At 38.9% G+C, this 140,365-nt stretch overlaps 13 protein-coding genes and 3 pseudogenes across 19 annotated transcripts; 6 read left to right on the forward strand and 10 right to left on the reverse strand.

The window, feature by feature from the left end:
- Nucleotides 1-1,067: 1,067 nt before the first annotated feature.
- LOC144650681 (acyl-coenzyme A thioesterase MBLAC2 pseudogene) lies at nt 1,068-2,636 on the reverse strand (annotated as a pseudogene).
- A 2,856-nt stretch (nt 2,637-5,492) lies between these two features.
- Nucleotides 5,493-8,419, forward strand: LOC144631309 (uncharacterized; annotated as a pseudogene). The gene is made up of 2 exons (XR_013566711.1): nt 5,493-6,035; nt 8,094-8,419. The product of XR_013566711.1 is annotated as an uncharacterized LOC144631309 (transcript).
- Nucleotides 8,420-9,084: 665 nt separating this feature from the next.
- On the reverse strand, nt 9,085-21,244 carry LOC144631268 (uncharacterized). Its single transcript, XM_078489663.1, has 7 exons — nt 21,151-21,244; nt 18,693-19,034; nt 17,533-17,655; nt 15,013-15,144; nt 13,779-13,899; nt 9,749-10,365; nt 9,085-9,681 (listed from the first exon to the last, which is right to left on the reverse strand). The coding sequence occupies exons 1-6, from the start codon at nt 21,179-21,181 to the stop codon at nt 10,245-10,247; spliced, it is 870 nt and encodes a 289-aa protein (XP_078345789.1). The 5' UTR covers nt 21,182-21,244; the 3' UTR covers nt 9,085-9,681; nt 9,749-10,244.
- A 1,071-nt stretch (nt 21,245-22,315) lies between these two features.
- LOC144631207 (quinone oxidoreductase 1-like) lies at nt 22,316-39,251 on the reverse strand. The gene is made up of 6 exons (XM_078489627.1): nt 39,165-39,251; nt 32,086-32,180; nt 27,772-27,958; nt 26,207-26,422; nt 25,394-25,573; nt 22,316-22,939 (listed from the first exon to the last, which is right to left on the reverse strand). Exons 2-6 carry the CDS (start codon nt 32,170-32,172, stop codon nt 22,638-22,640), a joined length of 972 nt encoding a protein of 323 aa, XP_078345753.1. The 5' UTR covers nt 32,173-32,180; nt 39,165-39,251; the 3' UTR covers nt 22,316-22,637.
- LOC144650687 (2-haloacrylate reductase-like) lies at nt 33,183-37,622 on the reverse strand. The gene is made up of 4 exons (XM_078510420.1): nt 37,328-37,622; nt 36,754-36,969; nt 34,380-34,559; nt 33,183-33,698 (listed from the first exon to the last, which is right to left on the reverse strand). The coding sequence occupies exons 2-4, from the start codon at nt 36,881-36,883 to the stop codon at nt 33,397-33,399; spliced, it is 612 nt and encodes a 203-aa protein (XP_078366546.1). The 5' UTR covers nt 36,884-36,969; nt 37,328-37,622; the 3' UTR covers nt 33,183-33,396.
- Nucleotides 39,252-40,098: 847 nt separating the features above from the next.
- LOC144631339 (protein SLC31A2-like) lies at nt 40,099-47,095 on the forward strand. 3 transcript variants are annotated; one of them, XM_078489762.1, is made up of 4 exons: nt 40,383-40,523; nt 43,086-43,168; nt 45,341-45,470; nt 45,683-46,856. In XM_078489762.1, exons 2-4 carry the CDS (start codon nt 43,102-43,104, stop codon nt 45,921-45,923), a joined length of 438 nt encoding a protein of 145 aa, XP_078345888.1. In that variant the 5' UTR covers nt 40,383-40,523; nt 43,086-43,101; the 3' UTR covers nt 45,924-46,856. The 3 variants fall into 3 exon arrangements, with proteins under 3 accessions (XP_078345878.1, XP_078345888.1, XP_078345896.1); XM_078489770.1 differs by having other exon boundaries at nt 40,404-40,523; nt 43,093-43,168; nt 45,683-46,858; XM_078489752.1 differs by lacking the exon at nt 43,086-43,168 and having other exon boundaries at nt 40,099-40,523; nt 45,683-47,095.
- Nucleotides 47,096-47,717: 622 nt separating this feature from the next.
- Nucleotides 47,718-62,437, reverse strand: LOC144631069 (synaptotagmin-6-like). Of its 2 annotated transcripts, none has more exons than XM_078489457.1 (8): nt 62,298-62,437; nt 54,072-54,308; nt 51,933-52,234; nt 51,077-51,252; nt 50,222-50,500; nt 49,518-49,679; nt 49,194-49,311; nt 47,718-48,133 (listed from the first exon to the last, which is right to left on the reverse strand). In XM_078489457.1, the coding sequence occupies exons 3-8, from the start codon at nt 52,183-52,185 to the stop codon at nt 47,832-47,834; spliced, it is 1,290 nt and encodes a 429-aa protein (XP_078345583.1). In that variant the 5' UTR covers nt 52,186-52,234; nt 54,072-54,308; nt 62,298-62,437; the 3' UTR covers nt 47,718-47,831. The 2 variants fall into 2 exon arrangements, with proteins under 2 accessions (XP_078345583.1, XP_078345577.1); XM_078489451.1 differs by having other exon boundaries at nt 51,933-52,232; nt 54,064-54,308.
- Nucleotides 55,443-61,719, reverse strand: LOC144631279 (protein STPG3-like). The gene is given in 8 exon segments (XM_078489673.1): nt 55,443-56,047; nt 56,878-57,006; nt 58,068-58,191; nt 59,177-59,262; nt 59,772-59,918; nt 60,298-60,362; nt 60,554-60,670; nt 60,672-61,719. Coding segments are annotated over 8 exon segments (864 nt in total). The 5' UTR covers nt 60,740-61,719; the 3' UTR covers nt 55,443-55,919.
- Nucleotides 62,438-65,171: 2,734 nt separating the features above from the next.
- Nucleotides 65,172-67,687, forward strand: LOC144631320 (uncharacterized). Its single transcript, XM_078489731.1, has 2 exons — nt 65,172-65,604; nt 66,934-67,687. The coding sequence occupies exons 1-2, from the start codon at nt 65,297-65,299 to the stop codon at nt 67,319-67,321; spliced, it is 696 nt and encodes a 231-aa protein (XP_078345857.1). The 5' UTR covers nt 65,172-65,296; the 3' UTR covers nt 67,322-67,687.
- LOC144630778 (uncharacterized protein C05D11.1-like) lies at nt 67,677-84,701 on the reverse strand. 2 transcript variants are annotated; one of them, XM_078489147.1, is made up of 22 exons: nt 84,553-84,701; nt 84,344-84,426; nt 83,068-83,226; nt 81,938-82,093; nt 81,435-81,488; nt 80,497-80,619; nt 78,973-79,605; nt 78,517-78,660; nt 77,394-77,588; nt 76,835-76,937; nt 76,179-76,309; nt 75,651-75,769; nt 75,471-75,532; nt 74,900-74,985; nt 72,003-72,157; nt 71,050-71,230; nt 70,707-70,756; nt 70,341-70,434; nt 69,591-69,707; nt 69,334-69,377; nt 69,044-69,196; nt 67,677-68,550 (listed from the first exon to the last, which is right to left on the reverse strand). In XM_078489147.1, exons 1-22 carry the CDS (start codon nt 84,692-84,694, stop codon nt 68,490-68,492), a joined length of 3,045 nt encoding a protein of 1,014 aa, XP_078345273.1. In that variant the 5' UTR covers nt 84,695-84,701; the 3' UTR covers nt 67,677-68,489. The 2 variants fall into 2 exon arrangements, with proteins under 2 accessions (XP_078345273.1, XP_078345277.1); XM_078489151.1 differs by having other exon boundaries at nt 84,339-84,426; nt 84,553-84,570.
- Nucleotides 73,438-74,191, forward strand: LOC144644130 (uncharacterized; annotated as a pseudogene).
- LOC144631214 (proteasome subunit beta type-7-like) lies at nt 84,682-91,041 on the forward strand. The gene is made up of 11 exons (XM_078489630.1): nt 84,682-84,864; nt 84,938-85,019; nt 85,597-85,635; nt 86,363-86,421; nt 86,561-86,654; nt 86,989-87,035; nt 87,556-87,671; nt 88,544-88,602; nt 88,721-88,780; nt 89,139-89,265; nt 90,776-91,041. Exons 1-11 carry the CDS (start codon nt 84,683-84,685, stop codon nt 90,853-90,855), a joined length of 945 nt encoding a protein of 314 aa, XP_078345756.1. The 5' UTR covers nt 84,682; the 3' UTR covers nt 90,856-91,041.
- A 775-nt stretch (nt 91,042-91,816) lies between these two features.
- On the reverse strand, nt 91,817-96,099 carry LOC144631233 (ryncolin-1-like). Of its 2 annotated transcripts, XM_078489655.1 has the most exons (4): nt 95,915-96,099; nt 94,383-94,607; nt 93,627-94,007; nt 91,817-92,859 (listed from the first exon to the last, which is right to left on the reverse strand). In XM_078489655.1, exons 2-4 carry the CDS (start codon nt 94,471-94,473, stop codon nt 92,600-92,602), a joined length of 732 nt encoding a protein of 243 aa, XP_078345781.1. In that variant the 5' UTR covers nt 94,474-94,607; nt 95,915-96,099; the 3' UTR covers nt 91,817-92,599. The 2 variants fall into 2 exon arrangements, with proteins under 2 accessions (XP_078345781.1, XP_078345775.1); XM_078489649.1 differs by lacking the exon at nt 95,915-96,099 and having other exon boundaries at nt 94,383-94,772.
- A 9-nt stretch (nt 96,100-96,108) lies between these two features.
- LOC144644218 (proteasome subunit beta type-7-like) lies at nt 96,109-102,207 on the forward strand. Its single transcript, XM_078503692.1, has 5 exons — nt 96,109-96,153; nt 97,116-97,253; nt 99,037-99,096; nt 100,755-100,881; nt 101,947-102,207. Exons 1-5 carry the CDS (start codon nt 96,109-96,111, stop codon nt 102,024-102,026), a joined length of 450 nt encoding a protein of 149 aa, XP_078359818.1. The 3' UTR covers nt 102,027-102,207.
- An 801-nt stretch (nt 102,208-103,008) lies between these two features.
- LOC144631221 (microfibril-associated glycoprotein 4-like) lies at nt 103,009-105,782 on the reverse strand. The gene is made up of 3 exons (XM_078489639.1): nt 105,214-105,782; nt 104,688-105,068; nt 103,009-104,040 (listed from the first exon to the last, which is right to left on the reverse strand). Exons 1-3 carry the CDS (start codon nt 105,518-105,520, stop codon nt 103,784-103,786), a joined length of 945 nt encoding a protein of 314 aa, XP_078345765.1. The 5' UTR covers nt 105,521-105,782; the 3' UTR covers nt 103,009-103,783.
- Nucleotides 105,783-108,370: 2,588 nt separating this feature from the next.
- Nucleotides 108,371-121,286, reverse strand: LOC144631254 (serine/threonine-protein kinase Nek7-like). The gene is made up of 11 exons (XM_078489656.1): nt 121,127-121,286; nt 120,172-120,462; nt 117,744-117,806; nt 117,222-117,278; nt 113,561-113,614; nt 113,210-113,253; nt 112,459-112,523; nt 111,840-111,947; nt 111,503-111,597; nt 110,836-110,949; nt 108,371-109,909 (listed from the first exon to the last, which is right to left on the reverse strand). The coding sequence occupies exons 2-11, from the start codon at nt 120,340-120,342 to the stop codon at nt 109,802-109,804; spliced, it is 879 nt and encodes a 292-aa protein (XP_078345782.1). The 5' UTR covers nt 120,343-120,462; nt 121,127-121,286; the 3' UTR covers nt 108,371-109,801.
- Nucleotides 121,287-140,365: the final 19,079 nt, after the last annotated feature.

Here is a 140,365-nt window from a genome sequence, read left to right on the forward strand (position 1 = left end):
GAACTGGGGAGGAGTTCTTAACATGTAAAGAGAATTCATCTTGAGTGATCATGTTTTTATTCTCATGATCTCTCTCTCATGATTAAGCATTGATAATACCAGGAGAAATTTGATGTTGAACACAACTGGGGCTGAATGGTTGCAGCAAGTGTGTCTGGCTTTTGACAAGAATGTCTGGTTTATTAGTCTGGTCTCTATCATTTTGATTCCTCAAAATATTTAACTTTAAAATGATATAACAGATGTATTTAAAAGACTCCAAATGCGAAACATCTTTAAGCTTACTGTTGTTCAATATAATTATTTGTTTACAACAAATTAGTTAATGTTATCACTGAATTCAAGTTGTTCTTGTTTGCAACAATTTTACAGCTGAGTGATGGAAGGATTGAGTGAGCAAGTGAGTGAAGTCACAGTCAACTTTGATAACCTGTTCATAACACTTTGCACATTCGCAGTTTAAGAAGTCCAAATTTGTATCCACTAAAACAACAGCAGACCTCTCAACCTCAAAGCACTGGAAATCTGGAGATGAGGTCAAGGAGATTCAGTAAACCGGGAGATTGATCACTGACGGACAAAAATACTAAAAGAGTCCTAAACCAGGCGCTAATCAAATGACTTGTTACTCTGTTTACCGTGAGATCTCTGTTTCTCACGTGAGAGAAGTGAAAACCGTGAGTCTCACGACAAAATCGTGAGACTTGAGAGGTCTGCAACAGTATGCACTCAAACACCAGGACTGGATTGTTCCGGGGTTGGGGGGAGGGGGAACTCCCCCAAAGTACCTATACAGGTATGTGCCAGCCAACAGGTTCATGATTTTGGGCTCCCGAACTAGAACAGGGTATCAACTTTAGAGACGATTCTTAGAACGGGGAATGATATTTCAAACGCACAACAGTTTCAAGCTATCAGCAGCCAAAACAGAGAGATTCCACCTTTGTGAGGAAAATGGGTTTTGTGTGGGTTTTTTTTTTTTTTTTTTTTTTTTTTTTTTTTTTTTTTTTTTTTTTTTTTTTTTTTTTTTTTTAAGGGGGGGGGGGGGGAAAGGAAAAAAAAGGAGGAAAAACAGGGTGTTAAAAAAATTGACCTGGCCTAGAACATGGTATCATTTTGAGTGGAGATGGCATCGGGTGGCACATACCCACCCAAAACATACCTGAGTAACCCCCTGTGGGGTTGTTTAAGGTAGGAAGGAGGGACTTTTATAACGATAGGTTATTTCTACTTCTTTGTTCTTATAAGATAACGTAATGTTCCTACTACAATAACTTTAATTTTAGTCTGGTCTGCTGCAGCCTTTATATAAAGCTCACAGGAATAGTATCAATTTTGTATCCAGTTAGATACCAAACAAAACCAGATCTTTTCCAAAGCTATAATTTCCTTATGCTACCTGTATATAAAGCAACGTTTTTTAGAACGTTGAATACTTAAAACAGTGAATACTTTTTAAGCATTCACAAAAAAGTATTCGCCGTGTAGGCCTATGATATGGACATGATTTTACTACTCATGTTACATGTACATTACCCCAGGAGGGGGTGGGGGGGGGGGTGTGGTACATTACACCCAGTTTTTAGATGCACCACTGCAAAACTTTCAAAACTAGCTATGCAAAGCAACAACAGCAGCAACATGTATGGTAACAACACTTGGCGGGAATGTTACCAGAGTGTTTTGCTTTCAGTAATATATAACAAAGACCCTTCATAACAGTGGTAAATACTTTATGGCACACCCCTGCCTTGGAGATGTACTCGGATGTCAAGGAATGGAGCCTTCTCCCGTCGAAAAAGTCAGCATGCCCCGGGAAGACAGAATCCACATGGCTGGAGAGGGCCTGTAGTCTTCTGCAGGACTGAACGTATGCATTCGGGTCACTCTGGGGTAGGAAATCAATCAGCGGATAGGTGTCGTACACCATGTCGCCAGTGAAAAGAATCCTCGCGCGCTCATCGATCAAACCAATGCTCCCTGGTGTATGGCCGGGTAGGTGAAGAACACGCAAGCTTCGATCACCGAGATCAAAGATGTGTCCTTCCTCCAAAACGGTACTTGGCTCGGCCGCTTTGACTCTGTAGTCGGTAATTTTCCATCCTTCGTGTGGGGGAACAGCAATTACATCTCCTTTCAAGAAAACGGTCGCCGTGTCATAGTTGTTACTTTTGCGTATTGCCTCCGCCTCGAGGCTGTGAATGGAGAAGTTTTCAAACTGGTGCAAGCCTCCAGAGTGGTCGTAATGCATATGAGTAACGACTGCTTGTACTGGTTTCTCGCCGATCAGGCCTTGTTGTTGCAGAAAGCCTGGCAAATCCCATAAACCCAATCCAGTATCGATAACCAAATCTGCAGACGATCCTTGAACAAGCCAGATGTTAGCTCGGTTTAGAGACTCGTAGAACACTTCCCGTAACATGTACACTCCTTCGTGCACTTTTTCAACGCTAAATGGTTGTTCAGCCATTCTATTTTGTTTGTTTTGTTTTTCTTCTGGGCGGGATGCATGTAGATAGCGATCGTCAAGTGGCGATCATGGAATGTTTGTGTTGTCATTTATCCTCAGTCACGAAGTCACGCAAGACAAACCTCCCAGGGACCTTCAGTGAGGAATGCGAGGTTACTTGGCGGGGCGGGGGAAGGTGTAGTTAAAGAAAATACTGGGTGCTTACCATTGTAAGAAAAATCCGGTTGGTGCGACCGTTGCATAATGGTAAGCGATTTTCCGAATATGCCGACCAACCGGATGAGATTTCGCTTACCATTATTCTACCAGGCGTTCCTTCCCGCTCACTCGATCAAGCGCCAAATTCAGTGTTGTTTTCTGTCGATATAGCTGAATATTTTGAGGTAGAAAACAAACTTTTCGACGAATAAGATGGGCTGATGCTGTTTACTGCCGTCAGCTGTTCCATGAGACGCGATTTAAACAGAATACAAGGTTATTTTGAGGTAACTGTTGAAAATTGGCACGGCCGAGCTAGATCCTGTCCCGAGAAAAAATATGAACACATGAACAATTCCAACGTGGAATACCAGAGGCAGGCAGCTTTTATCTCCTGTTAAAAAAAGTGCTGACATTTCTATGGTCGAGGTGAACATACACGTTCTAAATTGGTCACAGTAAAGACGCCATATTGTATAAAACACGACTAAAACCGCGCGAAAGTGCTAAAAAGGGCCTGGAAACGGAAGATTCGTTCAAATGGTAAGGAAATTTCCGATGTTTCGTTCTGAACGGAAAAAGTGGAGTACCTCTAGAGGTAGTCCACAATTTCCGAATGGAATTCCCGGAAAATTACCTTACCATTTGACTTTAAACCGAAATTTCCGGATTTTTTGGCTAAATGGTAAGCACCCAGTTTTGTACACAGAAAAAAAGACAGAAAACTCGTGTACAATGAACCAATGAAAACATTTTTAACAAGTAGCTATTTCAAAAAGAAATATAGTATTTCGTTTCCTGATTGAGGAACAATCAGCATAATAAAAATATAATTGATAAGTGTGGTGGGAATGGATGAGGAGAGAGGGGTTTGTAAAATTTTTGAGAAGATCTAGGTCGTGAGTTAGTATTACGGAAGAATTACGGAACAGTTAAGTATTTTTGCATGCATGCAAATTCCTTTACCCTTCCGAGCCAGCAAACACGAGACATGCATCCGAAGACATCCAGTCTTGTTTGCTTTTTAAAACGTTCTTATTGGTGAAAAATTTCAACAATAACATAGAAAAAAAAAGAATATAGCTAGAATATTCACATAACAATTAAACACGGAAAGGGCTCTCGCTATATATTTCACCAATACTTCACAGTCGTCAGGTATTTCTATATGTTATCAATCTGCATAACTTTTCGTCTTCGCCTGACGAATATATTTTCGATATTTGAAGAATATGATTTTTAACAAGTTGTTTGCTTCTACCGAAACGCGTGTACATTGTGGTTATGAGCGTTCTTCTGATTGGATAATAGCCCCTGCTGTGTAAATAGTACACATCGAATCCAAAACAATATCATTTAGTTTCGTCTGAGGAAACGAATTAATAAAAATTAAGGCAAGGAACGAGTACGAATCCGTACCCCAGCAAAGAACACGGGAGATAAATTGCCAAATTGCCAGGGTCAGGTAGATTAGTTCATTAGCCTGGAAATCGCGCCTTTCTCGCTTCCCAAACGCGCGCTCAAAAACTACACAAGTGTCTGCGCAGACTAGAATTAGGCTCCTGGCTACATATAGTATGAAATATAAATGGACATAAATCAGAATACTTAGACAATGGGGGGCGGGGGAAGATACGGGTATACCGTATTTTCTCGATTTAACGCCGGGCCCCGAATAAACGCCGGGTCTCCGAGGTGGAGTGGTAAGTAAGCCTTCCAGGCATTTATTCGAGGTGTAATAAGCTTTACGCATGATGGCAAATTACATTTGTGTCACAAATAATGATTTTAAACCCTTGTTTAATAAACATTTTGCCCCAATAAACTGCACCATTCAAATAAACGCCGGATCCACGGAGCCAAGTTTGAAATAAACGCCGGGGGCGTTTAATTAAGAAAATACGGTAATATACAAATGTGTGACATACGGGGCTTGAGCTTGCCGGGTGAAGACGGTGTTTCGCCGTCACGAAAGCGAACAAAAAAAGCTTGGTCGAAGAAGTGGATTGAGTTCCAAGATTCTAACTTTTAAACATAAAGAATTTCCGAAATTTTTATGTGGCGATCTTGTTTCTTTAGCAGGTGATGCTGTCGTAAATCTTCCATAGTAAGAACACGAACTCGGTTTCTCAAACAAGGAACATCCACAACTGTCGGGAATTCATACATGCACAGAAGTTCAGGGTATTTTGTAAGCTTATTGCTCGAGTCATTCACTGCCAGCTTTGACATGATTTCCGCACCCACCAACACATGGCGAAGAAAGAATCTTTAATCGTCGCAGATAAAGAAACATACACTTCAATAAAAAAAAAATCTCCTTGCGTCGCCATGGCATCTTTAATTCCACGTACCGCTGAAAAAACTGGGACCAAGTGTCAAACCACAGGACAAAATTGAGACGTTGACCAAAATTGACAAAAATAACAGTTCCATTCGATTTTTAACCAGAATTTTCGGAAATTTTGGTCGAATGGATCTCGCCCCGGGCGTTTCGTTTTCAGCATGTTGAGTTAGAAAGCAGTGCAGATTTTTTCGTTTCGTTTTCTTTTTCTTGCGGTTCTCGGATTCGTTGCACACTTCTTTCGCCCTCGCTTCACTAAAATTAAAGACAAAAAAAAGACGTTGCAGTAGTTTTCGACTGATATTGGCAGATTCAAATCAAGTGAAAATAACTTCTGTGTTGTTCTGTTAATTTAAAAAGAAAACAAAACGCAACATCTCCGGCTGCCTCCTAAATATCCCCCACTCCTCCCCCTTCTTACTCTACTCCCACCCGGACTCAATTGTTGCCTGGCGTTCAGCACAAAAACGGAATAAGTAAAGCGTTTTTTCACTTTCCCATTCTGATAACGCAGCTCTAGTAGAAATCGTCCATTCTTCTGTTTAACCGAACTGAGTTCATTTACTACTCTGTGAGTTAAGGTACAAAATGACTATGAAAGATTCTGACAATGCGAGGGAAATGGAAAGCTTGACAGACACGAAGATAATTTCTTTGATGGAAGAAATGCGAGATCTCTCTCTGCGAACTAAAGATGAAAGTGCCCGTCGCTTAAGATCCTCTGCGAGATCGGAGCTCTCAAATGTGGACGAGATGGAAATCGTTCTGGATTTCTACGGAGACATCATTGAACAGCTCTGGAAAATCGCCGAGAACATCATCAAGACTTCGGCTGTTGAAGAACAACATGCTGACACAGTGTTTATGGGAAGCTCGGGCGACGGAACCTATCTACCCGAGCTATCAGCTGAATTTGACGTTTATGTGATGGAAGAGGATTCCATGTATGAGCTACAGGAAGATCTAGAGGCCATACATCCAGAATTTGCAATGGAAAATCCCAATCACACTCATTTTCTTGAGGTATGTAAGTCTTGTAGCTTCCTTGCTGAGCGCTAGCGGTGAATGGCGAATTGTAAATTATTTAAGACCCATTCGAAGGTTAAATTAGCATTTTTCTCTGGGAGCCAAGTTTCGGCAAAATTAGTGCAAGACCAAAGGTGCTTTCCATTTTCAAAGTACGATCGGTCGGACCAACATGATATGACCGTTGTAAAATGGAACGTCATTTTCCGCTTAATCCGGGCCAACCGAGTGGAGCAGACCTTTCCATTTTGCATTTCTTTCCCCAGTTCCCGCATCTGTGAGAAGGTACTAAACTAAAGTAAGACAACTGAGCGGTTTGTCAAAATGGAACGGTAAATTTCGGTCCGACCAGTCCGGTCAAAGTGGACCACCTCCATAGGTGGTCCCGAATATTTCGGTAAACGGACCTTTCCATATTTGATTTCCGTCCGAAATTTCCGAAATATTTGGCTTAATGGAAAGCACCCCAAGACTAGAAGACGGCTTCAGTAATTCACGACAAAAGTCGAGCCCTCTACGTAAGGCGTACCGTAATGTTCCGAAAGTAACGACCCTCCGCGGAAAGTGGCATGTAGAAAACGAAACGACCAAAACAGGCGAAACCATTACCATTTTTGAGAGCTAACCGTAAACAGACTAACGGTAACCTGAGCATTATTTAGGCTAACCGGAGTGCTATTCAGGCTAACCGAAGTGCTTTTGTTGATCGTGCGCGGATTCGTTTCGTTTCGTTTCACGGTGGCTTGGCCCGTTTTCGTTTCGGGTTTTTATTTAGTACAAGCCGCAGAAAGTCGGTGGCGATAAAATTGGACGGTTGTTTATATATGTAGTAATATTTGTCGCGATTTTGCAAAGGCACCAATTCATATATGGTACACTTTTTGCCGCCTGAAAGTAACCGACCATCTAAAAATAGCGATCACCGAAAGTAGCGATAGTTAAAGGGTTGCTAAATCCAAAAGAAACAAGGGTCGTTGCTTTCGGAAGTTAACGATAACGCTTGAATTGAAAAACAAGGCTGCGAGAATGTTAAAAAACAGCCCAGTTCGATCATACATTAATTTCTTCTTGTCTGGTTTACGGTTTGCTTAGTTTAGCATTTCCTCACACCCCATTGATAAACTACTTTATAGCAGCGCATTCGAGACATGTCGCTTCTCACTCAGGAATTAAACTACACAGTGAAAATTCTATAAATTCAATCCATTCATTAGACTACGAGAAGTCCTTCCTCTCAGTTTCGGGAATAGCCGTCGCGTGACCTCGCGCGCGCGAGTACAGCGCTCGCTCGCTGGGATGCCCGCTCGACCATTCCTGAGATAATAAAATTAAGGACTACTCATATTCACTATTAATTATTACTAATTAATTATTATTATTTCTTAATTTTTATTATTTATTTTAAATTATAAAACTATTAATTTATTATTCATTAATTATTAACGCACATTGGTTACCATCTGGGGGGGAAGGGGAAGAAAGTCGACACTTTTCTTTGGAGACATGCATGGCAGTGCCTGGAAACGGTGCGAGCCGTTGCTAAGAAAGACGTCAAACCAAAGTTTTTTTCTCTCAGAAAGATTTAAATATCAATGACTGCGTGCGTATGAAATGCGAATAGTGGCTGTGTTTGCGTTTGATGTTTTACGCCCCTGAGATGTTTTTGGCCTTTTCAGCCAGATTTCTCACCTAATGTCTCACGTCACTGAGAATGTTTTGGCGGCAAGCGAAAAAATTTGTCACTTTTGAAATTAAATAACCAAAAAATGGGAAATAATTTCAGAACCATTGGAGACATTTTTAATTAGTATAATTCACAAGCTTTACTTTTGCCAGACTGATGTCCGGCAGAAGGAGCAATCAAAATGCAAATAGCTATTGTGTTTTGTGCACGGCCAAGACCAAATTATGCGAACTAAACAATGAACTTTGTCAAGCTATTCACTACGCCCTTAGCAACCATTCGTAGCTACTGCGCAGTCTCGGTTTCCCGGCACCGCTATGACCACTTTTTAAAGGAAGTTTCTTTCCCCCCCCTCCCCCCGGTTACCATAGGTTCTGCCAACAAAAAAGCCCGGATACTTTATTCTTACATGGTCGCATCACGGTCTGGAACTAAAGCGGTGCTACGAAGAGAAGCTGGCATCAAAACAAACCCGTGTGGCGCTAGCGAGGCTGCTAAAGGACCTGTCCCAGTATTCAAGAAGTTGATCGATTTTACAGAAGAGGTCGAGCTCGAGGGCAGAAAGATCCCAGTGATTTCTCCGTACAAGATTCGTCTGCAATCACTGAAAAATCGTCCGTCTAGCATCCAGGGTAGGCATACCGGTATAACGTAATGATAGTCTTATTTTCTTGGTTTTTACGGAACATCATAAAAATTCAAAAATTAAAACTATACATCCTACAAAGTTGTTTCTATTAAACATGGTAGAGCGGGGTTGGTAGAGCGGTTTTCACTTGAGTATCGAAAGTAATTTGCGTTTGCATTGGTTTTGCATTGCTACGCTTAGTGATTGGTTTAAAAATCTCGCGCCATTTTCTCAACCAATCAGAAGTAAAACCAAAACCGCGCTTCACGCCGGTTACATGTATTTGCTTTGAGATTTGATTGGTTCACTGGATTGTTTGCGCCCCTTGTGATAAGCCAGAGTGATTGCTTTGGTTTTGGTTTTACGACACTCAATTGAAAACTGCTCTATGTGGAAAACCAGTGTTGCAATAGCACATTTGCACGATGTCGTCATTTGACTACAAATACCAGAATTCATTTCGCCTTTCCTTTGTTATTCAAATTTTGAATTCCCAGTGGGGTTTGAAAAACAATTGCTCTAATTAGAATGACAAAAAGACAAAGCAAAGGATTCTGGTAGTTGTAGTGAAGTGACGCCATCATGCAAATCGCCTATTCTTCTTTTTTTTAAGGCTTTAAATGTGTCACGCAAGACGTCGTTACTCTATTTCGTGAAAATAAACAAAATTGAACCAGTTGAAAGTTACTTTTTGCGCGTTAAAGGTGCTTTTAAGAATTTTATAAACAAGTAAGTCACCTTTTCAGCTCTAACTTTTTAATCAAATCACAGTGTTAAAAAAATTACGTAAACCAATCAACTTGCATTTGTTTCAACCGCAGTTACGCTGGGATTATCACTGTAAGTTTTTTCTTATTATCTGCGGTAAAGCACGTTGAAGAAATTAATCGGAGGCTATAAAATAAATAAATCCCTTGCTGGTTCATTGAAGGTTGATGCCCTCGGTTGAAAGATTGTCCTCACAATTTCACAGTTGCCCTCGAAGCTTACCTTCTCGACCAACGGTCCATTTATCGGACAATATTTCAGCCTCGGGCATTATCCGTCAATACACCAGCCGCCTGAAGGGTTATTCACTAAATACTCTTATAGATAGTCTTCGTGTATGCGAAGTAACCCAACATACCGGACAGAACTTAGCTCTAGTTTTCGACCAGAATTATTCATTTAATTCCCTCTTTGTTTTTAGGAAAGGCTGTTAGCAAAGAGTGCTGTACCTAATTAATAAAATACAACTTGTTTACAAGAGCAATAATAGCGTTTTTGTGTTGTTATTATTTATAATCGGACTCATAGTAATGGTTCATTTTATTATTTATATGATTGTACCACTAAAGTGTAACATAAATTCGGGCATACTTCTTTAACATAGCTTCGTATCCCAAAACACATATATACCTCTGATTATTTTCGGAAAGAATCGGTCACCTAATTCAAACAAATCAAAGGCTCCTGTGGGCCAACCCGTGAATAAGAATTGCCAACGCGTAACGCAATGCTGCGGTAAGCTTGTGTTTTCACACCGACACGTAAACGTCATGATGTTTAATCCGAAAAAAAAGAAAGAAAAGAGAAATCCCGTCTTCCGTTCCATGAAAAATGTGGTGGATTAGTCGCTAGTATTTCTCCCAAGAATTGATGACTATGCCCGCGGTCGGAATTTGTTTCCTAAGCTAAGTATATTTAATTTTCAGTTTTGTTAACACCTCCTCTCACTGCCCTGGAGACTCCTTATTGATTTACTTATTGATTATCTTAAGTTCTGAGGATTTGATGCTACGAAAAAAAAAACAGATTAAGTTTTCTATTCATTATCAACAGGCTGTTTAACAAGTGCTATTTATATGGCTAGGAAAAATAAGATTTGTATCACTTTACGACAATCTGCTGCAATCTAATCTTCAATTGCAACTGGATTAGTGGCCGCCATAGCGCTCGTGGTTTTTACAGTCATCTCATGGCCGCTTAATCCAGTGATGTTTTCCTTTCTCTCGCTCCTCGTCACCCTTTTAGAACTACAAAAAAATTAAATAGTTGTACTGATCTGATACACAAACAATACCTTTTCAAAAATCATCTTCCAAACCCCAGTCTAAAACTTGTTTTTAATCTTTGAGAGCAGGGTACAAACTGTAAATTAATCGATATTAAGTTTCGCGGCCTCACTTTGAACAGCAGTGATTATACCATAGGCTTACCATCCTATGTTTGCGAGGTCACAGAATGCCCATATGAATTTTTAAATTTCTTCATAAATTGCTATTGTAAATATTGAAGCTTTCTAAAATCGGCTTTTACGACTTGTATTTGTAATTAAATGAAGTAGAAATATTTCCGCATTGTTGAAGTTTGTTTTAAGACCGTTTTCTTGGCGTTTTGTGCGCGCGAGAGCACGCAAGGCGTGCAACTTCGACATCGAAGAACCCGGTACCGCCTCTGGAATGTAGCCGAAAAACCAAATTTCCTCGACTCGCTTTCATCGGAGATTCCGGGTTCTCGAAAGAACACTCTTCGAACTTTAGACTGGCCTAATTTGAGTGCGATCGGTTCGCCCCGTTGGTCTTTAAAACTAGTTGGAATATCAAATTAGGTCGAAAATTTGCCGATTTACAGTGAAACGAACTCAACCGGCCACCCAACGTTTTTTAGCCAATCACAAGACGAGTTCAAAACAAAGAATTGGAGTTCCCTGGTCAGGGGACCAATCACAGTGAAGGGCAATTTTAACTCTTCGCTTGACTGAATACGATGCGAAGGCACCCTAAAGTGTTGTTTTTACGGCAAAAATATAATTTTGTTCATTTCGTGGTTAAGGCGAAAGTCTGCCAGTAATTTGGAACACTGGACGGAATCAACGTAAATACGTTTACCGAATTACGGCCGCGAATATTTTTGAAGACTGAAAGGATTCAGCGTATCACCGAATTACGGCGAGTTAAGACTTCGAAAGACTGAAAAATAAATATAAATAATAAATAAATAATAAAGATTTATATAGCGCCATATCCATGGCTCATGGCGCTTTACAATAAAAATGTTATTAAAAAGTGAAATTTACTTAAAAAATTTACATCAGTGATAAAAGGAAAAACTAACAAATAAAATAGCTAAGCTGTAAAAATGGAAATAAAAACTAAGAATCATTAAAACCTTTAAATGAAAAACTTACTCATTAACTAACTAACTTAACTAATTAACTAAGTGACTAACTAACTGTGTGACTAAACTATCTAATTTACTGGTTAACTGACTAATTAAAAGTCTAATTATAAAATTTGTTAAAAAGGTATGTCTTTATACAAGTCTTAAAATCTGATAGCGAGCCGCTCTCTCTTATATAGTTCGGGAGAGAGAGCTTGAACGAAGTGATGAACGTAGCGAAATAAATTTACCGGCCGATTCACGGCCAGCTCAATATTTTCCGAAAGACGGCTTGGAATGTCGAAGACGAAAGCTTGGATAATTTATCGAATATTACGGCCGGGAGTTTTGAAGACTGAACGGACGCAACGTAAATATAAAATTTACCGAAGCATGATCGGCTATAAAACTTACATTTTCCAAAACACGGCCGGGAATGTCGAAGACGAAAGCTTATGTCAGTTTTCCTCGAATTTGCGGCAGACATTTTTGAACACGAAACGGGCTCAACGTAAAAATAAATTTACCAAATTACAGCCGCTAACAAGTATGCGTGAACCTGTCACGTTTCTGCACGTTTTGTTGAGTTTTATCCGGCGATGAATATTTTTGGTTTGAAATGTTCGCCGTTGTAATTTTTTCATTAGAAACAATGTTCTTTTTATCACTGTATCACTGTATATATATCACTGATGTAATACACTGAGTTTATCTCTTTGTGGACCGGTGTTGATTCGGTTCGGCAAATATATATACTGGTTTGAGGAAAAGCCGTTTCGTCTTCACAGTTTCAGCCGGTGTCAATTCGGTAAATAAATTTGTGTCGAGTCCGTTTTGTCTTCATTCCAGGCGCAGGCCGTGCTATTTTCGTTGAGTCCGCCGGTTCAGTCTTCAAAATTCCCGGCCGTCATTCGGTAAACTTATTTACGTTGATTCCGTCCAGTGTTCTAAATTACCGGCAGACTTTCGCCTTAACCGTAAACGAAATGAACAAAATTATACCCGGGAATTATATTTTTGCCGTAAAAACAACACTTTAGCGTGCCTTCGCATCGTATTCAGTCAAGCGAAGAGTTAAAATTGTCCTTCACTGTGATTGGTCCCCTGACCAAGGAACTCCAATTCTTTTGTTTTGAACTCGTCTTGTGATTGGCTAAAAAACGTTAGGTGGCCCCGGTTGAGTCCGTTTCACTGTAAGATGATCTGTACCACCTACTTGGACAATTTATGCAATATTTGCTGAAATTGGTCAAAATTACTGCCTATGCCCTCTCCTCGAAAACAATCTTGTCTCACTACAAACGTATTCTGGGGTACCCCCAAAGAAATACTGTTCGGAAATCACGATGGCGAAGCCGAAGACAACTTGAACTGAAAAATTTATCTGCACCTCGGCTTCAAATGTTTTTAATGATATTAACATTTCTTCGCACTTATAAACGTTAGTTCACTCGACAAATCTACGTAATTACATTAATTTTCCAGTTCAAGTTGTCTTCGGCTTTGCTGTCGTGAATAAATATTCATATGGGCATGCTGTGACCTCGCAAACATAGGATGGTAAGCCTGTGGAGTAACTATTTAAAACACAACAGTCAGTAAGTCCGTCGTTTTGTTTGTCCGTGACGGCCGTCCGGCCGTCCGTCCGTCCGCCAGTCCGTCCGTCCGCCAGTCAGTCAGTCAGTCAATCAGTCAGTCAGTCAATCAATCAGTCATGCAGTCAGTCAGTCAGTCAATCAGTCAGTCAGTCAGTTAGTCAGTCAGTCAGTCAGTCAGTCAGTCAGTCAGTCAGTCAGTCAGTCAGTCAATCAATCAGTCAGTCAGTCAGTCAGTCAGTCAGTCAGTCAGTCAGTCAGTCGGTCAGTCAATCAGTCAGTCAGTCAGTCAGTCAGTTAGTCAGTCAATCAGTCAGTCAGTCAGTCAGTCAGTCAGTCAGTCAGTCAGTCAATCAGTCAGTCAGTCAATCAATCAGTCATGCAGTCAGTCAGTCAATCAATCAGTCATGCAGTCAGTCAGTCAGTCAATCAGTCAGTCAGTCAGTTAGTCAGTCAATCAGTCAGTCAGTCAGTCAGTCAGTCAGTCAGTCAGTCAGTCAATCAGTCAGTCAGTCAGTCAGTCAGTCAGTCAGTCGGTCAATCAGTCAGTCAGTCAGTCAGTCAGTCAGTCAGTCAGCAAGTTAGTCAGCTAATCTGTCCGTCCGTCAGTCAGTAAGTCGAAAGACTTTTAAGTACAAATAGTAAGCGCCGGTGCCATTTAAACTGATACAAGTACAAAAACATCTACTCACATCACTCCTGCGACCAGAATAAGAATCGCCAATATTACAACTCCTATGACAATTCCCAAAATCATCCAATCCCACTCCTGACCGTCTGATGTGGCTTTGCTAGTCGGCGAAGTCTTGGCATCTAGTCAGAAAGAAAAACACAAACATCTTAAATAGAGAAGTCCTTAAACGGGTGTTTGATAGTGTTTGATATGATAGTTTAAGTACAGCTAAGAAAAACCTGCCAAAAATTTAGCACTCAAGCTGACCCCGCGAGAGAAAAATGGATTTGAAATTGTCAATATTTCAGTTAAAAAGGACGTTTCACGCCAGTTCAAAACAAAATGGCGCACGTTTTAAACATTTTTACGAGGTTTGACTTTAATTTTCTCGAGAATGCTTTAGAATTTAATTACGGGGTCACTAAGACAAATGAATTTCGATAAGATCTTTTAAATAGTATACAAAATGTTGCCTTACTATGAGTAGATTTTTGGTACTTAATTTTCGCACTCATTGCTCGAACAAGAGCTCATTATAAAGTCCCCGTATATACATCGGGCTGACCACTATTTCGTATAAGCGACACGGGATATAACACTTTAATTTTGGGTTATCACGGTATTTGATTGGCTGAAAAAACTCACACCACGATCTCGATCAATCAAAATGTAAACCAAAACCAGTGACGTCATCATCAGGCGCGTCATCATCGAGCGTAGCGCCAGTGACGCGTATTTCCGTCGAGTTCGCATTAACCTGTGATCAGGCGTTTTTTCCCTTGCAAAGATGATCTCAGGTTAAGTTCGCATTGGCTCACTTTACTGTTAACGTTTGTTGTCCTTGGCCATTGTAATTTGTTTAGTATTGGTTTATGACACGACACTCAATTGAAAACCTCCTTTTTATCTTCCCAGCTATTATACTTAAAGAGCTCAGTCTGAAGTTTGGCGGGAATATTTTAATAGTCGAAAATCCTTGTTTTGCATTTTGACAAACAAAAGCCACTACGAAGAAACGATGAGTTTAGAGTATTTAAATTTCCTGCCAAACTTCAGACTGAGCTCTTTGACGTCACGCATACATTACCAGCTCCAAGATAGCGGCGTTCAGTTGACGAGTTTTGGGAAAGATTTCGTAGGGTTATAGCTCACTTTGGAGGCTGAAACTTTGGCGAATAACATTTCGTTGTATAAACTTTTTTATTGGAGTGAGCTTCTCCTTTAACAAATAGCGCTCAGTTATTGTAGGTTACCTTTTTCGCATGCCAGACCGTCATTTTTCAGTTCGTATCCTGTTCGGCAGGCACAGGCATAACTACCCTCGGTGTTGACGCAAATATGCGCACATTTATTGTCGTCAGATGTACTGTTACACTCATTGATGTCTGTGGAAAAGCAAAACAAAAACAACTACAACACCATCATCATCACCATCATCATCATCATCATCATCATCATCATCATCATCATCATCATCATCATCAACAACTGAACAACAACATCAACAATAAACAATTTCACTGGACCTATGAAGTCGCCACTGAGCACCTTGGCCTAAACGTGTGATGTCACCGTTGAATGAAATAAATGAAACTTTAATTATTCAATGAGTTATGTCTTATGTGTCAAAGGAATAGACTGCTTAGCAAAGCGTTCACCATTCTCGTCCCCAAAGCCTTTATCGCTTCTCTTAGCTGGCTAAGCCCTCGCACGTAAAACGAAAGGCTCTGGAGACACAGGATTTCCAGACCTGGATTATAGGACTTCCGTTTTCCATGTATGCATGATAATTCAAAAGAATGTATGAGAGAGAGTCATTGCTTTCAGACTTCCATTCAAGAATTTGTGTTTCAAACAGCCTATCAAAAAAATCGAATTGATTCAAATCCTTTGTCCCCAGAGCCCATCGTTTCTCGTGCCAAGGCTTCTCAGGCTTCTCAGGGAAGCGATAAGGGATATGGGGACGAGAATTAGCGTTCCTCATTGTGGGCAATCTCGAGCCCAGAGTGTCTCCCGGCTCCGCGGTCCGTCAGCTGTTGGTCAGCAGTAGGGTCGCCGGTGGACACTCTGGGAAACTGAAATGTATTTCTCTTTCTCTATTGGCCCTCGCAGAACAAAAGAAATCAACACGGAAGTCTGAAAATCTTCCCCGGAAGTAAACCAAACCGGAAACCCTGGAAAAACATTTTTTTCGTTTTCCATGGTCAAATGTTCAGAAGTATCAACTTAATTTTGTAAAAACACCTAAGAAATCGTGATATGGTGCTACATAAATGAAGTATTTTCTAATTCTACCCTTCTCTTTGAACGTAAAAGATACCATGAATAAAAAACGGACTTCCTTTAAGCGTCGATACTGAACGGAGGTTTAAAACAACAAACGACGGCGTCACCAAGGACAAGGTCGATTGAAAACTCAATTTATAGTTGAATTACAAATCTCGCTAGAACTACTGTTTTCATTCAAATCTCCGTTCCAGTTGAAAAACTGAATGAATATGACAGACAGTGCACGATTCAAAATAATAACTAATGACGCAGAATTTGAAGCAAAGCAATACGCATTACGCGTTGTTGTTTTGCTAAAGAAAAAGGATTGATCAAAAATTATAACACACGTGTGCACGTGCTGAGTCGCAAAAATGCTAATTACGCCTTTTCAATAGCGTTGACGTGTGTGCGTTATTAATATCACCGCCATTCGACGAGGAAAAAATTGTTTGCTCGAAAACATGCAACCTATCCTGAAAAGATACGCTTTCAGCGAGAAGCCTTTCCAATATACAAAAGTCACCAAACAAAAATATGCGAAAGTCGCCAAACAATTTCTTTTATGAACAGAACAATAGCTTGTCCGTGCGTTGTGGAATATGTAAATTTCTTAGCCGTCCTCTGCAAAACAACAACGGACACACGCACACAGTCTTATTAACAGGCGGAATCCTGGAAGGCTAACAACACCTTTGATATGAAACAAATATAGCAGAATGCTCAAGAAAGAGACTAAAGGAAATCAAAACACCACACGCTATTTTGTTAACTCTCTCTTTAGTTAACTGCAGAACGTTATTGTTACTTTTGTTGCTTCAATAAACACGAGTTCCGCCGATACTGTGTTAGAAATACAGTTGTTCAACTTTCTCGATTTACTTCCGTTCTGGGAAATTTACTTCCGCTAAGAACTACGAGCATGCGCAATAAAAACCGGAAGAACAAGGTTCTTCCTGAAATCGACCTGAAATTGACCTGATCCATTCCAGTTTCCCAGAGTTCATCCCATACCGCTGACCGACTGGATGAACTTGGGCTCGAGATTGCATTGTGGGAATTTGCCCACGCCCCAATTTTCGCGTGGCCAAAAATGTGGAAAACTCTTCGTTTGTTATGTTTGTACGGGAATGCTTGCTACATAGGCTACGTGACAAAGGCATTACAGGCCAAATTTTACGTGAAGAAACAAATAATGACGGAGCAGTAAATACGATATTAGTGTTTCAATCGGAATCGTGCGTGGAATTCCCGGTAATTTTTTCTAAACTTTTATGAACGAGACAAACGAGAAAGTTACATCATTTCGTCTGTTCGCTTTGTTTACCAATCAGAGCAGTAACGTTAGATAATTAATTCCCTTCTCCATGCGATTTTATCCACAGTTTCTCCACGCAATACACAGACATTGCTACAGACTTATAATTGTGAATTGCGCCATTTGTTCATCACTGAAATCTTTGAACGCAGGTTAGTTACATGCACAGGCCTTTCATTGTCTTTACCTGTGCAGTTGTGACCATCGCTTTTCAGCTCAAAGCCAGTATTGCACGTGCAATTGTATCCTGATCCATGTCTTACACATTTGTGCGCACAGCCACCGTTGTTCTTTCCACACGGATTGGCAACTGCGTTTAAATGACAAAAGCAAGCAAGGTTCTTCAGTTAGAAGCCATTAAAACAAAAACAACAACAAAAACAAAAACAACAAACAGACAACCTATTATATGGACCTTTTGATGCGGCGTGTTTGTAAACACAGCTTTTCCTTTCGGGGGAGGTGCTTATCAAAACTCATTCGAAACAACATTTAAAAAAAAAGCAAAGCTTCTCGTTTTCTCTTTAAACAACAACCGCAATAGCAACAAAACTCAGTTTAAAATGTCAATGCCACTGCCTTCTCACCATTGGAATCAAATTATACTGCCTCTTGCAGTGGGTGTAAACCTTTTGGAACAAGCACCACCCTAGAAGGGTGCAGCGCTTTTTGGAAGGCAGCGGTCACAAGTATTTTTACTCTTATACGCTGCGCTTATTCGGAGGCTACACTTAATCGAGACAGCCACCTTTTCGAGGAAATACGGATCTTCACTTTACCGATTGATAAAGAACGGTATGCCTTTCGTCATTCGAGCTAAAATGAAGAATGCGACCGCTCCAAGTGCGGGAAAAAAGGCATCTTGAGTCGGTCGATTGAACGTCGAAAGTAACTTTGTGATTTTCATTAGCTTGGCGCTATGATTAGCTCGACATGTATCCCGTTCTGTCCATTAACAACAAACGTGGTCCTTTTTAAACCAATTAGGTCCTAAACTAATACCGCGCTTGGCATCGGCTTTAAATAAGATTTTACTGAGAGTTCTGATTGGTTCTTAAACGTGGGATTAATTGGTTCAGGTTTTGGGATTTACGACTGCAATAGAAAACCGCTCTAAAATTTCCGCAGCTTCGTTTCCTTGGAGTATCGATTCAATGCGTTTAATATAAATTTATGAAATTGCTTCCCCGAAGAACGTTTTATCTGTTTGTCGCGTGATATTTAGCCCAGCATTTCTGTTTTTGCAGGTTACTTTGTGAACCACAAGCGTTTAGTTACAATCACGTGATCAAGAAGGCTTGCGTGACCAGCCGATAGCGTTACAATTTATAATAAAGCAGGACTTACCGGGACCCACTAACGTTGAAGAGCTTACACCAAGTGAAGCGGAAGTAGGAGAAATGGTATCTGCTGACAATGATGAACTAGCTGGAGCAGCGGCAGTGGAAGTGGCAGTGGCGCTGAGAGAAGATGAGGAGGGGTGTTTACTACTCTGAGAAACCGTAAGAGAAACAGATGGTGGGGTCTGGGTACTTTTCGAAGATACTGAAGCAGATGTTACTCGGGTATTACTCGAAGATACCGAAGTAGAGGCTGGAAGTGGTACAGCTTTAGTTGCAGAAATCCCGGATGTCAATGAAGTCGCTGGCGAAACAGTCGTGGAGGCGGAAGATGGCATCAACAAGGAAGCTGGGGGAAAAACAAAACGGAAAATTTTATTCTCAGTCTAGTCTTTTAGGAGACAACTTTAACGCAGAATCAACCATTAAAAATAAAGAAATAAACCAACGCAAACAACTAATCTTAATTATTCAATTAATTAATATTGATAAAGACTCGAGCAGTCGGTTTTTGTTTTCTCAGTAAAATCATACGTGCGATCGGAACTACTCAATCTCGATTCGCATTTCGTGTTTTTGCGTTGCATGCAGTTGCTAGAAAAAGAAAGAGACTGTTGGCAGTCTATTATTGATTTTGACACTTGCCTAAAAGTTGGCATTTCGAAATCTGAAATTTTGAGATAAATGACGGCAAAGAACATTGGTCACGCTTCCGTGTTTGCAAACTTATGGAATCAGCCGAAGGTGCTGTCCGGGAAACTTCCTTGGAAGTCTTCAGGAAACATCGTTTATCTTCGGAGAAGTTAGGAAAACGACCGGAAACGTTCGTATGGCCTTCGAACAACAATCGGAGAATCTTCGGAAATTTTTGGTCTAGAAACTGATCTGAAAACAAAAAGTTGCTAGAAGGGGGAAAAAGTTGCTTCAAATATGAAAACCTACCGAGTATTTTTCGGACAGTCTTAGCCGCCCCCCTCCCCCCACCACCACCACCACCACGTTTCAAAACGCTCTGCCGCCTCTGAAGATAGAAAACAGTTCCCTAGTGCAACGTTTCGTAGAAGGAATCGAAGGACGAAATTAATTTGTAAGCGGTTCGGACCGCTTAGGGAACCAATCGGAATGTATTTTTCTTCATGGACCACATAATAAAGTATAGATGCAATTTTCAGTCCATACATCCTACAGAACAACGCCATGTGGCATCAATAAGGTCCAAAAATCATAGAATACAACACCGTGTATAAATATTTCATCACAGAGCCCTATCTCAGCCCCGATCCCCCTTCTCTATTCAACGCGTGACAGGCTTGCGTGACATTCCGTTTGTCACAACCAACATGATTATCTTGCGCCTATAACTTTCTGTCAAATATTTACTGTTTAAACAAAGGAAGAGAAAAATCTGGAAAATGTCCAACGTGTACGAAGCTTTGAAGCTTTGAAGAATACCCAAAGAAACGCTAGGTATCCATTTGATTCCTCACGCAGGACCAGACAGGCGGAAATAGAAGGATCTCCAAGGAAACGAACAGAGATGGTTGACTCGCGGCGATGAAAATGTCACGGCTTACATCTACGCGCTAAAAATTAACTCGATTAATAAAGGCAAATTAACCAAGTTACTAAATTATATATAAATTAAAACGAGCTGTTTTTTCAAGTTATATCGGATATACCCCAATTCGGACAGTTCACTGTGTTGAATATTCATGTAGGGAATGTCAAACTGTCTAGATTAAATTCGACAAAACTGACAGGAAAAATGTTTACCATTATAATGTCGTCTGCGGCATGTTTGCTCACCACAAGCCATTCTAAATTTTATAAAATCGGTAATAAAAACTGCGAATATTTTACCAAGTATAGTAGACGCACATGGTTTTAGGTCCTTCAGAGCTTTCTCAAGGAAAGTGTCGCCGAAAAACGATAACCTTTCTCACTACGAAATACATCGATTGATCCGTGCGACATTGCCGTGCGTGTGTTGTTTAACTTATGTCTGGAACAGCGTGTAAAACCATGTACGGAAATTAAAGATGAAATCGGTTATCGTCACTTGAAATAAGTGAGAGAGCACACTGAACTCAATGAACTAGACCCGTCCCGGGACTAAACATTTATAACACAACATCTAGCAGAGGAGCTGGTTTCATCGACTTTCGTTTCAGTTTCATTCATATGGCTACAAAACCTCCCTTTGATCCCGCGGAGCTCTTATCAGGTCTTGCCGCGACGACCATCGTTAGTATAAATTAAGTATAATCTCTAGTTTCTTAATTTTTGCTTGCTGCGAAACTAAACACCAACAATAACCAGCTACGGAAACCGCACACAACATAGCGCGAACAGGCCGCAATTTCGTCCCAAACAATATTACAACCTTGGATCTTCGCATTTCAAAGCCATACTCCGCAAAATCACTCAAACTACGGCGCAGTTTATGATCAGGAGAACGTACTTACCTGCAAAGACGAGCAACGGAATAAAACCCATCTTTCGACTGGAAATCAAAGCGCGACACTGAATGTTGAAATCAGCATGCGTCACTGATTTGCCGTCACTATTCGGGCCACGTTATCTATTAACTTTAAAGCGTCACGCAATACAAAGTTGATGAATTCGCTTCATCATCAAGTTGAAAGACCTTGAAACAACCTCACCAAAATGCATAAACAATTTTCAAGGTTCTATAACTTCTATAGGAACTGTAAGTCTGGAACGGGTTGTATTGCATTGCCAAGCAAGAAATGGTTACTGAAGGTTGCTTATTGGAATAGGGCAGAATAGGAGGGGGTGGGGGGGGGGGGGGGGGGAGATAGGGGAGCTTATAGAAATATGGAGACTCTCAGGTATTCGGCTTTTGCAGTTTTGGTAATTTTTGAGATCGTTTTATTTTACTTTGAACTTTAAATGACCGGGTTTTTTTGGTCTTCATTGCGGATTTGCATATCTTCATTTCCCTCGTACAAGCCATGAGTCCATGCAAGAGTGTCTTGCAATTTTAGTTTGTTTTTTAAAGCATTCTGACTTCGGCTTTTAGGAATAAGAAGGCGATTTTCCGTTACATTATTTTTGTTTTATAAGAACCTTGTTATAATAAAGTTGATGTTGAAAAAGGCCAAAATTTTAGAATATTCTACGAACGAACCCAGGGCACAAACTTGAGCAATCGGAACGCACTCTGTCCTATTTGTTGTGAATAAATATGTACTGAATGAATCAAACTTTATTCCAAACCAACCTAGAAGAAAATTGTCATCACCCAATCAGTGGTTTCCGGGGGGTGCTGGGTGGTGTTGACTTTCAAGCTAAGGGACTGGGGTGCTCGTCGGAAAATTGAAATTTAACTAGTCCTCAAGGAGACCACCCTGGGTGTGGCTTAATTTTTTTTGACCCCGAAAAATTCAAATTCAAATGCCATTTTAAAACACAGACAGTGACGGCATTTTTTATTTCATCACGTGCAAACCATAAAATAGTCCTTGATAGCCATAAGATATATTAGCTTTTTACCCTGAACACCCAAAGTGAAACCAAAATCGGTAAATTACACCCCTAAACAAAACGTCGAGCATCCAGTCCTTTTCTTAAGGGAGTCCCCTCCGAAAGTGGCGTGAACACGCATAAATCGTTTAGAAGTAAATTTACTGCAATATTACATTAGAACAGTTTAAGAACATTTTCAAGTTCAAATTGTCGAAAAATACACACAAAGAAGTTTTTTTATTGGAAAGTTGTGATGAATACCAGAGAAGCTTACATATGTACTGGATTATATTAATAACAATAACTTAGGAGCGCAGAGTGTTGCGCAGAGACCATAGGCGTTTTTATAACAAAGTCGTTTGTAGCGATATACATATGCATGTACTAAGCAGTTTCAAGGAAAACTGAAATCTGTTCCCTTCAGTGTCGCCGGCTTCTTTCAGGAATATTTGAGGAAAACAGATCAAGGTTTGAGCAAGAGTTTTCCAGTTGTTTTCTTGCCTTCCAGCAGGTCATGAGCTTTCTTCGCTTCTGAGAGAGGAAGGACGGTAAAACTATCCATCTTAATCTTTCCTTGCGTGATCCAATTAAAAACAGCGTTAGCTCTTTCATTCAGCTCCTCAGGCGTTGCTATATAATCCCACAGGGCAGTGTGAAAAACACCTCGTGATCCGGAGTAAAGAAGTTTAAGATCGAGAGAGTCTGGGTAACCAGAAGCTCCACCGAAAATGATCAAGGTACCACGTGGAGCCAGGCAATTAAATCCTGCAGAAAGTCAAAACTTCAATTAAATACTGGCTGGGGTCACATCTTCAACGTAACTGAAGTTTAACTTTAGTAAGTCTCAAGTAACGTCATGCCTAGTCGTAGTAAGTGCTTTCAGGTGTCTATGCGGTCACGCCAATGCAGTTACAGTTAGTTGTGTTTAGCCTTTGGATAGTTAGGAATTAAAATTAGTTTGTGCCAGCCCTTGTTGTTGATCTGTAAAATGCAAAAATTAAACAACAACAACGAAGAAGAATTCTAGTTTATTTTTTGCTTGCATTGGTTGAATGTAATTTCTTGGCATGTTGTTTTTCTTACATGTATTTCCCCTCACTTCACGCTTTATTTTCCATATTTATGTTTATCTTGCTCGTGCAAAAAGAATTCTCACATTGGAATTACTTGTTTGTCTGTAAACTTAACACTAACTCATGAACCCTGGCCTGCTTGGGTAAAACTTAAGTTTGTCTAGTTAAGACAGGGAAAACTATAGTTAGTAGCTTGGATGTGACCGCATTAACTTTAAAACATCTAATAAAACTAAGTTAATTAAATTGACATTGTTTTACGAGGGTTGCACTTAACCCTCTTGCGATTGAATTGCAATTTAGCAGTGTTGGTTTTTGTGGTGTGAGGATAACAGGAGAACCCGGATAAAAACCCTCCGAAAAAGAACGAAAACTAACAACAAACTCGATCCACAAAGGACCCCGCGCGGCAATCGAACTGGGTGGCTTGGGGTGAGACTGGGTGTTAGTCCTTTTGGGATGGTTTATTTCATGGGTTGAGCTATTTGTGCATGGTGCATCACTGACTACATAGCCCCTTACTACGACTAAGAGGCATTTTCTGGAAAAATAATACTTGAAGACAAAACAATTTTTACGTGCACTTTGTTATGTCAAAACTTTTTCGTTTAATATTAAACTTTTATTATTTAAAAAACAAGAACTAATTTATTTGTCAAAATTTCACGAAATGTTAGCTGTTAGCGCTTATCTTGTTGCTAGTTTTTTTTACAACCGTAACATGATACTTCGTGTTTTTGTCAAACACTGTAAAACGATATCTTGTTTTTTTAATGCATGTAACACTTTTGTTACTCTCACTTTTGGACCTTACGTGACATGATACTTTTGTTTTTCTTGAAAACGCCATGTCTCCATTGAGTAATCGAAAAGTAATAAACGAAGTAATAAACAAATCAAATCAAAAACAATCTTTTGGGAAAGCTTTTTTAAAAAGCGTAGTACACCTGGAGTATTCGTTTCCTGTCGTAAACGTAAATTTTCATTCAACAAACAGGAACAAGAAACTGTCACCGAATGACATGCTCTTATTCTAGCCTGTTGCCGCTATCGATCGTAGTTAATTTTAAAAGCAAACCATTTTTAAGTCAATACCGATACCGGTTAATTAAATGTCTAAGCGTGGTGTGTTTAAGGTATAAACATAAACGCTACTTGCCCGAGAGTCAGTGAATCGAGCAAGACGATAAAGAGACTTATTAAATTAATTGCGGTTTTCAGTTGGCGCCACGGAGTCTCAAGCAATATTAAATTAAGGAAGTTTCCTTGTCACAAACTCTTACGTGTAAAACAAGAGGCCACAACACACCCTGAAGAAGATTCCTTACCAATTTTACGACTCTTTGAAAAATATACTCACAGTATTAAAGATGAATTCCAGTCCGTACTGCGCAATCTCGGCTGCAATGTTTATGTGAGCCCACACGAAGGGAATGTTTACAAGCAAAACTAAAAATTCCGCGACAAACTTACCTTTTTCTTCATTATTAACGCCAGATATCCTTGCAGAACAAATAATAACGAGTAGAAGAACCTTGACGCTATTTCAAACCGACGTTTTAGCTCATCGGAACTTCTTGAACGAAACGAACTGTAATGGCGGACTAAAAAACGTCATGTATGCTGTCACCGAAGTGTAACGTTTCAACGAATTTAAAACAAAAACGTAAACAAACCCCGAGTCTGCGCAGTACGGACTGGAAATCATCTTTAACATCACAATGAGAACATTATTCTTCAAATCTGCTTTGTGCAAATGCTTTATGCAATTTCTACTACGGTCAGCAAGACTAGCCCGTCCTAAACGAACGCTCGAATAACAATTTAGTGTTGGGTCTTTTGTAAAATCTTCGAATAAAATCGCTCACAACAACTGTGCCAGATTACTTCCCCTATACAAACTACAATTTCATTGGTTCTGATAGTACCTCAAACCTGGTTGGTGTGACAAACAAACATACTTCACTGACTGACTACAATAACTCAAAAATACAAACGCTTTCCTTGAAAGCGAATAAAGTCAATTTCCGAAGATAAGCCCTGGGCCTATGTTTGCACAACGTGGTAGGCTTATCCGTTGGATCAAATCACGTCACCAACACAACCTAGAAAGCAGTTTTACAAAACGTCTCCAAACACAACTTGCCTTTGTAAAAAGTTGCTTTTCCAACTCCGTCATAAATGACATTGACCCCTGCACCTTCAGTTATCCTGTTAACTTCTGTGACAAAGTCCTTGTCGGAGTACAGAATAACTTCATCTGCGCCACAGGCCTTGGCTTTGTCAGCTTTCTCCTTTGTACTTGTTGTGCCAATAACATAAGCTCCTAAAATCAAACAAAGAAAATCTTCGTTGAAGTCGAGCGTGAGTAGACCAAGCATGTGCACTTAACATGTGCACTTGCCTAGTTTCTGTACAGCTTTGCCCAGGCCCACACGGTCATTTCATGTCGTGACGTAACCGAAACATCACTTCTTTGTTCGCATCACGTGACTGATCCGAAATGAATTGACCGCGTGGCGTAATTTTTCAGGCGCTGGAGAAGGAACTAGAAGATATAAAATAGCACTGCAGGCACGCAGATTTCGCCATAAACTGGTTTAGTCGCTTGTCCAAGCAACTAAATTTGTTAATATGCAAAACTATTTTATTAAAATACTTTTCCTTTTCAGTACGTCAGCGTTCGTACACTTTTTCTGGCCAAATATTCAAGGACATTTCTAGGACTTTTACCTCAAACCAACGATTTCCAGTCTGTTGTGCCGTTGATGTGCTTGCTAAAGAACTAAAAAAAAACCCGCTTATTTTGGCGGTCTTCTCATTGCCATGAAGCCTTTTGACGTTCAATAAAAAAATCAAGGACTTTCAAGGAACCTGAAAAACCACTTTCAAGGCCTTGAAATCGAACTCCTGAAATTCAAGGGTTTTCAAGACGGTTTTCAAATTGTTATTCTGTTACCTGCATTCTTAGCCACTTGACAGATGAGGGACCCAGTCCCCCCAGCAGCCGCATGTACCAACACCTTGGTCCCAGGCCCCACAGGGCATACTGAATGAACCAAGTAGTGAGCAGTCATTCCCTGGATCATGGACGTCGTAGCTTGCTCAAAAGTGATATTTGATGGAACCTTGACAAGCTTTTCCACTGGAACAACACTGTATTCAGCATAGCTACCTGCGATTTGATAGAAATAAACGGTCCAGCCAATGGAAGTGAATGTGTGGTTCCAGATAATTATTTAATATCCAACACACCTATCTTATGAAAGGTCAGGGAAATTCTGAGGGGGCACAGGGCTTTTTAAAGGAATAAGTATGAGGCTTAACTAGGGGTGTCGATGGGGGTAATCAAACCAAAGAAAATTTCCATGGGAGTGGTGTGGACATTTTCTGTAACAAACACAATCAATCAGGGTTTTCAATGTGATTCAGACAGTTTTAAAAATTTAAAAAGAAGGAGACATGGCTGATGGAGTTTAATTCCTATCGTTACCAAGTTGATTAAAGTACAAACCAGTAGGAATTGATTGAACTTTAGAGAAAAAGCTCAAAATAGCCAGCTGAGATTTTGCTGGGCAGTCTGGCTTGCAAATAAATGAAATGAGACACTGTTAATCCTGGCCACTGAAAAAATTCAGTGACTCAGGTGGGACTCGAATCCCACGACCTTCGGGTTGCATGACCACTGCTCTACTACTGGGTTCGAGTCCCACCTGACCCAGTGAATTTTTTCAGTGGCCAGGATTCACAGTGTCTCATTTTATTTATTTGTTATGACTGAGGATGATTCTAAACTAGTCCGGCTTGTATGTACTCAGAATAACTTGAATGCACAAATTTTGATCACCATGCATAAACAGTTAGAGAGAAAAAGAAATCAAGTTATTTGTAACAGGAAAATTCACAAGAAAAGTTCTGCTCAAATTAAGATCAATGCAGAAATTTTACAGGGTCCCAATGGGATTTAGGGCTCCAGGGCTCTGTGGTCTACAATTAGGAATGTTTTCAGGCTTCCATGATCTATGGCAAAAGAGTCAATACAAGGGGGGCCCATTTAATATAGCAGCAAAAACTATCCAGGGCTCTGAACGCTCCACAGCTCTGCCTCGCGGATATCAGCCAGCTAGCCTCCTCCTCCTTTTGGGACTCTGATGTTAATTAGTGCAGTTTGACATTGTGGAAAAATACTTAATGACCCCTAAACATTCGTGTGGCTAGGTAACAGGGGACGTTAACAGAGGACGTTAAAGAACCCACACACTATTCGCAGAGTAGGGCACGAAGCTCTCGGTGTTGTGGTCTGGCCTTTACAATTGTGTAGTAAAATTACAGTACGTGTAAAGCGCATTTGAACATATACATATGAAAAATGCGCTATATAAATACATTATCATTATTATTATTATTAGGTTGACATGGTGATGTTCACTTGGAGTCTACTTGGTGTGAATGACATAAACAAATATTGTAGTTAAAAAAATATAAAAGTAATTTCTAAATATTCCTAAAAACAAGTTAATTCACCTGAACCAACATGAAAGTAGGCCACATGATCTCCTATTGCCACACCCTCAGCACCAGGCCCCAGTTTTTCCACAATCCCTGCACCTTCAAATCCAAGGGTTGCTGGCAGCCTGGGAGGAGGAAAAACTCCTCGACGAAAATTCAGGTCAATATAGTTAATTCCACTGAAATGATTCTTCACTAAAGCCTACGTAAATGAAAACAAAAAAGTAAAGAAACTTTATTGATGCTCACACTTACAGAATAGAGGGTCCACAATAGGTTCTTGGGGTTTTGCAGGAAAAGGAAAGCAAGATTTGGGATTGCAATAATGAATGGGACACAGACAAAAAAAACATCCATGGTTTTATATGAATGGTCAGTAGTTTTAATAAAGCCATTAATTGAAAAGCTAAACTCTAAACCATTATTTTTTTTTGGATAAAAGCCAGAATGGGAAAAGAATAAATTAACCATTTAATTTTTAAAAAACACTTATCGGATTTTAGGAATTTTTTCCTGTGGGGATTTGAATTGGTGCATGATTTTGCGAGGTAGGAATCGAGAATTGACACTTCAAAGAACCTGAATACCAGGGAAAGAAAATTAACCATCCGCTTGAACTTGAAAGGCAGGGTTCAGTACAGCAAAAACCACGACGCAGTTACTTAAGTAACACTCAGTCCGACTGGGTTTGCGTAAGTCACACGGTTTGCATGAGCTGTATTAGTGTTACTGTATATAACATAATATCTAGAATGGTGTTACGACTGCATTATTACTTAATGACATAATGGTCTCAATTTATAAGGGTATTTCGAACAATACAAGTAAACGATTGAACTAGACGACTACAAAATATAAATTTTTAACACTTATATTACCAATACTTTAAGGCGGGTTTCATCTGAAGGCCGTACGCTTTTCGGTATTTTCCAGCCATTAAACTTTGATAAGACAGTACTACAACTCTTTATTGGGTAACTTACTATTGTCAAGAAAATGAACACAACTTGTTGACCATTGATTGGACATTTGTTTCATACCATTACTATAATACCAATTAGTACTGACCCAAAGTATAAGGACTGGAAAATATAAACCCGTTATCAGCCACCTTAAGGTGGGGTCCTACCTGGATTTAAATGAAATTTTAAGAGGTTTCAAGGGATTGAAGAAAAAAATGAAAACATCATCAGACAGTCGACCCCCATGCAAGAGCACTCCAGGTTGTCTACCAACTTTAAATTCTAATTTTAAAATCACATTAAATTTTCACAGGAGCCTTTTCAATATTTTTTATTTGTCAAAATTTTACTAATCCTATGAGAAAAAGTATCGCCTCTCAAACATCCCCAAAAATGACCCAAAAATTTACAAAATACTTCAATAAATAGAGCTATGGAATGAGTGAAGTATACGTTTACTTGGATTCCTTGAAACGCGAACGAGGTCTGGTGGGCGGGGAGAGAGAGACCCTGGGGACGAGGTTGATTTTCGCTCCCTTTCCCTCTCCTTAGCACTTCACCCTACCTGTATATAATAAAGAAGCGTTAAAGCTTTCACAATTCAAATCGGGCTGTCAATAAGTTTTCAAGTAGACGTCCTGACTTGGAAAGTAGGCGGCAGGGTACTTTTCAAGCGCCAAAGGCGAAAGACCCCTAGGGAGCCTTGCCCCCACCAGAAAAATTGGAAATATTCTTGGTTTTCACATGACGACTTCAAAATTTTAAAATCCAGTATCTCGAGATCCCTGACGTCCTTAATATATATGTTATTGAAGGTTTTCATTTTAAATTCTTTTTTTTTTTTTTCATCTTGAATTTCGGAGTTTTGCGCCACACGACATCAAGATGGCCGCCTGAAGGCTGTCGCGTATGCTTTAAGAAAATGCGTCATCCTGTTATTTTTAATTTAACAAACTAAACACAGTGGAACCCCGATGTAGCGATCCTCTATATAACGATATTCCCGGTATAACGATGAATATGGCAAAAGTTACAGTAAAATGTATGGGACAGAACCCCGATATAACGATCTTCAATGTAATGATATTCCCGACATAACGATGAGAATTTAGTGGACCGAACGTCAAATCTTCCCCGATATCACGATATTATCAGAACACAGTCCTAATTTAAGCAAAACATTGAATTTACAATGTAATTTTTTGGACTCAATAGCTTTAGATTTATTTTTAAGTAGCGCGTGACAGTAGCGTTACTGGCGTGACAGTATATAAACCAGCAATAGATACTTGGAAATGCTATATTTTTCGGCATTTTTCATTCAATGATACTGAATCAATGAAGTCAGATGAACATCCTATTCACCACTGCTACCGAGACCAGCACGAAGAGTAGATTGTAAGGCAGAAGCGCCAAGTTTTACGTATTATGCCAACTAGACTACTGTAGGAGAGAGCGAAGGTTTTCACTTTCGATACTTTTGTATTGTCCTGATAGATTTTTTGTATAGTAGACTTTTCTTTCTGTGTCACGATTTCGTTTCGCAAGGGTAAATAACTATTATTATTATTATTATTATTATTATTATTATTATTATTATTTAATGTTTGTAAACATTTGCTGCCGGTTTTAGCATCCTTTTTTCTTGTTTTTTTTTTCGTTAGTAGACGTACTAATCTGTACATCTTATAAGAGAATCTAGAATAAGGGAAATTTGCCTAAGAGACAGATAGAAAATAAATTTCGTGCAGAATGTAATTTGATTAAGCCAATATTTTCACGTCCATAAATACTTCAAGCAGTTGAATAAAAACCCGTTTTCTTCTTATCAATGAGAACCACTTTGAAATAATTAATACGTGAAAAATAACAATCAGATCAGAAGGAAGGAAGGAACGTTTTGAATTATTTGAAGACTTTCAAAGCCGTGGAATTGTGCATCCAAGCCGCGATAAAATTTAATCAAAACAACATGGACAGCACATCCAATTTAATACATTTAACTATTCAAAAATTCCATTTTTAAGTCCATTCTTTTTAATTGATAGCTTTACCCATCTTGTGAAGAATTCCATTCAAGCTCCAACCGATACTGTACATTGCCAATGTTTTGCTGAAGTCTTCAAAAGTGTCTTATTAACCAAATCTAAAATATTTCCAGAACAGGCTGTGCAAACATTCTACTCGTTGCGACAGGCGACTTTGTCGACTTTGACGGCCAACTGTGCGGAAATCGACACACTTCTTGCTAAATAAAAAACAAATAGTTTTAAAGTGGAGTCCGCCTCAAAAAATGTACCGCCAGATCACAACGCTATTTGTAGGAACCAGCAAAGCGTCTAGTTTGCCACAGAAACATTCGTGACTGATGACGTTACCTCTTTTTTTACAAATAGCTTCACTGTCAGCAACACAGTATGTGGTCTGGTCGCGAAAAAAGTGATACTTGAATCACGATCAACTATCGGATCCCTGAAGAAGCTGATCGAGTTCCGAGTGGACTCCTGAGTATCTGTCGAAAAAGGTGATCGTGTCGTGGCCCTGGTCCGCGGTGTGGTCGCGAGTGAGTGAACGCGCAGTCGGCAAGATCTCTTGACATAGCTAGTTGGAGGTGAGGTGCGAGAAACACCAGTAATCTCAGACCAGACCGAAGTCTCCAACGAAACCCGCGTCATTCCTCATAACTCTCCAATGAAATTGAAGGAGGAATGCGAGCACGCGTGCACCCAGAATGAATGAGTGAGAACACAACGTCAAAAGTCACGGACCAAGGACCCAATGCGAAATGGGCACCGAAGAACCGCAGCAACGAGACGAATCATGAATACCTGCTCCGTCGGCGTTCAGAAGCAGCGGAGCGGACGCGAAAAGGAAGGCAAACCTGTGTGACAGCGTGAACGCACGAACTGACAGTAAAAAAGGAAACAACCAAAGAAGAAAGTCAAAGAATCATGGAAACATTTAGAACGAGAAAATATTAAATCATATAGGACCTCACGGACCAAGGACCACATACTGTACAGTTTCACAATGGGGAATATTAGTACTTTGCCATTAACCTTTTTTCTCTGTCCTCCCGCCGAAGCAAAGAAGCGAACCTGATGCCAGATTAGCGCAAAAGTCGACCCAGTGTGCCTACAACGATTTACTGTCAAAACTGAAATGAAAACGGATTGCGATATTCCTCACCCGTGGCGGTTTTGTACCAAGCCCAGGCTATTCCCGTCGTTTTTGGCCGACAGGAGACTATCGACCATGACGCCCAAAGGGTAAAACACGAATCGTTCTTGTGGCCGATTAATTACAATATTTCCTAAAGAATAAAAATATTAAAATTAAGATCGTGTGTACGCATGAAGGTAATTACCTCGTTTCGTCCCGGCTCTGGGATCGGTACTTCTTCGCATTTCATCTGAAACGAACTTCCAGTTTCGTTGATTACAATGGCTTTCATGACGTTAGGTAAATCGGCGCGCTTTACCAAAACCCTGACCAAAACGATATTACGAAGTACTCCGAGTAAGAAAGGTTGTCGGAAAAGAGCACAATTAACACTCAATAGTGCACGCGACAAGACCGAAAGGTAGAATGGGTAGAAGTCGTGAGCTGCTGCACGTGCTGAATACTTATAATAAGATGACAAACGTGAATTTGCACACGTTTTCTTTTTCTTTTATAGACATGTGGAAACAAAGTTCTTTTAGCCACACTAGAGTTGTTCCGCACAAGAACCTTAGAGATGCAAATTTCCACTTCGTCACAAATCAAGGCTTTCTCAATTAAGTCTTTAAATTTTGTGTACGTTTTCGTCACATCAACTGCGCCATTCACTCGGCCAGCTCATAGACAATAGGAAAATGGGAACGCCTGTCTTATTTGCATGCCTATTAAAGGTTACGAAATGGAAATTTGCATCTCTAAGGTTTTCGGTGCGGAGCAACTCTACTGAGTTTTAAAAATTACTCAATGATATGCGACAGTTAAAGTAAAGCTACAGAAAAAGGCCTCCTGGGAAACTGAACAAAATCGTCACGTGCAAAAGTACAAACTTTTATAGGCCAAGATGCAGAATTCAAGTAAGTTATTTAAACCCAGACCACCTTTTGGTCTTGTCGCGTGCGCTTCTGGGGGAGAGGGAGGGGTAGGGTTGTAAGCAAACCCCAAGAAACGGCTAAGAATACCATTTTAAAACACAGACAGTGACGGCATTTTTTATTTCATCACGTGCAAACCATAAAATAGTCCTTGATGGCCATAAGAAATATTAGCTTTGTGTCCTGAACACCTATCGTGAAACCAAAATCCGTAAATTACACCCCTAAACAAAACAACCAGCATCCAGTCCCTTTGTTAAGGGGGTCTCCTCCAGTAGTGACGTGAACACGAATTTATCGTTTAGAATAAATTCACTGCAATATCACATAAGAACATTTTAGAACATTTTAAGTATAAGTTGTCGAAAAATACACAGAAAGAAGTTTTTTATTGGAGAGTTGTGATGAATACCAGAGAAGCTTACATATGTACTGGATTATATTAATAATAATAACTTAGGAGCGCAGAGTGTTACGCAGAGACCATAGGCGTTTTTATAACAAAGTCGTTTCAAGGAAAACTGAAATCTGTTCCCTTCAGTGTCGCCGGCTTTTTTTTTTTAGGAATATTTGAGGAAAACAGATCAAGGTTTGAGCAAGAGTTTTCCAGTTGTTTTCTTGCCTTCCAGCAGGTCATGAGCTTTCTTCGCTTCTGAGAGAGGAAGGACGGTGAAACTATCCATTTTAATATTTCCTTGCGTGATCCAATCAAAAACAGCGTTAGCTCTTTCATTCAGCTCCTCAGGCGTTGCTATGTAGTCGAACAGAGCAGTGTGAAAAACCCCGCGTGACCCGGATAAAAGAAGTTTAAGATCGAGAGAGTCTGGGTAACCAGAAGCTCCACCGAAAATGACCAAGGTACCACGTGGAGCCAGGCAATTAAATCCTGCAGAAAAATACAACTTAAATCAGATACTATAAAGCATCTTAACAAAACTATAAAGTAAAAGTGAAGAAAAGATCCTCGTAGTGAATTGCAATTAAAGAAATTTCAAAAAAAAAAAAAAGAAACCAGAAAATTTAATTGCAATTCACTGCGAGAATCATTTCTTCACTTTACATCTCATCCGCAGTTCACATTATATGATTTATTTCATATACTTAACGTCATTCTATGTGGCCCTTCGGATTCTCGATCGAATTGGAATTTAGCAGTGTTGGTTTTTGTGGAGGGATGAAAACTGGAGAACCCGGATAAAAACTCTCGGAGAAAGGACGATAGCCTGCGAATACAGCCGCCTCTCATTCGAGAACCAACAATAAATTCAACCCACATATGACGCCGCGCGGGAAATCGAACCCGGGCCAGTCCACATTGGTGGGAGGCGAGAGCTCTCACCACTGCGCTATCCCTGCTCCCCCAAACAACTCCGTATAAACAAAATACAAACGTTTTCTTTGAAAGTGAATACCGTAAAATTCCAAGGATAGGCCCTGGGCCTGTGTTTGCTCAACGTCCCTTTAAGGCTGCCTTATTTGGGGTTATTCTTAATTCTCTTCGGATCAAATCAAGTCACCAACACAACCTAGAAAGCAGTTTTACAAAACGTCTCCAAACACAACTTGCCTTTGTAAAAAGTTGCTTTTCCAACTCCGTCAAAAATGACATCGACCCCTGCACCTTCAGTTATCCTGTTAACTTCAGTGACAAAGTCCTTGTTGGAGTACAGAATAACTTCATCTGCGCCACAGGCCTTGGCTTTGTCAGCTTTCTCCTTCGTGCTTGTTGTACCAATAACGTAAGCTCCTAAAATCAAACAAAGCAAATCTTCGTTGAAGTCGAGCGTGAGTACACCGAGCATGTAATACCACACTTTCCCCACGCCCACACGGTCAGTTCATTTCGGTGACATAATTAGTAAATAAACCCCTTCAGGCGGCTGGTATATTGGAGGATAAGGCCCGAGGCTGAACGTTTGTCGAAAAATGAACAGTTGGCCGAGAAGCGAAGCTTCGAGGGCAACTTTGAAATTTTGAGGACAATCTTTCAGCCGAGTGCATTATCCTCCAATATACCAGCAAGCCAGAAAGGGGTTTATTTATTTTATAACCCTCCGATTAACTTCTACGACGTGCTTTATCGCCAGGAAAAACCTACGTAATAAACCCGGCGTAATTGTGGTTGAAACAAATGTAAGTTAATTGGATAACGTGATTTTTTAACTCTGTGATTAAAAATTGAATAAGGTGACTTCATTCGTTTGTTTTTTGCTTGCCAACAAAATCGGGCGACGGATGTCAAATCGGACGGGGTATATTCGCTGATACCCGTTGCCCGATTTTGTACCACTTGATGCGTTTTGTCCAATGAGCGCGCGCAAAAATTAATAGGTGGGTTATAACACGAGACATCACTTCTTTGCTCACATCACGTGACCGCCCGAAATGAATTGACCGCACGGCGTAATTTTTTAGGCCTAGGAACTAGGCAATAATACCACGTTGCTTTGCGATTTCTTGGCAACTTCGGTCAGGTAAACTACAGGCTCAGTCACTGCAGGCACGCAGATTTCACCATAAACTGGTATTTGTCCAAGCGACTTAACTTGCCAATATGCATGTCTTTTTTATTAAAAAATATTTTTCTCTTCAGCACATATCTTAACTCGGGAAAGAAATGTTGTACATTCGCATGCACAAGCCAACACTTAACGTGCAAACTGATTCCATCCACACTAAGGTGTTTGTTTAAGCCGTTCATTGTTTTATGCTTATTTTGTAGCATTCCTTATTTGCATACTGTACAAGTTTCTTGATAATGGAGTCACAATGACTCTAAAACATCGAGCAGTATTAAATCTTTCATGGTTCTTATTATGCATTTGCTTTAGCAAATCCCTGCTGATCAAACATAATAATTTGAAACTTAAATTTGAAATGTCTCTTTGAAGACAACTCACCCCCAAAAATTACTGGACAAGGAGAAAACTAGTATGTTACTATTGTTAAACCATTCTGGGACCAGGGTACTAAAATATATGAGATGGGCCAAAATTTAGAGAATCCCTGATTTACTGCACCTTTCAACCCAGCTAACAATGTTATGCGGTTTTCTGTTGTCTTTGATCATAATTATAGTGACAGCAAGTGAGCCTTTGAAAACAGAAACAAAATGGGTTGAAATCTACCAATAACAGCTGACAGATGAGACCTTTTGAACCAGTTTAAGTGAACTACTGTTTCCTGAGGGAAGTGCGGTGGCCTTATGACTAGTGCACCAGACTCTGGAATGATCGGTCTAGATTTAAACCGTGCCAGGGCTCTACCTTGTGTTCTTGGACAAGACATTGAGTTCTGCTCCCAGGGGGGGGGGGGGGGGTATTCCAATAAATTTCAGATAGGAGTGTGCCACAAAGATTCTTAAACCCTGACCCAATTTAAGGATAAAGCAAGCGAACGCTTGTATTTTTTAACTTATAATTTATTTTTTTAATATTTTTTTTTTTAATCTTATTTTTATTTTCTGGTTTTTTTTTTTTTTTTTAATGCTATTTGAATATTTATGTATGGAATTGCGCACAACAATTTTTTATTTTTTTTTTTTATTTTTTATTAAAGCGAAAATTGACGCTCTTTTTTAGGCCCAAAACCGAAAAATGACACCCTATTCAAGGGGAGGAGAAGCTTTCCATGATGACTCAAACAACAGCCAGCCATGCACAAATCTTTATCGTTTAGCTTGGAACTTATTTAAGCTGAAAGAATTTAGGTACCCTATCTAAGGTTCACACCAGGAACACAATGCCAAAAGGAGCAAAAGTGATACCCTGTTTAAGGAGCGAGGCTTTACCCTTTTACCCCTGTTTCCTGAGAGGACTACTTAGATGATCGACAGCAGCAAAAAATATAAACTGGGCAGAGCTCATGTGTTATTGAAAGCTACAGTAATCCAGGAGAGTTGACATGTGAAATACTTTCTTAATAAACTCAAATTTTGTTACCTGCATTCTTAGCCACTTGACAGATGAGGGACCCAGTCCCCCCAGCAGCCGCATGTACCAACACCTTGGTCCCAGGCCCCACAGGGCATACTGAATGAACCAAGTAGTGAGCAGTCATTCCCTGGATCATGGACGTCGTGGCTTGCTCAAAAGTGATATTTGATGGAACCTTGACAAGTTTTTCCACAGGAACAACACTGTATTCAGCATAGCTACCTGTGATTTGATAGAAAAAAACAGTCCAATGAAAGTGAATGTGTGGTTCCAAATAATACCCATACCCACCCCATGAAAGGTCATTAATTTTTTAAGGGATCAAGTATGAAGCTTTACTGGAATTTCTGGAGGGGGAAATTCAAACCTAAATACCTTCCCACTTTTGGGACTGTGATGTTAATTGGTGCAGTTTGGCATTGTGGGAAAATACTTAATCACCCCTGACCATTTGTGTGATTAGGTAGACATGTTCACTTGGAGTCTACTTGATGTGAATGACAAAACAAACAAATAATTGTAGTGAAAAATTATAAATTTAAAGAATTTTTAAATATTCCTAAGAAACAAATTAATTCACCTGAACCAACATGAAAGTATGCCACATGATCTCCTACTGCCACACCCTCAGTACCAGGCCCCAGTTTTTCCACGACCCCTGCACCTTCCACTCCAAGGGTTGCTGGCAGACTGGGGAGAGGAAAAGCTCCTCCACGAAAATATACATCAATATAGTTAATGCCACTGAAATGATTCTTCACTAAAGCCTAAATGAAATAAAAACAAAGAGATAAAAAAACATTGATGCTCACATGTACAGAAATTATTATATGATAATATATTATCTAAAGCTCTTTTCGTACAAATCACCCTTTGCTGTATCAATAACATATTCCACAATTTCAAATTCCACCATGCTTTCAGGCGTCGGGGCAGGCATTCCGGTGGAGGAAGTTACTCCATCCTCCTCCCTTATTGCCACTCAATGGAGCTACCCTTGTTACCTGTTGCAATTACTTTAGAAGGGGGACACGGGGGCACCCTGAACACCGCAAAAATAATACGCAAACACCGCATTACTGCAAGAAAATTTGACGAAACACTGTCACCGCAATATAATCAAGTTACTTTTGAATGAAAATGGCTTGCTATTGGCAGCTAAAGCGTATTAATGATCAACTAGACAATATTTGACTGTATCTATATGTTGTATGCTGCTAGCATTATACAGGACAAATTAACAAAGATAGCAGAGCTAAATTTAGTTCTGCAAGTGTCAGACAAGAAACCGTAACACTGCCAGTAATTTCGTTTCACCGAACACCGTATGTTTAAAAACACAAACATCGCACACAGCAGGGTTTGAGATCACCGCAACACTACAAGATGGGATTTTATTCACCGCAACACCGCATAAAAAAAATTAGGAACACCGCAAACCCCCATGTCCCCCTCCCTTAGCTTCCACAGGAAGTCATGGACTCCTCCCATAATGGTCTACACTGTGAAATGGTTATTGGTGTGCAGTGATGATAATTAACTATCATGCCACAAAATCAGACTGTCATGTTGGCATTATGCCCAATGCTCCAACTATATACATTTAGAGTTTCAGTTCTGATTGGTTTGAATTGATCACGTGATGCATGCGCAATAGTGTTGATACGTGATATGGCTATAGGTATGCAGTGACGATACATACTATTATGTCACAAAATCAGACTGTCATGTTGACATTTTGCCCAATGCTCCAACTATATAATTTATTGTTTAAATTTCGATTGGTTTAAATTGATCATGTTGATCCGTGATATGGCTATAGGTATGCAGTGACGATAAACACTATTATGCCACAAAATCAGACTGTCATGTTGGCATCATACATCACTTTTATGCCCCAGCAGCTCACAGACAATAAAAACCCACTAAATCCACTGCATTTGGTGTTTTTGGCTGTTTCTTTTTTTTTTTTTTCATTTGTTTAATTTTGGCTTTAAAATCTTCATCTAAAAGGAAAAAGATAATATATTCAAGACACTGACACTCCTTTTTGAATGGGCGCATGGGAAAAAATTTAGTGGTGAACAATAAAAACGCTAGTGTTTTTGTCTCAGAACTATTAGTCTGTTAGTTGCCCCTTGGAAATTTGATGTTCTTAAAACTAGCATACAGCCCCCTCGAAGCTTCGGTTCTCGTGCTAATATTTGTTTTAAGAACATGAAATTTCCGTGGGGCAACTATCAACCGATAGTTCCTCAACAAAAACACTCTATTCAGTTTAAGTAGTTTGGGGGAACTCCATTTTTTATCCTCTGCATTCCCCCCCCCCCCTTATAGGGGGTTTTTTTTTTTTTTTTTTTTTTTGTTTTTTTTTTTTTTTGGGTGGGGGGGGGGTTTTTTTTTTTTCTTTCATGTAGGTATATAAGCTTGCTAATAAAAGCAAGAAACAAGCTTGAAAATCGGCGCCCTTGAACGATACCGGTTACCACGATAGGCGAAGTGTCAGGAGTCAGGGGGTGGGGTGGTAAGGAATTTGTTCCTAGTCCTCGGCGGTCAAACCCCAAGTATCGGGTCGGGTCGGGTCGGGTCGGGTGGCGGGAGGGGGTGAGGCAAAAGAAGGTTACGCGAAAAGAGTTTCCGATTGTTTGTTGAGACAATTGCACTAATGTCTTCAAAGAACGTTGTCACGCCAACTTGATAGGTTACTTTGCCAATTGTGTGCCGAAGAAAACGATGGCTTAGCCATTCTTCTTGTCCCAGGATTCTGGGGCTGAACTCGGTTCGTTTCCCCATAAAATGGTACAGATGCTAAACTATATACTGGTTTGCAATATTTAGTCATTTCGTCTAAGAAATCATGTATTTTTGTTGTTGTTGTTGTTGTTGCTGCTGCTGCAATTAATGGTAAACTTCACCAGGAGGGGCTCCTGACTTCACCTAACCATGTCTCAGTCAAGCACCAGTTAGCATACCAGAATGAATTCTTCAAGCAGAAACAAGGAGCTGCCATGGGGTCCCCAACTTCTAGCCTTCTACATTGACGCTCGGTTGTGCTCGTGACGAGACATTCCGTTACACAAACAGAAAGAGCCGTCGGCTTTGGAGGCTACAATCGTGGAGGGGCTATGCTTACTATACCTGAAAATGTTGCCATTTGGACCGTGTCTGGGGTGCCTCAGGTGGGGGTGGTAGTGGGGTGGTAAAAAGTGAGCTAACTTCCTTCCTAGGCCTCAACGGTGATGCATCTGGGTAATGAATGAAAACGGAATTGCCCCAGTCCCGCGCATAAGTAGGGTGGGAGTGGGGAGTAGAGAGAAAAATCTCCACCACTCCACCCCGCTCGTGCTTCACGCTAGCTGTTTCTTTTGCGTTGAATAATAGAGAGGCCATGAACAGTCTAGCGTTCGCGCTGTATACTTTTATTATGTGGAAACGTGAGCACTTTATGGTCAGGGCCGTTTCAGGTTAAGCCTTTCCGCAAACCACTGATGAAATACAGATCTACAAGCTCTCTTCCGCTCTCTTGAGCCATCACGCGAACTCCAGGCCAGTTGCAGCTATCCGGGGCAGCTATATGCTAAATAAAAAAGTTGAGCAATCGGACATTCCACAGAACAAAAGACAGATCTCAGTTTGCCAAAACAACAAATCTGTATTATCCAGACAGTATAATCCTTCTTATCAATGTGACCTGTCGATCGATAAAGCAAATCGCTCTGGTCTCAAAACTTTCACTTGTCCCGACCTTTTGAGGACTAGAATTTCGCAAAAAGAAGGTAAGCGAATTTAAGTATCAATGACTAATTTTATAATTAGTAATGATGTTTTGCACGGAAAGGTTTTGTTGTAAACAATGTTACCTTATCACGCAAAGGTTGGAGAGGGTTTACATTTCTAGAGGTAAGCTTCGACAATTACTCAGTATTCTGTTGAAAGATTTCCTGCATTGTCACTGAGTCTTGTTGTCGTTGGCTGTGCATCTATCAAAATTGAAACGCTTTGAGAGAACAATGGTTCGTTTCCTTTCACTGCACTTGAGCATCGAGAAACTAATAATTAAACGAGGATGCTTACATTCGCAAAACATGATGAGAACAGTAAGCTTATGTGATTTCTTATCTTTCTCAAGCAGAACTTACTGATGTTGACTTCGATTTAACCTGGATTCCTTTACGCGTCTTTTACTAAAATATTTACTTAATTCGGAAGACAAATACAACAACATGCAAGTTTAATCCTTATTAACGGCGTTTGATGCTTATGCCTATGCTTTAAATTTTAAGTAGCGAAGTCAAAGAACTGCCTACCAAGACTGATCCGAGTTCGAAAATTTTACTGCGGAGTGATTTCGATAGACGAATTCGAACTTTGATAATTACATAAAACTAATGCTTGCAAAGATTAATGAGATCTACTGACTACATGCATGTGTACACTACAAATAAAGATTTAAATATTTAATACAGCTGTATCCTTTCGGCCAAAATTGCGGGAATTCAGCTTGATCGATCCGCAATGTGTGCAAAGAGAAGCCCCCATACTAAAGAATTTTGCATCGACTAACGTGTGAAAATTTAAAACCTCTGCACGAATAAAGCTGGAGTAAATTTTTTATTGAAATCTCTTATATTAAAAATGCAAATTTTTGCATTTGTATTTATTAGCATTTGTAACATGTATCCAAATACCGTCCTCGTATTGTTTTTAGTGCAGTTTGTGCACGAAAATAGTTTTCCATGTCCATGCGACACGATCCAAAACTGACGTGACCGACAAATCAAATAAGTCAGTATAAATCGATTTGACGGAAATCCGTTTCTTAATTCGACTTAATTCAGTTCCCGGCAGCTTGCATGCATGTTTAACCAACCATGCATTAGGCTTCTGTTAACCACTAAAATGCTCTGCCCTTAATGCTCTATTTTGCTCACTAAAATGCTTGGTGTCCCCCCCAAAATGCCACAAAAATGCTCGAATAATCCTTTTTATACAGATGGAGTTCTTTTAAAATTAATTTCAAATTTTTAACAGGGTGTTAACGCTAGCATAAACGTATTAACAAACATGGTCGCCTTTGACTTTTCTCGTCAAGTCTCCCCTCAGTTGTATTAGTTTTGCATTTCATTTTTTAGTTTAATTTCATTTTCTCTTAATTTTCCGAAAAAATGCCGTTAAAATTCTCGAATAATGCTTAATAATAATGCTCGAATCATGCTTAATGCTTTTGCCTCATTAAAATGCTCGGAATGATGGAGACCATGCATCGCTCTCCGCTCCGAACGCATTCAGGCTCGTCCCCATAGCCCTTTCGTTTCTCTTAGCCTGAAGCCGGCTTGGCACGAGAAAACGAAAGGCTCTGGCAACATAGGATTTTTGAATTAATTCGATTTTTTTTATTGGCTGTTTGGAACAAAGAATTCCTTAACGGAAGTCGAAAACGTAACGACTTTCTCATGCATTCTTTTAAAACGTCATGACTGCATACATGAGGACCGGAAGTCCTAGAATCTCAGGACTGGAAATCCTGTGTCCCCAGAGCCCTTCGTTTTCTCGTGCCAAGGCCCAGCCTGCTAATTATAAGAGAAACGAAAGGGCTATGGGGACGAGAATGCTCTGAACATTGAACGAATAAGGCCTGGGTGCGAGTCACCCCAGTCCTCTATCTAAACGAGGGTACACTAGGAGCCGTTATGTTCTCTTTTAGCAGAAAGTTCGCATGTCCCAAAGAGGGACTGTGATTGACTTACCCAACTGAAACGAAAAGAGAACCCATATTCAGGTTATTTCCAGTGAGGGGTAAAGTAAAGGACTTTATAAATGATCAAACCCCTTTTCCCTCTACCCCAACGAGTTCTCTAGATCTAGTTGAACAAAACGTTTGAAGTAATATATCAAACAAGAGAGACAGTGTTTCATCGGGATATCCAAACACCGAGAAGAGAGTTGAAAATACGACGCGCAGCGGAGTATTTTTGACGAAATTCGAGGCGTTTGGATAGCCGATGAAACACTGTCTCGAGTGTTTGATATATCTTCTCAATCGAAACAAAAACTACGGAGTAAACGGAGAAATAAAATGGTAAAAATCTATGCTAATTAAGATCGGGTTTCCAAACCACCGTCACGGTTATAATTTTCTTTGTTTTAACTTGATGAATTATTAATGAGTTTGAGAAGTTAAGAGAGGCTATTCTCATTTTTTTAACTGAAATTTTAAAACTTTGGGTCAAACTTCACATTAGACGAAACACCGAGGTTGCCATTAAAACCAGAGCTAAACCAAGCTTGGGATAATGGAGTTCCAGAGACTGAGCTAAGGACGATAATTATTTTTTTAGTACACAGCAATGCCTCATGACGTTATCCATTGTTGAAGAAGTGCAAGTTCTAATTCGACAGTGGAAGGTCACTTCCATAAACGGTATGTTTAGGAAAGGGAAGAAGTTCACTTAAAACTAGTCTAGTCCCTCGGCGTTCACTCTTCTTAAAATGACTGCCTGGGACGGGCGGACGGGCAAACAGATGTCAATGATTGACGACTCACCGTTTGCGACAGACTTGTCTGGGCCAGGAACGCCAAGGGACTATGCTGACTGACCGGATTGACTGCCCGGAGAGGGAGGAACTATCAATTCTACCGGTTCTATAAGGATTGGCAATAACCAAACGCGACCTTTTCAATACGCAAGAGGTGTACGACAAGGCTGCATTCTGAGTCCACTGCTGTTTAACCTATACATTAACGACTTGCCTTTCTCTTTCGACAATATTCTATCTGATCCATTTGTTTTACCCAATGGAACCAAATTAAACTCTCTTTTATATGCAGATGACTTGATTATACTATCACGATCAAAAACAGGGCTGCAAAATTGTCTCAGTACCTTAGTCCAGTACTGTACATCGTGGATGTTACAGATCAATCCTAAGAAAACTAAAATAATGGTTTTTCAAACACGCGCGAAAAAATATGACTGTAACTTTTATATTGGCAAAGAAAAGATTGACACTGTTCAGAATTATACTTAAGACGGCACCTTGAAAACCCTCTCTTGCTTGCAAAATTTTTGACACGATGATTTCACCCATTTTGACTTATGATTGCGAAGCCTGGGGTGTCTTAGCTAAATCAGATTTCAAGTCTTGGGTAGCCTGCGTTGCAGACGAACAAAACCCCGGTATATATATATGCACTATACCGGGGTTTTGCGTCTGCAACGCAGGCTAGTCTTGGGACACTTCACCAATTGAAAAAAGTCACTTACAATTTTGCAAACGCTACTTACAAGTTATAACAAGGCATCTAATATTGCATGCAGGGCTGAAATGGGTCGATTCCCTTTAACCTTTGATATAAATAAACGAATTCTTAAGTACATAAGTTATCTTCAAAATAAAGATCAAAACTCCCTCGCCGTGCAATCACTGATAATGTCAATAGATCTTCATTGTAATGGTAAAAATAGTTTTTATTCCAATCTTATAAAGATCCTCAATTATTATGACATTTCCTTTAACTTTAATCATGACACTTTAGATGACACTAAGATAAAGTACCTTGAAGATCAAAGGAAAAAGAAATATATCGCTTATTGGAAACATTCTCTTTGTAATTCGCAAAAACTAGAATTTTATAATACTTTTAAAGTCAGTTATACACCTTCACCCTATTTAGATTTGACTAGAAAAAATCCTAATCGAAAAACGCTTGTGAAACTCAGAATAAGTAATCACAAACTCCTGATTGAAACAGGAAGATATAACAATATCCCCAGAAGTGACAGACTTTGCACTATTTGTGGGCATAATGTTAAAGATCCCGGGTGAAGATGAAACCCATTTTCTATTTCATTGTCCAAGATATTCATCAATTAGAGACACTGATCTTTTTCAATAAAATAGATCATATAATTTCGAATCCCGAGCAGTTATCAATTTTAACCTTGATTGTGCAATTAATGAACTCCACTGACTATTATATTAATATGCAATTAGTGCAGTTTATATCGTCTTGTATTGAATTGAGAGACAAATTATTATCAAATTCTTGATCACTGATTATTTGATTAGTTTTGTTTAATGACTTTTTATTGTAATTATTACTATTATATATTACCCTATGCTTTTGCAATACTGTAATGTTTTATGGTCATGCAAATAAAGCTCAAATGTTGTTGTTTATCTTACAAAAGCTATACGGGTATGTGTTTATCTAAATCAGGCTGTTTGATGAAGAGATGTGGTATACAATTAAGCTCTGCGATGGAGTAGCTTATTTGAGCTTTTTTTGGTCTGAGACGGCGTGGGGTTCCTAGACCCCAGCGGAACATCCCCACCCAAACTTTTTTAAGTACCCCCCTGGGAATTGACCGGCTTGGTGTGATTCGTCAGTGAGATAAGCCTTTATTTAAATAGGGTTACTCCATCAGCTTTACAATAAAAACTGTTATCCTTAGAGGCCCTAGTAAAAAGTAAAAATTAAAAAGTCGCTAAAAGTCTTACAGTGTACCTAAAATGGAAGTTAAAACAAACAGTGCTTACATTGTTTGTAGGGAAACTCGATGTTAATTTCTTCTCTTTTTCTCTCACGCAGGTTTGAGTGGTTCTCTAATTGCGGTGTTTGCTCTTGCTGTCCTGTTCGAGTTCATGTCATCTTATCACAGTTACCTTGATCCTCTTTCCGCCAGTAGATATGCAACTCGGGAACCTTCCAGAATCAGAAGGTTTGTATGCAACATTGCAGATTTATGGAGGCGAACCATCCCGCTATTTTTTAGTAAAAGTAGATTCTAGCAGTATGGCTAGACAACGGTAGTCACCTCTTTGTCAGCGCCCGACAGAAACATTTATCTTGGTTTCAATTTAAATAAATTAAGCGAAACTTTAATTCAGGGCTTATATTAGAAAACTTGTCTGCTTCTTTTTTATATTTCAGGATACAAGAGCACCTTTTAAGGACAGGTTCTTATCTCTTGACAGCCATAGCAGGTTATCTGTTAATGATGGTGGTTCACACACGGAACGTTTGGCTCTTCGCGTCTATTGTCGCTGGATTAGGCTTCGGATATTTTCTATCAAACCCGCTGTACACATGGTATCGCAGTAGGGAATTCGGAAACGTTGAAAGAATTCATGAGCAGAGAAAAGCCGAGAAAAAACAGTTATTACAGAAGTAAGGAGAAACGAATTCAAAGCTAGGACTGACATATTAATTTGCTGCAATGGTTTCTAGGTTTTTTTGTCCGGATCAGCCCTTTTGGGAAGAGAGGAAAAGACACTAAGAAGAGAAAGAACTAGAGAGTCAATTTACTCTACTCTGTATGAGGTTTGACCATGATTATCTCCACATCATTGGCGTTTAACAGTCAAGACAATCATTGATAAATACTGAAATTCATGCGCAGAGCTAAGTGTTCGGCATATGGTTCTGCACATGTTTAACAACCAACAGAGCAAAACGTTCACTAGCGCAGTTTGCTGTAAGACCGATTCAGACGAATTTATAATGAAAATGGAGAGGCTTAAAAGTTATCAGAAAAGCAGAGTTTATCTTGATATCTATAAACTTGATTTCTGTTCACTTGCGCATTAGATGCGCGTTTAAAATCAGCTCATTGTGATTGTTAGATTTTTCGGATGTTGTGGTTACGTTTATTTTTTTATAGCCATACTAATAGTTGTTCGGGTTGTAGCCAGGCATGTTAAAAAATTCGAATTAATAAGTTGACACTGGCTAAAAATATTGTTTTTGGACGTTTCGGCCACTACACCACCATCCCCAGCAAATTTCAAATTTTAATCCAATAACTGATAAAGTACAACGCTCCCTTCAGACCAGAAATCGCCGTTTAACAGCAAGGAATCAAACACTGGCTACAGGTCATACAAGTTGCAAAGGGTTTGCAAAGAGCAATTCTACTCGCCAAAACCAAGATGGCGGATCACAACAGGAATGAGTCAGCACGACTAGTTCCCATTGCTTTTCGGTCAGATACAAGGGGATAAATCGAGCGATCGATCTACAGTGGAAGGCACACAGGCACGAATTTACAACGTTTATAACGAAACTAGAAGAGCCAAAAAGTGAAAAAAAGTCCATATCAACACACTCCACCGCCATTTTGTACATATGAAGTACTGTAAACACAGTCCACAGTCTTCTGAAGTTGTAGTTTAACTTTCAAACAGGGCGATTTGTCTCTTCTTCTAGTGTTAAGTAAGGATGAACGACATGGACCCAAAGTTTTGGTCGGCGGTCCTTTTTTTCATTTTTTTCTCGGCAGGCGCGATGAATGAGAAGGCCTGATCGAAGGTTGTTACATGAGCACCTTCTCCTTCCCCCCTTCCCCCCCCCCCCCCCCAACACACACACCCTTTCTCATTACTCGAACGCCCAGGACTGGCCATAATTAAGGCACAAAGTCCGACGAGAGCGGTTTGAAAGGCATTCGTTTTTCCTAAGACAAATTCTTGATTTACAAAGCATTAGTATCTAAGTAGAAATTTGATGCCCTTCGCTAAGCTTCGCCATTTGTTACACTTATACAACATTCAACACAGTGGCTTTGTCATTGTTCTCATTTTATTACAGAAAACATTCTTACTAGTGCCGTGAGAGTTTTAGGAAAAGTTCTTTTTTTTAAAAAAAAAATAGAGAGAAACATGTAAAAACCTATTTTAAAAATAATATAATATTATAGATTTGTCCCTTAACTTTAATTTGAAATGCCAAATGATGACTTAATTATGGTAAAAAATATGTCTTTAGATAAAAATAAAATTAACAAATAACGACTCCTATAAAACGATTTCACTTATCAAAAATGTTTTTCTTGGCAACCTCCAAAAATCCGCAAAATATATCTCTCTTCATTGAAAAGTGAATCGTTTTTTCATTATCTGAGTAAAATGTTTGCTAAGTAATGCGACATATTACCTGATCTTCGTCTATTGTTTTACGTTATTTTATAAAAGGGAAAATTCGGTAACACCGTTCACTAAGTAATCACCAGCTTCCAGTTGACATCCGTACGTTTTGAACGTGGAGGAATGGGAATGAGAGGTTTCCATAGTACATAGCTTGCCTAATAAAATTTCTTTGGGTCCTGTAGCAGGTGCCAGTGTGCTACAGGTTTGTTAGCGGTGCGAACTTCCCGCCAATGACCAAGTTCTTTGCCTGTGGCATGCGCGCCAATCGGTACGCAGCCGATTACCTCGTTTTCATGCATGACCGACAGAAGTAGGTCAACTGAGTTCAAAGCGTCCATTGCTATGTCAAACGAGACAGCCTCGTTAAACACAGGATTAAGTGTTCCCTTTCTGACAGAAGTTTTCTTCTTTTTAACGCGTTTTCCTGCCGCGAGTAGGTAGACTTTAACATAAGGATCTACGAATAAAAAAGTAAAGAATAGCAATTAATAACTTGTGCGTAAAAAACCAAATTGATTGCAAGGCTGGTACAACGGCCGGAGGGCAAGATTTATTGGCCAATATTTCAGTACTATAATGATATAGTACTGGCCCTGAAGAAGACTAGCTCTGCTAGTTGAAATATTGGCCAATAAATCTTGCCCTCCGGCCGTTGTACCAGCCTTGCAATCAATTTGGTTTTATAAGCATTTAGAGTGACGTCTGGTACGAGCATTTCTTGAACAAGAGATCCGGCAGCAGCAAGCCAAGCAGTTTTTTCTTCGTTGCGTGGTCCCCTGCATCCAAACTGTTTTTGTGCGTACATATTAGAGCGAGCTGTGACCCTTCTTCCTCAAAGATTAACTTTGAGTTGAAAAATGAGATCGTAACTTTTTACTCTTTTACTCTGGGGAGAAAATAAATTGAAAACATCGACCAAGTATTCTTTTCATGTGGTACTGTTTTCTACGCTGCATAAGGTGGTTATAATCTGTGTATGAAATCTAGAGTGTTACCATTCAGATGATAACTGCATGTCAATTATTGCTTTTTTTCAATTTATCCCCAGCAATGACATTTTAGAAATTTTGTATTTCGGCACTTTAAGGAGGTATAGGGTTGCAACGAAGAAAACGGCGTGTTTAATTGTTGTTTGAAGCGTTTTGTTCAGTTCCAAAATATTCGATTCTTTTTGAAAATACATGTTTATCTAGCTAAAACGTAATACGAATTAAACTTATTTGGTGAAAAACAGTAGACTTTTTTTTCGCTTCTCGCCCCGCCCCGCCTCCTCCCCCCCGCGCGTATTTTTTTTTCGGTTCAAGCTCGACGGACTCTTCGAAAAAAAATTTTTGCTTCAACCTCGACGGACTCTGCGAAAAAATAGGGACTGCTCGTAGTCTAGAAAAACAGCTAATCATTTGCATTTGCTAGAAAGACGATTTCTAAAACTTTAAACTAAAGGTTTCAGTTTTTTTGCAATTCTAGTTTTTATTGAACTTTTGCGTGCGACATATCACTTGACTTATATCACCAACCTGTTCCCTTGATATTGACTGCTGGTAGATTGCGGGCCTTGATGACGACAACAGTTAGTCTCTCCGCAGACTTGAGGTAACCAAGCGAGACCATCAATTCGCCTAAAGCAACTTGTTTCTAAAGGAAAATAAAGATAAAACCAATTCAAATGCGGACTATTGTGCAGGTTTTATCTGCTCTAAAAAAGCAATAGGTTGCAGTAAGGTTGACGCTTCTAACAAAGAGATCATAAGTTTTATGACTGCGATTGGTTGAGAGGACCGTCGTCTGAAGAACAAAAAGGATCTTTTTATATAAGACGGCTACTAGTACCATGTGCCTACCTTCAGACTCGGTCTGATGTCAGTTCGAAACACATTGTCCTGAGATAGTGATAAATCCGCTAACGGCAGAACCACTTGTCCAATTACATCGTGACGTGAAGAAGAGTCAAATGACAGGAACGTTAGCCATAAGGTTTGCAGTTGGAGTTCCTTGTAAGATAACTAAGCAATAACAAAAAAGCATTGTAAGCAAAGTTTAGTTTAAAGGTCTGGTATTAAAATGCCGTGAACTTTCTCTAAATTTTTTGAAATTTAAATTTGTTTATTGATTGTTATGTATTTTGCTCTCATTGAATGACATGTCTGTAAACTGGCTTAACATAACGTGCATCTCGCTACTTCATGAACTATGAAGTACATGAAGTACTTTTAGTACTATGTCCCGAAATTAATTTATATTTTCTTATCTCTAACGTGGAAGTCACCAGTTGTAGTTCTGCATAGAATTTGATTGGCTACAGGTCACGTGGATGCTAGCTAGTTTCTTATTGGTCCACAACTGCAAGACCTACGCACAAATGAAAACAGCGAACACGACCCAAGGGTCTTCCTGGCTTCCAAAACCAAGACGGCGGTTGTATGTCCGAAAACAAATTGGAAACGAGGTTGCAAAACAAGGACTTTTACAAACGAAGGTGAATATCATTCGACCACGTAGGCACGCAATCCGTGCAGAGAGCGACACATTTTATTAATTCCTTTACCTCAAATTCGAAAGTCTCGTCGAAGCGAGGATTGGTAGTTTTCTTGTGCACCGTAGACTGCAGCTGATGCCGGTAATCAGGCAGTAGTTGTACTATGACGTAAGGGTTGCAAGGCTTGCTCCATTCCTTTTCAAGGGGTGACAGATTGAGCGCCTTGACGAGCCGTACAGTGAGCACTGAACGGTGCTGATCGTACTTGACTATAAAATGAGCCTGTCCAAGATTGTAAGGAGAAGAACGGCCATCTGCGATACCGAAAGTGAGACCGTTTTCGTCCTCCTGTGCAATAAAGAGTAAAAACAACACTATGTCAGGTGAACGTCTCAAGTCTCTTGCTTGCACGTGATGGGTATAGCCTTCCCCCGCCCCAACTAACTGCCCCTGGGTCTCCGAGGATGGGATAATGGTGGAGAGTCTCTACCTTCTGCCTGATCAAATATCGGCAATCTGTCAGTTTTCCTAATAGCACGTTCTCAAAATTGTCGCTACAGTGGAACACGCACTGCCTGGGGCGACTTAAAATGCATGTTAAGTTAGACAAAGATAAAGATTTTCTTTTTATCTCCCTCCCCCATGGGGTAATCCGGTATGCATTATTGTTTGTGATTATCTTTCGCTCGCTCTGTGATCTAGAGAGGTTGTAAACAGTTTTATTGCGTAACTCTACGCAAACTTGCTTTTAAAGAGCATTTTCTCTTGGCCAGAAATGAATTTAAAACCACGAGGGAAATTAATTTGCGTGAGCCGGCTGCACGTAGGCTAGGAGGAAATGTACTCTAGAAACAATTATTTTAACGAAAAACAACAAATCAAATGACAAGGAATAAATCGTTATTATATTTCTGTTCGACGCACCTCAGCAACCGTTGTATAAAGACTCGGATCCAGGCTTCCCAGATCATCAAAGAATGATGGAGTGCTGGGTGACCTGGGAGACAGTGGAGTGGTAGGACTCAGGGGTACTGATGGAAAGTCCGTGACGGAGCGTCTGACGAGAAGAGGCTGGACATGAACTTCATGAACCTCACCAACTGGAACAGAAAGCAAGACGCAACAATCTATCAATTTATACATTATAGGTTCAATACCGGGGCATACGGACTGCATTAGTATTCGCGGTATTTCACTGTAGAGCTCTACACAAGAATATCTCGAAGGTCCGTTGATGGTGTTCAAAGCGCTCTTGAATGAACGTCTCTGTAACCTGTGTGCAACAGTGCAAGCTCTCTTAGGGGGCTTATGAGAGCTTGCTCGCAGACTAATGTTTTGTAAATCAGTTCCCGACCTTACATGAGAGGTAACCAAACTAGTCTTTAAGAATGACTGTGTAATAGAGCGAGCTTAACTGTTCTACTACATGCCATTAATTCAGAGTTGTCTTTTACTAATTACAAACAGCAAAAAAAAAACTTTAGTTGAGGACGAAAGATCTTTGTAGAGGTCAATCCTTAATCCTGAATGATCGTTTATCAGCTTTTGCAAAACCTGAAGTTCGGAAAACTATCACCGCTTGCGATCAGCTATGGTACAAGAAAGTAAAGCCTTGTTAGCCTTGACGCACATACCGCTATGCGCTTAAACACTGGTTTCTGTAGCATGGAGCGGCTAAGAGTTTTGCTACTTCCCCTAGATGGATGCAAGTCCATCACAGGCCTATCAGATATATGGGGAAATTTAAGTTTGTTGTTTTTTGTTTGTTTTTGTCACTTACCAGAGTAAGGAGGTTCGGTTGGCGGTTTAACCGAAGCTTCAAGTCGCTTGGGACTCGGTGGAGTATCCGTGGCCGAAGTTGGTCCGTCCACGTCCGAAGGCGTTCCGATGATGAAACCGTAGTTATGAGGCAATTTCCGATTGTCCCGTCGGATGACGTAAGCTCTGTACGACAACACACCGACGTATACGAGTGTCACGAGCAGCAACAGACCAATCAGAATGTACGCTACGATCCATGCTGCTATAGACATCGTTAGCGATTTCTTTTGCCAAACGTTTTTTCTTTTCTTTGTAATATCTGTAGAAAGAAATAGTAAGAACGGCAATGAAACTTATGCTGACAGGCCCGCAATGCGTGCATCCGCACCCGTCCCACCCCCTCCCCCGAGAGCTGAAGAAGTCGGCCTTGCAAGTGACGATATTATTCTGTCATCTTTATTCTCTAAAATACATGTCAAAAGAGGTTTATGTTTTTCAAACATCCAATTGAAATTTGATTGAATGTTATGTTTTTACATAAGCTTTTGGCTGCCTGGTTTGATGTCAAACTGCCTTCGCCATTTTCCCCAGAACCTCCTTCCTCCTTACAAGCTCGCACGTGCGTACGTACCGCCCTCAAGCCCCCCCCCCCCCTCCCCCATTAAAAATCCTCGCTACTGGCCTGTTCTGTACATTTTAAATTTCTATAAAAGATACTCAAATGGGAATTTTGATCAATCTTAAAACAATAAATTCTTACAAAGCCCAGAAAAAAGAAGAATAAAGAAAACCTCTGAGACCATGGTACTGAGCGGTGGCGAGAATATCTTTATATTTATTTCATTTCTATGATAATATGTATACACCTCTTATACAAATAAAAAGCAATGAATAAACAACTGGGCCGAGCCAATTATTTTTGTTTTTATTAAAAAAAGTCGAACCTCCTTTAACGACAACCTTCGACTGTGCTTAGGTCTTTACAACTGTACTTTTATGGAAATCCCCAAAGTGGCTTGTTGTGGTGGCAAGGTTGCCTGTATCTTCACCATAAAAGGGCCAATAAACGGGGCATGGCCAACCGTCGCATATTTCAAGACGCTAAAGAATTTTTTTTTAAAGCGTGAACGTTTTGTATTCAGTTTTGTCGTCGCCTTTAAATTCCAAAAAAACTTTCGGAGAGCTAAAAAGAGGTCACTGAAGGTTAAGATGGTCGATTTACACGTAACGATTTGTGGGCGGATCAAACATAATCCGGTATTAAGACCAGGGGTATGATGGATTGTAATATGATTTCACATAAAATCGAACAGATTTTTGACATAAAAAAATATTTTTTTCCCAATGAGGTAACAAATCGGTTGACAAATCATACAGCGTATTTTGGACTCAAGTATTAAGTGGCTCGAACTCTTGTATGGGCCAACAGATTGTGCCATGCCGCCGCGCCGAAAACGGAAGGACGAGTTTTTATGAATATTTCAAATATGGGGTTGGACAAATGAAAATATGGAAAGAACTTGTGGGACGATAAGCTGTACCTAAGCTGTTAACTGTCTGTAATGGTGGAATAACTGTTACTACGATAATAATTTCTCTTAACTAGAAGAACAATCAGCCGAGAATTCGAATGAAAAATCAAATAAATGAGAATTTAGTTAATTTATAGTTAATTACTTAATTACCCCTTCCAATGTTGTGTTTAAAGAGCCAGAAGTTCGTTGACTGTCTCTAAGAGGTCTAGACTATATTAATGAACGCAACCGTCGTCTTAGTACAATCTACTACATACCAAATGCAAAAAAAAAAATTCAAAATTCTCTTCCCTTTGATTTAAATTTTCTGGTATTAATTTTTAAACCCGTTATTACAATGTGCAAACGCATTTATTTCTAAGTTAAAGCTTCGGATAAAGCTTTAGAATAACGAACTCTGAAAAAAAGAAATTTTCCAGTTAATCGTTTCTAACGTTCGCTCTAAATATGAACCAACACAGATTTTAGCAACAACTTATACCTCGTGGTAATGTCAAATTAAATGATAATGCGCTAACTTAATATAACATTCGTTATCAGAAATGAAACATTTAAATTTCGATACACAAGTACATAAACAACAACAGAAAAATTCATACGCAAAATTAAACTTACCTAGAGAGCGAAACGCAACCCTTTCCAATCCACCATAGCTGTCATCTTTAAGTATAAAATGCGACTGTTATCTTAATTTATTCCTCTGCAAGATCGCTGTTTTGGCCAACGGTCGCTGAAACAGCAAGCGTACCGATCGAACAAAGTTCCCTAACCGTCAACCCATCGTAGCGGTCAAATTTTTCTGTAGGTTTTGCTTTAGGCTTGTTGGAGAAAAATAACTGGATGACTTCCGCTTCAAAATCCTATAATGTTAAACAGAATGAGCCTAGGTAAATAAATGCGGTAACGACTGTTCACCGAGACGCGATATTCAAATTTAGAGCGCGTTGTTTCGGATAGAGACAAACATAAAATACGACTTGACCTTTTTCGACCCACAGGGCGTATCGAATGCAAACGTCACGAATTTAACAGGATTGCCAGTTTCCGATGACAACAAGATACCAAAAATATTGCAGGGGAAAAATAAAAATTTAGTGCATTTTTGGTCCCTTGCGAAGCGAAATTCGGTTAAGTTTGCGAAGTTTGTTGGCTTTTTAATAGTTGTTTTAGCTTGATATTGGCGTGTGGAGAGGTTTCCGCGTCATTGAACACACATTTAACGGAAATTTTGTTTATCACTCAATGCTAACATTTTCTGAGCTTTTTGTTAATGTTTAGTGAACTGTGACTTAAAACAAATTCATATATAGTGACGCTCCTTAGCACAAGCCAAGCGGCGCACGGTTGCTAAGGGAAACTTGGATAAATGTCGACAGTGGAAAATACGCTAAAATGATCTATCTACTTGGTAAATGCAAAATGGCAAGATTGAACTGAAAATTATTAAAAGTAGACGCGTCCACTGCTAAAAGTACAGTATTTATGGGTGTAAATTGAATCATTTAGGCGCGCTGCGGTATTCTCGGCAAGAAAGTTCAAACTCTTGAAGGTCTTGAAGGGGCAAAATTGATAATATGGGGCAAGAACCAAGCTTTAATGCACGTTGACGGATATTGTTCGTTTTGCCGTCTACAGTCAATAACATCGAATGTAATTTGCACGAGTGCCTTTCAAAGACTGTCTGACAAAGTCCAAGAGAATGAAAATTCGGAAAATTCTTTCCTTTTTTCAGATTACGTACAGCAGTGTGTGTGTGTTGCCCTTTTTTCGCCTGTTTCTCTACTCTGCAAGCAACAAAAGTGCTTTGGCAAAATTTTGAAAATTCAATTTTTGTGTATACACTGTCAAAATGAAATTTGGAATAATGAACTTTATAAAGCAATAGCAGGGGTGTGATTGTCGACCAAACTACTGTTATCAGCACTAAAATGAAAAAATAATAACAACTTACAATATACCAAAATCGTGAAATCACGAAAACTCAAGGTTTTTTTTTTCGTTTATTTCAAAATATCAATACAGTTAAGTCTTAAATGGCTACAAAATTAAATTACATAATTTGTTTATACAATTATCGTATATATATAAATACTTTTTCAAATTTCATACTTGTATGTCACGCTTATAAAAACTGTATGAAAAATCGAGAAAACACTCTTTGCAACTAAAGCTTCTTGTAAAAATTACACTCTTTCTTAAAATATTCTGGCTTAAAAAAATGCTGACTGGGAGTCAGTAAAAATGCCAAGGATGTCCTTTTGCACAGACGGGTTTTTTTTGGCTCGTTCGTCACGCAATCGCTAGGAAAAAAGATTGCGTGACACGTCACACTGGAGAGTTGGCCTTCAATGGCTCTACGATGACATAAGTTCATTGTTTGTGGACGAAATCCCAATTCATTGGTGGCTGTCAGTGGTTTTACTCTGTCCAGATCTTTATTGTTACAATTCTGTTTGATCTCACACGTCTTTTCAGAATGTACAGTTCTGTGTGATTCCAATCTCTCTGGGTGTTCTGGACATTGTAAAGGCTGGGGCACAGCGCTTGCTGCTTGAACGATACACTCGTGGATTGTATGACCCAGGGCCTGGGACAGGCTCTGAAAATGTGAAAATTATCATCAGTTGACCAGCCAATCAGTAGTTAAGACGGAATCCACTAGGAAGTCGAGTAATATTTATTAAAGTTGGACAATTGGACATTTCCTACCTTTAATAAAAGGTAAAGATGTAAGTAATTATCCGTGATAACACCAACAACAATTTCTTATCTAAGTTATCAGACTCTGAGAAAATGAATTTTAAAGTTCACAAGGTATAGGCAAAATCTCGCGTGTAGCCATTTTGGAAATTCGTCGATTTAGTGGAATTCAGCGGAACTTCGAAATTTGTTTTCGATGTTTGGTGTTGTTAGAAAAGATTTCTTTTGATAAGATATTTGAAGCAGTAACAAAAAAGTTTGCAATCAGGTGTAAATAGTTTTGGTACATAATTTTGTCCAATAACTACTCGAAGTCCTTGCGGATTTCCTCTTAATCAATTATTTAATATGTAATGTGTACTTGTTATACGAAGAAAGTCAGTCAGTGAGTGAGTGAGTGAGTGAGTGAGTCAGTCAGTCAGTCGGTAATTCAGTCAGTCAGTCAGACAGTCAGTAATTCACTCAGTGAGTCAGCAAGTCAGTCAGTCAGACAGACAGTCAGTTATTCAGTCAGTCATTAATTCACTCAGTTAGTTAGTCTGAGCGAGTCAGACAGTGAGTCTGTCATCCAGTGAGTCAGTCCTTCAGCCAGTCAATCAATCAATAAATAATTTAATCAATCAATCAATCAATCAATCAACTAATTAAACAGGGCATTATGTATCAATATACGCATCCTCTCCTGTTAGACATGAAGTTTACAAGAAACAGTTGAAAGTAAAGACTGACCTCTTGCCATCCAAAACACAGCTCCACCCCGCCTGCCTTGTTGAATTGTATATGATGGTGCTGCGTTCATGGCCTGTTCCTTTCCTTTGTTGTAATTGTACTGGTTTGGAGCTGGTTCATCTTCTGCACCTGTTAATGTATTACTATATGTTATAATCTTGATCCCAAGCCACAGTCACTATACCTCTCCACACTAAGTGCTAATTATAGAATATACAGATTTTTTTTAAGAATTTTGTCCTATATATATATATTAGGCAATATTCTTTCTGAAAAGATCAATATGAACTTGCTGGATGATAGCAAATGTTTTTCTAGTCATGTGGAAATTCATTATTCCAGGGTTCATTATGTAATTTATCAAACACAAGAGGCAGTGTTTTATTAGGACATCCAAACACTGAGACGAGAGTTGAAAATACATGTATGAAGCGCAGCAGAGTATTTTTTTGACGAAATATGAGGTGTTTGGATAGCCGATGAAAAACTGCATTGAGTGTTTGATACATCTTCTCAATCGAAAAAAACAAAACAAAAAAACTTAGGAGTAAATGGAGAAATAAAATCATAAAAATCGATGCTAATTAAGACCGGGTATTCAAACCTTCTTCATGGTTGTGATTTTCCTTGTTTTAACTTGATGATTTATTAATGAGTTTGAAAAGCTGTAAAAAAGACTTGTCAGTCAGTCAGACTGATATTTACATGCAGCATTTTTGAAAATTTTGTGAATGATGTAATTTGGGTGCAGCCTGACAATATACTGTGTGGGAGGCGCGGTGGCCTAATGGTTAGTGCGCTCTACTCCGAGTCGAACAGCCCAGGTTTGGGTCCTGGCCGGGGCGCTGCGTTGTGTTCTTGGGCAAGACACTTTACTCCACCCAGGTGTATAAATGGGTACCGGCGAATTAACTGCTGGGGGGTAATCCCTGCGATGGACTGGCATCCCATCCAGGGGGGAGTAGCAATACTCTCAGTCGCTTAATGCTACTGAAACCGGGATAAGCTCCGGCTGTATGGGCCACTTGGCTCGGACACAGATCTAGACTAGACTACATGTAGACTGACAATATACTACATGAGTACACGAATAGGAATTACACTTGTGACCACTCATTGTAACTGACTCATAAACTGAGATGAGTGCAAGTTGTGGTTTTTTATTTTTCATTTCACACAAGTGATCTTACCTTTCTTGGATATGCAGAATTTTCCTCTCTTGCCGAATGTGTGTGAAGGGGACTGTGGCAAAGTAAACTGTGGAGTACCAACAGTAGGTCCTGAGGTGTAGTGTGCAGGAGAGGGCCATGTATACTGCAAAGAGTGCAAAATAAAATTACTTTTCTGAATACTGCAGTGGAAGTCGAACCTTCAAGGGGAATAAGGTTCGAGAAATCAGCGGTAAAGTAGCAGTGCTCAACTGATTAAAAAAAATCCAAGGGATAAACAATTTCTAGTTCGAGTTATCCGGAGGATTGAGAAATCGGGATTCAATAATTTGTCACGTGCAAAATACAGTTTAAGATGATAAATAAGTACATGTAATGTAAGGATAATAAATGTTTAGATTTGTCATTCTTGATTTTTATCTGTCAACTTGTTTGCTATTGACAAACAAAACAGTCAATGTATGTTAACAAATAAGCCCAGGTCTTTTCTAAGAAGCAGGGTTTTTAGCCATGATTTGAATAGTGGGCAATTCCAAAAATTTCTATGAGGCTTCGCCTCCACCCTCCCCCAAGGAGAGTATGAAGACAAAATTTAACCATGTAGGATGTATTTGCAGTTTGGAGTGTGAATTTAAGTGAAGATTTCCAAATTTGCTAAAAAATAACTTCCAATACAGTTATAATTTGCCCAGGGGGGTACTCCGGGATTAAAGTGACGGGGATGATCGAATGGAGGCAAAACTCGGGACCCAAAAAAATCCCTAAGTCTCCCGACATTACTCAAAAAAATCCCTGGACCAAACAAAACGCCCAAAAATATCCCTAGTCAAATTACCCCTAAATTGCCAAGGCCGCGCCAAGGCACTTTAGTTTGATTTTAATACCCAAAAAAATCCCCTATTTAAATCAAAGCACCCAAAAAAATACCTGCCAAATTCTCCTACCCAAAAAAATCCCGGAATCGAAAATTTCGACCCCAAAAAAGTACTTCGCACATCCCCGTCACTTGGATCCCGGAGTATCCCCCCTGGGATAATTTGTCATATTTTAATTTTCTCTACAAAGTGGACATCCACATGTACAGGACACCTGGATATTCAGAAGACCACTTTCATTGTGTTCTATCTTACCCTGCTGTCAAAGTTTGCCCTGAATGTCCAGATATCTGGGCTGGCAATCCATTGTTTGGTCCATGCTACTCTGTCACCCCCTCTATCTGAAAGAAAACACAAATCAAAAACAAAATATAAAACAATTACATAATTCAGACAATAGCTGACTTTTTAAAGGGGCGATGTCATGCAATTTTAGGCAATTTTGACCGAATGGTCACAATTACAGCTTAAAACTGTAGAAGAACTCAAAAGAAACACAGAAAGGCCAAAAAGGCATGGATGGGAAAAATTCGAGACGATTAAAACAGATTACGTCCGGGTATGTAAACTTGAAAAAAGTCAGGCAGACTTTTTGCAAGTTTACATAACCTCAATTTGAATGAATCATCCATGTTTGTTTTCTGGCCATGATTTTGCCAATAAAAGACTTTTGCTCTGCCAGTTTGAAGTTTAGAGCTCTTAATTAAAGAAAATAAATAGAATTACCTAAAATACCTGGCCTAGCCCTTTCAATGTAGTCGTTTTGAGTTGTTTGGGGGCTCACAAGTTTGTACTCAAAAAAAAAAAAAACTACAAAAAGTTATCTTACAAGAAATGGATAAATAGCCACCTTTTTCTGGTTGTGTCTTGGGTCTCATTGTATAACGTGGTGATGATGTTTCCCATGGCAGACTTGTAGGGGGGTCATACGTTGTAGGTTTAGGACCTGTCAAATCTAGCTGCATAGGAGGACGGGATTGCAAACATTCCTCTAGACCTGATGTGAAGGCAATGTAATGTTCAGTTAAAATATAATATTATCTGCATTTTACCAAGCAGAAAATGGTATCCTCCTTATAATTAAGTCGAAGACCATACTACTTCATGGATTACTCAATGCCTAATAATTTATATGCATGGTACAAAAGTCGATTCAAAGGCTTTCAAGTTACATATATGAAAAACTCTGTGGGACAACTTTTCAACTAAATAATAAATGTGGTATAATATAGTTAAAAAAGAGCAAATTAAACTACAAATCAAGACAAATAATAATAATATGCTACCTTATATTAGAACTATGTAAACTTAAACCTGCTTAAACTCCTCAAAAGTATTCCAAGAATGTTTTTCAACATAACTGTATTCCAACTTACTTGCAAAATTTTCATCCTCCTTTTCCTCGAAGAATACACTTGGGGCATTCTTGGACTGATCTCTCCTGCAAATTACAAATTTAAATTAACAAGTTTTTATACAATAACAAATCAGGCAACATCCAACTTTGAAAAAAATGACATGTGATACGGCTGTAAATAAGTTAATAGCTACTACCTATTATGCATAGCTAGAACGCGATTTTACTTTTAGCTACAAACTAACGGTAAACTAGAACAACAACTGGAAACTCACCTTCCCACCAAGCTAACTGTGGCTAATTTGGCAGGAATTCTAGATCGATATGTCCTGGAGATCGTGCCAATCTGTGGAGGAATGGATGGCAACGCTGGAACGTGCGACTTTGCGGAGTGGCGCGAATGTGTACGTTAGTTTGCCAGCCGGCTTTGCGGCATTTGGCAAAGAGTTAAAAGCAGGCATCAAGTGTTCTCTCCACTCCACATGTTAAGAGTCTCGCTGTAGAAATGACCAACAAGTTGTCGTCCCCGCGCAAAAAGAACAACAGTCCGTCTTCACAATCAACACGGCGCTGTGACGGTCTCCAAGCAAAGTCACGTGACAAGGGCGCACGTAACTTCAGGAATGGACACGAATGGATGGGACTGGTGTCTGACGAACGGGCAAATGGAAGAAACAAAATGGCTTTCGTCTTTCAGCAAGTAGAGCCATTTTACCGAGTTTCGTTGTAACGTTTAGAAAAAAACTTGCGTATTGAATTTGAGATTAAAATTAGAAAGAAAGCGTAGGACACATTCGAGAAGCGGTGGGTTTACAAATCTTTCAGTACACGCCCAATATCAGAGCGTGGCTCGCCAAAACGCCTATTACAAATACCGAAGGTGTTGGCATAATTCCCTTGTAATTATGGTGATTTTGGAATCGTGGAAAGCTCCACTAAAATGTCCAAGGTTTGATTAAGAAAAATTGTATCGAAGATACAGGATACAATGTCCCGCAACTGCTTTTTTTAAGCGTCTAGGACATTTAAAAATGTCCAACTGAAATTATAATACACATGACTGATTACACGTCTTATCAACCGTGTCTTTTGACGCCAAGGTTTCATCTAAGTTTATTTGTCGGTATTCGAAGAAAAAAACATTCAGACAATAGGTTGTGTTGTTTATTGCAGAAAAGCCATACTTTCTCTATATTTATTTGTGTATATTTTAAAACCACAGAGCTGAAATCGGCTGCAACCCATCGGATGTCATTGCTTTCAAACTAGGGCTAATATTTATTAAAATCACTGTTGAGCTAACGGTGTAGAACGCGAATAGAATGCAAATTCTATTAAAGGCGCAAACATCAATTAAACAACTGATACTTTTCGTAGCTCACACGCACTTAGATTTGTTTAGTTTTCACTCTATATTTTCTTGTTTGTGGTTATTCTGTTTGTGCTAAATACTAATGTCTGCTTTAGCTGATTGCGAAAGCAATCCACTGCTACACGACTTCGTTTTAGTTGAAAGAGCAAAGAATTTCACGCTTCTAGCACAAATATCTGTTTGGGACTTAAATTTATTAAAGCTATGACATGTTTTCTGTTAATTCTAACGGGCGATGATATGTTCCAAGAATGCTGAAATGAAATTGACGCTGCTGTCTTTAGGGATACCAGTAAAATTCACTCAACGTTATTTCACGTCCTTGAACTGATTCATGCCAGCAATTTTAGGGACGCTTTTTTACGGCTCACTTGTCATAAAAATTTAGCTTTGTTTATTTCGAATTAAGATCAGCTGTTGCCATTCCAGGCTTCATGCAATGCAGTCTCAATTTAATATTCTTAAAATTTGTCAGAAACGTCCAGAAAGTTTCAAAAATGCTACGTTAGTGCTGCAGTGTCGCTTACAACGAGAGAGTAACGTCGAGGTTTAAGCCACCCAGACTCAATTAAAAACATCTAAGGATTTCTCGAATATTATACTCTCTCTTCAGTATACTACGTGAAAATAAATAAAAGTACCCTTACCTATTTCGACGTCAAACCAACTTCTTTAAATATCAGCCAGTGATGAAAATGAGCCAAGCAAAATATTCCGCGTCCCGATCAAGATAACTGTACAGCTCTTTATAAACGCCGTTTTCTGAAGCCAAGCGTATCAATACCGTGAAAGGCACTCAAATAGATTTTGTCCGTCTTAAAATGCAAAACTCTGGCGGAAAAAACTTCTGGAGCATGAACGAATTCATTATCCCTTCAATCATATTGGCCAGCCAATGCGAAGAGTTTTTCTAGAGGGCCTATGAGCCGTGAAGTTGTTTGTCTTTACGGTATCTGCTTATAAAGAAAGAAATCTTTCACAGTTTGAAGCCGGAAAGCACTTACGTTTTTACTTCAGGTTGTTTTTGACTATTTATCAAGACAAGTGAAGCATGTAAAACTCAAAATGGTCACGATTTGTTTTATCAACCTTCCAAGACGATCAAACTTCATATGAAACTGCTATGAAGGGAGTCAAAATTATTTTAAATGACCCCGAGAACCGAGTTTTCAGTTCATAAACCAATAACAGTACATTCTTTTATACTAATTCTCTATTTCGCTTTTGTTGTGACAATTTAAATACCCCCAAACTGATACGGTTCACGAACACCAAACATCATGCAAACTTATAAGTTACGTTGATGCTGAAAAGCGAATACGGTCGAATATTTGCTAAAAATAGGTACGTGATACACCTAGGACAATATATTAATATAGATCCATGTAGTACAAGCCAGTTTAATTTAACTTGGGAAAAGAGAATTCCAAAACGAGCATTATTTGACTTTGTTGACATCTAGAATTAGCTTAGCCCCTCAAGGCATTTTTATTGCTTTATCATTGACAGTAAGTTTTCTTATATATCACAAATTGCTGGTCTTTCAAGTTCAATTCCAGTATAGCGGTTAACATTCCCGGAATTAAGCGGGTGGGTGGAAGGGGGCGGAAAATGGAAAGGAAACGGAAGTTGCTGACGTGCTCTTGGATCCTCTTTCTTTGTCCCACGAGAGGACCCTAGGAAGGAGGTTCCTGATATATTTACGTGGAATCGCGAATTTTCTCGGACCTTAACGATAACTTGAAACAAAAGACTTGGATTTTTTGTTGCACTAAACCAAGTCGAACACTGAGTTTTAACTCCTGCTGGTATCTCGAACTCTCAATTTCTCGAACCACTTTTTGTTTCCCTTGGAACCTCGAAAAATCACGTGGGATGTCACGGTAGTTTCATAATGGAACACAGTTCAGTACCGTCCTCCTCTGGGTATCCTTCTGAACGGCCCTGTGGACCGCGGTGCTCCTATCTGTTTTGGGAAGGTTTAAGGTCGGCACACACGAGAGGACTAGTCCCTGCGACTATAGTCACGGAGACCAAGTCCCATCGTGTGAACTGGCCTTTTTTGTCCAAAAAATAAATAAACTCAGCAGACACAGCGACCAAAATCTGGTCCCTGCAACTAGTCGCACGAAATCAAAACTGGTTATAAAACGTGTTTTTCTGTTTATATCCAGACTGAAGCGGAAAAATTTAATCACTGAATAATTTAGCTGAACTGTGGCGCTGATTTATTTCAATGCTACATTGTTTAAAATTAGCAATTTCGCTTTCACTTTGGGAAAGCCGCAGGGTGAAAGAATGAAACCACGTAACCCAAACGACTAACAGTCACTGGCTTCTGCCACACGGCTATATTATAATGAAAATGCATAATGGAAGCTACAGTTGTCTAGGAAGGAAAAGGAGAAATAACCAAATTCCCTTTCAGTTTCTAGGCTGCAAATTGTGAATACAAAAGTGTACCTCTGTCAGGAGGAAGCGGTGGGGGTAGGAGAGTAAGGGACGATGACAACTCTATATCTGTTATACGTTGTTTGAACGGTATCATGTAGTTATAAAAGGCGTCCTAAAAATGAGATTATTCTCCCTTTTTTGCAAAGTTTTATAGGTGGGCAATATGTTCCCAATATTTAAATTTTTAATACGATAATGTCAAATTTGCATTGAACATCTGTTCAGGTTATCCCGTACATTTTTCGAGTCTCGCGATTCCCGGACGCGACAAAGGTTTACAACAGTCGTCACCTCCTCCCCCCCCCCCCCTCTTCCCCTTGGGTAAACCACCACAAGATCACAAACAACTGAAAAAAAAAATAAGAAGGTTAGCCATCGCACACAATAATCATTGAGTTTTCAAGCATTTTCTTCGACAGTTGACCTGATAAACAATTACTATCAGTTTCTATTTTGCAAAGTTTCAATGACAAAATTACGAAGAGCGTGGGTCCGACATTGTTTTGCAACGATTATTTTGGGATGCTATTTATCAATCTTCTTGATTCTTGGAAGTTAAATTGAAAGAAACTAAAGAGAAAAATCCCCTTGGGTAAACCCCCACATGATAATAGTACTATATTATTCCTGCTGTCATTGTTATATGGCTAAGATATGGAGAGCGAAACTCCGGTGAAGCCATAGGCGACACAGAGTGTCACCGGCGGAGCGGGAGATTTTTTCTTCGGGCGTCCAGCGAAACAAAGCGGTCAACAGCAAACGCGAAAGATACAAAAACAAGGTAAGTACGCCCGAAGACAAAGTAAACGCTCCGCTGGAAGTTGAAGCACCAAACACAGATCGCTAAGGGAGGGAGGGCGGGGCGCGACATTTGAACTGTAGTCGTGGTGTTTTACCGTCGAAAGACCTAGAACTGTGCTGCACGTTGAAGGAACGGTTAATATAGCACCGCTACACCAATAGGAGAGAGCCATGGGGATAATTAGCCATTTCCACGGGACTTATGACCTGCATGCATAATAAAGTACTATGCAAATGACTTTGAATAGGAAAGTGAAAGTTACACGTCAAGGCATATTCATATTGATATTGTTTTTTCGTGCTTATAAATAATCAAGTTGCAAAGCGTTTTAGCTTAGAACAGCCTCTAAACAGTCGACCTTGTAAGTCAACTTGGGCTACAAAAAAGCTTATGGCTTTGGAAACAAGGAGAATAAGCGTGTCTTCCATCAGGCGGTTTCCTCAGGATGTTCGAGAAGAACTTAACAGGTTTCTTCATCGAAGCTCGTGGCAGTGTCTGACGAGAGAGTTTAGCGTGGACGTCTTTACTGGTCTCTTGCCCGCCGCACTTGATGACATCGCGGAACTCGTGGATGGCAGTTATCCTGAGTTCCAGGAAGATGTTAAAAAGCGGTTGAAACTCCTGAAGAATACCATGCGAGGAAAAGCGCAAAGTTTTAAAGGGAAGAGCGAGGTTGGATTTCACAGCTACTTCTACAGGTATTTAAATGAATTATTGCTCTTGGGTTCTTTATGATTAAATTTTCACCTCCAGGAAAGGGAGCAGGAAAGGTCATTAATGTTTTTCTTTTGATGCGACTGTACTCGAGAACTTTTCGTTTGCTCGGCAGATCCTAGCCTAAATTTCAGACGTCCCTCTCTGGTCGCCTGCTCCCAATTCTTCCGGTCAATTAAGATCTAGTAGGTCAACGAAATTTCAACTTTTTAAAATCAAAGGAAGCCTAGAAATTACTCAAAAATCAATTTACGGTATCGAAGCAAAAATGACAAACGATGCAATCTTGAAGCCAAATACGTGTACTGAATTTGTATAAGGGCGCGTTCTTTCGGCTCAATTAATGCATTTTAGGTCTTTTCTTACTCTGTGAACTCGCTTGAGAGATCCGTTTTGCTACTGTTAAAAGGGTTGCGAACGAATAAACTCCTTTTTGCTCGACGTGTAACCAGTTATACAAGGCTTTGGCAGCCGTGAAATGATATGTAGCAGAGCTGTAACAGAACTCTCCGAGTCCCATACAGCGTAGCCTTTAGGACCGAGAAACCGCCGGAAACCATTCCAGACCGGCCCCGCGGGCTCTTCCAGAAATTATCCTCGTCGCTCGACCGCCGAGGAATTAGAAATTCGAAGTCAAACAGTCGCCCCAGACCCCTCATTCTCCTTTGGACCCAGACCAACGTGTGCATACCGTAATGATTCGATTTAGCGCCCGGGGCGCTTATTTACTTTTGGCACCTCGCGGGAGGGCGCTCATTCGAGACAGGGCGCTTATTCGGGAGAGGGCGCTTATTTAATTTTTTGAGAAAAAACCAAATGTTCAAAACAAAACTTTAATAAATATTAAAATAACTAACAATAACAGAAACTGTAACAGTAACAAATTGTTGAAAGTTCAGTTACTTTTAAAAGAATTGTTCATTTTAGCAGTAAATCGAAGTAAATATATACATTTACGGTATGGTGAATGTTCAGGAGTTTATCTGTTCGACGTCGATGACTTCAGTAGGGACAGTTATCCACAATAGGGGCGCTTGTTAGAATAGGGGCGCTTATAAGAATGGGGGCGCTAATTAGAATGGGGGCGCTTATTGGAATAGGGGCGCTTATTGACAAAAACACATTCGAAGGGGGGCGCTTATTCGGAAGGGGGCACTTGTTGGAAGGAGGGCGCTAAATCGAATCATTACGGTAACTCGTTCCATATCAGAACGAAGGTGAGCTAAGTTATTCGGCCTCCTTGGCAAAAAAAAAGAAAAAAAAAATAGTTGCCTATGCTCAACATTTTTCTCGTATTCTTTTTTCTCTTCCAGGTTTTGGTTGGTAGGACAACACAATGCTGATGGTCTATACGACATCGTGTTTTGCCACATTTGCCGAAAGGAAGAGTTTGATTTTTTTCGCTGCCTGACCAAAGTTATGAAGGGCGGAGCTTACACGCTCTCCGCTGCCCCACAACTCATCAGGGATTTAATAAATCAGATTCCTCAACGCGTCCGGCCATATCTTGGAATGGGAAACATTCAGGAGGAAGAGGTAGAAAATGCCCGGCCCGCGTCACGTGATGTTGCTAGTCCTTACACTGACCTTACTCAGGACATTGGGGACCGTCTGACTGAATACGAGCTGGTGGAGGACCTCATTGAACGAGGAACGTTGGGAGAGAACGAAGATGGAACCCTGTTTATTCGGTTCCAGTAGCTCAGTTAGAGGAACTGGACTATTCGTGATTTGTAGCTAGTAGAGTAACAGGAGGCTACAGCGTTTCCTATGCTGTATTAGTTTCTAAGCGTGGCGTATAGCAACACAAGGTACATGTATATTTGATCTGTTGAAAATACTTGAATTTACTCGATTGCAGTTCAATAATAAACTTGACTGTATCTTGTACTAGGCTTTTAGTTCAGCCTCTAAAACTGGTAGACGTTTTGTAGTTCAGTGCAATTGAGTTAACCTTGTACTAGGCCTTAATACAGTAAAACTGGCGTTTACTTTTGGATTTCATTACATTTATACTCTATACTAGGTTTGCACTTTAGCCTAAATAAAACTGGTAGAAGTGCGCGACATTTTTATTGATCAATGCATCCTATTCTGCTAAGATTTTATGAATTTTACAACCTTTCCCAGGCAGATTTCCTAGTCATGCAATGACTAAGTAGTGATGTGGTGTTACAACATTGATATCAACGCCCAGCATCTCATCTTTAGTCAGGGGAATAAGTGCCAGACAGGACTGAGCCCGCGGTGTTTGTCCCTGACCCTTTCTAGACAACGTGACGAATTTGTTCGCGCGACTGCTTTCGGAGTACTCGTAAGCGCTCGCACTAATTTTTGATTGGATGAAACAATTCAGAAACTCTTCGAATGCTTCAACGAAGAGTTGTCACAAACTAGCACTTATTCCCCCGACTGTTTTTAATTGAATAATGTTCATTTAGTCACAATTGGAACCAGTAAATTTCAATTCTCAGTTTGGTCTACACACTAAGACTGAATATACAATACCAGTCGAAGAAAGACAATTCAAAACCTAGCTTATCTGCGATTCAAACGCAGACATTACGCATGTCCTTGCGGAATAATCGCGGATTTTTCAGTGAACTAAAACAATTTCTCTTCTCATTGTTACTACTAACTCTACGAACTATGCTCTTTCGCGACAGTCTCTTCGAAGTAGCCGGCGTTTGGTCTACAAATATAAACTCACTACGTAAGGCAAAAGAACCATTTTTGCTGCCTTTGGGGAGAGAAACAGACGCGTTTTCTTCTTCCAGCAAGCAAACCAAGAAGTGTTACGTGCGATGGATGATCAGTGCGTGAGAACGAGATGACGTGACAAGTGCGTGGTCTGGTGTATAGCAGAACATCAAGTGGTCCATGTGAATTCTTCTTCCAAAGATTTAACCACACTTAGTGGCTTGTTGATACTATAAACATAAAAAAAAATCAAATTACTATACCATCGTGACCCAAAAAGGGCCTTCAGTCTCGATTTTGCAGGGAAGTGCGTGACTGACGTCAAGGATGGTAAAAACACACCATAACACACCGACGGCTTGATGTTTGTATCGGGCACTGAAGTTCTTAGTAAGTCGAGCCGTTGTTCTTGGACCTATCATGTTAATAATTCTAACAAATCAATCGTCATAAATAAAAGGCGTATAAGAATTAAAACCCATAATAAATTTGCGGAGACTAAAACTTGTTGCGTGTTCCACACGGGAGGCAACATGCATGTAAACACTCGGTTATTTGCGAATTTAATTTTTTTAAAGATTTTTTTCATGAATTATTTTTTCGTAGTTCACTTCCCGTTAAACGATCAATGAGAAAAAGGTGGACTGTTCCCTTAATGCCTGGTAATAGTGACATCTCTTAGTGTTACATTTTTTGGTGGTTGGGGGGAGGGGTAGATATTACCTGCTAAATTCCTCTTTTATCTCGTCCACTTTGGACGGATGACAACAGATGGCACAGGAGGACTGGGACTGGTCAAATAGAGGCGCAATGTAAGTTTTCCCGACTCTGATCAGATCAGGCAAAGATACTTGAGAAATCTTAGTCAGTAGTCCTCTGCAAAATAAACGATGAAAAACAAGAATAAACAACGCAATGTCATAAGCTCAATTTATGAGGAAAAGCAATGGCTGTACAATAAATGTACTAGACTTGTTGTCTCCCGGGGTCTGGATTGTTAAAAACAAACAAACCTGTTATAATCAGGGCCTACATCTCTAAACTGGGACATCAAACTCTGAAATGAAAATGAAAGAAGTTAATTTACAGACAATTTTGGATGCTAAAATATCGCTCATTTAAAGTAAAAATTAAAGAAAAACAACAAAGGAACAAACAAACAGACTGACACACCCAGCCAAAGAGAAAGTAACAAGACAAAGTCAATGTATAGTGTTACAAATAGTGTTACAACAAAATATTCATAATAAACACAACTTTTGCCGCCCACCTGGGACGCTGCTTTTGACACGCTCTTTTCACGTTCAATGATTTCAAATATCACACTACTGATGGCGGATTCCAGTTCACCGGCATCAAACGACATTGCACCAGACAGATAGCCATCCTAACAACATCACAAAAAAAATAATATCATTTTCTCTACTGACATCATGCGAGTACGCGATTTCCCTGTCATTTCACTAGTGTATATTTCTAGGCGCGAAAAAATTCTCGAAATGCATCTTTCTAACTTCGAAGCTCAGTTGGCAGAGCGATGAGAAATTAATCCCGGAGGTTGGGGTTCAAATCTCACTGGGATCAAAGTGTTTTTTCAATGCACATAATAATATCTCGGATTAGGCTCATCTTAATTTTCCCTGCTGAAAATCAATCTCTTCATAAAAAGCATTTTCTGTTTTGCCCAGATGAGCTTGAAACTCTTAGATAATTATAGAGTCAACTCTCTCTAAAACGGACAACGTCGGGACCGGCTCCAACTGTCCGTTTTAGAGAGGTGTCCGTCTTTTTGGGAGTTTAGTTACAGTAAAATGACTGAAAACGGCAGGGACGGGACCAACACCAGCTGTCCGTCTTGAAGAGGTGTCCGTTAAGAGAGAGTTGACTGTGCGCGAAAATGGACTGATTTCTAACACAGAACGTTGTACATTCCAGCCTGCGAGCTGCCCACTAGATGGAAAGAGGCCCTGGGGCATTCTGGTTTGGTAAAGGCGATTACCCACCAAACTTCTTTACTTACAACAATCTCCTGAGTTTTCTTGTAAGCTTTCACCAAATGGGTTGACTTGATGAGATAAAGATAAAGCAGTCCATTCTCTGGCATAACCCGCATTCTAAAAATATTGTAAAAGAAAAGAGTTTTAACCGGGGCGGTTAAATGTGCTTTTCATCCTTACCAGACCACAACAATAACAGTACAACATGCTACCTGGGTCATGAAGTAAACACGTGTAACGGTTGGCAAGCGCGTTGGAAATCGCGCGTAAGCCAAGACACGACTTGTTTTCGCTATCCTGTTTAATCCCGTGATTCCGCCCCGATTCCGCTTACTTTAAAATTCACTAAAGTAGGTTATTTGTAAAACAATTTTTGGTAAGACACGTACCCGTAGCCATAGGACAGTCCGAGACCTCGTACTTGACGCCATATTGGACCCTGGGAAAGATAAAGAAAGAAACACAGAGCCCTCATGCATATATCCATGCCAACAATGGTCTTACCTAAAGCAGGTTGATGGTGTAGGATTGCTCTGATCTAAACCGAGAATTCATTAGTTTTCATTGCCACAAAAATAATTAATATTTGTGGGTGTGTTTCACTTTGTGGGTTCCGGACTTACCCACTTTTTGTTTCGCTTTTCGCGGAGATCTATATGCAAAATCATTACGGTTCATAATGATAATAAATACTTTCTGGGAGAGCAATATTTTCAAAACTAGATAGCTCACCTCTAGAGTGGTAAGGCATTCCAGGAATACCATAATAGGAGCGAGGTCAGGATGATCAAAACTGTTGATACACCGTGTAGTTTGGTAGAGAAACGAGGATTCCACTGAACCAACTCCAACTATTTTACCATGACCAGGATTCTTAGACAGAAAGACGCTGGATTTACGAACAGCGGGGATGCTGCAACAGAGAAGTCAGAACACAAACTGAACAGTTAGCATGTTGAAGGGAACTAGCTTTGATAGGACAAAAAATAGAAAGTCAGTTTTAAAAGGAAGCATTTTTTTATTTAGGCCTGAGGGCCGGGTTGTTCATAGCACAGATAAGCTCATCCAAGATTAGCGTGAATTTGGATTCTAGTTTTCCAACGTTCAGCGAGGTTTTCTGTTTATAATTTCTGTCTTCCAGTTTTGACGTTGACTATATATATAATCTCAAGCTCCACAAAACGTAAGCAAGAAAAACACTTTTATACAAGAGAAATTAAACCCTCGCTCAACTTTTAATTCTGGGTTAGTGTCAATCGGCTTTCGAACAACCCGGCCCAGGTGGCTAACTAGTGCAAGAATCCTGGATTAGTCGATTAACACTAATCCAGTACAAAAAGTTGATCGACCTTTTAATTTCTCTTCAATAAAGGTGTTTCGTTTCTAAAATTTTGTGGATTTTAAGATTAGTGTACGTCAAAACAGGAGGGAAGAAAATATCAATAGAATACCTCAGTAAAGAGTAATAAGCTGCAATAAAAAATTACGCTAATCTTGAATTATCACTCTTGCTTTGGTATGAAGACCATTACGAAAAGTACACTGTAGCTGTATTTTCATTATTACGGCTTACAGTGTAATTGCCAAATGCCGACTCGAAAGAAAAAGTATAACTTTTTCAATCTACAAAGGGGACATAGGCACTGTTTATACCTGGAGTAAATAAAGACAAAATTAATCCATACTTAGCAGGTATTGTAGCAGAAGTGCTGGGTAGAAGCTTTGTTTTCCACAGAGCATGCGGGTTAGCTGGGAGCCTATTGACATCTGCGGCCACGTGAACTCGCAAGTTTGAAGGTTGAGTTAGAATTGAACGCAGCTTCTCAACTTTTTCTATAACCTGCGAAAAAAGAAAGAAAAAGTCATTGAGGGAAACACTAGAAAAGGAACAGTTGTACACTTGGAAAGGAAGACGGTTTTAGAACAGTAATGCAGGATGGATAACAGTAATTGAAGTGGTAGTTTTTATCTATATATTTACATTTTTATTTTGCTTAAGGCCCCGTATACACTGACCGGGGTAAATTTGAAAACGCATCTTTTTTTACCCGGATAGGCCAACCGTTCACACTGAAACGGCGTTTTCGGTCACGAAAACGGTACTTTTCAAAAACGCTCTCCAAAATGGTAAATTTGAAAACGCCGGCTAGGTGGTGTAGTGTGGACGGCGAAAACGGGCAAAAACTAAAGGTTTACTTAGCTTAACAATAGCTCTGTGCATGCGTTGTAACTCAACGTGCGATGAAGCGTATCGTTTTCAAATTTACCCGGGTTAATGTATGGCGCGTTTTTACTGTCAAAATTCAACATCACAAATCGAATGTCATCATTCCAAAATGACCACCATAACTCCAACTCAATCAACAAACCTTTCTAAATCGAACGGCATTTTCTCGTAACAGATGGGTTACTTCGATCAAATACTTCTCAAATTGACCAGTTTTCTTCCAAATCGAGCAAATTACATCGTTCACACTAAATTGGTTAGGTTAATTGGGGTCTTAATTCGATCAGACACTTTTCAGATTGATTAGATACCTTCCAAATCGATCAGTCTACTTCTAAATCGATCACCATACCCAAGATGCTTTGCTGGTATTCTGCATCCGCTGGCAGAACACTACCGTGGGCTCTTCAGTTTACACGTGGAGCGATTGTGGAAGGACAAAACAGAAGTAAAATGTGAGTGTACTTTAATATAATTTATTATGTACCTTATCCATGAAAGTGACGCATTTTTCTTTAGAGGTTTTATTGTGTAATATCTCCAACGCAAACGGTCATAAAAAATCACTTTTGAACTAGATCTCTTTGCCACAATAAGCTGAAATTAAGATTACGGCGAATGTAGAAAACAAAATTCTTTCGGATATCGACGGATTTTCCAAAAACACTACCAGAGAAAAAAAAGTAAATATTCTGATAGTTAGAGTAAGCCTTCAATAAATGATTGGAAATAACAAGTATGGCTAAAAGGGGATGGGTTGGCCTAACGCAAAGCATACGAGAAATTTCACAACTATAAACCTCCAATACCGTCCCACTATCTTAAAGATATGCTTGGCCTTATCCTTAAGGAAAACTCTTTCCAATTTATGGAAAATAATTTCCTCCAGACCCATGGTACCGCAATGGGTACTAAAATGGCAGGTTGCTTTTGCCAACATCTTCATGGCGGAAATTGAAACTAAAATGATAAGCCAAAGCATTATAAAACCGAGAGAATGGAAACGATACATCGATGACATTTTCTCACTTTGGGACTCCAACAAACAGGAAATTACCCTGTTTATCGAGCGAGCTAACAATTTCCATAATACGATCAAATTTACGGCTGAGATTTCAGAGAACGAAACAACATTCCTCGACACAGTCATATTTAAAGGAGAGCGATTCAAAAATGAGTCAATCCTTGATATCCGTACACATTACAAGCCGACTGAGACTTTTCAGTTCACACATTTTACCTCAAGCCACCCACCAGGCGTGAAAAGAGGTTTTATCAAAGGTGAAGCCCTTAGACTTCTAAGAACAAACTCTTCTAAAACAGCGTTTGAAGATAGTATCTCAAACTTCAAATCACGCCTCATTACGCGTGGATATCCCGAAAAAATGATACGAACAACGCTGTCTGAAGTAAATTTCAACAACAGACAGTCGGCTCTCCAACAGAAAACAAAATAAAAAAAACAGATCTTGCCATTTGTGACAACATACCACCCATCGGTGTGTAACCTTAAAAATATACTTATGCAAAACTGGGATTTAATACAAAATCAGCCGTTGCTGAACTCAATTTTCAAAGATCCTCCCATCATATCGTACAAAAAAAGGTAAATCTCTTAAAGACATGCTTGTTAGAGCTAAAATATGAAGGTAATGTACAGTTACACCACATCACGTAGGAAGTCCGTGCAGACCTGTCATTATTCTTTATTCACCGTGTAAACTGAAGATCCCGCGGTAGTGTTCTGCCAGCGGATGCAGAATACCAGCAAAGCATCTTGGGTATGGTGATCGATTTAGAAGTATACTGATCGATTTGGAAGGTAAATCAATCTGAAAAGTGTCTGATCGAATTAACCTAACCTGGAACCGATTTAGTGTGAACGATGTAATTTGCTGGATTTGGAAGAAATTAAAACTGGTCAATTTGAGAAGTATTTGATCGAATTAACCCATCTGTTACGAGAAAATGCCGTTCGATTTAGAAAAGGTTTGTTGATTGAATTGGAGTTATGGTGGTCATTTTGGAATGATGACATTCGATTTGTGATGTTGAATTTTGACAGTAAAAACGCGCCATATTAATGTGGACGGAAAACATTTTACACGACGTTTTTCAAATTTACCAGGGTTAGTGTAGACGGGGCCTTAGTGTTGCTAGAAAAACTTAATTTAATTTTTCTGCAATGAATTTGCACAGCGTTCTATAAATTTCCGGCTAGATCGCATGAGAAGTTTTAGAATAACTTGATCAAGAGTTTTTAAACACGCGCCAAAAACGCTAAAAAAACCCTTAAAACCATAATCGATAATTTTTTTTCCGTCCTTGGTTTTTACCAATATCTTGTTTACAAACCTTGGATGCATCACTTTCCAGATCGGTCATTAACTGGTTCAGAAAACTGTACTGTCGTACCATATTAGCTGAAAACATATTGCTTTCTGATAAAGAAAACAAACACAACAATAATTAAACTTATGCAGACATACGATACTTCGGCTAAAAAAACTATTTGTATAAATCATAAGCGCTTTAGCTCTGTCAACGGTATATAGAAAGCTTTAGTTAAAAAAACGCATAGTCTAAGTAATTTGAATGTGAAATGTGTCAAGTGAACGTGATTTGTTGTTGTTGACTCCTGCGCTGTTATGCACGCATACCTTCAGCCACCCTGCGAGCAGGGCCCTTTGTCTGTTCTTTTCCACTGATATACTTGAGAAGGGAAGTTAAAAGAGGTTCTGCTCGCAGGGTGACCTTCACCATGTTCTTTTAGGAACACATAAGAACATGGTGGCGTGGAAAGAAAAAACTTGCTGCGCAAAAAAAAAAAGTTTTGAAAACGAATATATAACACAGAAAACGTTAGTAATTCAGAATGCAAATGGTGCCAGCAAAGCAAGAAGGCTTAACATGTGTGTATCCTCACCTTTAGTAAAAGCAATGTCTCTGATGAGAGTCTTGGTTACAGTTCTTCCCTCTCGCTTCATACTGTCAAGGAATAAAATATATCAGGCTAATTGTTGCACAAATAGTTAACATACAACACAACAAGAATGTGTAAAAATAAGACACCACAAAGAACGCGATTTTTTTTTTGAAATCTCACCTCGCCACATCGTTCATCATCTTCTTGCCCACAATCTCCAGCCTTTCTTTGGTGAACTGAGTTTTGTACAGCAGTTCGTGAAGCCAGCAGATTCCCTTTTCATACTTCTCAACTTCCAGCTATGCATGGTACGGAATGGGAGTAAGATATTCAGTCTTGCATACAGTAATGCTCATGATTTTGTTTTATTTTCAAGTAAATATGCAGTTCCAGTTCTGAGTTATTGCTGCATTACGCGTACAGGAACAGTTTCTCTTCTAGGCAGGGTGACTAGAAAGGGTTACATCATGCATTTACTAAGCAAATACTAAGCTTCAAGCGTAAAGTGCTTGGTTTTTATCACGCGGTAAAAAAACGTTTGTCAGCAAAAGTGTTTTGTTTTGGTTATTGTTACTAGTTCACGAATCCTCTATTTGATGGACCTTAATGATGGATGTAAACTAAGAAACTGCCCAAAGATCTGGTCTGTCCGCACACAATCAAAAAAGGAAAGGTCAAAATTAAAGAAAGTTCACTTTTACTGCCAACCTTGAGTGAAACACATGCAAGTTGTGGAAATTCCTCCGGCATGAATCTGCTTCCCCTCAGTCCGAGACAGGACACCTGATCCAGGGTGTCGGCTGCCAGTTCTGCTACAACTTGCTCATATGGGATAACACCTGGAATTTTAATGCAGGTAGCCTTATATTCCACTTGTACTAGAGTCAGGCTAAGTAACTGACTCGTCTCCAGTCGTCTCTAATGCGAAAATTGCAAGACGCAAAGGATGATGGGAAGGAGGAAAGGCTCTGCTTCTTCCTTCCCATGATTCCCTCCTAGACTAACGACGGACTCAAAAGACAACTGGGGACGAGTCAGGCTAAGTAATTTGTCCATAGATAATAAGGTAGCCCACTGCGTCTGTGTGTAAAAATTGCCTTCCCGCATCTGGAGACGAACGGACAGACGGACAGATGCAGCTGACGAAGGCTAGAACAGTGTTACAAGCAAAGCAGTTTTCTATCAACATCCATCTTTTGACGTGCTAAACAAACAAGATGGATTGAAATCCACCTGTCATGGACCATTTTTAGTACATGGTAACCAAAGGTTTTGTTTTAAATGAAGCAATTTGATGTATTTAAAATCTCTATCAAAGTTTTGGAGAATAATTTAGGCTTAGGGCTTTGTACAGCTGGTCATACCTCCCGCTCTCAATATAGGAGATTCAAACAGAACTTCTAGATACAAGCTCAGATAAGGTTTGAGTTCCTCTGGTACAGCGGCTGTGTCCAGTATAACAGTTAGCTGCAAAGAAACACAAAGAAAATGCCCTAAGTACACTTTCAACAGTGAACTGAAAACTAACTACTATCATGACCACGACTGCATTGCTGTCAACAAAACAGGAAAGAAAGACACAACCTTACCTATGTCCACTTCAGCTGTACATTTTTTAAAGTGGACTGTGTGCAAACAATTTAACAAAATTGTTTTTAGTTGACTCTTTGCAATTTTTTCACATATGATTAATGATCGATGCAGTGATTATATCTTCAGTTAGTTTGAGGTTGTAACTTTGTAGAATTTGCCCATAAATACAGTCAATTTACAGACAGACAGGGATATGGTAGCCTATCAACTCAATCATATGTAAAATATTTCTTTCCCCACACCCTTTAAAGTCTAAAAGAAAGTCTAAAAAGACTTTTAGCACACTTAATTAAACTAAAAGCTGTCTTTAATCTTTTCTTGAATTCTTACTTTTGCAAACAATGTTGATACATGGTCCAGTTGGAATGAGTACGGTATCTCCGCCACAGGGAACTTGACTGCCTCTGGTTCAGAATGGCTGCAGCCATCTTGCCGTCTGTTACTGAACATCTTGATTGGATGAAAACTGATGCTGGAGGTTGATGGCACAGGGAGACTGGTGACTACCTCTGGTGGAGGGGCAACCTGAAGGTTACAAAATGACACAGTCAGCAAGATGCTGGAAAGTTAATGTATTTCTTCTGTGCTGTCAGGAGTACAGGTAATCACCGACAAGGCTGGAAACCTATTGTATATTCAAAGTATGTAATGGCATCCATTAACGGACTGTGCAAATGGAGGGAGGCTTTGTTCAACTTCTTCTGACCCTCCCCTTTTATGAAGCACATTTATTCTGACCATCCCCCCTCTTATCCACTCACTCCTTTAACCCTCCCTAACGTGTGTGCATAAATTTATGTACCCCCCTTTTTTCCCCTGCATAAAAATCATTGACCCTCCCCCTTTTTGCACCAGCCCTCTCCACCCTGGGACAGCGGAAAATTTTTCCAGCTGGGGGGCTGACTAGTGACTTAAAGTGTGTGTGTGGGGGTGGGGGGGGGCTTAAGAGACTCTTATCTTATATTAATTCAGTCTTTCTTTTTTCGGTAAAAATGGTGGGGCTAAATAACTCCCCCCCCCCCCCGCTCCCCAGCTCCACCGTCCCTGCAATCCTCTAAATAATGATAGGTCCCTAACAGGTGTGGTAAATTCACTAACAGTGTACCATAAGTGATATGAGTTAACTGCATATTAAATATTTTAGGATATAACCAAAACATTTATGAGTCCTTTTCCTTAGGCATCTCCAGAAGGTTGTGGCAGACTGAAAATGATTTGAGATATATTAATAAAATATGATTTTCTTAGTTAAGAAAATTTTGAAAGTCTTTGAAAATGTTCAGCAAAGACATGTAGAAAAGCATTAAAGTAGATTGTGTTCAGAAGACAAACTTTATCACACACAAAAAGAGTTTGCTCAGGTTAGTTGTCAGCTTAGAACCTTCTGAAAGCCTTTAATGTTAAAAAATAAATATTATTTTGATTAATTTTATTGCTTTAACAATTACTGTACCTCATTATCTTCTGTTGCCTTTTCCAGTCGCTGTCGTTTGCTGTTCAATCCCTCCTCACCCAGTGATTCTCGCTGTTCTGCCACTCTTTTCTTTTCAGTTTCTGACATGTCTGTCATCAGCTTTGCACTGGGTTCTCCTGTGATCTACAAGGTACAACAATCAAATCACAATGAAAGTAAGCGGAATAAAAAAAAGTTTTGAAATGAGCGTTGAAATACATTTTAAGCTAAAAAGTCATAATAAATCAACATTTAGCGCTGTCCATTTCTGTTTTCAGCTTTGAGGATAGCTTTTATCCAGAGGGAAATTTTAACCAGACAATATATGTGTTTTCAGGTATATGAAAACACATATAATAAGGGGGCTTATACATGTAACCATTTTTGTTATGGTTTTCATCAGGGATTAGATCATGTAACCAGCATTCTCTTTTCTTGTTAATTTTGTCTACTAACCACAACACTTGGTGATGAAATGAAGTACTTCTTCAGAAAAGCCAGCCAGTAGTCAACTGGTTCCTGTCGAAGCTTTTCCAGATCCTGAATTGTACTCAGCCTTGCTTGGAGATCCTGTGGCTTGGACGAGTACAAAAAGTCTCCCACTATGGCATCAGCAAATGTGTCGTGGGGATGGTTTTCAAATCTATTCTTTGTGTCCAGGATTTTGCGATGAATAACTACACCAAGGCGGTTCATATCGATGGCTTGTTTGCCATTTGCAAGGTTTCCCAAAACCTGTTTTATCTTTTCTTTTGCCGCAGAGAGCTTTTCGAATGGAACATTTTCAGCTTTGATTAGCAAAGAACTCTCCAGGAATCCCATGACATCACAGGAGATATCACTGCAAAATGGATCCGGAATTTCGACCAGTTCCCGCTGAAGTGGAGCTATAGATGTGTCAGTAAGGTAGTCTAGGATGACGGATAATGCAGACAGACTGTAAAAATCCTTACAGGAAGGACCTCGGAAGCCCATTAAGATGGATCCAGATTCTTCGTCTTCAGTTGGGAATTTGATGACTTTGTCAACAGCTGCACTGAGTGATGGAACAGGAGTTTGCCATGGTCTTTCATAGGGAGGTAGTGCTTTCTACATGTTAAGATAAGATACAATATTTATTACTTCAGACTCTGTTCAGTTGATGTGACTAGGTTTTCACTTTTAAAACATTCCTGGATGATTTTTGTAGTGATCAGGGATGTACATGTAGTTAAGAAAACACTAAGCCGGCTCATCAACAAGCCCAGCCGGCTTTTCTGGCTTTGGCAGCCCTAAAAGTTTACCCAAGCCTTTGTTTTCATGTGAAATTTCAGCCGGTTAAATTAGCTGGCAGCCGGCCCTTAGCGACATCCCTGGTAGTTATCAATCTACAACCCTCCAAGTTAAGACCATTTTAGTCGCCATGGCGACTAAAATTTTGGTGCTGGCAACTAAATTTGAACCAAGGTCGCCAGCCTGGCGACTAAAATTGAGAGGAATGATTGAAAGCATCAGCTTAATTTGGTGACTAAAGTGTTTCACTGGCGACCAAAACTTGAGTAGTTGGTGGCCAAATGGCCACTAAGGAAAAAAATAAACTTGGGAGGGTTGATCTATATTTAAATGTTGTTAAAAAATGTAGTTTTACTAAACTTATCTTGATTATGATGATGAAGTTGGCAATTTAGCCTACATGTACATGTACATGATTGTAGAAAAACATCCTTTTCTAGTTAAAGGAAGATCTTAAGGAAGTTTAATAAATCATATCAATAGTAACAATTAGTAAACAAGAAAATAAATTTCTGAGAGGGAAGTGACTTTATGAAAGGAACTTCAAATAATGACAGAAATTAAAGAAGAAAAATTAATGTGTTTTTTTAAGCCTTAGCAGACTTGTATGCCGACTGAACTGTTGGCACACTCTGAACCCAGATTGGATCCAAAACTATTATTATAGTTTATTATTATATAGACTATTAATTAAAACAGTTTACTTACCTTTGAAAGAATTTTATCTTCAAAGGGCTTGACAGTCTCAAATACTTGCTTTGGATCAATCTGCCCAGTGATGATTACACACAGGTTTTCTGGTCGATAAAACTGTTGGTGGTAGTTACAGACCTGCAGAATAATTATTGTACAGTATAGCTGTAATAACGACCTCTGGCTCAGGCTAGTTCCAATATAAAAATTCATGATTCATAGGATTCTACTCATAGACAAATATGATTGGCTGACAATTAAAGGTGAGTGCCATGTGCTTAATTAAAATTAACATCAATTGAAAGCTGGGCAGAGGTTGTAATTAACTTTCTGTGCTGACCTAAATTAGGATTGTGGCCTCTGGAGACAAGAATCAGTCTGCAAGCCGGGCAATTTATACTGCACCCTTCAACATTATAACCTGACAAAATAATCTGATTTTTTAAACCCCAGTTTAGGGGTTTACCTCGGTGTAAGAACCTGTGATATTTTTCTTTGTATTGGAGCTTTTGTTTTCCTGCTCTGTATTGTTTTTGACGCTCTTTGTTGCTTTGTTCGTTCTTTGTTTTACGTCACCGGTGAGTTTCACAGGTTCTTACACCGAGGAAGAGCCCAGTTTAGAGCTGTATTTTAAGCTGTTGTCAATTATCTTTAATAAGTCAGGGCTTATCAAGGGCCGTAACCCGAAACACCTGTTATGGCTGAGTTCACTGGATGTTATGGGTGAAGATGTTGATTGGTGTTACATTACACTCAGTGTGAAATGCTACGGGTGATAACTTCATGCATGGTTGCTTAAAAACATAATTATGACAGCCCTGGTTAGTGGACATTTCAGGAAACAATTTGCTCCTTTTTTTCAAATGAAAGATCCCTTTATTCTAATACTGAGTGTTCCTATATTTAATCAATTAAGAAATAAGAAAATGTGCTTGCTTTTATGACTACCATACCTTAGTGTGACTGCAAGTAGAACGTAAATTTTCCATGATTCCTCCGGTCTCAGACTATGGGAAAAATTGAATAAAGAAGAGTCCATGTTAACTTACTAAAATTTCACTGTCCAATTTTTAAGCAAAGAAAAAAAGTGAAAATGTCCCTACACAACCTCAGAATTTTCTCTGATTTTTTTCATATAACTCTTTTCTTAAAAAAAAAAACATGCCTGCTGTATGGTACCCAGACATACCCATCCAGTTATCTCATGATGATAGCACAAAATAATAACTACTCAAATGTTCACAGAATCTTGCTCATGAAGGCTTTGCCCTCACCAATGACTGTGAAGTAAAGATCACTTTCAATTGGTAATAAGTTAAAAACTCGTGATCAACTTACTGACCAAATTAATTAATTCTCTAAATGTTTAGGCGTTGTTTACTTATTATTTTACTAGACCACTACATGTTTATCTGACAAGGCGACAATGTTGTGCACAACACACTGGCCCTGTTACCTTATAGCCACAGTGTCCAGGGTACATTTCACGTGAAAAATTCAAGTACGTCCTTGACACCTCCATGTTCTCCCTTCCCTGCATCTCACAGTACACCACGCCTGCATCTTCACCCTCTCCATTCACATGATGAACCTCTGTGATGTATGCTGATTCCTATTGAGCAGGTAGTACATATATATAGATTCATTATCTAAAAGCTATATCATTTTTTATCTGAGAAAGAAGTGTCCCTTTAACACTCAACTATTTTTCCTAAAACTAAGCATTACAGAGATCTAGTGTGCATAGTGTCTTTGATTGGCTTGGGGTTCTTGTTAAGATTTTAAAATATATGTTGTGGTTCAAATTGATCTATGGTTTAAAATTTTTCAAACCAGTTTGATTTTTATTTTTTTATTGTCTCATATTCCAGCATTATCATAATCTAAAACAAAAGGAACTAAAATCAAACTACATGTACATGTAGTTTGAAAAAATTTAAACCAAGGAAAAAATTAATCCACAACATAAAATATACAAGGATAAAAGTCAGTAGGTAAAACTAACAAGAAACTTTTTGGCTGCTGCTCATGTGAAGTAACAGAGCGGGTAAACAGGGGTATGCAAATCCACCGATCTGTGCTATTTTTTTACCTAAACTGTCAATCCGCCACTCATTCAAATATGAATCCACATTATTTGAAACTTTGTGTAGTATAGTTTCACTGCAACAGACAGTAGATTTTGTTTTTTTCGTGTTTTAAATAGGAAGTTTCGCTTCTGTCATTGCTTGTTTTTACGACAATGTTCGTCAACACATGTACCACCAAAGACTGACCAAAGTGGTCTGAACTTTGTTTGAGAATCTACCATCCGAAACTCCTTACATAAAGAGTCCAGAATCTGAGCCAAAATTCTCACATAACCTGCAATCCGCTGTATTTTCAAAATCCGTGAATCTGCTCAATATATCGCAAAAAAATTAATTCTACCCCCCCCCCCCCCCCCCGTAACAACTCAATTTTGAGAACATCTTCTCGAGGAAAGTGTGAAGGTATTGTCTTACATGGACCACATTCTTTTATTAATTACTGTTTCATGGACATAAACCTGCCAATGCAAAATTTTTCAATAAAAACAATTCCCACCGTAAGAGTTGGATATAGCACATGATCCAGATAGATTGGCAGAAGGTTCAGAAAACCCTCACTGCCTGCTGTTTCCATGGTGTAAGCCGTGTGATCAGTTGCTGTCCATGCATTGGTTCCTTGTGCTAAGCATCTGTTGGCTAACAAGTCTAAAAGACCCTGCAAGTTCAAGAAAATAAAAAAGGAAAACATTTGAAAGCACAGTTATAGGGAGGGAAACTTAAATATTATTATTGCCATGTGGGTGAGGGATGACCGTAAGACATTCACCAAAAAATGGCCGAGCAGGGCTGCAAATAACAGTCGGTCATCGGACATTGGCTGACCAAAATTTGCTAACGGCCGACAAAACCCCAATTCAATTTTTCAAAGAATCTATATTTTTTTTCTGACTTTTTCAACATTCATGAATTGTAAGCTTATATTTCACATCTTAATGGACCTATTAATGTTAAGCCCGAGGGAGGGGGATGGGGAAGGGGGGGGGGTTTTTAATTTTTTTTTAAAAAAAATTTAAATTCCCCCCCCCCGGAAAAAAAAAATTATTAAAAATTTTTCCCCCCCCCGAGGAATAAAAGGGGGTCGGTTTTTTTTTTCTTTTTTGATGGGGTAAAAAATACCCCAAAACCCCCCCCCCGGGCCCCATCACAAAAAAAAAACCCCCCCCCCCGGGGCCCCCTAACCACCATCTCCCCGCCCCCCCCCCCCCCCCCCCCCCCCGCCATAAAATAATAAGTACTAGCCAGTACTCACTGCACTATATTAACAATGTCTGCAACAATTGTTTATATATTACTGGGCTTCTGAAGTAACTAAAAATAATTACATGTGTAACTTTATTAACTGTTGAAAAATGTAAAACATGAATTTTAACGGTGTGTGACATTTGCAGAATGCAGAATGCAGACTAACTGTAAGAAAATATATTGTGTTGCCTTTACCATTATTGAAAGCTAACCGTAAACATGCTAACCGGAATGTATAGTAGGCTAACCGGAGTGAACTTTTCACTCGGGTTAGCCTACTACTCACTCCGGTTAGCCTACTATTCACTCCGGTTAGCCTACTATTCACTCCGGTTAGCCTAAATAGCACTTCGGTTAGCCTGTTTACGGTTAGCTTTCAATAATGGTAAAGGTAACACAATATATTCTCTTAGTCTGCATTCTGCATTCTGCATTCTGCATTCTGCGTTCTGCATTCTGAAAATGTCAGACACGGGAATTTTAATGAGGTCTCAGAAGTAAAGAAGTAATTACACCCACCCACACCTCACCTTGTAAGGATAATTTTCGCTTCCCATGAAAACCAAATGTTCCAAGGTGTGTGGCAAACCATCATCATCATGAGCTTCAGTAGCTGCATTGAAATAAACAAGATACTGATTCACGAAAAAAAAAATATTCAGAGAAAAACTTTTTGGAACACCTGCTCCGCGCCGTTCTGCAGAAAGCTTTAGGTCGCTACTTAGAAGTTTGAACTTACCAAGACAAAGAAAGCCATTCACCAGAGGCCCAGGAACTTTTGCAAAACAAAAATTAATTCCTGTTCTCTTGGATCGGTATTTTTCAACCGGAATAGAATCGAGAACTTGAAAGGAAGCCAAACGCTCAAAATGTTCCGCCATCTTGACAAAAGAGAGAGGCTGGGTCAAAAGAGTCTTCGAGCTGTCAGCGGTTTCTGGTGTGAGCACATGCACACTAAGCATGACTCCACAAAATTTTTCAACATGGCGGCTATTGGCGGTACTGTAGTCCCAGAACATTGCGGTGGATTTTCGTTTGAAAACTGTAAAAGGTAAAGATAACAGACAATTTTTATGTTCCTGTATTGACAGTTTATTAATTTATAGTGTTTGATCTTACTTTAGAAATGCCATATTGGAGAAAATGGGCGCTAAGCTGCCCACGGCGAGAAAAACCGGCACAACGATTGCGGGAATTGTATTCAAGGTTAGATTTTACTGTTATGTAGTATTTTATAAGAGAAGTAAAAAAAATTATTTATAAATAATTGCCGTATAAGAAACGTTTTTGTGTTCCCAACACCTAAACACTGTATTTTAAACCAAAGTCAAAGATCAAAATCTTTTCTATAAACTTGCCTCGTGTAGTTTGTTGAGAGCACAATAACTTTTCTTATGCAAAAATTATTTAGAAAGAATAATTATTTTTACTATCAGGTATGAAGGATGTTTAGAGACTGCGTTGAAAATTCATGTGTATCATGTATTTTGCTTCCCTGTGGGCAAAGATACTGGTTTTAATTGACTCCCCCACGCCCCCCCCTCCCCCCCCCCCAATTCACGTTTCTGTCTGACAGCTCTCCAGTTTGCTTGTTTAGAGAGTTTTGACTAGACCGTTTTAGTGATTTATCAGGCTTAGTTGTTACATCTAACATATTTCAGATGCTCACATCCTTCCAAATATAAACCTGACCTTTCTCGTGAATACTGCAAAAGAACCATGCCTTGAAATTTATGGTATTGTCCGATGGTCTAAAGTTTTGCTGCTATTAATTGTTTTACAGGATGGTGTTATATTAGGAGCTGATACAAGAGCAACTGAGGTAGGTGATAAATAGCTAATAAACTGTATGTTTGATGTCTCAAGTGAGAAACACTTTTGAAAGTTTAGGAAAAGTTAAAACAGTCATGGCTACCTTATGAAGCTCCAGTTCAAACCCTGCTCCACTCAAACCAGGGTGCATTTTTTTATAGGTCTACGCCAAGATCATCTATAATTAATTCTTACCAAAAATAAGTCATCTGTACGCCAGCTCAAAGGTGCTGGCTTCAATAGTATGCCAGTACACAGCGCAATTTTGAAATCCACCCCGAAGATCATCTACGTACATGTAGAATGCAGCCTGGCACTCAGGCTGTACCTGTCCATCTAATTTCTTTTATGAATAATGAACAATTATTCGCCGAAGTGGAGGTGAATAGTGGTGGATATGTGGCGAGGTAAATATCCACCACATTCACCGACACTGAGGTGAATAATTGTTTTAGTATATACCACACAAGTTGAATAACTAGCGGACTAAAACATCACTTTCGGTAAACAAAGCAACACGCGAAGACAGTTTGTTTCTCTTAAGCTACTCAGAGGTGAATAGTACTTTGCTAATCACCCCCCGAGTTAACCAATCAGCCCGTGGGAAAAGCATTATTCAAACAGTGATTATAGTAATGTTAACTTATATTTCAACTTTTAATGAAGAATTTTTCAACCATGTTTAACAACAATAACAAAAAATACCATCTTAATTAATTGTATTTTAATTTATGTAGGATACCATTGTTGCTGATAAAAACTGTTCCAAGATACATTACATTGCTCCAAATATTTAGTAAGTATTTTTAACTACCCTTTTATCGTTTAGTGCTGGTGTTTATTATTTTCTGCAGCTCTAATTTTCATGAAATATTTTTTGAATTATTTATTATGTTTCTACATGTAATAAAGTATTTATTAATTATATATTTCAGTTGCTGTGGGGCTGGTACTGCTGCTGATACAGAGTATGTCACAAACCTCATTTCTTCCCATATTCAGTTGCACAGCTTATCGACTGGACGTCAGGTAAATATGTAAATTATGTAAATGATGCAACTCTTGAAAGCAATAACTACAGCTGTAGTACATGTGCTATTAAGGACCATATAACATCATTTTCTGACATTGGCATAAAGAAAAAGAAGAAATAATTTGAATGAAATTGTCACAAATTAAAATGAGCTTAAAAGTTGTTTTTTTGACAAAGGTTCTTGCAATCTAATTAAATGAAATCTGTGAAGTCCTAACAAAAATAAGTGATAATGTTGATTTTATAAAGATAACCAGCAAAACTACAATGTAATAAGTTATTATATGTAAAAGTGTTAGTAGCTAACACTTTCGCATTGATATTTTACAGGCCAGAATTGTGACTGCATTGCGTTTGTTGAAACAGTTACTGTTCAGGTATTCAAGACGATTGTGGTTTTCTAGCTTCCACTTATATAGAATGTGTAGCTACAGGAAATATCCATACCCATCCCCAGAAAAATCAAGGGAAATTCAGAGGAGGAGAGGGGCTCAAAAAGTTCAAGTTTTCAAAGAAAAGTATGAACCTAAAATGTTCCACGAGAGGAATGTGGCTATATTTTCCTGGAATGTTCAACACAGTTTACCTTATTATAGGAAATTAATGATACATGTTATTAACGCGAATTTCAAAAATTCGCGTTAATTTTATTGATGTTAATTAATATAAACATGTTTACTATAAGCATTTAACCAGAACTTTTCTTAAATTCGCGTTAATTTAATTACGCGTCAATTTTGCGTTAATTTAATTACACGTAAATTTTGTTCGCGTTGTTAAAACGCTTCGTTGTATTCCTATAATAAGGTATACTTCACATATATAGAGCAGTAATAAACTATTTACCAGGTGCATGTAATTAGGAAATTTTGTTAATTTTCTGTTTTATTTGTGCAGATATCAAGGATACATTAGTGCTGCTCTTGTCCTGGGTGGCGTTGACTTAAATGGTCCAACACTACACACCGTCTACCCGCATGGCAGTACTGACAAGCTGCCGTATGTCACAATGGGTAAGTACAAATGCAAACGCTTCTGACAGAATCATGTAAGCTGCAGAAAACTGCTCTTACTAGCTGTTCATAACCAAGTTCATTGTTTTCAGGGCTACAGTTGAATTTCCATGACCTCCCGACTTTTTTCAATTCCCCAAGGTCCAGGTCATTTTCTCACTACCTTATTACATGAAATTTTCGCGGCACTTTAATTTCACGAATTTTAGCGATTGCAAAAAAATCGCGAAATTAAAGTGACACGAACAATAAGTGTCGCGAACATAACATGACGCAAAAATTAAATGACTCACTGCACATTATGTTAGCAATCAAGAAAAAATAAGTTTAGTACCACTGAAGGAAAGAATTTTCAATGTAAATGGATGTTGTCGTCAATTGACTCAAGAACAATAACTTATGCACGTACAAACATGACCTACTTGTAGACATTGCAAGAACTGCTCTGTTGTTGCTATTGCCCAGAACTATAGTCCCGGCCTTGCGTTTTTGTTAATTTTGACGCTTTTGTTTCTTTGATGAAGTCGTTTTTATTTAATTCAATGGCATGTTTGGTAATATTGCCAAGGAAATGTAAATTTTGCCTTACTCAAAAACGCGAAATTAAAGTGATTCAAAACACAAAATTGTTGCAAAATCGCGAAATTAACGTGTCGCGAAAATTTCATGTAATAAGGTAATTTTACCCTCCACAACTCAAACCCCCTGATAACTCAAACCTTTTATTGATTTCCATTGGAGGTTTGCCCAATTATCGGGATTCAACTGTATCAGTACCTGAACTCCATTTGAGCTTGATGAGATTATATACAGTGTAGCTACATTCTAGTACATACAGTACATGTATGTAACTTATTTCCTTTAACTTGCAGGTTCTGGTTCCTTGGCTGCTATGTCAGTGTTTGAGTCAAGATATAAGCCTGACATGGAGGTAAATATCTTAGTATTCACCTAAGACTGTGGTGTGAATAGAAAATATTACAGATTTGATGTTGTACACTATTAAAAGCCTTGTATCTAGCGTGCACTAACAAGTGTTCTTTTCCTAGCTTGAAGATGCTAAAAAACTGGTACGCGATGCAATCGCTGCAGGAATATTTAACGATTTGGTAGGTACCTACATGTACCGTGTGCTTGGTCACTTTTCTTGAAAGAATGTCATTTTATTGCACAATTACGGAGGTCATGTGTTGCAGTACGCTGGTGTACGTGTAGCTTGATCGACCGGAATATTTGAATAAAAACTTCAATCTTGTATCTCTGAATGTGATTCTCTCTGTAAAATCTGCCAAACGCGGTTACTGCAGTATAAAAAGAAGCCAAAACAGTCTAAAGAGCAAAGGTCAATTCTTCACAGTTCAGTGGTAAAATAATACCTCCGTATTCAATGGAATTTAAACTCATGACCTCTGTGATAAGTCCATAATGTTGTTGCATGTTCATTTTTGTTTCTTGCCTGTTTGCTAGGGATCTGGAAGTAATGTTGATCTTTGTGTGATTACCAAAGAAGGAACTCAATACCTCAGGCCGTATGATGTGGCAAATGAGAAGGGTGTGAGACAGGGAAAGTATTCCTACAAGAGGGGTGCTACAGGTTAGTTGCACAAGTGCCGCAAACCAGTTTGTAATAATCTCAAGTTTTATTCAAATGCAAAATACTGAAAAAGAAGCAGTACCACAATAAAGTACTGCTCAATAGCTTTCATTTGAGTGGTCACATATCAAGGTTACATACTGGGGTTTAACCTACATTGTACATCCTTAACAGTTATCCTGCGAATGTAGTTATTTGTAGGTACGGACTAAATAGCGCAGTTTACTAACTGAACCACACAAACGTATACTGTACTGCTCAAATAACTGTACCACACATTCAAACATACTGCTCAGTATCTATCAGTTGAATGGTTACACTCTAGCGTTTTATTCACAAATTTAATAGTTGGGACTTCCTTGTACAGCATTATAAACAAAATGACTGCTCGATAGCTTTTATTTAAATGGATACACACTAGCGTTTCATTCACAATCTTAAAAGTTAAGGACTTTATTGTCCAGCCTGGGGAGGGGTTGTTCAAAAGCCGATTAACACTAACCCAGGATTAAACGTTGACCGAGGGTTTACTTTCTCTAGTACAGAATTGTTTCTATTGCTGATGTTTTGTGGAATTTGAGATTAGTTGACGTCAAAACTGAAGGACAGAAAATATAAACAGTAAACCTCACTGAAAAGCTAAAAAACTGAAATCAAAAATCAGGCTAATCCTGGATTTGCTAAATTGTTTTTTGAACAACCTAACCCAGCTTAATAAACAGTACTACGTGAAAGTACTGCTCAACAGCTTTTATTTGAATGGTCATATGCAGCTAACTGCGTAGCGTAATAAAGTTACGACAAACATGATACGATGACCAATAAGAATATCCGTGTAGAGTGTTTTTTTTTTAAAATAAATTAGGGCAATTCTAATGAATCTCGGCAACATATTCTGATACAACTGTTATGTTCTATGCTAGAAAACACCTGTATTGTATTTCTCAGTTAAAGCGTTCAGGCCTAGGTCCTAACGAGTTAGTACAGTTCTATCGTAGCTGCATTCGCCCTATCAGTGAATATGCCGGTCCAGTTATTCAGTGAAAGTCTACCTGCGTATCTTTCTCGTGAGTTAGAAGCAGTGCAAAAGAGGGCAATGCGCATCATTTTCCCGTATATTTCGTATGAAGAAGCGCTTGATAAGGCAAGTCTAGTCACTCGGTCAGGTCGAAGGCAAGCCCTGACGGACAATTTGTTTATCAGCATTTCAGAGAACAATGACAGCAGGCTGAGGCATTTACTGCCCCCACACAATGCTAGTAGTTACAACCCCAGGAAGTCACGCCAGTTCAACCCTGTTTTTAAGACTAATAGATTTTGAAATGGTTCTATTGTCTCTAGTGCGCTTAAGTTTGGATTTTAATAAGTGTTGTATAGTTTTTTTGAATTATTGCGTTTTATCGTATTAACTAAGTATTATCGCTTTTATAGATCTTGTAAATGTGACATACAATTCAGCCTTGGGGTTGCAAAGTTGTATATTAATAAACTATCTATCTGTTCTACACAGCTGTTCTTACAAAAGACGTTAAACCCATTGTGATGGAAGTGACAGAGACAAGGGTAACAGGAGAAGCCATGGAGATGTGATCTCAGCTCTAACACTGTCCGTTTTCATAACAAATTTATTTGTTGTTACAACACTAAGCTGCCGTTTGCACCACGCTTTCCCGAAACTGCTTCGTGCGAGAAACTGAGATTAGGAATGTGTAGGAATTTGGAAAGTGCATACCATTGTGTTCATATAAAAAAATAAAAACTCACCAAATAACGGTTCTTGCTTATTGTAATTGGCGTGTTCTAGATGTTTTGAGCGTTAAGTTTCTGTATGTTTATTGGAGGAGAAAAAATTAATGAAATGTAGGACAGTTTCTCGTCCTCGATTCAGTCGGAGGAATAAGTGCCAGTCTTAGTTGAAGCACTCGAAGAAATTTCCGAATTTCATCCAATCAAAAACTAGTGCGAGTGCTCCGAATGAAATTGCGCATACAAATAAGTCACGTTGCTTAGCAACTTCTGGGACAAAAACCGCAAGCTTTGTCGCCATCAACTGGCACTTGTGTCCCCGACTGGATTACTGATGCGTAATATACGTGCCAGCGACATGCACCATTCAACGGATTTTCAAAAAATGTCTAGCAGGACTGGAAGCGACGGAAGAATTGAAATTGACCTTGCTCTCTAGGACTCGGGAATGGCTTTGCCATATATAGCTCACTTTGGATAAGAGTGATGGCCTGGGATTATTGGGGGAGGGGAGGGGGGGGGGGGGGCAATCGCAGGACGGAATTCTGAGAGGAATGAGATGGTGATTTCAGGGTAAAAATAAGTCAAAGAAAAACAACAAACCAGCTAGGGAACGTCACTGGATAACTTGTGTTGCCAAAAGGAAAATTTGGCGGTACATCAGACTATTACATGGTTAATGATTTAGTTTTGTTGTCGTTACTGAGGTCATCTGGTCTACCTGACAATGTATTTCAGATTGTAAGGATAAACGAAGTGTCGATTATTCATGGGAATTAATCGTTAAAAAAATACAGTAGTCTAATTAACATTTTCCCGATTATTATTTTATTTGCACCACAGGCTTACCTACATGCAGTTACAACCTTGGAACCAGTTTTAGCAATTCTGTTCGCTTTTAATTATTAGTGGAGGACGATACAGATCAAAAAATTAAAATAGTTTAAGTAATCTTGTATTAGCTGATCAAAATGCTCTGAGCTATCTTTTACTAACCCACTTTTGAGAAAAATTGAAGCGAAATAGTTAAAGAAAAAAAACTTACATGTACTAGTAAGTAATATTTTTTTTCCCTTCATAGGATGTTCTGAAAAAAGTAACAGCAAACTAAACAATGGACTACAAATCGACTTTTTAAATGGCAGTTTAAACGAGCAACTCATGTTAGTCCTGTTTGACTTGACAAACAAAATAACACGATCTACTGAGAAAGCTAGTTCCTTATTCGAGGGACCTGTTTACGGGAAACTTGGAATAGCACTAGTTCAAGAATCTTTAAATTTAATTCGAGTCCCACGCATCGCGCAATTCTACCTCTAGCCTTAAAATGTTGAAAGTTGTATTAGTTGGAATTGACATGTGGGATTTCAGACGACGATTTTAATATGTATTTGTAAGTAAGACAGCACCAAGGTAACTACGAGCGATAGCACCCTTACATATTCTTGTTTTTTTCGGATAAATATTTTACTCCATCCAGTTATGACGTTATCCCCCTGCGTTATTCTTGTATCCAGATCTTAGTCTTTCTAACGCTCAAAAGTGAGATCTGGGTTCTAGTTTAACACCAAGTAATAGGCACTGAGTCTTAGAAGTCCTTTGGACGAATTTTCATCTCCGACCTCTTTAGAGAGTAATGAGAACTTTTCCAATGGTACCACACCATTCCTTGACTACTGACTTTACCATTGAGGTACAAACCATTGAGGTTTGAGTAGTGGCAATAGTTGTACCACCAGGCGCCTTTTTTATGCGAGGCACAGTTGCCTGATGAGTTACCGTCATTATCGCGATCTTTGGTGGTGAATGCAAAGCCACGATGATAACCGAGAGAATCACCAGCAGTGCCTGAGAAAAGAAACATGCTTAATCAGTTTATCTTAATCAGGAGAAAGCGAGTTTGAACGAAAATTCTGCAAATTTGAAGGGGGGTGGTGAGGGGGTAAAGAATAAGAAATTTAAGGTTTCAGCCATTCCTTCTTCTTCTAGACCTTAACGGGCCAGATAAACATCTATCGGCAAATAAAAACTCGAGCGTAAATCAATCACTTCTTGGTCATTTTTCCTTGGCGCTCATTTCAAGAGTAAAATGGTGTTCATTAGTGAGAGACCTTTCGATTTTTTCCTGCTCACCCATTGTTCAGTCTAGTGCAGTTTTGATTCTCCAAAAAAAGTGCCATGCATACTTGTATGTATTCATGAGGCAAGTCCTTTATCACTATCGCAGTGCAGAGATTTTTTTTGCAAAAAAACTTTTGAAAGTTTAAACTTCATCTACTATACTTGTTATTTTATGGTTGTCTTAAGTTTTAAGTTTCGAATCGTGTAGTATATCTTGAAATTTTGTCTTTTTCTGGTTTCCACGAATTCGGCAGCTTTTATTATTTCTTTGCTTCTGTACTATAAAAATTTTAAACAATCAAGGAATGTAGGGAGGGTAGGGAACGTGTTTAACAGACCTTTTTTTGCTGGAGTGGTAATATTGTTTGAGATGGAATCGGTTCTAATAACTTAACTTCCAACTGTTGCAGTTAATATGCAATTCGTTTTGCAATTGCCTATTTTATCAAAAAGCATATGACTACATTTATTCCGAGAAGATTAGGCCGGCTCACCTGAATAACTTCCCAAATTCAGCTGATATTTCGCCCTTTCACTTGTCACCGAAAATGAGCTGTACTCTGCAAATGCTGTATTACCATGAAGGTCTTCCAAGTCGACGCGAAGCTTGTTACTGCTGCTTACAGTCAGGCGGTGGATCTTGTCTAGTCCGAGCCAGAACTCGCCGTTCAGATTGCCAAAGCCTCGCTTGTAGTCATCCCAGGCTCGGAAGAAATCTACAGAGCCATCCCGTCTCTTCTGAAACACCGTCCATCCTCCACCGGCTGTTTTCTGATCACAGAAGACTTCAAATTCTCCCAAACCATCAGGATCGATTTTGTATACTCCACTGATCTTGTCACCGGACTGGTAAACTTCGGCGCAATTCTTGTAAACTGCATATTGTAAAGGACAAGGCAGTCAGCATTTCCTTTCCGCTAAGACAATTTAGAAATTACAAATGTTTTCTGTAGTGTTTTATTAATAGGAGTTCAGGCAGTTTTATATCCAGTGTGAGTGAATCACGCGAATTTCGGTCAATTTTTAGATCTTCGCTTCAATCTTGATCTCTTCGTTTTTCCGCGGTGATTTCGATCGCGTTTCGATTTCTTCGGAAATACCCACAGAGCGGGTAGGTCTTTATTCGACTCAAAACCATTCAAATACTTTGGGGCTGTACTGTATAAAAAACAACCGTCTAAAACAACAGTAGCTTACGCGACAAAGTACTGCTGGAGTTTTACGCAGTTTAATTTAGTTTTGTTACAAACCTTTTTCACCCGGGCTGCCAGTTTGATTTCCCTTCGTTCCTCTGATTTCTTGTTTTAGTTCGCCTAGCTGTTGTTTCACTTCAGAAAACATGCTTTCGATTTTCTTGCAGTTTGGTCCGGCATAGAAGCTGTTGTAATTATTGTTGACATTACACTGGGAGGCTTTCTTAGTATCGGTTATATTTTTCGCGGGTTTCGTCGTCAAATTTGAGTTTGCGAGCGCCGCTGCAATTAAACCCAACAGGATAGCTTGAAAGAAGTACTTCATCGCGGTTCGATGTTTGTAAATTTTGTTATAATTAAGTATCAAAAGTTGCAAAGAACGAATGACTCGACAAGCACTAAAAGCTGTTTATGTGATGTGTTGCTTGAGCTTTCAAACAAGATTTTTCCCGTGTCTAGTTCTATTTTAGGAGCGTGTTCATATGAGTACCCATGGTACTATCCATGGGGTACCCAATCAAATATCTCCACATTTCTACAGAAGACAGAACGTCTGGCACTGTTAATACTAGCTACATGACATAAAACGGCTCACGCCTCAATGATTGAAATGTATCAAAGCTTTTCGATATTGTTATTCGGAATTTAATATGCCTGCAGTCGAAACATTTTTAATACTGAGTTTTTAACGGACACTTGACCCAAACACTTTGTTATTAAGCAGTGTTCTATGCATGCTCAAAGGCCCGGGCACTTTCTGTGTTCCTTAAAATCTCAGGTGCGCCTGTTGGTGACCATAAAAGAGCAGTCAATCATTTCAACTTGAAAAATGACTTTAGATACACGATTTCTGACGTGAAGGAGTGCACTGCTTATTGTAACGGCCTTTATAACAAGGTCTTTAATTTTTTTCGAAGGGATGGTTGAGCCTAAAATGTTCTTAAAATGTCCTTATTTTAATAAATTTTAAAAACAACAGTTAGTACTTTTACGTAATGATGGGTGATGACAATATTCCGGGTTACAGCTTGGATTCGAATAAAAATTGACTGATTTAGTACATCAGTCAGGGCCGTACTAGAAGAGGAGACGAGGAACTGCCCGCGACACCAAAAAAAAAAAAAGAAAACGTTAGGGTATTAACAGTTGAACAGATGACTTCCAAAAGAAAAGTTCAAGCGGACACAGACCAATGCGGCGAGCCACGGCAATTGCCGATTTTGCCACGTCAATGCCAATTATAAATCAACAAACGGGAAAGAATAAAATTCGTTCTTAACCAAATTTCAGCCTTGAGTACGTTCTTAGGGGATGTTCTTACATTTTGGCTTTTCTCTTTCTCTTTTCTCTCAGCGTTCTTATAAAAAGGTCCTTTTAAAAAAAGAGTGTGCTGTATGCATATCCGTTAAATTACGTACCTAAAATCAGGAAGTCAATAACTACTGAAGATTGGTTATCACAATTTGACGCTATCATAAAAGCGGTCGGATGTTATATAGTAGTTTGACGAGATTTTACAGTGTTCAGTTTCACTTATAAAAGTGTGGAAAATAAATCAAAAGTAATTGTCATGAATCTGATAAGCATACCTTCATGAATCACAAATTTTGTTGAATAACTTCGTCTTCATCCTTTCGACCGACAGCCATTTTTTCTTCTTCTAAAAGATAATTCAATGCCAGTGATGGACTCCGGTCAATGTTAAATTTCACAAGTCTTTCAGTTCATACTCATCTCTTACACCAACAACCTGTAATAGGGTGACCCAGTATTTGGCGGAGCGATGACGGAATGCACTAGTTGTCAGAGCTTACCCTGGTTGCTTGTGGTAGGCCGCGATTAGCTTCCTCCGGTTGCTTGCGGTAGCTTTATTTGTTGGTTAGGGCACTATATTATCGCCGTTCCGTCAGTTCCGCCATTCCGCCGAATAGGGTGATCCCCTTAATACATGTGCGAACGATCGATAAATTTCTATTCCACAAGGCGAGAAACGAAAAAAAATAAATGTGATATAAATGATCGATAAGAAACAATTGCTGTTGGCCACTGAAGCATATATCGAACGTGGCGCTTTCGCTGAGAAATTAGCATAGTGACTGATATATTTTATTTTTGTCTGAGCTGTTTATTTTGGTTGTTTGTTTTTCGATGACTCGACGAACCAGAAAAATTTTGGTACCGCTACAAGGGGAAGGCCGCAAAATAAAAAGGGCAGTTTTATTATTTTCATTTAATTGACACTTTCAGTGTTTCTCAAACATCTCTCATTTGTATATTTATATATTCAAACACAGACATTCGATAGTTACTTTTTGTTGCCTGTGTTGAATGTGACGCTAACGGCGTTTCATCTCGCTGTGTTTAGGTAATTAGGCTAAAACAACCGACGAATATTTCTCGCGTGCTCATTGGATAATTTGTATACACGTAGTCAATAGGAGTACAGACACTTATAGGTGACTCAACCTGCGAACGCAGACGTAATCCGTTTTTTCTTTTTTTAGTTGCTCTCCGCCCGAAAAGGTTGATGGGAAGGACAGTTCGTCTTTCCTTTGATGCCTTGGGGGCCGCTCAAAAGGAAAAGAAAGGGAAGTGGTTTATGGGGGGGGGCGAGAAACGACAGCCGGAAATACGTCTGCGTTTGCAGGCTAGCTAGTAGGTGACATCATCACACGCAGATATTGAAAACATTTTTTTAAATCTAATCAAACCGTGAAAGATGAAGCTCACTTTTTTTTCTATTGTACTAACTTTGTTTTATTGGTACTTATTTTTGCTTATTTTGGTTAGTTACTAATTTGGTTGCCACATAATTGGCGCTCTTCTCCACTGTGTCATCTCACATTTTGGCAAGTTTTTCAGAAAATCACTCTGTCGTTTCATGGCTTGGACAATGCGGATGACGAACTTTTTTTCCAAATAGATTGCGTGAGTGCGACTACACAAAGGTTTTTGGTTTGTCTTTTGTGTCGACTGTGACGTTTGATAGACAGTGCCTGGAATATATCGTGCCCCCCCCCCCCTCTTCATCAGAAATTCTTACCCTGACCCCCCTTGTTATCCTAAATTTTTGATAAAAGCATCTCGAAAACGCTTTCTTTATCACTTTCTGACGATTTTATATGTATTTTGACAGCACTGTGAACTACAAAAATTTCCTAAAGTTGAGTTGTACCAGTTTTTACTCGTTGCTAAATAAACGCACTAGTTTGTCGTTAGTGGCATATATAACAAAAAATAAACCATTGTGCGTTTGGCTTTCACCTGACCAGTTTAGAAGGATCCCGCGATCCCGAGTTCTCACTTGCTAGGTGTATGAATATGTGGCGAAACAAACAAACAAACAAACAAACAAACCATTCTCACAGACATGGAAATTTGTTATTTATTACATTCTAAATCAAACTATACCCACACTAAAATGAACAAGAAAAGAAGTTCGAAATTGCCTCGTTAGTGAAAACACTATTCACACTATTCAATTTGTTACTGTTTATTTGTTACTGTTTCAATTGTTTAATTTGTTACTGTGAGTCCCGTCGGGGACTCAGGACGCGTGTCACTTACCAACCTAGTAAAATGGCCCAGCTCACAACGAGTCTCTCGTAGCTCAGTTGGTTAGAGCGCCCAACCGGTAACTGGGAGGCCATAGGTTCGATTCCCGTCGGGGACTTAGAATTTTTCTTTGTCCCATGCTCGTGTCATGTTGAATACTTCATCTTCATTAATAGAACGTGAGTTGCCCATAACGACCTGTCAGGTATTTGTTTGCGATTTTGCAGCTCTTGTCTTGATTTGTATGGATTTGTGGGGTATTATGGATTTGTAATTTTTTGCGGTTACTTTTAATACAAACACAAAATGAATCGTACATTACAAACGAAAATGGACATGCAAGCATACGCCAAGGGTCTACATTTTATTGTGGTTTATGTGCCGGTGATCGGTGAGCGCTGTTTTGGCCAAGTTTAACGCAAAAAGAAATCGCCGCGTAGAAAAGCAAAATATTCCCGGACAGTTAGATATGACTAATACAAAGTATAGAGCAGTTTTCAATTGAGTGTCGTAAAACCAAAACCAAAGTAATCACTCTAGCCAATCACGAAGAACACAGACAATCCAGTAAACCAATTAAAACACGAAGCAAATATTGTAGCCGGCACGATGCGCGGGAAAACGTGCGCAAGCGAGTCACGATTGGTTTTGGTTTTACTTCTGATTGGCTGAGAAAATGGCGCGAGATTTTTAAACCAATCACTGAGCGTAGTAATGCAAAACCAATGCAAACGCGAATTACTTTCGACACTCAATTGAAAACCACTCTAAACGAAAGAGACATTATATTTTCACGAGTTCTATTAGATTAAGTGAACAGAAATCTTTACATTCTTTAAATACATAGACAGTAAGAGAAGAATTGCTCGCATATCGCATATCGTATATCTAGTATATCAGATGTCACGCTACAATAAATATTTTAATATTCACCTGTGATTATGGTGTGAATAGCAAATGTTTTTTTCTTTTAATTTTTCCTTTATTGATATTTACACACATAACATTACATAGATGATTGGAATAAAAAAAGGTAACAAGTATTAAATTTACAATTAAGTGAATAGCAAATATTGCTGTTGTACTGTATCACTATTAAAAACTCTGTATCTACAGTAGCATGAAGTTAACAAGTGTTAAATTGTTCTTATTCTAGCTTGAAGATACTAAAAAACTGGTACGCGATGCAATTACTACAGGAATATTTAACGATTTGGTAAGTAGCTGTACATGTACAATGTATTCTTAATAACAACAACAACATCCTCTTTATTTCCTTATCAATAAATTAAATTACAGAATTGTTATAGAAATATATTACTAAAGATAAGGAGTTCTGGCAACCCGAAATAACCACTAGGTTAAAAATGCCGGGTTGCCAGTTTACAAATTGAGTTGTCAAATTTTAGCCGGACACACACTGTCTGACACCCGTACACACGGACACACATACAAAATATAATATAGAATATAATATATACCAGAAAGTAAAGAAGAAAAGAAGCTGAATTTACACGCGTAATCTATTACCTTAAATAAAAAATATAAATGAACTGAACAATGACGAATATCAGAAACATAATGGTAAAAACAAAAAAAAAGTGATATTATCTTAATGTGAAGACAAAGGAAAAGTGAATTGACTAGTAGCCTTGGAGAAAGCTCTGTTTCAGTTTAATTTTGAATGATGAAATTGGCAAGTGTTTTATATCATATCTTAATTACTGTGTTGTTTAAGAATCTCATGTTATTGTAAAACAATACATACCTTATTATAGGAAATTAACGCTTGTGTTAATTAAGGTATTGGAAATTAACGCGACTTAAATTAACGCGAATTGAAGGAAAAATTACTTCCCAATAAAGGAAATTAACGCGAAAGAGAGGGTAACACTTCAAAATGAAGGAAATTAACGCAACGTACACAACTGGAACAAGTTCATTTCAACACTTGTAGGCGTATAATCTTAAGCGCAAACAATGTTCATGGTATTTTTCCCACTTCGAGCGTTCTTCGCAGTATCAGTGAAAGTGGTAGATGACCACCCTGATAAAATAATGTTTTTTCCTTTGAGTCAAGAACGTCTGGACTGTAACGAAAAATTGGGGCCAAAATAATGGAAATTAAGGTCACGGAAATTAACGCTCCACTTAATTAACGGTGCGGAAATTAACGTTAACAAAAATTAACGCGACTTAAATTAACGCGAATTTTTGAAATTCGCGTTAATTTCATGACGCGTTAATTTCCTATAATAAAGTAGTTCTTGTGTTACAGTACACTGGTGTTGCCCTTTTATTAAAGTAAGAATTCATTTATGTACACAATATGTCTGACTGGTTCATCAAAGGTAACATTCTGATGTACATGTAAAAGGTACATGTGCCTGGTTGACCCTGCTGACATGAAGGTTACAGGGGCGGATCCAGGATTTCAAAAGGGGGGGGGGGGGTGGATGGCAGACCATTAGGGCCTAACCCTAACCCTAACCCTAAGTGGCGGCAGACGGCGAAACGTGGCGTAACAACAACCAGACATGAGCGAGAGCTAATTTTTCTTTCTTTCTTTATTTTCTATTTTAAATAAAGTGACATTTCGAATTTTTTTTACTGAAAAATGAGGGATGGATATCCACCCTGTCCACCCCCCCCCCCCCTGTATCCGCCCCTGGGTTAGAAAACGTCAAATAAATTCTCCCTTTCAAACCGGCCAAACCAAGTTAATATATAAAGAAGCAAGAACACTATCTCAGCAGTGAAAGTCAATTTTTGACAATTCAAAGTGGTAAAAAAATTCTAGTTAGGGCTTCGATGGGAGTTTAACCCCATGATCTGTTAATGCATGTTCATTTTTGTTTCTTGCCTGTTTGCTAGGGATCTGGAAGTAATGTTGATCCTTGTGTGATTATTAAAGAAGGAACACAATACCTCAGGCCGTATGATGTGGCAAATGAGAAGGGTGCGAGACAGGGAAAGTATTCCTACAAGAGGGGTGCTACAGGCTAGTTGCACAAGTACCAAAGACCAGTTTGTGAAAATCTCAACTTTTATTCTGCAAAATACTGAAAAAGAAGCAGTACCACAGTAAAATACTGCTCAATAGCTTTTATTTGAATGGTCGCAGATGAGGGTTATAGACCAGGGTTTAACCTACATAACGTGTTTATTAGAGCACCCAGCCTCAAATAAGCACCCACACCCCACCGCCCTCATAAAAAACCCCTAAAGTGCACAAGAGGAGTATTGATTATTATTGAAATTAACTTAGTACTACTAAGAGACTTCCGCGAATACGGAGTTTTCTTAGTATTTTACAAAAACTTTCAATAAACAGTTTCAGTTTTGCTTTGGTTCATTTTCACGTTTTATTGTTATTCATTGTTTTGTTGCAAAATGAACTAATTGCTTGCAAAATATGGTGAAAATGTAATAAGCGCCCAGCCTCGAATAAGCACCCACTCTCAAGGTCCGAAAATTTAATGAGCGCCCAGGGCACTTTTAAGCGCCCTGGGCAAATCTGAGAAAATCCTAGGAAAATGGAATAAATATGGTACTTTTATCCTGCGAATGTAGTTATTTGTAAGTACTGACTGAATAGGCAGTATAATAACTGAACACAAACGTACGTATACTGTACTGCTCAAATATCTGTACCACACAAACATACTGCCCAGTGCCTTTCATTTGAATAGTTGCACTCTAGCGTTTTGTTCATAAATTTAAAAGTTAGAACTTCCTTCTACAAGATTATAAACAGTACCAAGTAAAACTACTGCTCGATAGCTTTAATTTAAATGGTCACACACTAGCGTTTCATTCACAATCTTTAAAGTTAAGACTTTCTTGTCCAGCATAATAAACAGTACCACGTGAAAGTACTGCTCAACAGCTTTTATTTGAATGGTCACATGCTACCAACATAACGTAATAAAGGGCCACAAACATGTTACAATGACCACCAAGAATCCCCTTTTCTTGTGTAGAATGAAATTTTTTTTCGATGCATCAGGGACATATTAATGAATCTCGACAACATATTCTGATACAACTGTTATGTTCTTCACAGCTGTTCTTACAAAAGACGTTAAACCCATTGTGATGGAAGTGACAGAGACAAGGGTTACAGGAGAAGCCATGGACATGTGATCTCAGCTCTTGTCCGTTTTCATAACAAATCTATCTTTATTTGTTGCTGCAACACTTAGCTGCCGTCTGCACCACGCTTCCCCGAAACTGCTTCGTGCAAGAAACTGAGATTAGGAATGTGTAGGAAGTTGGAAAATGTATTATGTTCATATAAAAAATAAAAACTCACCAAATAAAGGTTCTTGCATCTCGTTTTCTGTATGTTTTTTGGAGGAGGTAAAATTAATTGAATGTAGGACAGTTTCTCATCCTCGATTAGGGACGGACCATTATTTTCCTGGAAGGGGGGTATAGAAATGTTGAAGAAAATTGTTTGCAGGGCCTAAAAAGGCAAGATAAATTGCTTGCAAACACGATCTTTATAGGAAAAAAATAATTTGCATTCCGAAAAAAATGTTTGCAGAGGTGCATAGTTTATTTTCATACCCCCGCCTGCCCCCCCCCCCCCCCCCCGTGCGCAGTATACGTGCCAGCGGTATGCACTAGTCAGCGGATTTTCAAACAAATGTCGAGCAGGACTGGAGGGGACGGATGGAATGAAATTAACCTTGCACCCCAGGACTCGGGAGTGGCTTTGCCATAGCTCACTTTGAATAAAAGAGTGATGGCTTGGGATTGTTTAGGGAAAACAATAAAACAATCGCGGGACGGAACTCTGAGAGGAATGCTGAATAAGATGGTGATTTCAGGGTAAAAATAAGTCAAAAAAAAAAAAACAACAAACCAGCTAGGGAACGTCATTGGAAAACTTGTGTTGCCAAAAGGAAAATTTGGCGGTACATCGGACAATATTCCCTGGTTAATAATTTTGTTTTTGTTCTCAACACTGAGGTCATCACTGGTCTACTTGAAAATACATTTCAGCTGATTGTATTTGTAATGAAAACGAAGTGTCTATTACAAGATGGGAATTAAATCGTTAAAAAAAACAGCAGTATGAGAGAAAATTTTTTTCCCAATTATTTATTTTTTGTTTGCACCACAAGCTTACCTACAGTTACAACCTTGGAGCCATTTTTCGCAATAATGTTCACTTTTAATTATTAGTGGAGGGCGATACAGATCAAAAAATTAAAAAAGTTTGAATAATCTTGTATTAGTTGATCAAAATGCTCTGAGCTATCTTCCACTCTCCCACCTTTGAAAAAAATTGAAGCGAAATAATTGAAGACGAAACAACTAACAGGTATTTATTCATAGATATCTATTTTCTCTTGGTACCAGTTAGTAATATTTTCCTTCCCTTCCCATGATATTCTGAAAAAGTCACAGCAAACTAAACAATGGACTACAAAGTGTTTTTTTTTTCATATGGCAACTTAAATGAGCAACTCATGTTGTTTGACTCCTAACACAAAAAACAACATAATTTACTGAAAATGTTAGTTCCTTATGCAAGGGAACTGTTTAGGGGAAATTTGCAACAGCACTAGTTCAACCTAAAGAGAATCTTATGTTATGAAGTTCCATGCATCGCACAATTCTACCTCTAGCCTTAAAATAATGAAAGTTGTATTAGTTTGAATTGACATGTGGGATTTTAGACGACAATTTTAATATGTGTTTGCAAGTGAAGACAGCACCAAGGAAACTACAGCGAAGGCACCCTTAAATATTCTTTTTTTTCGGATAAATATTTTACTCCATTCAATTTATTATGTTGTTTACTCTTGCACCCAGATCTTACTCTGTCTAACGCTAAAAAGTGATCATGAGATCTGGGTTCTAGTTTAACACTAAGTAATAGGCACTGAATCTTAGAAGTCCTTTGGACGAATCTTCATCTCGGACCTCTTGAGAGAGTAATGGGAATTTTTCCAATGGTACCACACCATTCCGTCACTACTGACTTTACCATTGAGGTACAAACCATTGAGGTTTGAGTAATGGCAACCGTTGTACCACCAGGCGCCGTTGGTACCTATGGCACAGTTGCCTGAGCTACCGTCATTATCGCGATCTTTGGTGGTGAATGGTAAGCCACGATGATAACCGAGAGAATCACCAGCAGTACCTAAGAAAAGAAACATGCTGAATCAATTGATCTTCATCACAGAATGCAGATTGAACAAAAATGCTGCAAAAATTGAAGGGGGGGGGGGGGTGGTGAGGGGATAAAGAATAAGAAATTTAAGGTTTCAACCATTTCTTCTTCTTCTAGACCTTAACAGGCCAGGTAAACCTCTATCGGCAGAGAAAAAATCTACCGTGAATCAATCGCTTCTTCGTCATTTGCCATTGGCGCTCATTTCTAGAGTAAAATGGTGTTCATCAATGAGAGGCCTTTCGAGTTTTTCCTGCTCACTGATTGTTCATGCATGCAAGCTTTTGACAGTTTAAATTTCATCTAAGTATATTCGTTGTTTTATGGTTGTCTTATTAAAATTTCAAGTTTCGATAACATGTATATCTTCAATTTATTTTCCTGCCGGGTTTCAACGAATAAGGCAACTTTTATTATTTCTTTCCTTCTGTACTATAAAAATTTTAAACATTCTAAGAATGCTAGGGCAGGAAATTTCTTCTGGAAATGTAATAATGCTTGAGCTGGAATCGTCACTAATAACTTCCAACGGTTGCAGTTAAAATGCAATGCGCTTTGCAATTACCTTTTTTAAACAAATAGCAGATGACTAACTTTATTCAGAATATTAGGCTCACCTGAATAACTTCCCAAATTCAGCTGGTATTTTGCCCTTTCACTTGTCACCGAAAATGAGCTGTACTCTGCAAATGCTGTATTGCCATGAAGGTCTTCCAAGTCAACGCGAAGCTTGTTACTGCTGCTTACGGTCAGGCGGTGAATCTTGTCAAGTCCGAGCCAAAACTCGCCGTTCAGATTGCCGAAGCCTCGCTTGTAGTCATCCCAAGCTCGGAAGAAATCTACAGAGCCATCCCGTCTCTTCTGAAACACCGTCCATCCTCCACCGGCTGTTTTCTGATCGCAGAAGACTTCAAATTCTCCCAAACCATCAGGATCGATTTTGTACACTCCACTGATCTTGTCACCGGACTGGTAAACTTCGGCGCAATTCTTGTAAACTGCAAATTGTAAAGTTCAAGCCAAAACTATTCGTAACACTTTAAATTTGCGGCTGTACTGTAAAACAACCGAAAACACGGGAAAACAGCAGTAAAGCTTATGCGACAAAGTACTGCTGGAGTTTTACGCAGTTTTATTACAAACCTTTTTCACCCGGGATGCCAGTTTGGTTTTCCTTCATTTCTCTGATTTCTTGTTTTAGTTCGCCCAGCTGTTGTTTCACTTCAGAAAACATGCTCTCGATCTTCTTGCAGTTTGGTCCGGCATAAAAGCTGTTGTAATTATTGTTGACATTACACTGGGAGGCTTTCTTCGTATCAGTGTTATTTTTGGCGGGTTGCGTCGTCAGATTTGAGTTTGCGAGTGCCGCTGCAAATAAACCCAACAGGATAACTTGAAAGAAGTATTTCATCGCGGTTCGATGTTTGTAAAATTTGTTATTATCAAGCATCAAAAGTTACAAAAAGAAAATGACTCGACAAGACTAAAAACACTGTTTATGTGATGTGGTGCTTGAGCTTCCAAACAAGATTTTTCCCGTGTCTAGTTCTATTTTAGGAGCGTGTTTACATGTGTACACCAATCAAATATCTCCACATTACTACAGAACAAAAAAAACGTCACCGTTACTAGCTTCATGACATAAGCCGCCCACGCCTCAGTGCCTGAAACGGTCAAAGCGTGCCTACAGTCGTAACCTGACATTTTAGTTTTTAATGGAAACTCGACTCAGACACTTTGTTATTACGCAGTGTTGCATGCATGCTCAAGGGCAATACATTTCCTTTGAATAATTCTTACTTTACAAAGCCACTTTCTGTGTTCCTCAATATCATCAGGCGCGCACTTTATTGAGAGGTTGAAATAGAATGAAGTTCATTGGTAACAATTGTAGCCAAAAATGAGCAGTCAGTCATTTCAATGTTGTGACTTACACGATTTCTAACATAAAGGAGTGCATACTCTTATTTTTATAACAACGTCCAATTTTCGGCCGAGGCTGAATGTTCCTAATTTTTTCAGAAAATGTAGACCTAAAATGTTCTTAAAATGGTCATATTTATTGAATGGTCAATGTCCAATGTTAGTCACAAATCTTAATATTCACTGAACCATCAGTACATACTTGCTCTAAATTTCGACTCCACAATGCGAGAAACGAAAAGACTGAAACAAATTTGATTTAAATTATCGATAAGAAACAATTGTTGTTGGCCACTGATGCGGCATATATCGAACGTGGCGCTTTCGCTGAGAAATTAGCATAGTCACTGATATATTTTATTTTGTCTGAGTTGTTTTTAATTTATTCGACGACTCGACGAACGAGAAAAATTTTGGTGACGCTACAAAGGGAAGGCAGCAAAATGGGTCAGTTTTTTTTTTCATTTAGGGACTGGTCAAAAAGTACAGTGGGCCGGAGCAGAAAGGGGGTGGGTCATCAGTTTTTGAGCCCTTGAAAAGGGGTGGGTTATAAAATTTAGATCTACACGGAGGGGGTGACTGTTATAGTTCCAAGAAAAGCTGTATTCATCAGTATATAAAATTGATAAATTTCTCCATGTGAGCATATTTTAATAAATTTTTAGCGGTTTCATAATGCCCAAATATAAAAATTTCCCGGGGGAGCATGCCCCCTGACCCCCTAGATGGTTTGTGATCATAACATCAGGTTTGCCTGTCTCTCTTCAACCTGCATAGAGTCATGCCGGGCTTTAAACCTTTTAATGCCAGACAAGTAAACTAAAACACTTTGCAAATATGAATGATGGACAGTGGTTGTAGTTTCTGTTATCAATTTCTGTGTAAAAATATGAACTCTTCAATAGTTGTTTATGAAATAACATTACATACTGTTTCAGGTTTCGCACATGTTTGTGTCTAAATTTTCCCATGGACTTTACACAAAAATATGTGGAAAACTTACAACAGACTAGTATAAGAAGTGATAAATTCATTCTTTGCTGTGTTAAGAAACGGGAAAAGACGTACATGCCAGCAGTGTCCATCAGGGAAAATCAGGGTGTTATATGTAGGGAATTTCACTTAAAAAACTTATGACAAATCAAAAACCTCCAACCCTTAATGGATAATAAAGAAAAGATGGGTTCCTTGATTTTTTTTAAGCAAAGGGGGTGGGTCATGTAATTTTTAACCCCCTACCAGGGGTGGGTCAATCAGTTTTGAGCCAGGAGGAAGGGGTGGGTCACAAATTTTTGAACCATCACTTTTCCAATTGCTCCGGCCCACCCCCCCGGTATTTATTGACCAGTCCCTTAATTGACGCTTTCAGTGTTTCTCAAACATCTCTCATATGCATGTTGTATGTTCATTAAGGCGCGGACATTCGGTAGTTACTTTTGTTTTCCTGTGTTAAATGTGACGCTAACCGTTTCATCTCTCTGTGTTTAGGCTAAAATAACTGACAAATTTCTCCCGTGCTTATTGAATAAATTGTATACATGTAGTCAATAGGTGTACAGACACGTAGGTGACTAGCCTGCGAACGCTGACGTATTTCCGGCTGTCGTTTCTCTCCGCCGAAAAGTGGTGGAGAGAAACGAAAGCCGGAAATACGTCAGTGTTCGCAGGCTAGTAGGTGACATCATCACCCGCAGATATTGCAAAACATTTTTTAAATCCAATCAAACTAAAGAGAAAGTTCACTTCTTTTTCTTTTGTACTAACTTTGTTTTATTGGTACTTATTTTTGTTTATTTACTAATTTGGTTACCACATAATTGGCGCTCCTCTCCACTGTGTGTCATCTCACATTTTGTCAAGTTTTTCAGAAAATCACTCTGTCGTTTCGTGGCTTGGACAATGCGGATGACGCACTTTTTTTTGTCAAATAGATTGCGTGAGTGCGACTACACAAAGGTTTTTGGTTTGTCTTTTGTGTCGACTGTGACGTTTGATAGACAGTGCCTGGAATATATCATGCCCCCCCCCCTCTTTATCAGAAATTCTTACCCTGACCCCCCTTGTTATCCTAAATTTTTGATAAAAGCATCTCGAAAACGCTTTCTTTATCACTTTCTGACGATTTTATATGTATTTCGACAGCACTGTGAACTACTAAATTTTCCTAAAGTTGAGTTGTACCAGTTTTTACTCGTTGCTAAATAAACGCACTTGTCGTTAGTGGTATATACAAAAAAATAAACCATTGTGCGTTTGGATTTCACCTGACTAGTTTAGAAGGATCCCGCGATCTCGAGTTTTCCGGCACTTGCTAGGTGTATGAATATTTGGTGAAACAAACAAACAAAAACACACAAACAAACAAACCATTCTCTCAGACATAGAAATTTGTTATGTATTGCATTCTAAATGAACTATACCCACACTACAATGTAAATGAAACGACGTTCGAAAATGCCTCGTTAGTGGAAACACTATTCACTAAGTTTAATTTGTTACTGCCTGCAGCAAAGAAAAAAATGCAAGTTACACGGAAAGAATTACAACTATAAATACTCTACAAGTTGCTATAACTGTAATCACGTAATTTCCTTTTTCCACATCAATGTCCACTCTACTATTAGAAAAAAATTAATGAAAAATAATATACCAAATCACTCTGTTCAATTTCTTTACCAACGTAATTTTTTACAATGTCGTGCACACGCATCATAAAATAGGGAAACTAAACACAAAAATTCATTCAATATCAATAAAACATTAAGACATGTTACACAATTTTGTTTAGTTATTTACAATTGCATAGTTTCTGTAGCCAGTGAGGTTTAATAGAGTTTAAGTTTCTAATGGCTTTTCAGTATATTGCGGTCTTCATATTGTCTTGGCGGAATGGGAATCTGTTAATACTACATGTATCTTTTTTCCCCTAGCTTAGGATATCATTGCCCTTTCCCTTTTCTGGTGCAGTTTTAACTAAGTGTCTCATCTCCAAGTCAACTTAACCTTGCTTAATTTCATGTTAAGACATAAGTTAAAATGAAATAGCTATTTTACTGACATCTTTTGACCTAGAATTGGATTTTCCTAAATAAACGACTAGAACTTTCCATGCCGTTTTTAGAATTCAGTTACATTAATGACCATTAATGTCAGGAAGGAAACACTTCTAAATGAGAAGTGAATAAAACTATTTTAAATGAACTATGCGGAATAGTAATTGATAAGATTTTTTTTATTAAGAGGTTTATTGGTGATCAGTGTGGTGCACTAACATCTGAAGTGAGTTAAGCTGAAGAGCTAAGGTCCTGCTATTTAAGGCCATTCTTGCCCATTTTCTTTCAATGTAAACTCGAAACTTAAAGCCAAAATAAAATATTCACCGGCTTTGCAATAAATCTCCTCTACACAACAAAGAGACATTTGAGGCACTATAGACCACGTTTTTATAAGAAGACCAAACTTTGTAGTTAGGAAAAACCAATTTTGTTCAGTTTTGGCCATCCTTGAACGTTCCTAGTATTTCTATTGTCTCAAGAGTTTGCAACCTTTTCATTAAGTCTGTTTTCAGACATATTTGTCTCTACAAGAATATACCGGTATCACCTTAAATAGCATAACAAGGCTCTTTAACACTGCCGATAATTTATTCACATAATTTAGAGTTCATTATCAGCCAGATAACAACTCCAGATTTTAAAACTTGTAATAAATTATTCCGTCCGTCAGTTACACTACACAAGCTTTATACAATTTAAAATTTAATTTAAGCATTCTTGAATGGACCCCATGCCAGCTCATGACGGTGCTACTAGTGCAGATGGCCTGCATGCATGGTCTGTGCCACTTCATTGACGTAAGCGATATCTGGCCTCTGGTCTGGATCGGGATTGATACATAGGCTTACCAAGTCTCGCAACTGCAAAGATAAAATACCATACAAGCTAAGTCAATTCCAACAACTGCAATATAGCTAGCCTGGTTACCAGGGAAGAGAGAGGAGCCTGGGGTCAAGGAAACCTACTATCAGCTTCTCTATTTTTTTCTTATTCAGAAGCACAGGCAGAAAAAAATGAACAACTTCTTCACTGCCTGCACTTCTGACGACTTTTTAGCACTGGGGAATAAAAGTGCCTGGACATAGGTTAGTATCGAGATTGCAATATTATTTACAAATTAAAAATCACAAATGACTTTTGTATGAGAATAAATTGTGGAAAAGTAGCGAACAGAAATACATGTAGGCTCAGTGAACAGACATCACTTTTCAATTTTTTCCTGCTTTAAGGATATCTGAGATCACGCTTGAAAACCCCATACTGATGCTGCAGCAGTTCTAGGCTAATCACAGCCCTCTATTTTCTTGCACATTTCTTTGATTGTTGAATGCTGGGATGGAATTGTGAGAAAAACACTGTATTTTTCTTTTGCACACTTCGCTCAACTCCTACCCCCACCCCGGCCCCTCATGCTTCGCACTCCTGCTCGCATTGCTCACTGTTTCTCTCACATTCTTTTGGGTTGAAAAATGGATAAGTTGTGAACAGTCTACAGCAGTTTAAAACCGAGCAACTACTAATCTTAGACAGTGCACAGATCTCTGGAATGCTTAGCCCTCAGTAAGGACTTTTTTTTTTGGGGGGGGGGGGTGGAATTTTAATTGTCTCTTGAGCACAAGAATACCCAACCAGATGAAAAATCAAGCTGTTGATCTGCTATCACAAACGGGTAATTTTAAATTACACTACCACTCCAACAAAAAAAACAGATACATGTAGGGCCATTAAATTATGCACATTATACCCCACGGTTACTGAAAATCAGAATAAAGTTATCAATGCGTACCTCTTGTGAGTAATGCTCTGCCGGCAGAGGTGGATAATCACATGATTCTATCTTCTTACACAGTGAGTACAAGTTCATTTTATCGCCATAAAAAGGTGACTGTAGTGCAGCCATCTGTTAAACAGTTGCAGAGAGAAGTTACTATATATTGTATTTAACACAACACCAGTGTTCATTACATATCTTTATGTACATGGTGTGTATGGAAATACTAAAAAGCTGACCTGACCCAGGGCTCCAGTCTAACATTTTTGCTAGCTAGCCTCTTGGCCAGTGACAGCTTTGATTTCACTAGCCAAAACCAATTTTCTACTATAGCCAGAACTCTCAAGCTAACTTAGGTTTTGGCAGAGGCATTTTGCCGTCTTCACTGGCTCTGTTAGGGTTAATTTTAGGTAACAATTTCACAGTCTTTGATAATTATTTTATATGTGACAAAAGTGACTGTTTACAAGTTTTCTCTTGGAATTGATTTCGCTACAAAAGTGATAATGTGAGCATTATCTATCTTCTGCAAGAACACTTGCAACACAAGAACAATGACCAAGCACAAGATTTAGAATCCAGCGCACTACCCACCAAGCCATTGCACCTCCCATAGTCAACCCAAACTGACCCTACATCTATTACAACACTACAACAAGTTTTACTTTGTTATAATATTTACCTCATATAAGAGACAACCTAAAGACCAAATATCAGACTTGAAATTGTATCCAGTTTCATGTATTCTCTCAGGTGACATGTAATATGGTGTTCCCACTAACAAAAAACAAAACAAATTGCAAATTATCTAAAGTGAACAAGACTTAATTTATAGCATGATAGGCCTGCAGTGAATGCAGACAACTAGAGCCACATAGCCTTCTGCATGCATTACATTTTCAATTGATGCTTCATGTACTAGTAATCTATTGTTGAAGAGGCAGCAGCAGTTAAACTTCACAGGATGGGGGGAGGAGGCTGATAGGCTCACTCTGATTGTTTACAAGTAAAATTCTTACCAAGAGAATGAGCTGCTGTAGTCTTGGAGCTAAAAAATCTTCCAAGTCCTAAGTCACCGAGTTTTACCACACCAGATGCTGTTATAAAGACATTGGCTGGCTTGATATCTGTAAAGACAAAAGGAATCCTTTAATTGAAACCGTCTTTCCACCACTACGTGAGACCTTAAACATCCATGGAACATGGCCATTAGGCCTGTGTAACCCACTAGCCATTCAAAACCATTGAAACTATACTCCTTTTGGAAGATCCAGAGGTGACCTTCAACTTTTCCATATACATGTAGGAGAACATGGTCCCACTATGGGGCCAGCATAGATCATTTGCTTGATTTTTTGAGAGGGAGGGAGGTGACTTTACTTATTGCAGTTTGTAGATGTGCCTGATTTCTACGCCAGTCAAAGAATCCTGATTTCTTGAACTGCCAAGACAAAAACTGGTTCAAGTAACTGGGAGGTTTGATAAATCAGGGGTAAAATTACAGAAAAGTTCTTTCCAAGGGAAATGAATTTAATTGGTTCAAGAAATCGGCAGTTTTGAGAAACTGAGGGTTCGAGAAATTGGGATTCTACTGTTTCTTGCTTTGAAGCTACTTTTGTGCAAAGTACATGAACGTACCCCTATGCATGACTCGTCTTGAATGCATGTGCTCCAAAGCAGCTGTCAGTTGAACAAAGTATTTCCTACAAAATTCAACAGACATTCAAACACTTGAAAAAATAACTTTTTTTCTGTGAATACAGTGTGTCAAACAGCAAGCAGGATTTGTCAAACAACAAGTGCTGATGAACAATAGTTTTACCTCTTGGCATACAGTAATGTACTCCTATCCAAAGAGTTTGTCAATGTCACCACGCCCCTAGGTATTATGTTACGGCAGTCTTTTTCTTTCACTTTCATGTACAATATGTACACACACATGTACACCTACATGATCATTGTCATTTAGCTCCAAAATAATGCATACATACTAGTTATGCAACGCTTTCGAGTGGTATACTATGGAATATCCCACGAGTCACTTGTATTTTCTCGGTATACACACGAGCCTTTAGGCGAGTGTGTATACAAAGAAAATACAAGTGACAAGTGGGATATTCCATAGTATACCACGAGAAAGTGTTGTGTAACTATTTTATACCATGCCATAGAAAATACGCTCACTAAATTTCATCGAGAATAAGATCGCAGCGCACGATGGGAAGGTTGGGTTGAATACCGTTGAATATACAATGGCTTTCCTGTATTCTGATTGGCTGTATTTTCTATGGCATGGTATAAAGTGTGATACGGAATACACTGTGACTAGTCCTGAAAATTTTGCGTGTTCTTTGAACCTTATAAGGTTGTATGACATAATCTTACTTACCACACTGTTCTCTCTGGAATCAATCTCTCCTGTTTCTTAAAGTGCTATTTAGAAAAATTAGAAAAATCAAAAAAGTCTTACATCAGTGAAGTGGCCTTTCATGAATTTTTGTTTCTTGCATAGCTCTTGAAATATAAACAGACAACAATGGTCACAAATTGAAGCTGTAAAATGAAACCACACTTTTCTTCACCCCATGAGAATTGAATAGTGACTCTTTACTTTTATAGGATGGTTTAATAATCTTTTAAAGACCTTCATTCTACCTTGAATTAATTTGGGGTTCTGGGTGAAATATACTAATATAGATTTTATTTTTATTACATTGTACATGTAAGTCATACACTGTACCTTAATCATTCTTGATAAATCTCCTGCATCCGCTAACTCTAATATAATATTAAGCTGTGAAAGAAAAGAAAAACACACATTAAAACCAGAGTTGTCGTCAAGTGCCAAAACTAGTAACACTGAGTTCACTCAATGTTACATGATGATGTCGATTGGAGTTGCGTTACACTTGCGTGCTGTGTAAAATGCCACCTGGTGATACCCTTACTATAACGGCTGTTTTAAAACTTGATAGCAGCCCAGAAACCTACTGGTACAGTCAAACTTTCCAAAAGCAGAAAACCCTTGGAGCAGAATACATGCCCACTTATTTTTTCGACTTTTTTTGCTTGTTTACAAGCAAAAAGTAGGAGAATAGCGTTAACTGGGTAAAATCTGAACCGGAAGGGATCGCATTCTTGTTAACTCTCAAGGGACTGTTTTAATTTCTCAAGGGAATACTTTCCGCTGTGCGTGATCAAAGCGCGTGACTTGTAAAGTGTCACTCTATAGTTGTGCTTCAGCACTTCCGTTCTTGTAGAAAAAACGTGACTTGTCAAATTTACAAACGTTATATAACAATCAAAAACGTGAGTAGGCCAAAACTTACGTCACATAACCAATTAAGAATGTAAGGGTTCAGCGCTCGAAGGCAGCGAAGTTTAAAACGATTAAAAACGCAATTTGTCATGGTACAAGTCTTTAGGCGCTGATATTAATTTAACCTAAAACGATTAACGACGCAAATTTGTACTCGTACAAGTCTTTCACACACTAAAACGTTGCTAATAGTTAACCAAAGGGAACTCATTTCGTGACAATTGATTTTTTCTGCTGAGTTGCACAATTTAGAATTGCAATATCATCTAGCGAAGCGCACGTATTACTAAAAATAGATTGTCGGACAACAATTTTAGTTTCGGCAAAGGCTTTGTATGGAGGGGACTCATTCTTGACAAAAAAAAAAAAAAGGGCGAGAAAGGCACAATTTGAGGCCGAGATTCTCGAAAGGCTCGAAAAATGATAGATTCCAACCATTTTTGCTTTAGTAAGTGAAAAACAGATTGAAGGTATCCAAAAAATGGCCCAAAATTGAATTTATTAGTCGACGATCGGGCAATGACACCTTGATTCCCACTGCAAAATTATTCAGGCTGCCGAGCGGCGGATAGCGAATTACTATCGAATTATATAATTGCGAAGGATAGCACTTGTATGTTCGCTTCATTTAGGCCCCAGAAAGATCGTCGGTTGCAAGAAATTCAGAATTCTTCCCGAATTTGACGGCACTGATCGCTGGCCATCCGATCCCATTTCGACACATGATAGATAGAGGGCGAAAATATTATGCTATTCAAACGCCTTTCTAATGGAATTGACGGCAGGGTTTGATTTTAATAATTTAAATTTATCCCCATTACTATTACAGACTGCAGCTACAGCTGCCGAGCTCGATCAGTCTATATTAAATATGCGACAATTGTGTAACGAAATTGACCTCTTTAAATATTCGGGTCAGGCAAGGAGACCGATCGGACGAGCGTTTCTTTGTGTAATTTTGTGGTGGCATAAATCTGAGGTTAGCTCTGTTGTGTTGCAAAATGTGCCACTAAGAACAGTGTAAACGTTTTGCATTTCTCATAAAAATAAATGTTTTCTTTCAGCAAATCCCAGCAGCAAATCGGGCCTTTATAATCCATTCAATAACTGAGAGACCTGAGAGTAAAACATTTTACACATTTATTGAATAATCGATCTGTTTGACAAACCTTTTGTTTCAAAACACGGTTTAAGCTTTCTACGTTGCACAGGTAAGGCTTTCTCTCGAATTCCGAGCCAATCTGGCCATGGTTTTGTGCCTGAGTTTTGTGAAACAATCGTTAAAAATGCCTCCGAAGTGCCCGCCAACCATACATTGTTCTTTACATAGAGCGGTTTGTTTATCCGAATTTTGTCTGACTCACACCAGGGGTCAAATTCTGTGACGTCATTAGTGCGCCTCGCTAATTGCAACATCATTAAATGTGTTAAGTGATATTTACAAGTGTTTTTGTAGCCTGTTGTGAAATTACTTCCAGTGGAAGCAGTATTAAAGGACGGACCATTAGAAATAACCGGAGGGGGGTGACTTTACCAAAAAAAAAAATTCCTGCAAGGGAAACTTGTCGAAAAAAAAAATCCTGCAAGCGGCTGCGCCTGAAAAAAAAATCGTGCAATGGAATTATCTGTAAGTGCTGTATGATGGCATCTATAAACGTCCATCATAATGGCTAAAATAGCGTTTCTGAGGTTCTGAAAATTTAAATTTTCCGGGAGGAGCATGCCCCCGGACCCCACTAATTTGTCTTGTACTGAGAGAACAGCATCAGCTCAATCCTATCAACTATTTGATTTCAAACACATCTGACCAACCCTAACAATCGCGTCCCACCAGTAAACAGTTAATCAAAAGCACAAACAGTATTATTATTATTATCACTTTAAACTGCAATTTTGTCTGATATTCTAAAGTTTAGCTTGACAAGTTTTAGCTGTCATCCTTTAACATCTTTTTTGTTGAGGGACCAGGGTAAAAATTTCTAATAAGGAGGGAGAAATTATATTTAACAGGCACTATCTATCAAATCCCTTCAGCCCCCGCCCCCCTTCCCCATAAAAAATGAATGGTCCCTAAATGTCGCTTAATTCAGAGAAAAATTGTTGCGTAAATCATATATGCGTTACCAAAAAAGACCTGTAACTTTGGGCTAAAAAAAATTCGTGCAAACCTTGTGCCCCCCAAAAAATTCCTGCAGACAAGTAGGCCTTCAAAAAAACATTCCTGCACTGAAATTATTTTACCCCCCCTCCGGTTATTTCTAATGGTCCGTCCCTAAACGCTAAACGTTTCTTCTGTTCAGAAGTTAATGCATCGCCATTAGAAAAATAAACAGCAACGGTTTTACTGGAAATGTAGTCGTTAGAAATGGCATGTGTAGCCGTAAGGTAAAGAATAACGCGAGGAGAAGCGGCTTTTGGTAATATTCAAACGAAAATTTTCTTCTCAGTGTGGGGTTAAGATTGCGTGACGAGACAAAAGGTAACTCTGTCGTGCGTAACCTAACCTGCGATCAGGCATTATTTTTCTCGCTCAACGGAAAAATGAGCCTTCCCTGAGCCTTCCCTCCGCCTTTTTAACCAAGCCAAAGTATATGAGTCGCAAAGCACTCAGCCGTCGCGACTGACAAATACAGCATTTCCTCCGCGAAAATAAAAAAAAATGCTTGAACTGAAAGACGTTTGAATTCTTCCATGATATGTTCGAACAACAATGCCCAGCATTAACCTTCTACTCATACTAACTTCATGCAAAAAAAGTCGATATCTCGAAGAGATCTTTGATTTTTATAAGCAAGGTGCCTATGAGAGGAAATTGTAGTGTTTGTTTGTAGCGGAAGCTCTGATTGTAGTTAGTACACTTTCATTGGTAACTGTAATGTTCATTGCCAATGTTTTGAAAAATACACATTTTTACATTTTGTTTTTTAAAAGCCAAATGTGCTGAGCATTATATCAACACTCACTTGCCATATACAACACCTCAGTCTATATTACGTCTAAGTGGCGAAAGCTGTAAGCTATAGGTTTTGTTGATGGCAACCAGTACATGTATATTATATAATTAAAGTGGTCAGTAACTTACCTCATTATTTTCTATAAATGACGCCAAATACTTGATAACATTGGGATGATTGAGTTGCTAAAAAAAGACATCAATTTCCATTTTTTTAGTAAATTTATAAAGTTTAAGTGGGTGGCAAATATCACCTAAGATATACAGGTCTATCTTTTGAAAACGGCTTATTAAATTAAAATAGGAGGCAAAAATTGTATAAATTTCCTACTGTACATGCAAGTAAAGACCATTTTACGTTAATTATAATAATTAATTTCCATGATATAGTAGTGGAGCAGCTATCGAAAACTTGTAATTCTAATGGTCCTCTAGAGTAGTAATTGCAATTATTTTGAGGGCTAGAAGCATTAATCCTCTTGTTTGTTCTATTGTTCTCTTGAAGGGTAGCAAGCGAGGGCTGCTACCCATCCCCAATGATGGCCTACATGTATTTGCTAGCGCGTCAGTTAAGTGCTTTGGGTTTGAGCCCTGCTGGCCAGCTGGTGAAAATGACTTACACGTATCTATAGAAGACAGTTTTCAGTTTACCTTTAGTAAATCAATTTCTTTAATACAATCTTGTCTGGCTTTTGCATCCATCATTTCAAAGATCTAAAAATAAGACAAAAATTAAATGCAAATAATATAAACCAAAAATACATGTATAAAGAAATTAAGACCAGTGGGTACAAGTGACTGTTATGTTTAACTAAAATATACAGTATGTAAAAGTGATACAAAAATTAAAAAATACAAACAAACAGGGTGACTCTTGGAAACATCATAGAGATGTGGAACAGGGGACTCTTTCTTAAATTTCAGGGAGATTTTCTCAAAGGACAACGACCAAATAGTTCATGGAGTTTTTCAAATGTGCCAGGCATTCGAGGCAAGGCTGCGGGGCATGTAAGGTGAGGAAGCAAGGCAAAAATCCCTACTCCAAATAGAAAGGCTAACCGCAAGCTACCTAAGCTAACTGTAGGCTAATCGGAGTGCCATTTAGGCTAACCGGAGTGCTATTTAGGCTCACCAAAATGGATAGCATGCCTTATTGCCTTGCCGTTTGTGACCACCCAATTCATGTATACTCTTCTTTGTTTAGTGCAATAATTATTACATTCATATATAATATGTCTTTAATTATAAAAGTTATTATAATTACACATAATTTGAGATGTTATCGCAACAGTTTTGATGACAGTGTAAGTACAAATTTTAAGCTGCGCTGATTGGCTACTCAAACTCCGGATATCCTTTGCTATTCACCTCCGAGCAACTCGCATGCTAAAACTTTACTCATTGACAGGGATAAACTAGTTAAAAATATAACCTTTTTGGGCTATATTATCTCACTGTTTTAGTATATAATATACTAAAACAACTATTCACCTCAGTGTCATTGGCTCGTTAGTAAATAAACCTCTTCAGGCGGCTGGTGTATTGGAGGATAATGCCTGAGGCTAAAAGATTGTCCCAAAAGTGAACAGTTGGTGCGCTTAATCACTGGTAAAAAGGAAAAAAAAAACTTACAGTGATAATACCGGCGTAACTGCAGTTGAAACAAATACAAGTTGATTGGTTTAAGTAATTTTTTAATACAGTGTGATTTGATTAAAAAGTTAGAGCTAAAAAGGTGGCTTTATTCACTTGTTTGTACTTGTCTATAAAATGGGGCGACGGATATCAAATCGGACGGGGTATATTGCCAGATACTTGTTGTCCTATTTTGTACCATGTGATGTGTTTTGTCCAATAAGCACATGCAAAAAAATTATCGGTGGGTTATTATGGTGGATGTAAATATTCACCACCAGCCACCTCTACTTAGGTGAATAGTTGTTCAATAACAGAATCTGAATGACCAAGAAGGAATGATCCCTGCTCCCCTTAAATAGGTTGCAGTTTTGCAGTATATTATGCTGCTTAATAAAGTGACAAAATAAATTTTCTCCCACAAGCACGTAATGATTATAGAACAAATGCTTGCTGTCAATGAATAATTATCGCCTACAGGTGACAAGCTTTTTGTTTGTTTTGTATGTCTTTTTGCAAGGTTAGTCCTTCTTGTGGTTGACACTGAATTTGGTTAGCTGGGCAAGACAAACCACACCACCAGACAAAAAAAACATTCAAACGTGAAACTCAACCAACATTCGCAGGATCAACAATAATTTTTGGCATGTCAAAAATTATAAAAAATTGCTGATGCAGGTTAATTCTTATCATATCTTTGTCAGTTTGGAAGCAATCCAAAGTACATGCATGCATGTATGTATGTAGGTAGCAAATTAAATTTAGGCTAATAAACTGTAGCTGAAGTGGATGGTTAATATCACAGCCACCTGCTAACACACTCATTGGAAACCCTGCAGTACAATGTGACAACAGCTCAACTGAGGTTGATAAAACATGCAAATTTTTCTGGTGCAGATCTACTTGTCTATTCTTAAAACAAACAAAATTTGCACCTGTTTGGTGCTATATTTAGATCAGGTTTTTATGAGGCGACACATAAACCGAGCTTCAACAAAACAGTTTTTCTTAGAGGTATATGGGACACATAATTTGTTACATGCACCATAAATATGTAGATTCCATGCTGTAAAGAAAAAACGTTCCCTTGTCAACCGCTCAATGTTATCAGCAAGATTTTTAATATTTTTGGGTAACACATCCGCTCCGTTGAACAAACTTGAAGGCGCTTGCTTCTCGGAGTGACAATTGTTTACCTTGAATTTTGCTATTAAAATTTTCTTTCAGGAAAATGACAGCAGATATACCGAATATACATTCCCTGCAGTAAACTTTACCATTACTAAATGCACTTGATTGTTGTAAAATTCTTCGGTTACCATGCACAGTGAATCAAATACGACAAATACCTGGAGCCCTATTTAGCTCCCAACAAAACACGAACCCCATACATTATAATAACTTTGTACAGCTTTGTTTTATAGAATATGTGTTATTGCTTTACCTGGACTTTCTTGAGTGCCACTATTGAGTTGTCTATCAGACAACGAGCCCTGTAAACCACACTAAACTGTCCTCGTCCAATTTTCTTTTCGATTGTAATGTTCCTGAGACTACCATACTGACTGGTGTCGGACGAAGCGTTTTCGCTATTCCCTTCTTCCATGGCGGCCATTGAATCGGATCTGCAATCTAATAGCTTAAACTTCTTGTCTTTCTTCGGAAGTGTTCTTCTCTGATTTCGATAAGCTCGTTGCCCTTCGTTTCCTTTGCTTGAACTGGAGTGCTCGATCTCCTGCAGAGAAAACGGAAGAAACTTATCAATAACTTTGATAACTTGAATATGCAGGTATCAAAACTATATACCTCCAGAGTTACGTCGATGACAAAAAATCCAGCCAAATTGAATGAAAAGGTTACATTTCAATTTAACACCAAACCGTGCTCAATCAATTTTGCATAAGCAATTTTAGCGCATTGTACAGGGAGTAAGCGAAGTTTTCGAACCCTGTATGAGCGAACAACTCGCTCGCAACGTAACAGGAATTAGGGCAATGAACGAACACGGGAGAACTACTGCGGCTAAACATCCAAATACGATTTGTTTTAGCTTACTTTCCACGGAAAGAGGAACAAATCTCGAGGAAATCTATCGAGCTAGACCTAAATAAACTAAAAGAAACGCGGCGGCTCGCTCCAAACTGGAAAATTTCGGAAACCATTTGCGATCGGAAACGTTCATTGCAATCAACGAAAATCAGCAATTACGATGACATCAGTAAATCTTCAATCATGATTCTAATCTGTAGGTAAAAAACTAAATTTAAAAGGCGAAAAACCTTGTTGATACTCGGCAAATTTGTATTTAGGCTCTTGTATTCATAAAATTATATTTCACACAAGACACCAAGCGGCGACATTGCAAAGACTTGTGATTATACTTTGAAAAGTAGGCTTACCTGAAAATCAAAAGCTGTCACGAACTCTGCATGTCAAACTTGAGGATGTAACTGTTTAAAGCTGTATATTCTACCAAAAAACTTTTAAAAACTGTTTATATGTTCTGCAAATGTAACTGCAAAACAATTACATGAAAAGCCGCTACTGAGCTGAGGTCCACAGGAAGTAGACCATAATTCATTTCGTGGGGAGTCCGCTAAACAAAGATAACGCAGGCGGGACAATTGTTGAATTTATTTATTTATTTATTTATTTATTTATTTATTTATTTATTTATTTATTTATTTATTTATTTATTTATTTATTTTAAACCGGGAATTTAAAATAAGTCTTATAAAAAAAGAAAAATGCTTCATTTATGCCGCAGTCCGTTACTTCAATTCCTGTTTCATGATATGAGCCTGTTCCATGTAAGTCATCTGAACTTGAGTAAACTCGCACAATATCCGATTCGGAAGTTAGGGAAACACAAGCTCAAAATGTTTTTTAAATCCGATTAAACTGTATTTTTTTAATCCAAAAGTGTGTCTCAGCGAGAGAAATACTCTGTAAGAATCGAGCAATGTCAAAAAGTCGCGGCCACGGTACCTCACCGATTTGGCTGAAGTTTTGCATGTACTGATTTGGGGTCCTCAGTACGAATATAGAAATGGATGTGCAAAGTAAAGTTCTATCAATTTTTGCTTTGGAAATTATGGACTAGCCGATTTCGATCGGCATCGAAGGTAAGCCAGTATGGCGGATCAAAGGACTTCTTGTTACTCTACCGCATGACCTTTCAGCTTAGTAAAATCATTAAACCCGGCTTTAACAAAAGATCTAAACTCTCGTTCTGTACGGAACATTTTACTTCCTGTTTCATGTGGATTTCCACTGTCGCGTAAATATTAACGCACGTAAAGGTGACAAAGGTGGATTTTCACTGTCACTTTATTTTACGTACGTCGACGGGCATGAATTGAACTGGAATTACATGCGTTAATAATATAGAGAAAGGTCAGTGGAAGTTTCGCGTCTGCGGAAAAAATCGAGTGGTTCAACTTTTTCTACAGACGCAAGCTGTCCATATCTCTTCACTGTCTTTTCTCTACTTCATTTTACGCGCGTAAAGCCAGTCAAATTCACGCCCGCCAACGTACGTAAAATGACGCGACAGTAAACGTTATCTGAACTTGAGTGAGCTCATACAATATTCAATTCGGAAACCGGAGAAACCAGGGCTTTCCACAAGTTGCTCGGCAACTTTTTTCAACGTTTCATCTTTCTGGCAACTTTTGGCAATTTCTAGTCCGAAGATCGTCCAAGTGTTATGTGAAGACCATACGAAAGGTTCTGAGCATTTTTCGAGTATTTTTCCGAAGATAAACGAAATTTGCCGAAGATTTCCTAGGAAGTTCAGGGGATGCTTCAACTTTCGGATCATTCAGCAAGCTCTTTAGCAAACATGACGTCATCGGTACCTTCACAATTGTGCTCTAGTAAAAGAAATCCTTGTAATTTAACAAATTTTGGCCTAAAAATGTTTTTTAGATGTTTTTGTTGCAGCAAAATTTCATTAAATGCTAAGCAATCTTACCTTCGAAGAGCAATTAGCATATATTTGGAGAATTTTCTCAATTTAAAGGCAATGTTTTGGATTTTAGGAGGAACTTTCGAGCAACCTTTTTGGAATTTCTTACAACTTTCGAGCAACTTTTTAAAAAGATTTTGAGCAATTTTTTTTTGGAAAATCTCGAGCAACTTGTGGAAAGCCCTAGGAGAAACAAAAATCCCAAAAATATTTTTAAAATCTACTTCTTGGTCACCCACCCAAGATCTATCCCCGCCCAGCAGGTATAGGGCTTGGCCCATTGTGCTCCTAAATTAAAAGTTGCATATTATGCTGCTGGCAACGCTCCCGGTCTTGTTGAATAATGCCAAAAATTATACCCAAGTTCCCAAATTATGCTTCTAGATCAAATACCAAAAAATGACGTTTCTGTGCATAGTAGTAGTAGTAACTAGGCATCCGTCGGACAAGGTCCATGGATAAGCGCACTGTAGGTTGGGTGTAGTGTTTGTTTTGACTAAACAGTCCGATTCGTGATTTTCAGATGCGGCCGCAGATCTGGCAAACGAACTCAGTGTCCCTCGTGTAGGGTTTTTGATAGCCTGCAAGGAGGCTATCAAAGGTGAACCTGCTAGCAGGCTAGGTTGTTGAGAACTCGCTGACGGCCTCCTCTTAGCTCTTTTCACCTCTAGTGCTGCCAGAGTGATGTGCAATTCTCCAACTAGAAGCTGGCTTTATACATCTCAACTCTCCAGATGTCTCTGTCACTAGCCAGTGCCTCCCACGTCTCTTCAATTCGTTCAAGCCGGTGGATTTCATGCAAACGTCCTTATAACGAAGTTTAGCTCTCCCGACTAATGGCTTCTCCTCCCTCTGCCAATTCGCCGTAGAGGAGGTCTTTAGGGATACGACCATCATTTATCCTGCGGACACGACCGAGTCAGCGGTCCCTGCGTTGACGAAAGTGAGTATCAGTACATGGAGGGAATTATTGTGTATATAACAAAAGTAATTCATATGATGCCTGCGCGTACGGAAAGAGAAAGAGGTCTAGTAACTAGGCAAGTCAAAATACTTCCGTTGCGATTGGGTCACCCTATGGTCTATGAACTTCAAATGAACTTCTTTTTGTTTATTTATAGATGAAAGCGTGCATAGCGAGTTCACCAATCATTAGTGAACCAATCAATTTTACCCTTGGTACACTTTGGTATTTTCCTTTGTTCTGGCGCACCGTAATATATGGTAACGGTTTTCAACACTTTCCAGCTCTTATACTTTGACGGGTAAGTACAGCAATTTTTATAAGTTGCTGCTACATAAAATGGTATTAAATAAATGCCCAATGATTGGTGAATACGTTTTGATTTTTTGCTGACGTCATTAATTACCGTAGCAACAGTATAACCTGTTGAAAACACCCTTAATTTTGGCTTTAAGTCAAAAACGAGCTCAGTGACCCCCATTTTCTATTATTGAACATTTAAAATCAGCATTTTAAAATAAAACTTTTTGCAAAGTGAAAAAAACTATACGGAGCGGTTTAGAGCCACCTTACTTTTCAAGAATTTAAGGTGGCTCTGAAACCCCTCAGTAGAATTTTTTTTAACTTTGCAGGAAGTTTTATATTTACAATGTAACTCAACACTGAGATTGTTCAACATTACTGCAGTCAATCACAATAAAGGATCCCAGGCTTATATTCTTGTCAGTAAACAGAAGCTGCGTCGGGTTGTCTGACTCTGCTTGCCTTAGCCAGTAATCCTGACTGCTTCCTGCAGGTCAAGGCCAACGCGGAGCTGGACATATAAATCTTTCAGTCAGCTTTAGGATTTTAATTTCTTTTTTAATTTCCTTTTTCTAATCTTTTTTATCGTTAGGTATCATATTTTGAAATAATAGCTGGCATGGACCATGATATCATTCTGCCATTGCGTCAATTTAGAGAAGGGCGAATTGTTAAAAGGATGGAAAGTTTGAATGCTGTTGAATGTTAAGCAAAAAATTGACTATGTGATGAGAGTTGATACTACTGCATAAAACTCAGTATAGTTTAAAGTATGATTGATCATTTCCGATCTGTAGGACGGCATTAACAGCATGGAATTTTTTTTGCGACCCGGGAGGGAAAAAAACTTAAGTGCTATTATATATGATATAATATCATGCAATATTGGTTATACAACTAAGTGACAACTCTCAGTCGATCAATCTGAACGCCATTCAACAAGATAGCTTAATTTAAAGAGTCCTAAGAAAGCTATTGTTTCGTTACAGAAGTCAGAAACCACAAAGATCGATGGTTTTCGAACAATTTTTTTAAATTGGCTTGAGGAATAAGCGACCGCAAAGTTATGGCTACCTTATTGTTCAAAAGGGTGGTTCCCGATTTGTTTTACATAAGTGTTAGAGGAAATAAAAGTAGAAGAAGAAGTAAAAGAAGAAGTAGAACGTAGTAAAATTCTTGTCTTTTTTAATTGGTGTTTCGTAATTCTTTTAGACAACTTGAAAGACTAAACAAAATGGAATGCTTTATCCACATTGCGAGCTTATATCATGATGATTAGAAACCTTGACCGTACGTACTGGCTATAGGTACAGCTGGGCACGCTGCAATTTAAGAACAAAGCCAATAGGAATATGATTTTGAGAGGCAACTTCCCTTGTTTATCGCGAGACCACCATCGAGATTGCTTCATCTAGTACATAAGTGGACGTAAACAGACAATTTAGGTCTTGCGGTTTCATTTCATTCATTTTTATCTCTAGTTGTAGTTTGAAGAAAAGAGCTAAAGAACGCAGATGAGCAAGTATAAATACTTTACCTTCAGTCAAGCACACACTTTAAGGAATGTTTTGCAGGTTAACTTTCTTATAACATTGCTTAAGGGAAAAACATCTTGTACAGCCTGTCGTTAGGACCACTAGTACAAAGATCAATAAACGAGTGGTTATTCAGAAATTCCCGGTTAGCGACCTTTGCAGTATTAGTTTTATGGTATTTGATGAATGGCTGCGAAGATGTAATTAAGAGAGCCCCTGAAATTTCCAAAAAACAACCAAGTGTTGTTCTCTTCAGTCAGAATGCGCCATATAAATTGGGATTTAAAGTATCACAACGAATTATTTCTCCAAATAAGCTCCCTCTAGAGCAATCAAAATCCTGCAGAAAATTGATTGCTTTATAGTTTTCAAAGGACCGTATACGACAGTCTATAAAAAGGAAGACATTTCTGGCAAAAATCGAAGAACAGATAAATTCAGTTCATTTAGCTTACTATTACGATAGCAATTCATTTTTCACGGCAAGCACTGAATAATTTCGGTGTAAATATTTTTAGTGCTATTGAAGAGACTCAGCAAATGACTCACACGTAATGCACCAGATGGCTCAATGTTTATACCATGAAGAAAACAACTTAGATTCATTTATAAGCAGCTAGCAGCCCAGATGTTTGATCATCTTTGAAAACATGAGACTGCTTCAAGTTCGGTCAAGTTAACGAGAAACACGGGGCTGTGTGTGGATATATTTGAGGTAATCTTTGAGAGCTATGTTTCGAACGTTCGGCACAATACAAAAATACGAAATTTAACTTTTTAATGGGACTTTTTCTTCCTCATCCTTTCTTTACGAAGACAGTGCAGCAGGACTGTAGTAGAAGGGGGATGGATTAGGGATGGAGCCCCCCCCCCCAGAAATTTTCTGACTTCAATTTAAATACCTTATTAAGGAGGCTCGATGTAGTTTTTTTTAGCCGAAGGGTGGTTGTTTTGAAAATTAAAATTTTCTAGGAAGCCAATGTTCGATTTTTGCCAAAATACACCATAATGATCAAACATGACCAAATTTTAATTTTTTACCCGTCACTTTGTCAGAAAGGTTACCATAGCAACCACTGACGTTTTCTTTTGTTCTCAAACAAGCTTGATTTTCTCGAAATCTGGATTGACTCTTGGTATTAATTTTTTGATAAATTCAAGTATAGTAGATTTACTACCTGTACACAAAATTTTAGGAAAATCTGTAAGAGCGTTTTAGAGTAAATCAAGAATGAAGTTTTTGGTATTTTCTTATAATTTCTTACAATCGGCAGTCGATATATTTTAACAAATTAAAGCAAAATGTCTTTCGCTTTTAGTTAATGGTCTTTGATGGTGTAAGTATTTATATTTCAGTGAGAGTAACTGTGCTCAAATAATACGAAACAATTTTATTGCGCCTATTTTATATTAAAACGGTGTTTTTCTGAAAATTTCATTCTTGATTTACTTGAAAACGCTCTTACAGATTTTTCTAAAATTTCGTCAACAGTTAGTCAATCTACTAAACTTTAACATATCAAAAAATAAACACCAAGAATCAATCTAGATTTCGAGAAAATCAAGCTTGTTTGAGAACAAAAGAAAACGTCAATCGTTGCTATGGTAACCGTTGTGACTAAGTGACGGGTAAAAAATTAAAATTTGGTCATATTTGATCATTATGGTGTATTTTGGCAAAAATCGAACATTGGCTTCCTAGGTAATTTTAATTTTCAAAACAACCACCCTTCGGCTAAAAAAACTACATCGAGCCTCCTTAACGCCAAAGCACATCTGACATGTATCGCTGAGAAGTAAAACTAAACCAAAAGACCAAACCGAACGGACCTATATGGACGTGGGTCACTCGATCAGCCCCCCTGACTTTCTACAGGCCTGTGCAGCATGATGAAAATAACAGATTGAGATCTCCAATTAATTTTTGATTTAAAATTGTGCTGTTTACATCCAGTTATCCTGCTCGTCTTTAGATGCAGAAATGGTGATTCCATACAACAGACGGAGTGCATTTGCAGCTATGAAAAGCGAATTATTTTCCACCTTGAAAACTATTTCTTTTCTTTTCCTGCTAACGTGGAATGTGGACAGCATCCTCGCTTCAAATGGGCAATGTAAGCACACATCTGTTACTTAACGTCACATCTACCAACTTCTACTCAAGAATAAACGTCGGCTTTCAGTTTGCACAGAGAGTGGGATTTCAACCCACATCCTCCTAGATACTGGAGTGATAACTCGGTTCGGACTTCTGTCGATGGCAAAAAAATGCCCAAAAAGAACAGAAAAAACGTCCGACAAAATGCTTCGCCAAAGGGAATGGTTTTCGAGCCGTTTTGGTCTGAAAAAGGTATAGATTTTGAACAGTTCGGTTTGATTAAGGGTGTGGTTTGTGCAACGATTCAACGATTACTTTTTGGGGAAACTAGTTTTCATAACTGTTACTATTTATCCCTTGAAAGGTGTGGAATTTGAAGCCCTTGTCAAATGTTTTTTAGTCAATTCGAAACAGCACAATCTGGTTTGAAATAGAGTATAGGGAAATCACATATTCTGGTCTGAAGCAGATATCCACATCGATATCCTAAACAAACTGAGCAGCGCAGAGAAGATAATGAAATACAGTTGTCGAATATAATGGGCACGAACGAATTTGTTTTTTTTTTTTTAATAGTTCTACCCAAAGTAAAGCTACCAGCTCCAGTTCTACAAGTATTACCAGGTTACAAACTGTCATGTTTAGCCACTGGAACTCCTCCCATATACAAAGCACTATTAAGGAACTCAACAGTACTGGTAAATACAACATACTCTGCAAGCACAATATTAAATGAAGAAGGAAACTACACTTGTGTGGCCACTAGCAGGCATGGAACTGACGTGGGAGAAGTTTCAGTCATTTTCACAGGTAAGAACTCATCATTTCTGCAGGTGCGGAATTGTATATTTAAATATTTCAAATAAAAGTAACGTGGATTGTAAAAGGCGCCAGCGCCGCCCTCCTCCGCAGAGGCCTCTTTTATTTTTTCGTACGGGCTGGGAAATGGAGAGAGGTGAAAAGTAAGCGGAGCCTGAGGAGAGCTGTTCCCGTCGTCCCCCGCGCTTACCCTCTGTTTTTTTTCGTACTTTTTTTTCGCCTTGTCCCCTCCATTGAAGGAGCCCCTGCGGAGGAGAGAGCGCCAGCGCCATACGTTGCACCCATTAGGTAAGGTAGGTAATGTCTGCATACGAGCTTAGTGGTCCATCAGGCTAGGGCTTATCCCGGTTTCCGGAGCATGAAGCGACTAGGAGTATTTCTACTCCCCCCCCTCCCTCCCCCGCTGCTGCACCCATGTTACTCAGTAACATGTTCAAAACAATGCCATGATGGTTTTCGCAATTCAATTCTGCTCATTCACAGCCTAAGTTGTAAATAAAATAATTACTAGCTACACTTGCTGCTCCTCGAAAAACTAAACATTTGGCGTTTTATTTGTTTATTATAATTTTTTAGATTTACATGTCAGTTAGTCTCTTTCACAGCCCGTATTTAGATCGTCATACAACGCTTGAACATCCCAACGTAACTGACATATGATAAATGGCTTTTATTATTTGTCTATTAAAATCAATTGCCAAGCAAGAGTAAAAAGAAGTCGTGTTCTTAGTTTACTTTCCTATAAGGTCGAGATTTACACTACAACATTTTTTCTTTTTACGCTTAGATTGTGATCTTGAGTGTTTATATGAACCATTTCGTCATCGTTCGCTGGGTTGGTCCTATTTGGAAAATACCTTATCTTGTCAGAATGTAACATCAGCCGGAGACATTGATAATTGCGCATCAAAAAATACAGAATATCTGTAAGAATGTGTTATGAGACATTTTAAATTGTCTCCCTTAAAATTTTAACAGATGAAAAGCCGCTATGTGAAAACGCTGTTTTTACCTCTTACTACTAACTTCATACATACTTTACTTACCTACCTGGCTACCTACCTACCTACCTACCTACCTACCTACCTACCTACCTACCTACCTACCTACCTACCTACCTACCTACCTACCTACCTACCTACCTACCTACCTTTCTACCTACCTACCTTCCTACCTACCTACCTGCCTACCTACCTACCTACCTACCTACCTACCTACCTACCTACCTACCTACCTACCTACCTACCTACCTACCTACCTGCCTGCCTGCCTGCCTGCCTGCCTGCCTGCCTGCCTGCCTACCTGCCTGCCTGCCTGCCTGCCTGCCTGCCTGCCTGCCTGCCTACCTGCCTACCTACCTACCTACCTACTTACCTACTGACTGTGTGACTGACTGACTTAGTTAATGGCATTTGGAATGCAAAATGACACAGAAGTGAGAGCGCCTGCTTCCCACCGATGTGGCCCGAGTTAGAACTCTGGACTATGCTCAGCCCGAAGTGGTGATGTTCTGGTCCTTGATTTTAGGTTTTTGCTCTGAGTTTTCCGGTTTTCCTCCCTTCCCCCCCCCCCCCCCCACCCTAAAACAACAACAACAAAAAATTCATTTTTCATTTATTTTATTACAATTAATCACGTTTGTGATAAGAGGGTAACGCATAACAGTCTTACGAATGACGTCAAACCTGGGGCCCTGAGATTCCCGAGAAATTCAATTCGATCTTGAATTCGAGAGCCACCAGTTTGTCTGTCGTAAGCCTTCTTTTCTCATTAACAAAGGTTATCAATTGACCTTATTAATTTTAGTTTGTTTATTTGCTAATTCTAGTTATATAAAGACGTTTGATGACCCCAAACCACATATTATTTCTTCCTTTTTTGGTAAAGGTATCATTTGCATGGCGTCATTTCATCTACCCTCTTCCGTTAATCGGATTGATATGAAAATTGCACCAATCCTCGGTCTTAGATTAAAGATTGGTATAATTGCAGTCAGAACGATGGTAATTCAGCTGATATGAAAAATCCACTGTTTAGTTTAATAATATTGTTTCTAGTTTTGTGCTAGTACTGTCATTGCTGTAGAAAGTTAAATCTTTGCTTGCAGTAGGGTATTTTCAAGCAACTTGTCACATATTCCTTCTGGAATATTTTCCAAACTCACAAATCTATGGATGCTGTAAGTGCGATTTAGCTCATTTTATCTTACTTCGTTTTACGATTTAAATTCTAGAGATGTGGGTGTTGCGAGGAGGAAAGCTTCATATGGTATTTGTTACCTTTTGAGCCATTCCTGGATTTAGCGCGCATCGTGCCATAACACGCACCGACAAATAGATTCTGCGTGATCAATGTGCGATTTTAATTACCTAGCTTTTTTTCCCGATGACACAAACAAAATATCAGTTTTAGTTTTCACCAGTTTATTGCATGTCATTTTTCATAGGGATTTGTCTTCCAACTCCATTACATTTCTAACCAACGGATTATTTTCCAATTTGAAAGATGTTGCAATCCTGTAAGTTAATTTAAGTGTCCTAAACATGCTACCCTTACTTTCTATTGGCACATTGCCGTCGTATTGAAGCTTGCGCGTCCCAATAACCCTTGATTAGAACTACGATGGCTGGGACTTCGGTCCCAGGTTTAACATTGCCAGATGAGACCAGACGAAAAACAGTCCCTGGTCCTCGAGAGGAGAGTGGGGGTTGGGCGATGGGGTAATAACCCATCACATTCACAATACATCATTTCGAAAATCTCAAACACTCGTCGAGGCCTTATGTATCACTTGTATTGACATGAAGAAAATACCTTGAAGATGAAACAAGCTGCCGGAAATGGGTTGCTCACTACTTCTTAAAACAACAGGAGGCACGCCGTTAGCTTTTAAAGCACTTACTAGAACTGATGAACGCAGTCATTTCTTCTTGACGTAGCTATTCAAATTAACAAGGTATAAAAAGTAAAAAAAACACATCTAGGTAAATCTATGTCAATGAAACCGACACTAAAGTGTACATGTGCTAAGACTCTGCTAAGGCGCACAAATTCTATGGTTGTCTACTCATCAGGTGATAGCCAGCAACTAACAGTTTAATGTAAGTCGCCCATATTCAACATTTCAGTTAATGCATAATCTTTTAAAAAAGGGATTTATCTTACAACAAAATCACACCTCTATCTGAATGGCTGTTTGCCAATCTGACCAATTTGTTATACCTGTAAGTGAAACGAAGTGTTTTATACTACAGTCTTAACACGGGATTATACTCATACTTAAAAAGAAAAAGGTGATCACCAACGGTTTGCCTACTACTTCTACAACTAAGGGGAACATCATTAGCTTTAAAGTAATTAATGGCAACGCGTCTTAACGATGCCTTAAGCTTTGAAATAACAAATTAAATGAAGTTGTTGGTGTTTCTAGATTTCCCGACACTTTCTAGAGCAGATTAATTAAAGCAGTCATTTATTCTTGATATAGCATTAAATTAATAAAGAAATAAAAAACGCACCCGAGTGGATTGTTGAGTTATATAAGCACGCGGGAATTTTTAAGAACACAAGAGAGGTGCATAAAGAAGCACGAGGCACAGCAGAGTGCTTCTCCCACTTCTCGAGTGTTCTAAAAAATTCCTAAGTGATTATATAACTCAATAATGCACGAGGAGAAAGTCTTTTATTTCTTTTATGAAATGATAAAGAAATTACGCGCGTTCAAACTCGTGACGTAAGCTGCGTGCATTATTTATGGGTTAGAGACTGTTGTGAGTGTTTTGTTGACAATCACACGCACGCGCTGTCCGCACAATGAACGAAAAATTTTCAATACTGCACGAGGCTTACAATGGTTCATAAAATCGTTCATCAGCTGTTGTCGTTCGTAAATACAGTCAGTGAGAAGCTTGTTCAAAGTAAGTCGATGGCTTTCACAATCAAGCAACAAGCAAGTCAATCGCACACAAAAATGTATTTATTGAGCTGCAGTTTACCTTTGAACACGAAAGCGCTTCAAGTTATTATCCTCTTCAATTTTGTTTGGTATTAGGATCGTTGATAATTTGAGGAATATATTTTTCTTCCACTTCTGCAAGCCTTGAAGCTGAAGACATTTTCAATAATGCACGATTTTTGTGCGTTATTGTCAATACTGCACTGTCGGAGTTTGCTGATGACAGGTAAAGCAAAATCACGTGATCAATTTAAACCATTTGCGCGCGTCGATTTTAGCTGATTTTGGACAGTGAACGAAGATTGTGTATTAATTACCTACTAGAAGATGGTTTTCCATGTTCTATAACGCGATAAAGCACGCGCGTGACATAAGTCGAACTGACCAATCATAGCGCGCGCGCAATTCCTCGGACATTTTATAACAAGGTATAAAAAGTAAAAAAAAAAAAACATATCTAGGTAAATCCAATGAAACCGACACTAAAGTGAACATATGCTAAGGTGCACACTGAACTGCTATGGTTGTGTACTCATCAGTTGATAACCAGCAACTAACAGTTTAATGTAAGTCGCCCATATTCAACATTATAGTTAATGCATAATATGTTAACACAGGGATTTATCTTACAACAAAATCACATCTCTACCTGAAGGGTTGTTTGCCAATCTGATCAATTTGATATACCTGTAAGTAAAACGGATTGTCTTATACTACAGTCTTAAAACGGGATTATATTCATAAAAATTGAAACTCATTTTTTTAAAAAAGGTGTCAGGTAGAATCATTAAACTTAGAATGTATTATCTACTTCTACAGTTATTTGTCTCCAACGGGCGAACCAAATTGTTCTTCCCTTTCATAGCCCGACAACTTACAACTAATGTTCTGTTCTTGCGCATTACCGTCTGACAATACTTTTGCTGTCAACGTCTGAAAAAAAAAATGTGAACTCCAGGGTTGTCGAAGAGCGAGTTGTCGAAGTCTACTAGACCAAAAAACAAAGTCAGTGACTGAAGAATTTAAAAGTTGTTAAACTCGGCTGTCGCAATATATGGAAATAATTTAATCTCTAGCAGATCAATTTTTTTTTGTCTCAGTCTTCGCCTTCGCTAAAGAATTGATATGCATGTTTGTTTAATCTCACCAGTCTAGTAATTGCCCCCGGAGGGGGAGAGGGTACTCCCGTAAATTTCGGGTAGGTGTGTGCCGCGAAGGTTCTTAAACCCTGACCCTATTTAAGGATTAAAAAAAAATTGATACCCTTTTTAAGGCCTAAACTCGAAAAATGACACCCTACACAAGGGAAAAACAAAAACTAAAATTGGCGTAAACGGGCCAACTCTATTTCGTTTCTGTAACATTTGAAGTAAAACTTATTCTTAAACGCAGATACCTAAACGGATAGTTCAGTTTTAACCGAGCATTACTTTTTCGTTTAGCTAAACGTTTACGTACTGCAATTTTAGCTTATGCAATTTAATAATAATAATAATAATAATAATGATAATAATAAAAACAATATATAATTATAATAAGAACCTTCCCATAATTCTTTGCGACAGAAAAAGTTTAAATGTCAAATAACTTTTTTAATTTAATGCCAAGAAGTTTACTACGTCACATAGAAGTAACCCTAAGCATAAAATACCTCTCGTATAAAACTTAGGATGTTGACGTCATCAGTCACGTGACTATGCTCAAAAGTGCGTTTTTTCCCGTTATGAGAAAAATACTTGGTCAATTAAAAAGCAGTCAATTTCATTAAAAGGATATTGGCTTGGGGTATTTTAAAATTGACGGGTTACATCTGGCGTATGAAAATTAAGGGAGTTATCTACAATTTTAAAAAAGTGGGAGTCTGGGTACTAGTTCGTATCTTAGCTCGCTTTAAACGTAGGGAAACAAAAATTTGTATTATGATAGATACTTTTAAAAAGATACGATTAATAATAATATTTTTACTATGACGTCATCGGTCACGGGATTAGAACGTGTGGAATGTTTTATATCGCCTGAAAACTTTATTCAAGTCCTTAAATAAGGATCTTTTTCAGCCAAAATGTAGAGTTTTGAACATAATTTGTTAACATTGCCATCATTATTTTTTCTGAAAATAATATGGAAGTGAAAATAACAGTTAAAAACTTTGAGTGCTTCGTGTTTAGCGACTTTTCAAGTTGAAAATAAAAGAAAAATTTGCCAAAGGGTCGAGTTTACGGTCTTTGTCATGGCGTTAAATTTTTTTCTTTATTTTTATTTCTTCTTAGTCATAATAGATGTTGAATTTCCCAGTCGAGAAGGACTGGGAACGAGACTCGTAGATCGACTGGTACTTAGACTCGTACGTCCCGGCGCGGCTTCAAGGCGCGGTTACACAGCTGTCAGACTGTCGAAACTTCGCAGTTCAGGGGTTTGGAAAAGTTTTCTCTGTTTTTGTTTTTGTTTTAAAACTGAACTGACGGGCGATAAACGCTTATCGGAAAGTCTTTTCAGACATCTCTGTGGGCCTGTGTTTATTGTTAAGAGAATGTCTCCTTTAGATCCACAAACTTAATTTGGCTCAGTGAATAGAATTCGCTCAAAATCCCTCCAGTAATTTCTTATTATAAGTAAGTAACAAATATGGAATTAGGCTGGAGAAAAATTGTTTTCTTTATGAAATCTGGATGAAAACCTTTTACACCTTCTGGTGGCCTCGATGGCCATTGGCCGGATCGTGAAATTTGGTAAAGTCCAACCATTCGCTCTAATACAAATATTGCAGCTACATCGCTTAAATACCGATACTTGTGAACAACAAGCCTTGGCCTTTTAAACTGGATGAACCGCATTGAACAACTTTGATTATCAAGGAAGAGACGAGGATCTAAAGTTTGGCTGTTTTGGACGTTTAAGGCCAGCTCAAATTTTCCTTAACTTTATGTAGTAAAATATCAAAAGTGGCTCGTACTCACAAGTTAAACTGCATATCAGCGACAAGCTCCATCCTTCCGCTCTGAGAATATGTAAAAATATTTGGCCGTTCTCTACTCCTTCGGTTGTTGACAAGGGGCGAAACAAGTGCTACTCGGCGGATTTCGCCATGTTGTCATCATAACAATTCGAACCAACTTCAGCACCAAAAAGAGGAGAATTTTGTTATGCACCTATCAATGTTAAGCCCGAGGGGGGGGGGGGGTCGGGCAAGGGGTGGGGATTTTGACATTTTCTATAAAAAAATGTCAAATTCCCCACCCCCGGGACAAAATAATTGGTCAAAATCCCCATAAAAGGTGGTCAGATGTCCTTCAAACCTTCATATATGACCAAAATCCCTACCCTGGGGCCATCACGTACGATCAAAATCCCTACCCTGGGGACCTACCTCACGATCAAATTCCCGTGGTTAGCCCGACCCCCCCCCCCCCTCTCGGGCTTAACATTGATAGGTGCATTAGATCACTAGTACATTTATCTCGCAGCGAAGGAAGAAATCACCTTGCAATCCGCTTTTATCTGAACGGAAATTATCACGTCGAGATAGTCCATTTCACAGCAACTTTTACAGCAACATATCGATCTTCTACTGTCAGCCATCTTGGTTTTAACATCCGCTGACCAGTTTAGTCGGTCAGTATAAAACACCACGGACTGCGGACTGCGGACTGCGGACTACGGACTGGGTATAAACACAAATGCGGACTCAAACTGCGGACTGGGTATAGAATACGGAATACGGTATAAAATGCGGACTGAGCATATAAAATGCGTTTAAATGCAAACCACGGCTAGAAATAACGACTTTTTTATCGACGGTTGTTGAAGGCGGCACGAAGAAAAGCACACAAACTGCTCGTCAAGATTCACAGCAAAATCAAAATTTATTTTTTCTTTCACGATAAATACAATTCCAGTGCCGTAGCAAGGGGAGGGGCCGGGGGGCCCGTGCCCCCCCCCCCCCAGTTTTTTCCCCAAAAAGTAAAAACAGACCCGTATGAAATGTTGAAAATAAAATCTCCCAAAAGGTTTGAAACAATAACATTTGTACTTCTTTAACGTACGTAGGGTGAGGCACCACAATATTAAACAGCCAAAAAATAAACTAAACGAACTAAACTTTGGGAAGTTTTCAAAAAACGACCTGCCGATGAAGTTTACGTTTGCCTCTAAGGCGACTCAGACAGTAAAATAACTACGAACTCACTATGATGACTCTGAAAGGTGAAACATTTGCTAGTTTCAAGATACAGAGACAGTCGGTTTTCTATTTTGTAATTGACGTTGCAAGTGTTATACTCTCTTCAATGTGCATTGGTTTGCTGAGACTGTGTAGGAAGAAAATAATTCGCGATTTGCGTAAATCACAAACAGCTCTTGGAGAACGCTGGAAATAGCATTTCCAAGCCTCTAGATTTCAAAATTTTCTGGGGGGGCATGCCCCCACACCCCCCTAGCGGCTCGCGCCTCCAGCGCTTGCGTGCCCCCCCAGTTATTTTACCCTTGCTACGGCACTGAATTCTCTCAAAAATGCTCTGCTCGGTATCTGTGAAAGAAGAGGCTTACCTTAATTAACGCTCATATCGTTCTTGAAATTTGACTGGTTCGCCTTCAAAACATTCGTCCGTTCCACTGGATGTTTTCTGAGAAATATACGGTGAGATTCCGAGAATTTACTTGCGAGCTTTCCGCCGCCATATTGGATTTGCGACATATACAAGTGCTTGTTTTTCAAAAGAAGACACAATGCTCAATCTGCACTCTTTCAACTTGAATTTTTTCTCTGCGTCTAGACAAATAACTACTTCGGATATCTATAGCGTCAATACGTGAGATAACTAAAAAACAAAAATAAAAGAGAAGAAACCTTGAGGGAAATCACCAACGGGAAAAGCTACCTTTTGCTGTGGAAAACGTATAGTCAGGTCGCTTAGCGCAAATTTTTGGAGAAATCGTTACATGGTTGATAAAAGCACCAAACTTTGCAGAATGATTCTTTAAAGACTATTAAATAATTTTATCCGTGGCTCCACCTGAATTTTTTCTTGCAATTTGCAAAATTTGCTAAACGTTTGCCACGAACAAACTCTCAAGCACCGCTACCACGCCATTTTGAATTGATGCAATGACAGTTGGACAGAAGCAAATATTCCTCTACTCCTTAAGTAATTTGCAGTTCTATGCTTAAATGTTGTAAAAATATATATAAATTGAAAACATTGTTGAAGGTTTCGCTAAAATTTCAATTTTTAGATGCAGTAATCTAAAATGTTTATTATGGTAATTATGCGCTTGTAGTTTGTGGCCGCCCAGGAAGCGGAACATGCTTAAAGAAGCCTTGAAGAAACGAGATTACACAGAGGTCGCACAAGGTTTTGGTCAAGCTAAGGCAGCTTCAATAATAAGAAAATACATTTTCAGCAACGAGGCATATAAATTTATGGATCGTTTCCATAAAATGGTCAAGGAGCGTCGTTACCATCTAGCCTCAAAACCTTAATGTTCTTAATTTTCAATGGAGACGGTTTGAAAAGAAAGATAAGCACGAGTCCAAAGCATGCCTTACCGTTGATCAACCTATTGTCTACAACACAAAGAAAAAAATCAAGGGAATCCAATACAGAAACAAGGCACTCATAGGAGCGTGAACCGCCTCTGCCTGTCTACATTGATCTGAACATACATAGATTGACGAGATGCAAGCGGATCATCCAGCATTTACACCAGTTGGAAATTTCTATTTCCTATGTCAGGGTCACACAGCTTGAAGAGTGCGAGCGCTTTGACGAGGATGGAGTTGTATCCCTTGCCTGCGAAAGGTCTGTTCACTGTTGGTGCCTTAGACAACCTTCAAAAAGCGGCTCTTTTCTTGTTACCGCATCAGTCTCCTCCAGTTTCCAACTGAGAACCAACCAGGTATAAGTACACAACCAGTTACAATTCCTCCATCTGTACCTAGAAAGCTCTCTGCCTTGTTCCACGCTTTGTCTGGTTGTAACATCACATCCAGATTTAGGGGAAAGGGCAGACTTGACAGGCATTTAAAGAGGAAACAGAAACACTTCCCTATTTAGCCTCTCATGTGATTGAGTCCCTTGATGCCGACTGTGAGCACTTTCGAAAAACTGAACGGCTGGTCATTATCGTTTATGACAAAGAGAGTTCGTCCTTGTTCCTTAACCAAAGTAAGCTTGAACTTTTCTGTCTTAAGAACGTTCATTGAGAAGATGCCACCGACGGACAATGCTTTGCTTTAACTCACAAGACGGGCGTTCAACCTAGGACACTTGTACTGATACTGAGCAAAATATCCCTTCACCTTATAAACACCTTATCGAGTTTCACTCTCTTTATATTTTTCATGTTTTTATGTTAATTTTTGGGTCAAGGGGGTGGCTAGCCACCCAATCTAACGCCACTAGATCCACCCATGTCTAGGATATTACAATTAATTAATTTTTTCAAGCCTTGAGCCGCCGCATTTTTTCTTTTGTCAGTAAAAAAGGACTGCGTGGGATGCTAGTTTTAGGGAACCTGGAAATCGCGTGACTTTTTCTTCAATTTGCCTTATGGGTAATAAATATTTGATAAAGGCCTGCACAAAATAGCGACGGACAGCCTCTGAAAAATCTAGTTGACCGCTTACGAAAGGGAACATTGCAGAACAACTTATATGAATTTATGCAAATGAGCTCAAAACGTTTAGTTTTAAATTTCAAGGAAAATAAAAAAAAATCGGGTGGAGCCACGGATAAACTTGAAACAAGAATCGAAAAGAGGCTGCATGCAATACTCTCACAGTGCCTCTCTCCACCCAGGTATATAAATGGGTACCGGCGAATTTACTGCTGGGGGGTAACCCTGCGATGGACTAGCATCCCATCCAGGGGGAGTAGCAATATTCCTAGTCGCTTAATGCTACGGAAACCGGGATAAGCTCCGGCTGTATGAGCCACTTGGATCGGACACAGACTTAACCCTATTCAGACCGGGGGGGGGGGGGGGCTTTTGAGGCCCGCGCTGACTTTGAACTTTTATAACTTTTTTAAGATTTAACCAAACGCTGCCAAACTTTCTGAGTTTTCCTAAAATTTATCTGGCAACAATTTAGTAGGGTTGGATGATGTGTCAGGAACTTGACATCACCATGGCAATGGCATTTTGACAGGCATGTTTTCCAAAATTTGTCATTTTGCGTGTTTCTGTTAATAAAAATAAACTTAAATGGGATAATTTTTACATTTTAACGGGTTTAAAGCACATTTTTATTCATTTTGAGTAATTTGCATTGATTTTGAATGGTTTTCTGGCATTTTGCAAAAATTTTGAAATCCAAGATGGCGGATCCAAGATGGCGGCTGTTTTGACATGATGATGTAATTGTCACGTGATGTGACGTCACCAACCCACGTGACGTATACCAAAAGAAAGAGTTTCGGACGTACAATACATCCTATAAGTTTCATGGTGATTGATTAAATATTCTGGAAGTTACATAGGGGGGGCTTCCGAAGCCCCCCCCCCGGTCTGAGAAGGTCCAAAAAAGCCCGGTCTGAATAGGGTTAAAACGGCAGCTCGATTTTGCGATTCAAAACTCCGGTTCCAAACTCGAATGTTGAGAGGATTATCGTCTGGCTTCATGTGGCAGACACGTACGAATTTTTCCGAATTTTGCTTGTTTTCGCTACACTAACACACGGTTTGTTTTAACGTTTCGCCATTCGCTTATTCAACACCCTGGGACTCCTGTAATACCAAAAAAGAGGTACGAAATTTCAAGTACTGAAGAAGTTAAAAAATTCTACTGGCAGAAGAGAAAAACATACGGGGAAAACCGTCTGACCCGGTTTTCATTGTCATGCAAATTAGGGTTGTTTGTCAAATTCCCACGTGCCTGCCGCTTGAGGCTGGCCAGATATGCAGTTGAATAACGGTAACTAAGGGCCTGTTTACATGATTCCGGAATAACTTTCATTCCGGAACGAGTTCATTCCATCCCCATACATTTCTCTGTA

Source organism: Oculina patagonica, chromosome 1 (genome assembly GCF_052425735.1).
Source record: "Oculina patagonica isolate OP01 chromosome 1, crgOcupat, whole genome shotgun sequence".
Classification (NCBI taxonomy): Eukaryota; Metazoa; Cnidaria; class Anthozoa; order Scleractinia; family Oculinidae; genus Oculina; species Oculina patagonica.

Excerpts from the sequence above, each read along its gene's own strand:
- LOC144631221 (XM_078489639.1), bottom strand. The coding sequence starts at position 105,520 with ATGCTTGATAATAACAAATTTTACAAACATCGAACCGCGATGAAATAC. Across the intron at positions 105,069-105,213 it reads TGGCATCCCGGGTGAAAAAG|TTTACAAGAATTGCGCCGAA; the intron begins GTTTGTAATAAA and ends TACAATTTGCAG. Across the intron at positions 104,041-104,687 it reads GAATTTGGGAAGTTATTCAG|GTACTGCTGGTGATTCTCTC; the intron begins GTGAGCCTAATA and ends TTCTTTTCTTAG.
- LOC144650687 (XM_078510420.1), bottom strand. The coding sequence starts at position 36,883 with ATGATCCAGGGAATGACTGCTCACTACTTGGTTCATTCAGTATGCCCT. Across the intron at positions 34,560-36,753 it reads TCAAGTGGCTAAGAATGCAG|GAGCTTACGTTATTGGTACA; the intron begins GTAACAAAATTT and ends GTTTGATTTTAG. Across the intron at positions 33,699-34,379 it reads AAAAGCAACTTTTTACAAAG|GATTTAATTGCCTGGCTCCA; the intron begins GCAAGTTGTGTT and ends ATTTTTCTGCAG.
- LOC144631207 (XM_078489627.1), bottom strand. The coding sequence starts at position 32,172 with ATGAAAGCCATTGTAATCAACGAAACTGGAAGTTCGTTTCAGATGAAA. Across the intron at positions 27,959-32,085 it reads CAGAGCCGGGACGAAACGAG|GCTTTAGTGAAGAATCATTT; the intron begins GTAATTACCTTC and ends TCATTTACGTAG. Across the intron at positions 26,423-27,771 it reads CTACTTTCATGTTGGTTCAG|GTAGCTATGCTGAATACAGT; the intron begins GTGAATTAACTT and ends ATCAAATCGCAG.
- LOC144631268 (XM_078489663.1), bottom strand. The coding sequence starts at position 21,181 with ATGGGTTTTATTCCGTTGCTCGTCTTTGCAG. Across the intron at positions 19,035-21,150 it reads TCCGTTGCTCGTCTTTGCAG|CTTCCTTGTTGATGCCATCT; the intron begins GTAAGTACGTTC and ends TTTTTCCCCCAG. Across the intron at positions 15,145-17,532 it reads CGATGGTCACAACTGCACAG|ACATCAATGAGTGTAACAGT; the intron begins GTAAAGACAATG and ends GCTTTTCCACAG.
- LOC144630778 (XM_078489147.1), bottom strand. The coding sequence starts at position 84,694 with ATGGCGGAACATTTTGAGCGTTTGGCTTCCTTTCAAGTTCTCGATTCT. Across the intron at positions 81,489-81,937 it reads CTGGACACTGTGGCTATAAG|TCTGAGACCGGAGGAATCAT; the intron begins GTAACAGGGCCA and ends TTTTTCCCATAG. Across the intron at positions 80,620-81,434 it reads CTACTTGCAGTCACACTAAG|GTCTGTAACTACCACCAACA; the intron begins GTATGGTAGTCA and ends ATTATTCTGCAG.
- LOC144631069 (XM_078489457.1), bottom strand. The coding sequence starts at position 52,185 with ATGTCTATAGCAGCATGGATCGTAGCGTACATTCTGATTGGTCTGTTG. Across the intron at positions 51,253-51,932 it reads AACCGAACCTCCTTACTCTG|TTGGTGAGGTTCATGAAGTT; the intron begins GTAAGTGACAAA and ends TTTCTGTTCCAG. Across the intron at positions 48,134-49,193 it reads AGTCAATATCAAGGGAACAG|ATCCTTATGTTAAAGTCTAC; the intron begins GTTGGTGATATA and ends TTTTATTCGTAG.
- LOC144631254 (XM_078489656.1), bottom strand. The coding sequence starts at position 120,342 with ATGGCCGCCATGGAAGAAGGGAATAGCGAAAACGCTTCGTCCGACACC. Across the intron at positions 113,615-117,221 it reads CATTTATAGAAAATAATGAG|CTTAATATTATATTAGAGTT; the intron begins GTAAGTTACTGA and ends TTTCTTTCACAG. Across the intron at positions 112,524-113,209 it reads ATTCCAGAGAGAACAGTGTG|GAAATACTTTGTTCAACTGA; the intron begins GTAAGTAAGATT and ends TGAATTTTGTAG.
- LOC144644218 (XM_078503692.1), top strand. The coding sequence starts at position 96,109 with ATGACGGAATGCACTAGTTGTCAGAGCTTACCCTGGTTGCTTGTG. Across the intron at positions 96,154-97,115 it reads GCTTACCCTGGTTGCTTGTG|TTACTAATTTGGTTGCCACA; the intron begins GTAGGCCGCGAT and ends TATTTTGGTTAG. Across the intron at positions 99,097-100,754 it reads CAGGAATATTTAACGATTTG|GGATCTGGAAGTAATGTTGA; the intron begins GTAAGTAGCTGT and ends CCTGTTTGCTAG.
- LOC144631320 (XM_078489731.1), top strand. The coding sequence starts at position 65,297 with ATGGCTTTGGAAACAAGGAGAATAAGCGTGTCTTCCATCAGGCGGTTT. Across the intron at positions 65,605-66,933 it reads TTTCACAGCTACTTCTACAG|GTTTTGGTTGGTAGGACAAC; the intron begins GTATTTAAATGA and ends TTTCTCTTCCAG.
- LOC144631339 (XM_078489752.1), top strand. The coding sequence starts at position 40,322 with ATGCTAAATAAAAAAGTTGAGCAATCGGACATTCCACAGAACAAAAGA. Across the intron at positions 40,524-45,340 it reads TAGAATTTCGCAAAAAGAAG|GTTTGAGTGGTTCTCTAATT; the intron begins GTAAGCGAATTT and ends TCTCTCACGCAG. Across the intron at positions 45,471-45,682 it reads GAACCTTCCAGAATCAGAAG|GATACAAGAGCACCTTTTAA; the intron begins GTTTGTATGCAA and ends TTTATATTTCAG.
- LOC144631214 (XM_078489630.1), top strand. The coding sequence starts at position 84,683 with ATGTTCCGCCATCTTGACAAAAGAGAGAGGCTGGGTCAAAAGAGTCTT. Across the intron at positions 84,865-84,937 it reads TCGTTTGAAAACTGTAAAAG|AAATGCCATATTGGAGAAAA; the intron begins GTAAAGATAACA and ends ATCTTACTTTAG. Across the intron at positions 85,636-86,362 it reads CTGATACAAGAGCAACTGAG|GATACCATTGTTGCTGATAA; the intron begins GTAGGTGATAAA and ends TAATTTATGTAG.
- LOC144631233 (XM_078489649.1), bottom strand. The coding sequence starts at position 94,650 with ATGAAGTACTTCTTTCAAGCTATCCTGTTGGGTTTAATTGCAGCGGCG. Across the intron at positions 94,008-94,382 it reads TGGCAGCCCGGGTGAAAAAG|TTTACAAGAATTGCGCCGAA; the intron begins GTTTGTAACAAA and ends TACAATATGCAG. Across the intron at positions 92,860-93,626 it reads GAATTTGGGAAGTTATTCAG|GCACTGCTGGTGATTCTCTC; the intron begins GTGAGCCGGCCT and ends TTCTTTTCTCAG.